Source organism: Nycticebus coucang, chromosome X (genome assembly GCF_027406575.1).
Source record: "Nycticebus coucang isolate mNycCou1 chromosome X, mNycCou1.pri, whole genome shotgun sequence".
Lineage (NCBI taxonomy): Eukaryota > Metazoa > Chordata > Mammalia > Primates > Lorisidae > Nycticebus > Nycticebus coucang.
The window spans coordinates 163171969-163316147 of NC_069804.1; the positions used below are offsets into that span (position 1 = coordinate 163171969).

The 144179-nt window shown below is 42.5% G+C and overlaps 2 pseudogenes across 1 annotated transcript; both read right to left on the reverse strand.

Annotated features, from left to right (window-relative positions):
- Positions 1-2009: 2009 nt before the first annotated feature.
- Positions 2010-87106, reverse strand: LOC128577064 (histone-lysine N-methyltransferase PRDM7-like; annotated as a pseudogene).
- Positions 87107-105387: 18281 nt separating this feature from the next.
- Positions 105388-107105, reverse strand: LOC128577234 (putative RNA-binding protein Luc7-like 2; annotated as a pseudogene). The gene has a single exon (XR_008377529.1). The product of XR_008377529.1 is annotated as a putative RNA-binding protein Luc7-like 2 (transcript).
- Positions 107106-144179: the final 37074 nt, after the last annotated feature.

The window sequence follows — 144179 nt, forward strand, 5'->3', positions numbered from 1 at the left end:
TATCAATGAAGCTTTCCCCACACTCTCCATTCATGACTTTTACAATTTGTGAGTTTCCTACCTTCACGCGAACGTGCTGGGCCGGCTGCATCATTCTTTCAGCCTCCCTAGAGCTCTCGATCTGTTCTTCAGGTGGGTGGTAAAATATCCCCGAAATCGCGCTCTGTTGTGTTTTCTCATGTTGCTGTTCCTGACTCTGATCGCCAGGGCAGGGATGCTTTCGTCTGCGTCTGCGGTGCTTTCTTCTAGATGATTGAGGCGAGATCTGAGAGGAGTGGGCACCTCCTATGTGATTATTCAGGGACTTCTTACTAGAGAACGTCACAGAGCACATCGGGCATCTATGATTCCCTGGCCTGGAATCTGTGGAGAGAGGAAGTTTTCCCTTCGAACAGATGTAAACAATACTGTCTGGGCCATTTATTTTGTGGTGTGGTAAAGCCTGCTCCACTGATCATTCTTTGGTGTATTAACAAGACAGATGCTCTCCCACCAAGGGTCTGATGGTCCCTTCCAGTCCATTTTTCCTCCCATTTGTATTCACTACCACAATACTTTTTTGTTGTTTGTTCTTTCATGACACAGATTCTCACTCTGTCACCCCGAGTAGAGTGTCATGTATCATAGCTCACAGCAATCTCAAAACTTTTAGACTCAAGCAAGCCTCTTGCCTCAGCCTCCCAAGCAACTGGGACTACAGGCACCCGCCGCAACACCCGACTATTTTTTAGACACGGAGTCTCACTCTAGCTCAGGCTGGTCTCGAACTCCTCAGCTCAGGCAATCCACCTGCCTCAGACGGCTAAAATTATGGGCATCAGCCACTACGGTAATACATCCTTAAAAATTGAGAACACACATCTACACATCAGCCAGGCTACGACATTCCAGTAGCATCACAGGCAGTTTGGCTCCTTACATAGATGGAGTTGCAGTGACTTTTCCTGCATAGACTACAAACATCTTCACAGTCATTTCAGACCTTCCTTGACACCCCCACCCCCGCCCCACCACAGGGCTTCCATTTCATTCTACTGAGAAATGACACGCTTGATGACTTAGGCGGGATCATCCCTAATGACTTTTCCTATGAGAGGCAGGTGTCTGTTAAGTTAGGAGCCAGCAACCTGGAGACGCATGAATGTGGAAGGCAGCGTGGGATTGTGCCTAAAGAGAGTTTGTGCGAATGAGTCTGAATGTGAGTCTCCCTGTTCAAAAAGACATATTTGACTGAGGACTCTTACGTGCTGGACTCTCCACCAGCAAGTGGGATTCAGGTTGGACAATACAGAGTCATCCAGGTGCCACTGACCAAAGGGCTCTGGGTCTTGCTGCCCCAACCAGGTCATAGATTGCCACAAATCACAAAATAAAAAGATGTCCTTCCTCAGCCCACAAGGCAAGTGTTCACGCTTGACTTAATGTCATTCCATCTTATAAGGCCCTTTTCAAACACAGTAGAAAGTCCTCTTTAACACGAATCCTTAATCAGACTTCTTACCTCCAGGACCTCCACCTTCATCTCTCTCACCTGGAGACTGAGAAGCCTCTGAGGGGATCACTCACTGCAGTCTACTGTCCCAAAATTAACCCCAGCATCGTCTCCGAGTGGAGAACCAGGCAGGGAACCGAAAGCGCCACCGCCATTCCCGTCCCACTCTGGAAACCCCCAGTGTCTTGCCATGAATCACAGGGTTTCAGGCTTCTCTGTGTCTCTCCCACTTGTGCTCTTCTTACCCTCTCTGGTTCCTTCACCCGAGTGCTCTCTGACACCCTAACTCTTCCCTGCCCCAGGGCCATTGCACCAGCTGCTCCCTTTGCCCCGAATCCTTTTCCTGCTGCTGTTTGCACCTCTCAAATGCCACCCCCTGACTGGAACCTTCCCTGATCACCCTGTGACACCCCACCCTCTCCTCACACTCACGCCTGGGCACTTTTCCTCGACTAGTGTTCTCCAAAGCACTGATCACAGTCTGATATGCACGTGTGTGTGTGTGTTGTTTCCTCATTCACGTGTCAGCTGCCCAGGAGCAGAGATTCTGAGCGTCTCCTTCAAGCTCCACTTCCAGCTCCCAGAAAGCTGGTACAGAGCAGCAATTCACAGACAACTAATTGGGATATTGACTGAATGAAAAACAATAGAAACATATTACGTTGAAATATGGAGGAATTTAAAAAGAACCAACTAAATGTGCCGGAAGAAACTACCTTTTTTTGTTTTTTTGCAGTTTTTGGCCAGGGTCAGGTTTCAACCCCCCACTTCCAGTATATGGGCCGGCGCCCTACTCCTTTGAGCCACGAGAGAGCTGGTAGGTGAGACAACTTGCTTTTTTCCTGCAAGTTTTTCAGCACTATCTGATGTCATACATTTTGTGCCTGAAGTGCTTAGAATATGATATCAGAGCAAAAATCTAAACTTTTAAAAGTTGTTCCTAGAATTCAAAGGCATGTGACCTGAATCTTTAATTTCAGAAGCACCTGACCAGAAATTTGATGGACTTCAGACTATGTTTTACTCTACTTAGGAGTTGAGCTAGGCTGGGCGCAGTGGCTCAGGCCTGTAGTCCCAGGACTTTGGGAGGCTGAATGAAAAGGATCGCTTGAGGCCTAGAGTTGAAGGCTGCAGTCAGCTATGACTGTGCCACAGCACTCTAGCCTGGGTGACAAAGTGCGACCCTGTCTCTAAAAAAAAAAAAAATAATAATAATAAATAAAAATAAATGAAAATAAAAATACAGTACACCAAGAGCTGAATCATGAGAATTCCCAAGGAGAAGCATTCCTTGCCCTTCCTTCCTAGAGAGTCATCGTGGTCCCCACCTTGCTGTGCTGGGACATCATCCTCCTCCTTGATCCAGGTGATGCCCAGTTCCTCACCGTACTCATCCCCATACCACACGAGGAGCTCACTTCCTGGCTTGACGACCTGGCAGGTCCTATAAAAGATCTGCCTGTGGTACTGGTAGGCCACCAGGTTCTGTTCTTCCTCATCACGAGCGCAATTAACATATCTGTGTTGAGTAGCAGAGGAAAAGAAGACAGGCAGTGAGTTCCCAGCCCTTGTCAGGCCCGCATCTGGCTTGTCCCCTGGTGGTCAAGGCCTCTGTGCTCCAGAGCTGCACACTTCCCACTGCTCCCCAGAGTACCCTCTGCCCGCACCCGAGCCATTTCAGTGTTCTATGAATTCCTGCCCCTAGGTCCTGCTCAAAGGCCTCATCCTGCCTGGAATGCTCCCCCCGCCACCTCTTTAACCGTTTTTCAAAGCCCAGTTCCAGACTTACCTCCACCTTCATTGGCCATAAGACACGGTGTCCTCTAGCTTCTCCAAACCCTACGCTAATTGTGCCACAGCACCTGCTGCTTGCTCACGTGCTCTGCTTCTAGACGAGTCCACACCGTTCTATACTCAGCCCAAATCGGCTTAGTCATGGTGAGAGGCTACCCCCAGTCTGTCCACAGTTTACCCAGATTCCGATAGGAACGTAGAGGACTGTCGTAGCAGAGTAGTATTTGTTTATTTGTATTCTGTGTCCCCTCATAATGTGAGAGCCCCTCATGGAGAGGGGCTGGGCCTCGCAGCACAGACGCCCAGGACCGTCCTGCAGCTCACTGCCCGGGCTACTGCAGGGCCCGGTTTTAATTTCACTGAGGACAAGAAGATTTCCTGCCCTCGCAGATTAAAGGTCCTTTGTTTTACGCTGTCTTGGCACTGTGTGCGTCTTGGGAAATAGGAAAATTATGGTCAAATATTCCCATAATGAAATGTTTTGTGTCTGTCTGCAGTACATCCCCCACAACAACATGGGTTCTGTGATCTGTTCAAGTAATGAGCTTCGTTTTACAAACTGGGACACAATAAGTGCTAAATAAATGTGGATTAGATAAAATAAAATGTGAATTCAGTGTCCCCGGTGAATCTAGACTCTTCAAGGTTTATCCTGCTGCCTCAGTTTTGTGCATCCTAGCGATTTATATTTTGACAAAACTTGTAACATTTATATTTTTGTCTCTTTTTCTAAACGTGGGTGATGCGCAAGAACATCGTAAGGAGAAAAATGGAGGGAGAGGATACAAAAGCCACTGAAGGACGTGTGATGGAAAGGAAAGGAAACTGGGCTTGTGAGAGACAAACGCCCTCTCTGGAACCCAGAAAACTACTGTCCTTACCTCATCCAGTTGCTCTGAGATTCATCCTTTCCATCCACGTACTCAAAGCAATTTTTACCCGTCGCAATCTGAGTTTCAAAAGAAGTTAAAGGCTGTTTAGGGGGTAGCAGTCAGAAGGCTTATTTTGCATTGTTGTCATGAGTGCCCTGTGAGACTGTGTGGACTCAGCTGTTAGCCTTAGGTGTCAGCTCCAAGTCTGAGTCCCACCGTCCTGTTGGAGCACAGGCCCACGGGAGGATGCGCCTCTTTGTGCCCTGTGCCCCCGCATGCTCTCTGACCTTTACGTTAGAGTTCCCTGTCCATGCAGAGACCAGTGGGCACACAGAGCTCACCGTGTTATCTCTGTGCATGTCCTCCCAGGTAGAGGGTGACTTCCAACCAAAGGCACACAAGGGATGTGGGAAGCCAGAATAGGGGAAAGGGCAGGCACTTCTCACCTGCCAGGAGTATCCACTTCTGGCTGCCTCTTCATCTTCAGTGATCTGGCCCTCGTAAGGGCCAAAGTGCAGCCCCAGTGGCAGCTCAGATGCTTCGTTCCAGGCTCCAAATCCAGCCTGAGGGATACCCGAATCTTTAATGCTCAGCCCAGGGGGCAAAGTGAGGGTTGCACGTTCAGGATGCCCCTTGTCCACCGCAGTATCTTTTATAAATACAGGGGTTCCATGAATATCACAGCGGTCAATGAAAAAATGTTGACAATGCTCACAGTCTGGAGGAGAGAGCGGCAGCAATTAGGAGAGATACAGGGTGTGTTCTTGACATAAAGCTGTTTATAGGGAGCCCAGTGCTCACATCACTGAGTCTCAGTCCTGTACTCCAAGTCAGCAGAGTAAAGGAATGATTCGGGGGCCAAAGGATGAGATGAAATTATTGTACAAGAACATAACAGCCTTATGTGTGAGGAGGGCAAAGGGTCACTTACAGAGATAGTCGTCGTCCTGCGGCTCACTGATCTCCTTGTACGAATGACCCGTTCTTTCTCTCAAATTATACATCCTCACTTCAGTTTTGATCCTGAGATCTAAATTGGGGAAGAGTGAGTGAGTGAAGGTGGGAGTCTGGGGTGTTCATCCCTGTTTCATCAGAAAATGTGAACTCTCCTACCATTAAAATATCATTTATTCTTCTATAGACTTTGGTCCCACCCCCAGACCCCCAACTACTGGTTCAGGTTCAGAGCGTGGAAGACTCCACACCTACACTGACTAATTCACTTTCACTTTCTGGCTGTTCCCATTATCATATTCATCTCCGAAACTTCTTACTTATGACACAGTTCATTCATACATTCATTCACAAAAGATTTGTTGAGGGCGCACTACATGATAGGCATGGAGCAAAGGCCGAGCACTAAGAAGGCATGGTCTCCATTATCACAGATGGATTTCCCGGATACCTTGCATGTATCAATTCTTTTCTATTTAATGTCATGCTTTCACACAATCCATGAGGTGTGTATCCTTACCTTCTTTTTACAGATAAGCATTCAGGAGGTCTGAAAAGTTAGAACATTTTCCCAAGGCCCCAATGCTCCTATGTGGATTATAAACCAAGTGTGTGACTTCAACGTGAATGTTCTTACTTGCTATTCAGTACTGCACCCAACTTCTGGTCTCACAGCTTAGTCCAGCTTAAGCCCAGGCCTATCCAAAGTCAACCCCGTATATCTAGACCATACTCATCAACCTTCTAAAGCATCTAGACAGACTAAAGTTCCCCGGTCATTTTCACTTACCTGGTGTTTTCATACAGTGCTCTCCAGAGGCACTTGCTTCTCTAGGAGGGGACACAGGGTTCTGGTGCTGCTCTGCGCCACTGTCTGGCAAACTCACTGGTCCTGACAATTCCTTCAAAATAGACTCATGAATTAATGGTTCTGTGGGCATTCCCTTTCGTATGAGAGTCACATATTAAAAGACAACATTTTTTTTTTTTAGTTCTTTAGGACTTTCAGTGAGTTTTCACATGCATGACTTTAGATAATGCTTCAATAACCATTACAAATGGCCTGGTGTGGTGGCTCATGCCTGTAATCCTAGCACTCTGGGAGATCAAGGCAGGTAGATTGCCCAAGCTCAGGAGTTCCAGACCAGCCCGAGCAAGAGTGAGACTCTGTTTCTACATAAAATACAAAAACTAGCTGGGTGTAATTGTGGGTACCTGTAGCCCCAGGTACTCAGGAGGCTGAGGCAAGAGGACCACTGGAGCCCAGGAGTCTGAGTTTTCTGTGAGCGAAGACACCACAGTACTCCCCCCAGGGTGACTCTGTGAGACCTTGCCTCCAAAAGCCAAATAGGTAAGTAAATAAATGAACAAACAAACAAATAATAACACTTAGAAATGCCCAGGGTTCTAAATTCTAGAGGAAATAGGCAGGGTCTAAGTAGGCAGCGAGTCCAGGACTAGAGTCTGTGTCTTATGTGTCTGTCACTTCGACTTTCTCTCAAACTGTGCCATATAAGTGAAGGCAAAATAGGGAGGAATCTTGGGAAGTCTATCTGGAGAATTGACAGGTCCATGCAGGTAATGGATGATGGAGGAAAAAAAGGGTCTTTTATATGCTAGTGGCCATTTGATGGAAGGAGAAAGACACCATGCTAAAGAGACCAGGAAAGGAAGGGAGCAGTGCAGGACACTCTATGCATTCTCCTTCTCTTACCTGTGTTTCGGTCCCTGCAGAAGACTTTCTTGTCTATAGGGTTTGGAAGATACTCACCATTTGATGTTTATCGTCTTCCACTGTGAAGGCTATCCAAGGATGTTTAACTAAAAGGTGATGAGAAATCAGTGGTTTGGTTGGTAAATGTTTCCAGACTCTAGAGATTCTCATGAGAAACAGGGAACTAGAGAGTGATAATTCCACTTATTAACCAAGGGTGATTTGAAAATGTTTTCTGAAATCTCCTGAAAGCCTATGCTTCTCTTAGAAACATTGCTTATTTTCTTTCTTTCTTTTTTTTTAGAGACAGAGTCTCATTTTGTCGCCCTCAGTAGAGTGCTGTGGCGTCACAGCTCACAGCAACCTTCAACTCTTGGGCTTAGGTGATTCTCTAGCCTCAGCCTCCCGAGTATCTGGGACCACAGGCACCTGTCACAACACCAGCTATTTTTTGTTTCAGTCTGGCTGGGGCCAGGTTTGAACCCACTGCCCTTGGAATATGGGGCTGGCGCCCTACTCACTGAGCCACAGGTGCCACCCAACATTACTTATTTTCTTAAAATGTTTCTTTTAAAATAGGCAAAACTCCATCTCTGCTTCACTCTTTGTTCACAAGTTATCTATTGTTTTCATTAAAAAAAATAAATTGACTTGAGCAAGGTGTAGTGTCATGCACCTGAAATCCCAGCTACTCAGGAGGGTGAAGTGGGAGGATTGCTTGCATCCAGGAGTGTGAGAGTAGCTTGAGGAACATAACCAGACCCTGTCTTTATAAACATAAAATATATATATAATAAATTGACTGGCTTTTCATGAAAAATACACTAAACAAACCAGGAATAGAAGAAAATTACCAGTGAGGCGCAGTGGCTCATGCCAGCAATTCTAGCACTCTGGGAGGCTGAGGCAGGTTGGTTGCCAGAGCTTACAATTTCTAGACCAGTCTAAGCATGAGCGATATCCCATCACTACTAAAAGTAGAAAGAACTAGCTTGTCATTATGGTGGGTGCCTGTGGTCCCAGAGACTCAGGATGCTAAGGCAGGATGATCTCTTGAGACCAAGAATTTGAGGTTGCAGTGAGCTATGGTACCACAGCACTCTACCCAAGCTGACTGAGTGAGACTCTGCCTCAGAAAAAAAAAAAAAAAAAAAAAAAGAAGAAGGAAATGACCTCATCATAAAAAGGTCACATAGATAAAACCCACATCTAATATTATACTTAATTATGAAAATTTAAAAGCCCGGCTTGGTGCCTTTAGCTCAAGCGGCTAAGGTGCCAGCCATATACACCAGAGCTGGCAGGTTTGAATCCTGCCTGAGTCTGACAAACAACAATAACAATTACAACCAAAAAATAGCCGGGCATTGTGGTGGGCACCTGTGATCCTGGCTACTTGGGAGGCTGAGGCAAGAGAATCACTTAAGCCCAGGAGTTGGAGGTTGCTGTGAGCTGTGATGCCACAGTACTCTACTCAGGGCAATAGCTTAAGGCTCTGTCTCAAAAAAAAAAAAAAAGAAAAAGAAAAAAATAATTAAAAGTCTTTCCTCTAAGGTCAGAAACATGGTAAAGATTTCTTCTCTTGTTGCTTTTATTCAACATAATACTGGAAGTCCTTGCCAGAGGTATTAGAGGTATTAGGTGAAAAAAAAAAAAAAAAAAAGAAAGAAAGAAAGAAGGAGCATCCAAATTGGAAAGGAAGAAGGACATTTACCTGTTTGTAAATTACATAATCTTCCACATAGAAAACCAGAAAGTGCCCACCAAAAAACTCTTAGAATTAATAAATGAACTCAGTAGAGTTGTAGCATACATCAGTTGTGTTCTTATACACTAACAATGAACAATGCCAAAAGGAAATAAAAAAAAAAATCCCATGTACAATATTATGAAAAAGAACAAAATACTTTGGGATAAATATAACTGAGGAGGCAAAAGATCTGAACACTGAAAACTACCTAGCACTCATGAAATAAACTAAAGACACAAATAAATGGAATGCCATCTACTGAGGGCAACAAAGTGAGACTGTGTCTAAATAAATAAATAAATAAATAGTTAATCAAACAAACAAATAAAATGGGGCCTGCTCCTAAGTGCAGACTCACGGTTTTTGATGCTTTATTTTCTCACCTCTGGTGCTAATGATTTATGTGCTTGGGCTCCTGGTATACGTTTATGGAAGTTGGTCCTCTCAGATCCGAGTGGTCCACGTGGTGGTCCTGTTGACAAAAGCCCTTAATCAAGGTCATGCAGGGCTGTAGCTCCCAGGATCAATGTGGGAGCCCCAGCCTCACTGCAGCCTGGTCCCATCATTTGAGGCAGTGTGGGCCCTCTAGAGAAGGGCATATCCACCCTCCACTCCCCAGGCCATGAAGTCAGACCTCCTGCCGCAACAAGCATTGGTTCCCAGGCCAGGCGTGGGCACAGGCTGTCTGCCAGAGTTCGGGGAAGGAGCCTATTGCCTGGGCCCCGAGAGGCCACGGTGACCCTGGTATGGTGCCCACAGCACTGGAGAAAGCCCTCTTATGCAGTGATTGGAGTGGAAAGAAGAGACAGCCCACTGGACAGAGTCCTCTCATCCAAATTGCCCAGGGGACGTAGGGTCTAAAGCAGCTAGAATTACTGCGCTAGCATAATGAGGCAACATGTTCCTTTATTTATTTATTTATTTTTTAAGACAGAGTCTCAAGCAATTGCTCTGGGTGGAGTGCTGTGGTGTCACAGCTCACAGCAACCTCAAACTGCTGGGCTTTGGTGATGCTTGTGGCTCAGTGGGTAGGGCACCAACCCCATACACCAAGGGTGGCGAGTTCCAACCAGGCCCCAGCCAAACTGCAACAGCGAAAAAAAAAAATAGCCGGCATTGTGGTGGGTGCCTGTAGTTGGAGGTTGCTGTGACACCACGGCAATCTACCGAGGGTGATAAAGTGAGACTCTGTCTCTAAAAACAAAAAGAAAAACAAAAAAACTCCTGGGCTTAAGCGATTCTCTTATCTCAGCCTCCCAAGTAGCTGGGACTACAGGCGCCCGTTACAACGCCCCGCCATTTTTTTTTGCTGTTTCAGCTAGCCGCGGCTGGGTTCAAATCAGCCAGCCTCTGAGTATGTGGCTGGCATCCTACCCACTGAGATATGGGCACCGCCTGAGGCAACATGTTCTTAAACAACTGATCTGTGTCCTCATTCTCGCCCGCTCCCCCCCTCACGAGGGACCCCCACTCTCCCTGTCACGCAGCCACTAACGGCCGTCTCCCAGAGCCCCTCACTTCTAGCCCGTTAGTACTGGGCCTCTCTCCTCCACAACCCGGGTTCATGGGCTCTCGGAGTTTAGCCCCCCGGGCATAACAGGGGACAGGAAATCTGCTGCCTACACCTACCCCCCAACCTCCTACCTCTGGAGGGCCCAGGTGTAGCTGGGGCGTCAGCAGCCGTGGGGCCTAGTATCTCACGGCTGCTCCGACAGGAGGCGGGGTGATGTATGGCGGCTGGGTATAACGGCCAACGGTTTTAACCAAACAACCGGAAATCACCCTTCAGGGGTTATCTCACTAACCGTCAGAAGGGTCTCCTGGGCTTTGTCCAGGTGAATAATGAGGGTGCACAGACTGGAAGGAACTCAAGATCCTGGAAGGTTTTCTCAGATGGAATTCGAGTCTGAAGAGCGGTAAGGCGGGAAGCACACCCAGGCAGGAGTGTGTGTCTGCGTTGTGACGTAGTGACGTATATGGGGCGGGACCTGTGGGGGGCATGACGTCCTGGTGGGCAGGATATCATGGAGAGGTGGGGGGGCTGTGGGTGGCCCAGATGCCGTGTGGGGTGTGGAGAGAACATTCAGAGTCTGGGACTGGGACCTGGGGCAGCCCAGGACGTGTTGGTGTTGGGGGACATGATCTTCAGGTCCAGAGTAGACCACCCAGGATTTCTGGATGCATGTGCCCGTCTCCCTCTGGGACGCTAAGAGTCCCAAAGGATTTTGATAGAAAATCCTCTGCAGGGCACGGACAGTTTTCTGATTCTACCTGCCCTGATGTGCGTGTGACCTAACCTCAGTTTCTTCACCTGTGAAATGAGGGCAGAAACTCCCAAGGCTGTTGACATGGCTCTGTGGGCTAAGCAGAGGCTCTCTGAGCTGTAGTTCTCATGCTTTCCCTAACTGCCCCCTCCTTACCTTCCTCTACCCTCCCACAAACTGCAAGGAGTCCACGAGGTAGAAGGTGTTTACTCTGCAGAGCATGAGGAAAACAAATGGTAGAGCTGTTGTACACCACCCTGAATCCACTGTTGTGTTAAATTTACAGAGCAAATTTGGAGAACTACATTTGGGTGTAGATAATCTATGAACAAAATAAGGACATTCTCTATTTAACATGTGGAAAGCTCCATGCCATAATGTTAGTTTACCGGTTGTCTTGCTCTGGAATATGGAAACCTTCTTATTCTTGACAAGTTGTGTTTTTTTTTTTCCTTCCTTCCTTCCGTAGAGACAAAGTCTCACTTTATTGCCCTCAGTAGAGTGTGTGGTATCACAGCTCACAGCAACATCCAACTCCTAGGCTTAGGTGATTCTCTTGCCTCAGCCACCCAAGTAGGTGGGACTAAAGGCACCCGCCATAACACCTGGCTATTTTTCTTTTGTTGTTCTTGTTGCAGTTTGGCCTGGCCTGGGTTTGAACCTACCACCCTTGGTATATGGGGCCAGCACCCTACTCACTGAGGCACAGGTACCGCTCAAGTTGCATTTTCTAATCATTTGATAGTGAGCACAGTAAGGTTAAGGATCAGGTCTCTCCAGGGAAAGGGAAGGAGAGCCTCTCAGCAAAGGTGGAGAGTGTTCTGGTTACAAGCACTTTTGAGGTGGTTAGGAAACATCCATTCACAATTTAAATTCCCATAACGTTTGGCATGGCTTCCGTTAGCAGTAGATAATGCTCATGGCTGTTACAGAAATGCCCATGGTTTCCGGCAACCACAAAAAAGCAGACTGGCCCCCTTGGGAACCAATTAAATAAATGGTCACACACGTCCTTGTGTAACTCAGTCACACACAAGGGTGCTCTGCAGCCATTTAAAAAGAATGAGGTGACAGGGCATAAAACTGCATGTAATAAAGGGGAGGCCTTGTAAATTTATATATAGATGTGGCTGTATTACAAAGATAGCTCACTTAATCCACACAACAAACTCTTGATGTTAAATATTCTCATCACTATTTCACAGAGGAGGTGATAGCCCATCTTTGGATCTGAAAAAAAGTTATAATAAAATATAAAAACATTTCAAAACAATCAAGATGCAGTGTGGGGTGTGAGATATCTAGTTATGAAAAGATGTGCAGTGCACAATCTGAACAGCTGTACATAGTGTTTGCCGTGCCCTGTGACAGAGGGAGATGCAGGCTGGACACCCATCTGGGAGGTCATCTCAACAGTCCAGGAGGCCCCACACTCTTACCACCACCTACAGCTATGAGGAGGGCTGTGAGCAGGAGCTCTTCCTACCCGCTTTGTCCTCCCTGTGCAGACTGGTTCATGTGGAAATGACAGCATTTCTGAATCAATGTCTGGCCAGTTGTTTGGGTTTCACCATATCTGGTACCTGAATGGGATCAACTTTCAGTCTTAAGGCAAAGAAGAGCGTGATGCCCCCACATTCTCAGGAGACAGTGAGTGCCGACAAGTTTAGTTATGTTCTTCAAGACTTCCTCTTGCCAGTGCTTTGGGGCACACACAGAAGCCAAGAGTATGGCACCAGCTTTTTGTATTTATTTATTTATTTATTTTTGATACAGGGTCTCACTCTGTTACCCTGGGAAGAGGCATCATGGTACCTCACAGCAGCCTCAAACTCCTGGGCTGAAGTGATCCTCTTGCCTCAGCCTCCCGAGCAGCTGGGACTACAGGTACCAGCCAGATTTTCTATTTTTATTTTTTTATGCTGATGAAATGACATCTTATTGACAAAATGACAGTTTAATACCAAGCTTTTCTGAACCGTATATCTAATCTATTGCCTCAATTCTTTCAAACCTTTGAGATGTGACAAACCTTCCATATTCAAAACTCTAAATTTAGTCTTTTTAAAAAAACATATTATACTTATTTGGTACATTAAAAATATATAGGAAACATTGTCAAACATGAAATGTTAGTTAATTTTGTATAAAGTATATTTATATGTATATTCCAGTAATGAAATATTGGTCTGTCTTAGTATGTGGCTGGTGCCTTAGCCACTTCAGCCACAAGCGCTGAGCCTGTCTTAGCATATATTATCAGTAATAATTTTAATTCATCTCAAAAATATTTTTATTATTATTATTTTGCAGTTTTTGGCCAGGGCTGGGTTTGAACCCGCCACCTCCAGCATATGGGGCCGGTGCCCTACTCCTTTGAGTCACAGATGCCACCCATCTCACAAATATTTTTTTATAACTAATTGAGTCCAAAGTTTGTCCTTCAAGAAATATTAAGCAAAACTGAACTAAAAATCAACTTCTAAAACTTTAACTAAACAATGAACATGTCTATGAGTATTACTAACCTAGCTTAAAACAGGACAGAAAATCAGTTACATAAAACTAAGTTAATTTGTGGGTGGCACCTGTGGCTCAAAGGAGTAGGGCACCAGCCCCATATACCAGAGATGGTGGGTTCAAACCCAGCCCTGGCCAAACAGAAAAAAAACTAAGTTAATTTGTTATGGCTTTTTGTTTAAAACATTACTGATTCTCTGTATTCTGTTTTCCAGAAGTCAAGAAATCCATTTTCTGTGTCTTAAAACTATTTGTAACTTTCAGCAATGTATGTTATAAACAAAATTTGTAACATTTTTCTCTCTCCTTAATTTCTCCAGAATTTGAAAACCACTTGTAAGTATTCTTAATTTCTAACAATACAATTATTTGCATAAGTCCAATAAGAATCTGTTTTGTTCTATAGAGCATAATAAAGACACTGGTTATTTTACCAAGGCTTTGGCTGAAATAGCATTTCCAGAAGTGTCAGACTGTGTTAAGGAATCAAGGTTGACTTTATAAAAAAGCCTTTTGGAGAAACTGACCAGATACCCAACAATAACGTTTCCTGATCTGTGTTAAGTAATGAAGGTCACTTTACAACAGGTCCGGGAATCAAAATGTACTTAGGAACCTCAAGAAAAGAGGAATTTACCAAATGCATATAGGTATCTAATGGCACAGATGAAACTTGGACTCGTGAAAGGTTTCCAAATGTATCCTGAGATTCCTTAGAAAAGGTTCCAGAAAATTTCAAAAGAAAGAAAGAAAGTCTAGATAGCTAATAATTATTCTTGCTGCACTTTACGCAAATAATCAGACCCAGTGTACTGAAGGTATAGTTTACTTTGACAACTAAGTTAATTCTGTTGTAACTTGTCTTTAGTAAAAAGAGAAATTAGAGAGAAAAAGAAAAGTGGTTCAAGGAGAAAAGGAGGCCGTGGCCCACCTGTATTAAATACCGGCTTTGTCTGTAATGTCAGCTCATAAAATGAAACATAACTGTTTTACTAAACTGATCTGTTAAATAAAACTGACCAAAGAGTATAGAATGATATACAGTAGTCATATTTCCTCTAAAACCTTGAAACTCAACAAGGATTAACTATTGGCCACACTAAAAAATTTGTACAATATTAAACATTATCTGCTATGTCTGTATAAATACCTCAAGAAAAATTAAAACTTGAATAAGAATTTCCCTGTAAATAATATAACTATAACCTGAACTCATAAGTGGCCCCACACCCAACTAGTATTTAAGACTATTCACTTGAATTATCCAGAACTTTGAATCAGTTCTGTAGGGACTCTTAAAATTATGTATTATCTTAAAAACTGTGCTAAATTTATAAATAGGAATACTAATATTCTTATTGTATAAACCTTAACCTCGAAATCCAGAACTTGTAAATGTTTGTAAGTAATTGCTAAATAGTTTCATTCTCTTACACTAAACCCAACCTTACCTTTATCTCTGTCAGTGATAATTAATCATGTTCTATTTAATACAGTGAAGGAATTAAGAAAATTTCACCCCAAAATATGATTCCTTGGTATAAAGATTATTTTGAATTAAAAGCTATTCACAATCAGGAAACTCTGAACAAAGACTTTCTCTATCTACCTAAAATCTTAAAGGGCTGCTAAACTCCTTATTACATGCTAATAGACCTGGCCCTAAGGTCATTTGAAGCACAATACCTATCTCTCAGGTTAATTGACTAATCAGTGTTTCCCCCCATGTACCCATCCCCACTTAGCAACCACTTGCTGCAGGTATGTTTTCCAGTTTCTCTCCCCCCTCGCTTCTAAAAGGCATTTTTAAAAGCCGCTGACTGTCACTGAAACTTCGGGAAATCATTCTTGTGGTTCCATAAGAATGCGCATGGTGTTTGGAAATAAACCTTTCTCTTATTAATCTACTATAACTGTGAGTAAATCTTTTCAGCAAACCAACCTAAAAGAAAAGAACAAGTTTCCCTGAGACTCCCCTTCAACATCGAAGATGAAAGAAACCCTCACCTAAATTCCTCATAGAAGCAAAAGTAACTTTTTATTTTATTATTGGGGATTCATTGAGAGCACAAGAAACCAGGTTACACTGATTGCATTTGTTAGGTAAAGTCCCTCTTACGATTGTGTCTTGCAGCAAAAGTAACTTTTAAAACGGTCAACATGCCCTGCTCCAGCCACAACATACTGGAAGCTGGCTGGTCCACGCATGGCTAAAGCCTGAGAAAACTCATGAGGAACTTGTCTTAATTAAACTTTAAACTTGGAGAAAAGAAGAGAAAAAAACATAGTCTATGTACCCATGAACGCTTATATTACAAGACCCCCTTTAAAACTTGATTTACCTGTACCAATAACCTGACCCAGGGTACCTCTACTAGCTTATTTTCAAATGGGCCTTCAATCCTATGTGTATTAGTTCACATTACCTAAACTTCAGTCCCAATCCCAAGAGAATAAAAAAGACCCCCATACTCATCCCCCTCCTAATTTCAGCAGACATGGCTAGGTCTGCAGCATTAGGAGCCAGTTCAGTAGTCATGCAGAACACCAACTTTAAATACTTCAGCCAAATACCCAAGATTTAGGACTTCTAGAAAGCTCTGTCTCCCAGCTTGAAACACAAGTTGACTCTATGACTGAGGTGATCCTGCAGAACTGAAGGGGTCTAAATCTCCTCTTTATGAAAGAGGGAGGACTATGTGTAGCTTTAAGCAAAAATTGCTGTTTCTATGCAAACCAGTTCAGAGTTATTAGTAAAACTCTATCCCTAGTAAAATGTGTTGAACGGTCTATGAAACCAATGTATGGTGCCCCATGATCACATTAATGTACACAGCTATGATTTAATAAAAAAAATAATAAAATATTGCTAAGGGAAAAAAAGACAAATATTATCACCAGGAAGAAAACAATAACTGGTATCAAACCTTATTCTCCTGGTCACTGTGGCTCACAACCCTATTACAACTACAGCTGGACCACTCATCCTCATACTCCTCTCCTCCTCCTGGCAGTAGCCCCCTGCATTTTAAAACAACTTACTGCTTATGTTAGAAAGTGAATAAGTGCTGTCAAACTTACAATAATTAAAAATCAATATAACCCTGTACCCGACCTTATACCCACCACTGAGTCAATGATTTGACCCAGCCTCCCAAAAAGAAAGTGGGGATTTGTTAGGCCCAGTGGGCGTAGGCTAAAGCAGAAAAGTGTCAGGCCTAGGCTATAATGGAAAAATACCAGTTAACTCCTGGCAAATTTCCAGACTACAAGCTTTCCAAAAAATGAAATAAAATAAGTCTAGTTCACTCCCAAGATAAATAAGAAAGTACTAATTGATTTCTTGCTTCTAGTTTATTCCCAGTTTCTTGTTTAGCTAACTCCCTGGGAAACAAACTAGGAAGTACCAACTGTCCCTGGACTGACCTTTTTTTCCACCAATACCTGGTGGAAAAAAGTATTTAAATTAAGATGTATAGGGGGAAATATTAAAACAAAGATGTATGATGTCTAGCTAGGTAAACGCAAAATTCTGCTTCTGTACAATGCTTGCTTGCCACCCCACCTGAATGCACCTGGACAGCCTGCATGCCAACCAGGATGCAGACCAAGCCTTAAAAACCTGGCCCCTTAAGCACTCAGGGTGCTCTCAGAAAGCCCATGTTGAGACACTGAGGCAGTCGCCAGCCAGCTCTTCAGTAAAGGGACTCTGCTATGAATTAGGATTGTTTGGCAGTGTGGTCTTGGTGGAACTCCTGGGCACAACACCTGAGACCACTAACAAGCAAACAGATTAAATAAATGAACTCAGTTACACATGACGGTGCTCTGCAGCCATTTAAAAAGAATGAGATGACAAGGCACAAAACTGCATGTAATAAGGAGTAGGCCTTATAAATTTATATATAGATGTGGCTGTATTACAAAGATAGCTCACTTAATCCACACAACAAACTCTTGATGTTAAATATTCTCATCACTATCTCACAGAGGAGGTGATAGCCCATCTTTGGATCTGAAAAAAGTTATAATAAAATATAAAAACATTTCAAAACAATCAAGATGCAGTGTGGGGTGTGAGATATCTAGTTATGAAAAGATGTGCAGTGCACAATCTGAACAGCTGTACATAGTGTTTGCTGTGCCCTGTGACAGAGGGAGATGCAGGCTGGATACCCATCTGGGAGGTCATCTCAACAGTCCAGGAGGCCCCACACTCTTACCACCACCTACAGCTATGAGGAGGGCTGTGAGCAGGAGCTCTTCCTACCCGCTTTATCCTCCCTGTGCAGACTGGTTCATGTGGAAATGACAGCATTTCTGAATCAATGTCTGGCCAGTTGACTGGGTTTCACCATATCTGGTACCTGAATGGGATCAACTTTCAGTCTTAAGGCAAAGAAGAGCGTGGTGCCCCCACATTCTCAGGAGACAGTGAGTGCCGACAAGTTTAGTTATGTTCTTCAAGACTTCCTCTTGCCAGTGCTTTGGGGCACACACAGAAGCCAAGAGTATGGCACCAGCTTTTTGTATTTATTTATTTATTTATTTTTGATACAGGGTCTCACTCTGTTACCCTGGGAAGAGGCATCATGGTACCTCACAGCAGCCTCAAACTCCTGGGCTGAAGTGATCCTCTTGCCTCAGCCTCCCGAGCAGCTGGGACTACAGGTACCAGCCAGATTTTCTATTTTTATTTTTTTATGCTGATGAAATGACATCTTATTGACAAAATGACAGTTTAATACCGAGCTTTTCTGAAGCTGTATATCTAATCTATTGACTCAATTCTTTGTGTGTGTGTTCTACTATGAGGTTTTTTTTTTTGCAGTTTTGGCCGGGCTGGGTTTGAACCCTCCACCTCCAGCATATGGGACCAGTGCCCTACTCCTTTGAGCCACAGGCTCCTCCCCTACTTTGAGCTTTAATGATGTCTGTAAGTAGGCAGGCAAAATAGTGACGGGGGTAATCTGATCTCATGCTTCAGATGGTCAGCAGATAACTCAAGATGATGGGAGGGATTTCTTTTGCTACCTGGGTATTAGTCTACTGAAATATTATAGATTTCATTTACAGTCTTTTAAAGTAATAGACCCTAGGGAAAGGACTTCTACATTAACTAAACTGGTAATATGATTAAGTGCATGGTAAAAGCCCATTTGCCCCTAGAAGCAAGGTATTGAAATTATTATGCATCATAAATTGTGTAATGATGGAATAATATGAAGTATTTTCAATACATGAAATATGGGGTTGGAACTTATAAGGATGCTCCAATTTCTCAGGAAAAATCAAATTTTGGAATTATGTTACTGCCATTCCAAATCCAATAAACCACATATCTTTGATCATATTCTCCAGAAGGGGATCCTGAGATTTGGATTCATGTACAAATAACGTATTCAGGAAGTACTCCCAGGAGAAACCAATAGGGAGACATGGAAAGGAAAGGAATAAGTAGGGATGTGCTTTCAAGCAAACTCCTGAGCTCAGCCTGGCCTTGTGGAAAATTCTGGAACATAAATTATACCTCTGCACTTCAAAGGTAAGGACGTAGGATTTCACACTCTTTTCTCACCCCCGGATTAAAGTTAAATATGCAGATATCAATTGCATACCATTAATAATTAGAGAATTAAAGTTAACATGACAACACAAAATTTGAAATACATAGAAATAATTCTTCAGAAATATATAGTATTTCTACATGGAAAACTTCTAATTATTATTGAAAATATAAAAAGACACGTCTGTATATATTGCAAAATTGGTATTAATGGTGTTTTTTTTTTATTAGGTATTGTTATAACTCGGGTTATTGTCTTTCTCGGGTTATCACTATACCATATAGTAAATTCGGTTTGGGGATTCAGAAGGATTGTAGCAAACAGGAGGCCCACTGTGGGGACACATATCTGATATTGGATGTTATTATATATGCAAGTTCCTTTAGGCTTTTCTGTACATTCATAATAAGAGTAAATCAAAAACACAATTTTGACAGTTTGTCTAGCTTCAGTTACCTTTTGGATACATTTTTCACAACTTTCATCATGTCTTACACCTGAGATTAAAGAAGGAAGGTGAAAAAGTCCAAAGAAAAGAGTTAGTAATCAGTCCCACGTTGCAGCTGCTCATCCTCAAGCTTCTGCCGTGCGTAGACCAGTCAGCTCCTAGTATGTGACTGGGGCAGAGATGCCGTCTGTTTTTTCAGGGTAAGACAGTGGGAATGCTCTGGGTATCATTGGACTGTCCACTCCCCATTGCTGGCTGGTTTCACATGTGAGTGCTATATCTGGGTAAGAATGCCATTCATCTTCACTGCTATTGGTATGGACAGGAAGATTTTCTATTTTTCATAGACATGGAGTCTTGCTCTTGCTCAGGCTGGTCTTGAACTCCTGAGATCAAGCTATCCACCTCCTCAGATTCTCAAGGTGCTAGGATAATAGGTGTGTGCCACTGCACCCAGCTATGGCACCAGCATTTGAGAAAAGACTGCCCAGTGAGAAGACAAGAGGTAGTCTGTCGGGAGTCCTTGCTGAGGACACAGCTGGAGACACATGATAGTGCAAAGCCTCTGTTTCCCTCCTTTGGGGTCTGGGCAACTTTCTGGGCTCAGAGATAAAGGAAAAGGATTTAGGAATGTTGGCTTGGCAGGGTATGATTGAACCACTTCAAATCTGGCCATTTAGGGTAAGGTATGTTGAGGCAGGTGTTTGTCCCAGATCTTCCAGCGCAATGGATACTGGAAAGGTGCCCTTGTTCAGGGTCTGGTCACGTCCCAGTCTTGATTCTGAGTGTTGTTAGAGATCCAAGCATTTTCTGTTGTACATGCCAAATGACATGACTTCAAGTTGTGGCCCTGTGGTGCCTATAAGTTGACTTGACATCTCGTTATCATCAGAATAGGTCTGGTTTGGGTTATTTCCACAGTGACAGCTGCTTTTCTCCATGAACCTTTCTTCTCACCCACTTTTCCCTTTTTCTTGTTGATACTTTCATCTAAGGTTTGTCAATGGAGAGGGCACTCCTCCACTGTCCCACCTGGAGTTGATTTTTCTAGGCCCCTGGACCCAACCTGGAGAGACCATGGCAACTTCTTGTCTCCAGAGCGTGTAGGGTCCCTGGGGGCCTGAGTCCAGCATGTGACCTGCCTCTTGAGGCTCTCACCTCTCTGACTCCTCACCAGCAATTCCTGGGCCCCCTTCCCACAAATTCTTTTCCCAATGTTTGTTTTGGAGGAACCCCAATGAAGACATCTGTGCACAGCTCAGGTCTCTGAAAACGTCCCTCATTAGTACGTTTCTGGGTGACACACTGTTAATCAGTAGCACTTCCTCTGGGGGTTCAGGACAACATTGTGGCCGTGTTTTGACTTTTCCTTGGTCATGTGGTGACAAGAATCAGGGCCAGCACCACCATCTCAGTAGAAAGCTTGAAACTGAGAAACTGCCAGATCAGGCATGGTGCCAGGCACAGTGGCTCACAACTGGAGCCCCAGCATGTTGAGAGGCTGAGGATCAACTGAGCCCACGGGGTTGTGGCTACAGTGAGCTATGATTGTGCCACTGCACTCCAGCCTGGGTTACAGGGCAAGACCCTGTCAAAGGAACCTCAAACCAACAAACCCAGGGACTGTGAATGCATAGGGAGCATGCTTCCCACCCCTCTTCTCATCCATGGCAGACAGTACCCAGGGATTGCAGCCATCACAGCTGCAAGCAGAAGGCTGAGCCACCCAGCCGAGGCAGCATGCTCCCCACTTCCTCAGAGCTCTCACCCACCAAGTCCGTTTTCAGAAGGCCCTTGTTCATCTTGTTCGGTTTACTAGAACCAAGTGGCTGAAGTTTCTGTCTGTTTGCTTCCCTGAGAGATCCCAAAATATCTGTTGTCTGGGTGATTAAGAGGCAATTGGTGCAGGCTGGTGGAGCAGTAGTTTCATGTATGGGTAAGGACAGAAAAGAAAGGGAAAGAGAGAAAGAGAAAGAGAAAGTTTGACAGCAGGAGGGAGGCAAGAAACACATCACATGTGAATGTCCTTTTCCTATGAAACACCCTGTAGTTTCCGGTTTTTATTTATTTATTTATTTTTTAATTTAAGAGATAAGATCTTGCTCTGTTGCCCAAGGGGCAGAGCAGTGGCACTATCACAGCTAACTGTAGCCTCAAAGTCCAGGCCTCAAATGATTTTCCCACTTCAGCCTCCTGAGTAGCTGGGATCACATAGGTGTGAGCCACAACACCCAGCTTCCGTTTAATTTTCAACCTCAGAGAATTAGGGCCTCAAAAACCATCCCCCAAATGTCATGAGTAGATGCATGGGTTTGTTGGATGTGTTGTCCATGATGAGGCTCCGAAGAAGCTACCACAGCAGTCAGAGTATGACCATGGGTACCCTGCTCACAAGGGTCAGCTTCCCATAAAAGCTGTCTGGAACTGGGGTTGGGCACTACCTCAAGAATAGCCTTAGATCCTTGTTTTGAAGGAAATTGAATTGCAAGAAAGGGAAGTTGAGGATGTGAAGGGAGAAGGTGGAAAGATAGCAGCTACAGGGTGGGGTGGGGTGTGGGAGGATCAGGAGCCAGTGGGTACAGAGGGCCTGGCAGGCAGGGCTATGGAGCTCAGGAGAACGTGCAGACCTGCACCTCTGGGTCTTCCTGGGCCCAGAAGGACCTGCTAGACTCACGGCACCACTGGCCATATACCAGCACCTGTGGGCCTTGGCCCTCCCATCTGCAATCAATGGGAGCAAGCCTGAGGGGGTGTGCTGCTTGAGACCTGCAAAGACTTCTGTGGTCCTTCTGATCTCAACGTGCTCCCGGCCCACACTGCTGTTTCATCATGAGCTTTCCTCTGGTATTTACTGAATCTTCAGGTTTTCCCTGCTTTTCCATTAAAACTCCCCATGGTTCTAATTATCCTGGTTGGCTCTTTCCACCACAGACACCCCCAAAGACCCCAGGGTGAATTGGGGCTTGTCATTCCAATGTGGCACTATGATCACAATCTCCACAGCCTTCCTGTTTAAAGAGAACACAGACAAAAGCTGCCAAAGCCATGTGGTGGCAACGGGGCTGGAGGGGGTCTGGCGTGGAGGGGTCTGGCTTTGGAGGGTCATGAACACTGACATTGCTGACTCCCTGGTGCCACAGATAGCATAGAGCACACGCAAGGCGGTGGCCATTTGTCACACACTGGCTGTTGTGCTGTTGGGTGTCTGTGTTAGAGAAGACGTAGCCCCATCCAAGTCCACTGTCCTGCAGGGCTGCAGGCTGACTCTCTGTCCTATCCTACTCTCATCGCCTTCTCCCCTCCCCCAAACCTTTATGTTTGCTGCAGGTGTCCTGCCCGGGTGGAATTTCTCCCCAAGTAGAATGCAACTCCTTCAGATTGGGGCTATTTCTTTTTTCTTTTTTTCTTTTATGAGACAGATTCTCACTGTGTTGCCCAGGCTGTAGTGTAGTGTAGCCTTTAACTCCTGGGCTCAAGCAATCCTCTGCCTCAGCCTCCCATGTAGCTGGGATTGCAGGGGACAGGCCACCATGATGCCTGGCTAGGTAAACACACACACACACAAACATATACAGAGAGACATCCTTTTTTTGTGACAGAATCTCAAGCTGTCACCCTGGGTAGAGTGCTGTGGCCTCATAGCTCACAGCAACCTCAAACTCTCAGGCTTAAGTGATTCTCTTGCCTTAGCCTCCCAAGTAGCTGGGACTACAGGCACCCGCCATGACAACTGGCTATTTTTTAGAGATGGCGTCTTGCTCTAGCTCAGGCTGGTCTCGAACTCCTCAGCTCAGGCAATCCACCTGCCTCAGCCTCCCAGAGTGCTAGGATTATAGGCGTGAGCCACTGCGGTAATACATGCTTCAAAAACAGAGAACACCCACATCATGTGCCTTCTCTACATGTCAGCCAGGCCATGACCCTCCAGGCAGTTTGGCTCCTTACATAGATGGAGTTGCAGTGACTTTTCCTGCATAGACTACAAACATCTTCACAGTCATTTCAGACCTTCCTTGACACCCCCACCCCCGCCCCACCACAGGGCTTCCATTTCATTCTACTGAGAAATGACACGCTTGATGACTTAGGCGGGATCATCCCTAATGACTTTTCCTATGAGAGGCAAGGGGTCTGTTAAGTTAGGAGCCAGCAGCCTGGAGACGCATGAATGTGGAAGGCAGCGTGGGATTGTGCCTAAAGAGAGTTTGTGCAAATGAGTCTGAATGTGAGTCTCCCTGTTCAAAAAGACATATTTGACTGAGGACTCTTACGTGCTGGACTCTCCACCAGCAAGTGGGATTCAGGTTGGACAATACAGAGTCATCCAGGTGCCACTGACCAAAGGGCTCTGGGTCTTGCTGCCCCAACCATGTCATAGATTGCCACAAATCACAAAATAAAAAGATGTCCTTCCTCAGCCCACAAGGCAAGTGTTCACGCTTGACTTAATGTCATTCCATCTTATAAGGCCCTTTTCAAACACAGTAGGAAGTCCTCTTTAACACTAATCCTTAATCAGACTTCTTACCTCTCGGATCTCCACCTTCATCTCTCTCACCTGGAGACTGAGAAGCCTCTGAGGGGATCACTCACTGCAGTCTATTGTCCAAAAATTAACCACAGCATCGTCTCCGAGTGGAGAACCAAGCAGGGAACTGAAAGCTCCACCGCCATTCCCGTCCCACTCTGGAAACCCCCAGTGTCTTGCCATGAATCACAGGCCCTGGGTTTCCAGGCTTCTCTGTGTCTCTCCCACTTGTGCTCTTACCCTCTCTGGTTCCTTCACCCAAGTGCTCTCTGACACCCTAACTCTTCCCTGCCCCAGGGCCATTGCACCAGCTGCTCCCTTTGCCCCGAATCCTTTTCCTGCTGCTGTTTGCACCTCTCAAATGCCACCCCCTGACTGGAACCTTCCCTGACCACCCAGCGACACCACACCCTCTCCTTGCACTCACGCCTGGGCACTTTTCCTCGACTAGTGTTCTCCAAAGCACTGATCACAGTCTGATATGCACATGTGTGTGTGTGTGTGTGTGTGTGTGTATGTATGTGTGTTGTTTCCTCATTCACGTGTCAGCTGCCCAGGAGCAGAGATTCTGAGCGTCTCCTTCAAGCTCCACTTCCAGCTCCCAGAAAGCTGGTACAGAGCAGCAATTCACAGACAACTAATTGGGATACTAAGTGAATGAACAACAATAGAAACATGTTATGTTGAAATATGGAGGAATTTAAAAAGAACCAACTAAATGGGCCAGAAGAAACTACCTTTTTGAGAGAGCTGGTAGGTGAGACAACTTGCTTTTTTCCTGCAAGTTTTTCAGCACTATCTGATGTTATAAATTTTGCACCTGAAGTGCTTAGAATATGATATCAGAGCAAAAAATCTAAACTTTTAAAAGTTGCTCCTAGAATTCAAAGGCACGTGACCTGAATCTTTAATTTCAGAAGCACCTGACCAGAAATTTGACGGACTTCAGACTATGTTTTACTCTACTTAGGAGTTGAGCTAGGCTGGGCGTAGTGGCTCAGGCCTATAGTCCCAGGACTTTGGGAGGCTGAATGAAAAGGATCGCTTGAGGCCTAGAGTTGAAGGCTGCAGTCAGCTATGACTGTGCCACAGCACTCTAGCCTGGGTGACAAAGTGAGACTCTGTCTCTAAAATAAAAATAAGAAATAAAAGTAAATGAAAATAAAAATACAGTACACCAAGAGCTGAACCATGAGAATTCCCAAGGAGAAGCATTCCTTCCATTTCCTTCCTAGGGAGTCATCGTGGTCCCCACGTTGCCCTGCTGTGAGTTCTTTCTTCCGCTTGCTGGATGAAAACACGTGATGCCCAGTTCCTTGCTGTACTTGTCCCCATACTACACCAGGAGTTCACTGCCTGGCTTGATGACCTGGCAGGTCCTGTAGAAGATCTGCCTGTGGTACTGGTAGGCCACCAGGTTCTGTTCTTCCTCATCACGAGCGCAATTAACATATCTGTGTTGAGTAGCAGAGGAAAAGAAGACAGGCAGTGAGTTCCCAGCCCTTGTCAGGCCCGCATCTGGCTTGTCCCCTGGTGGTCAAGGCCTCTGTGCTCCAGAGCTGCACACTTCCCACTGCTCCCCAGAGTACCCTCTGCCCGCACCCGAGCCATTTCAGTGTTCTATGAATTCCTGCCCCTAGGTCCTGCTCAAAGGCCTCATCCTGCCTGGAATGCTCCCCCCGCCACCTCTTTAACCGTTTTTCAAAGCCCAGTTCCAGACTTACCTCCACCTTCATTGGCCATAAGACACGGTGTCCTCTAGCTTCTCCAAACCCTACGCTAATTGTGCCACAGCACCTGCTGCTTGCTCACGTGCTCTGCTTCTAGACGAGTCCACACCGTTCTATACTCAGCCCAAATCGGCTTAGTCATGGTGAGAGGCTACCCCCAGTCTGTCCACAGTTTACCCAGATTCCGATAGGAACGTAGAGGACTGTCGTAGCAGAATAGTATTTGTTTATTTGTATTCTGTGTCCCCTCATAATGTGAGAGCCCCTCATGGAGAGGGGCTGGGCCTCGCAGCACAGATGCCCAGGACTGTCCTGCAGCTCAGTGCCCGGGCTACTGCAGGGCCCGGTTTTAATTTCACTGAGGACAAGAAGATTTCCTGCCCTCGCAGATTAAAGGTCCTTTGTTTTACGCTGTCTTGGCACTGTGTGCGTCTTGGGAAATAGGAAAATTATGGTCAAATATTCCCATAATGAAATGTTTTGTGTCTGTCTGCAGTACATCCCCCACAACAACATGGGTTCTATGATCTGTTCAAGTAATGAGCTTCGTTTTACAAACTGGGACACAATAAGTGCTAAATAAATGTGGATTAGATAAAATAAAATGTGAATTCAGTGTCCCCGGTGAATCTAGGCTCTTCAAAGTTTATCCTGCTGCCTCAGTTTTGTGCATCCTAGCGATTTATATTTTGACAAAACTTGTAACATTTATATTTTTGTCTCTTTTTCTAAACGTGGGTGATGCGCAAGAACATCGTAAGGAGAAAAATGGAGGGAGAGGATACAAAAGCCACTGAAGGACGTGTGATGGAAAGGAAAGGAAACTGGGCTTGTGAGAGACAAACGCCCTCTCTGGAACCCAGAAAACTACTGTCCTTACCTCATCCAGTTGCTCTGAGATTGATTCCATTTCCTTCCTACGGAGTCATCGTCGTACCCACCTTGCCCTGCTGTGAGTTCTTTCTTCCACTTGACTGATCCTTCCCATCCACATACTCATAGCAGTTTCTTCCCTTAGTGATCTGAGTTTCAATAAAACAAGTTAAAGGCTGTTTAGAGGGTAGTAATCAGATGACTTAGTTTTCTCTCCTGTCATCAGTGCCTGTGAGACTGTGTGGACTCAGCTGTTAGCCTTAGGTGTCAGCTCCAAGTCTGAGTCCCACTGTCCTGTTGGAGCACAGGCCCACGGGAGGATGCGCCTCTTTGTGCCCTGTGCCCCCGCATGCTCTCTGACCTTTACGTTGGAGTTCCCTGTCCATGCAGAGACCAGTGGGCACACAGAGCTCACCGTGTTATCTCTGTGCGTGTCCTCCCAGGTAGAGGGTGACTTCCAACCAAAGGCACACAAGGGATGTGGGAAGCCAGAATAGGGGAAAGGGCAGGCACTTCTCACCTGCCAGGCGTATCCACTTCTGGGTGCCCCTTCATCTTCAGCGATATGGCCCTCGTAAGGGCCAAAGTGCAGCCCCAGTGGCAGCTCAGATGCCTCCTTCCATACTTAATGCCCAACCTGAGGGATGCCCGATTGTCTAATACTCAGCCCCGGGGGCAGGGTCAGGGTTGCACAGTTGGGATGTCCCTTGTCCACTGCAGTGTAGGGGTCCCATGAACAGCACAGTGGTCAATGAAGAAGTTCCGACACTTCTCACAATCTGGAGGGGAGAGCGGCAGCAATTAGGAGAGATACAGGGTGTGTTCTTGATATAAAGTGGTTTAGAGGGAGCCCAGTGCTCACATTATTTAGTCAGCAGAGTAAAGGAAAGATTTGGGGGCCAAAGGATGAGATGCAATTATTGTACAACAACATAACAGCCTTATGTGTAATGAGGGCAAAGGGTCACTCACAGAGATAGTCATCATCCTGAGGCTCGCTGACCTCTTTGTATGAATGGCCCGTTCTTTCTCGCAGGTTATACACCTTCACTTCAGTCTCCTTTCTCCTGAGATCTAAATTGGGGAAGAAAAAGTGAGTGAAGGTGGGAGTCTGGGGTGTTCATCCCTGTTTCATCAGAAAATGTGAACTCTCCTACCATTAAAATATCATTTATTCTTCTATAGACTTTGGTCCCACCCCCAGACCCCCAACTACTAGTTCAGGTTCAGAGAGAGGAAGACTCCACACCCACACTGACTACAGATGCCTAATTCACTTTCACTTTCTGGCTGTTCCCATTATCCTATTCCACTCCCAAACTTCTTACTTATGACACAGTTCATTCGTACATTCATTCATTCACAAAAGATTTGTTGAGGGCACACTACATGATTGGCATGGAGCAAAGGCCGGGGCACTAAGAAAGCATGGTCTCCATTATCACAGATGGATTTCCCAGACACCTTGCATGTATCGATTCTTTTCTATTTGATGTCATGCTTTCACACAATCCATGAGGTGTGTATCCTTACCTTCTTTTTACAGATGAGCATTCAGGAGGTCTGAAAAGTTAGAACATTATCCCAAGGCCCCAATGCTCCTATGCGGATTATAACCCAAGTGTGTGACTTTAACGTGAATGTTCTTACTTGCTATTCAGTACTGCACCCAACTTCTGGTCTCACAGCTTAGTCCAGCTTAAGCCCAGGCCTATCCAAAGTCAACCCCGTATATCTAGACCATACTCATCAACCTTCTAAAGCATCTAGAGAGACTAAAGTTCCCCAATTATTTTCTCTTACCTGACTTCCGTCTAGAGTGCTGTCCAGAGGCACTTGCTTCTCCGGGAGGGGACACACGTTTCCGGTGCTGCTCTGAGCCACTAGTGTTCGATGAACTCACTGGTCCTGACAATTCCTTCAGACTAGACTCGTGACTTAATGGTGCCCTGGGCATTCCCTTTCATGTGACAGTCACATATTAAAAGACAACATGCATTTCTTTAGTTATTTAGGGCTTGCAGTGTGTTTTCACATGCATGACTTTAGTTAATGCTTCAATAATCATTAGAAATGGCCATGTGTGGTGGCTCATGCCTGTAATCCTAGCACTCCGGGAGGCCAAGGAGGGTGAATTGCCTGAGCTCAGGAGATCCAGACCAGCCTGAGCAAGAGTAAGACTGTGTTTCTACTAAAAATAGAAAAACTAGCCAGGTGTAGTGGTGGGTACCTGTAGCCCCAGCTACTCGGGAGGCTGAGGCAAGAGGATCACTGGAGCCCAGGAGTTTGAGTTTGCCGTGAGCTGTGACACCACAGTACTCCACTCAGGGTGACTCTGTGAGACTCCGTTTCCAAAATAAATAAACGAACGAACAAACAAACAAGTCAATAATAACACTTAGAAATGCCCAGGGGTCTGAATCCTAGAGGAAATAGGGAGGGCTTAAGTGGGCAGCAAGCCCAGGACTAGAGCCCATGTCTTATGGCTCTGTCCCTTCAACTTTCTTTCAAACTGTGCCATATACGTGAAGGCAAAATAGGGAGGATGCTTGGGAAGACTAGCTGGAGAACTGACAGGTCTGTGCAGGAACAGGTAAAGGTGGGTATTTGATGGAAGGAGAAAGAAAAGCACAAAGGGGCAAAATACATCTGGAAAATGAAGCAAGAGAGCAGTGAGGTTGGGAAGAAATGCTTGGCAAAAGTGTCTCTAGACAACTAAGAAAGGGATGCTACAAGTCCCAAATTGCCATGTCCTGGAAAGAATATTTGACTTTGGAATTAGATTAGTTGGGTTCTTTTCCAATTCTGCTTGAAGTGGGGTGTGCCATCAGCCAGTTCTCTTCAGTTTCCTGATCCATAAATTGCCATACATGCTAATTTTTAGTGTCATAGTGAGCATCAAATGTAATAATTTTGGCCAAAGTGTTTTGTGAGCTATATAACAATATAAATGTCAGAGTCATAATTTTCCTCGTGGTCTGGATACTAATTATCCTTCTCAATCATCTCTGCAGTTTCAGTCTAACTCAAAGATACTATCTGCAGCATTCTATGATCCTGTTACTTGTTCTTTAATTTGTATGTTTGGAATCACTCGTTCAGAAAACACTCAAGGGATGCTCACAGCGCTCACTATGCAAAGGCAGCGGGTTGAAACAAGTGATTCCAAACAGCCTGAGAGTGGCCTAAATAGAGCCTAGAGGAGGGAGCCATTATTTCCTCCTACAGGAATAAGCATTTGGAATCAGTTCCAGAAGAATATATTTCTACTGAATAGTGTATTACTTATAGGAAGTCCTAAGTTACTTATTCGTTGCTTGTTCAGTCTTCATACCTGAAGCTCCTCAGGGATGGAACTTGGTTGCTTTTTGCCAGAATGAGTCCCTTAAGAGGAGAGCAACCTCACCCATTGTCATCTGGGACAATCCCCAGTACACCCTGTCTGTATATCTGTGAGCTTCCCTGGGTCAGTTCGTCTTCCTGCATCTCTCACTTGACCATAACCTCAGAGGAAACTGAGGTTGGAAACTCAGTCAGATGAATAACACAGGAATAAGACAGAATAAACTTTATAAAACAATGAACCTTTTCGTGATCTTCTAAGTGCTTTAGGGAAGTTTTAGATTAGAGTGAAGAAACCCTAAATGTGATCTCAGGTGCATAAGTGAATGTTTTTGTACTACAGCTTCCTCATTCATAACATAGCTATAGTTTAGTGCCTACTTCACAGGGTTGTTGATAGGTTTCAGTGAATTTCTTCAAGTGAAATGCTTAAAATAATTCTAAAGGATTTCAAAAATAAACAATGATAGCAATTATTGCTACTGTTCTTATTAACTATTAAAATTATGATGATAATGTGAAACACTGTGCTAAAGAAACCTGGAAAGGATGGGAGCAGTTTCAGGACACTGTGCATTGTCTTTCTCTTACTTGTGTTTGGGTCCCTGTAGAAGACTGTCTTGTCAGTAGGGTTTGGAAGACGCTCACCTACTGAAGTTTACTCTGTTCCATTCTGAAGGCGATCCAAGGGTGTTTGACTAAAAGGTGATGAGAAATCAGTGGTTTGTTCGGTAAATGATTCCAGACTCTGGAGAGTCTTGTTAGAAACACAGGTTTCTGAACCAGAGAGTGATAATTCCAAGTATTAAACAAGGATGATTAAAAAATATTTTCTCAAATTTCCTGAAGATCTATGGGTCTCTTGGAGGCGTTGCTAATTTTCTTCAAAGTGTTCTTTTAAAATAGGCAAAACTCCATCTCTGCTTCACCCTACGTTCACTAGGTATCTATGATATTTATTTATTTTTTTTAAAGAAATTGACTGGAGCGAGGGGTAGTGGCATGCACCTGAAATCCCAGCTACCGGGGAGGCTGAAGTAAGAGGATTGCTTGAATGCAGAAGGATGAGACTAGCTTGGAAAACATAATAACACCCATCTTTAGAAAAATAAAAATAAAATAAAATAAATTGTCCTTTCATGACAAATACACTGAACAAACTAGGAACACAAGGAAATTACCAGCCATGCACAGTGGCTCATGCCAGCAATTCTAGCACTTTGGGAGGCTGAGGTAGGTTGGTCACCTGAGCTTACGATTTAGACCAGACTAAGCAAGAGTGCGACCTCATCTCTACTAAAAAATGAAGAAAGTAACCAGTCACTATGGTGGGTGCCTGTGGTCCCAGCTACTTGGGAAGCTGAGCTCAGGCGGGAAGATCTCTCTCTCTCTCTCTTTTTTTTTTTTTTTTGCAGTTTTTGGCCAGGGCCTGGTTTGAACCTGCCACCTCCAGTATGTGGGGCCAGGGCCCTACTCCTTTGAGCTACATGTGCAGACCAGGAAGATATCTTGAGACCAAGAATTTGAGGTTGAGTTGAGCTATAGTACCACAGCACTCTACCCAGGCAGACTGAGAGAGACTCTGTCAGGAAAGGGAAGGGAAGGGAAAGGAGAAAGAAAGCTATGGGAATAAAAACAGTACTCCCTCACATAAACTCAGATATACAGACCAATGGAATGGAATAGAGAAGCCAGAAATAAACCCTCGCATATAGGGTCCCATGATCTTTGCCAAGGATGCCAAACCACACAATGGGGGAAAAGGAAAGTCTCTTCAAAGAAATAGTGCTGAAAAACTGGATAACCATATGCAAAAGAATGAAAATGGATTCTTACTATACACCATTTATAAAACTTAACTCAAAATGGATTAAAGCCTGAAATTGAAGACCTAAAAGTATAAAACTCCAAAAGGAAAACATTGGGGAAAAAGCTTCATGACATTGAAATGAGCAATGATTTTTCGGACATGATATGAAAAGTATGAACAACAAAAGCAAAAATATTTTAATATTAGTATGTTCTCTTTCTCTCTGGGCTGTTTTGCGTATAGTTCACAAGACATACAATCATCCTTCAAAACTCAGTTCCAGAGTCACCTTTCCCAGAAAACATATCATGACCATCCTAGTCACTTCTGCTGTATTATTTTCTTCATGTGACTGTATTTATTTGTCGCATTTTTATTATTAAAATTCTTCAAAATTGGGCAGCGCCTGTGGGTCAGTGGGTAGGGTGCCAGCCCCATATACTGAGGGTGGTGGGTCCAAACCCGGCCCCGGCCAAACTGTAACAAGAAATAGCCAGGTGTTGTGGTGGGTGCCTATAGTCCCAGCTACTGGGAGGCTGAGGCAAGAGAATTACCTAAGCCCAAGAGCTGGAGGTTGCTGTGAGCTGTGACGCCACAGCACTCTACAGAGTGCAACAGAGTGAAACTCTGTCTCTAAAAATAAATAAATAAATAAATAAATAAGAAACAAAATTCTTCAAAATTGTGTTTCTTCCATCACAGTGAAAGCTTTTAAAGAGAAGAATTGTGTTTATCTCAGTGAAAAAAAAATTGGTGCTATTTAATGTATGCGATTATGGTTGAATTAAAATTTTACAGGAGAATCATTAGGAAGACAGAACAGGGAAAAGAAAGCATCCAGACAAAGCAAATAGCATGTGCAGCAGCAGACGGGGTGGGGGGAGAGGGGAAGGATGTTTGAGGACTATTGTTCAGCTTGTCAGGGGCAGGGTGGGAGGGGAGTAGCAGGAGAAGAGATGAAGGCCTTGAATTGGATCTGGATTACAAAAGGCTTTATTCTCTGTGTAAGGAGTTTTTGTGCCGTATCTCTTGACACTAGCATGCTACTTAGTGAAGGATTTTAAGAGAAGAATGGTATCATCAGATTTCTGTTTCATAAATATGACTTTGTCAGCAGCCTGAAAGTGAATTAGATGAGTAGAATGTGTACAAAACAAGAGATAGGGCGATCATTTAAGAACCCTTGCAGTTGGCCAGGTAACAGGTGATGAAGCACCAAAATAATAAAAGCAGGGAGTAAATGATTTATAAACAAAGAAGTTAACATTTGAGTTGGATCTCTAAACATGTGGGAGAGTCCCCAGGGAATGGAGCAGGTAAAGGGCATGCAGAGTAATTAGACTCTGAAAATACACGATGTTTAGGGAATAGGATAGGCTGTGTGGGAGGAGATGAGTGAGAAGGGGGTGAGAGAGAATCTGGAGCTATAGCGAGAGAGGTTTTCTGTGCCAGTCTAATAATTTAGATAAACAAACTAAGATGACCTGAGGATTAAGGAAAATATATATTCAGAATACAAGCATACCTCAGAGATATTCTGGGTTCAGTCCCATCCCACCTCAAAAAGTGAATATTACAATAGAGCAAGTTACACTAATTTTTTTGTCTCCCAGTACATTTATTATTGGGTTACTTTTATGTTGCGTTTATATTATACCATAGTCTATTAAGTGTGCAGTAGCATTATGTCTAAGAAAACAATACCCATACTTTAATTTACTTAATTGCTAAAAAATACTTTTTATTTTTATTTTTTGCAGTTTTTGGCCAGGGCCAGGTTTGAACCCACCACCTCCAGTATATTGGGCCACCGCCTCCTTGAGCCACAGATGCCACCCTATTACTAAAAAATACTGATGATTATCTGAGCCTTCAGGAAATCGTAATCATTTTGCTTGTGGAAGGTCTTGCCTTGATGATAATGGCTGCTGGACTAATCAGAGTGATGGTTGCTGAAGGTTAAGATAGGTGTAGCAGTTTCTTAAAATAAGACAGCACTGGGTGGCGCCTGTGGCTCAGTCGGTAAGGCGCCGGCCCCATATACTGAGGGTGATGGGTTCAAACCCGGCCCCAGCCAAACTGCAACCAAAAAATAGCCGGGCACTGTGGCAGGTGCCTGTAGTCCCAGCTACTTGGGTGGCTGAGGCAAGGGAATCGCTTAAGCCCAGAAGTTGGAGGTTGCTGTGAGCTGTGTGAGGCCACGGCACTCTACTGAGGGCCATAAAGTGAGACTCTGTCTCTACAAAAAAAAGAAAAAAAAAAAAAAAAGACAGCAATGAGGTTTGCCTCAATGATTGATTCTTTCTTTCACAAAAGGTTTCTCTGGGGTATGTGATGCTATTTGATAGCATTTTACCTACAATAAGACTTCTTTCAAAATTGGCATCAGTCTTCTCAAACCCTGCTGCTGCTTTATCAATGAAGTTTATGGAATACTAAATCCTTTGTTGTCATTTTCTTGGTGTTGACAGCATCTTGAGAGTCAATTCCATCTCAAGAAAGCATTTTCTTGACTTATCCATAAGAAGCAACTCCTCATTTGTTAAAGTTTGATCATAAGATTGCAGAATTTCTGTCCATCTTTCAGCTCCACTTCCAATTCTAGTTCTCTTAGTATTTCTATCACATCTGCAGTTAACTTCCCTACTGAAGTCTTTTTTTTTTTTTTTGAGACAGAGCCTTATTATGTCACCCTCACTAGAGTGCTGTGGTGTCATAGCTCACAGCTATCTCAACCTCTTGGGCTGAAGCAATTCTCTTGCCTCAGCCTCCCAAGTAGCTGGGACTACAGGTGCCTTCCACAACTCCTGGCTATTTTTTTGTTGTAATTGTCATTGTTGCTTGGTAGTTCTGGGCTGGGTTTGAACCCACCAGCTCTGGTGTATATGGCTGGTGCTCTAGCCGCTGAGCTATAGGCGCTGATCCCCTACTGAAGTCTTAAAGCCCTCAAAGTCATCCATGAGGGTTGGAATCATCTTCTTCCAAACTCCTGTTAAAGTTAATATTTTGGCCTTCTCCCATGAATCACAAATGTTCTTAAGTCACGTAGAATGGTGAATCCTGTTTACAAAGTTTGCATTTTACTTTACCCAAATCCAACAGAGGAGCTACTCTCTTTTACAGGTATAGACTTAAAACACATATTTCTTCAGTAATAATACTTAAAAGTCAAAATTAATTCTTGATCCACAGGCTACAGAATGGATGTTTTGTTAGCATGTAGGAAAACATTTATTTCCTTATATATTGCCTTGGTGACCCAGGTGCATTTTCGGTGAGCAGGATCTTTTTTTCTGAGCAGTAGATCTCAATAGTAGGCTTCAAATATTTAGTAAACCATTCTGTAAACAGACATGCTGTCATCTAGGCTTTGTTCTATTTCTAGAACACAGGCAGAGTAGATTTAGCATTATTCTTAAGGGCCCGAGGATTTTCAGAATGGAAAATGAGCACTGGTTTCAATTTAAAGTCTCCAGTTACAATAGCCCCTAACAAGAGAGTCAGCCAGTCCTTTGAGGCTTTGAAGCCAGGCATTGACTTTTCCTCTAGGTTTGAAAGCCCTAGATGATGTCTTCTTCCAAAAGAAGACTATTTCCTACACATAGAAAAAAAATCTTTTGTGTAGTGAATGGAATCACCTTTATGAATAATCTTAGCTTGATTTTCTGGATAACTTGCAGCTTCCCCTTAACCTTTCCCTTTTATGTTATAAAGATGGCTTCTTTCCTTCAACTTCATGAACCGACATCAGCTACCTTCCCACCTTTTTTTTTTACCTTCCCACTTTTTTCCTGCAACTTCCTCACTTCTCTCAGCCATCACAGAACTGAGTTAGGGCCTTGCTCTGGGTTAGATTTTGGCTTAATAGGAATTAAGTGGTTATCCAGATTACTAAAATTTTGCCTGTATTAACAATAAAGCTGTTTCACTTTCTTATAATTTACGTATTCACTGGAGTAACAATTTCCTTTTATTTCAATAACTGCTCTTTACATTTAATAACAAGTCTGTTTGGTATAACAGGCCTACCTTTTGGCCTTTCTGCTTTCAACCTTCCTCACTAAGTTTAATCACTTCTAGCTTTTGATTTAAAAGAGAATTGTGACTCTTCTTTTCACTTGAACACTTAAAGCTTATTTCAGGGTTATTAATTGGCCTAGTTTCAATATTGTTTTGTCTCAGGAAATAGAAAGGCCAGATGAGAAGAAGAGAGATGGAGGAACTGCCTTTTGGTGGAGTAGTCAACAACTTAACACATTTATCATTTAAGTTTGCCATCTTATATAGGTACAGTTTGAGATGCCCCAAAACAATTAAAATAGTAACATCAAAGATCACTGATTGGTTATGTGTGGTGGCTTATGCCTATAATCCTAGCACTCTGGGAGGCTGAGGCATTAGGATAGCTGGAGCTCAGGAGTTCAAGACCAGCCTGAGCAAAAGTGAGACCCCATCTCTACTAAAAAGAAAAAAGTTGACCAGACATGATAGTACATGCCTATAGCTGCAGCTACTTAGTCAGGTGAGGCAAGAGGATCACTTGAGCCCAGCAGCCTGGGCTTGCAGTTAACTATAATGACACCACTGCGCTCTACCCAGAGTGACAGAGTGAGACTTTGACAGAGGGGGAAAAAAAGATCATTGACTACAGATCACCATAACAGATATAGTAATAATGAAAAATTTTGAAATATTGTGAAGTGCCATAAAACAAGGTATGCCTGTATGAGTTACTTAATATTCATAGCCTCAAAGTTCATTTACTACATGTCATTGTCTCTAATACTCTAGTTTACCACTGTTGATATGGATTAAAAAATATATTGTACTGCAACAGAAAGTCTACGAAATGATCCATATCAGTGATAAAGGTAGCCTTCCATTTGAGACTCTTTTTAAAAATTACTTATGGAGCAGAGAGAAGGAAGGAGGGAGGAGGGTGGAGTCTTGGTGTGTGCCACACCTTTTGGGGGCAAGACATAATTGTAAGAGGGACTTTACCTAACAAATGCGATCAGTGTAACCTGGTTTCTTGTACCCTCAATGAATTCCCAACAATAAATTAAAGAAATGCAAATGAAGAGGCATCATTAAAACTAGAAAGAATGAAAGAAGATGCCTGTTTTTAATTAAAAAAATTATTTATGGGTATTACTTTTTGGAGACAAGGTCTCGATCTGTTGCCCAGGTTAGAGTGCAGTGGCATGGTCATAGCTCACTCTAACATCAGAACTTCAAGGTTCAAATAATCCTCCTGGCTCAGCCTCTTCAGTAGCTCAGACTACAGATATTTGCCACAGACCTAGCTTTTTGTTTTTTTTTTTTTTTTTTTAGAGATGGAGTCTCACTATGTTGCCTAGGTTGCTGGTCTTGAACTCCTGGCCACAAGTAGTCATCCTGCCTTGGCCTTCTAAAGTGCTAGGATTGCAGGTGTGAGCCAACATGCTTGGCCTCATTTGAGATTCTTTTAAAAAAAGAAAAGACTAAAGAAAGCTTTGTATAATATTATATTTTTGTATATTCATATATTAGTTATATTAAACTCTTGTTTCCTAAGTGCTATTGCAAAATTTTAATCTGTTGTAGTTCAAGATCATCTTTTCAGTGAATACAAATGGTTTTCTATTTTTAATGTTCTCATTATCTTTAACATCATCTAGATACAGTATCTCTAAGAACAGGGGATGCTTGGCACTACACTTGAAGATATCGCCCAATTCTTTTTTTTTTTTTAGAGACAGTCTCACTTTATCACCCTCGGTAGAGTGCTGTGGCACAGCTCACAGCAACCTTCAGCTCCTGGGCTTAGGTGATTATCTTGCCTCAGCCTCCCGAATAGCCTGGACAACAGACACCCACCACAACACCGGCTATTTTTTGTTGCAGTTTGGCTGGGACTGGGTTTGAACCCACCACCCTCAGTATATGGGGCCGGTGCCCTAATCACTAAGCCACAGGCACTGCCCATATATTGCCCAATTCTTACATCAAGAGGAAAGATTAGACTCAGTAAGACACCATTTTATTTCATTGTAATCTTTTCTGTAAAATCCATTTTTAAGTTAATATGTATTTGGCCCCTTTAAAATGTTTTCCTAAGTATGAAGATGCATAAAACCTAAAGAATAGTCTTGGTTGTAATATAAATATATATAGTTAGTCCTCCGTATCTGTGGATTCTTCATCCGTGGATTCAGCCAACCACAGATTGAAAATATTCAGGGGAAAAATGGATATGGTTGTGTCTGTGCTGAAAACATACAGACTTTTCCCCCTTGTCATTATTTCCCAAATAGGGCAGTGTAATAACTAACTACATAGCATTTACATTGTATTAGGTATTATAAGTATTTAGAGATGATTTAAAGTATGGGGGCTGTCCATAGGTTATTTACTCCATTTTATATAAAGGATTTGAGCATTCATGGATATTATTATCCAAGAGAGAGTTCTAGAAACAATAATCCCAAATAGCCCAGGGCCCATCCCAGTGTGTGCGTGAGTATATGTTAAATATAAATTTTGCCTTTTAAATTTTCTAAACTCAAAATAATATCTTGGTATTTTTTATAAATGCACTTAGTAGTTTAATTTTTAGCTTCATGTTTGGAATTATTTATCTTATAGTTATAAACTTGTGAATCTTATGGATTTTTCTGCTTTTTAAATGTCGGTATATTGGATATGACATGCCATTAGATAGAATATCAATGTATGTCTTCTGTTTTTATATTAGACCCAAGTGGGTGAGTTCCTGGGAGATAATGATAAATTTAACAAAGAAGTCATGTATGCATACGTGGACCAACGTGACTTTTCTGCAAAGGACTTCATTTCAGATCTTTGTAAGTTTCTGGAAGGATTCTGTCTCCCAGGGGAAGGTCGGAAAATTAATTGATTAATGGAAAAATTTGCTGCAAGATACCTAGAAGGCAACCAAGGGTAAATAAGATTCAAATGTGTATTGATTGTCAGCTACATCTAAGACACTGTGCTCGGGAGCACCAAGGGATTTCGAGATAATAGGACATAATCCCTTGCCTTAGAGAATTTAGATCGTCTATGATCTGGAAATGATAAGACAAATCCATGAAAAATTGTAACGTGAGATAGAGTATAAGAGAAATTTCCTGAGAAAGAAAATTAAAAGTGTTGTGGGGTTTTCGATGAGTTATTTAAATGAAACAATGAAACAGTAAAAGTTTATAACATGATACATTAATTTTTTCAGACAAATCCTTTTTGCTAGCGCAGATACTGCTTATGTTTTGGCTTACTCAATTACCATGTTGACCACAGACCTTCATAGTCCTCAGGTATGTTTTCTTCCAAGTCAGTTTTACAATAAGTAGTACTTTTGAATTCACTAAGAAATAATTGAAATTTTAATCTTATTCCAGCGGGTCATGACCCCTTTGTGGGTCAAACGACCCTTTCACAGAGGTCGCCAAAGACCATCCTGCATATGAGGTATTTACGATTCATAATAGTAGCAAAATTACAATTATGAAGTAGCAACTAAAATAATTTTATGGTTGGAGGTTACCACATCATGAGGAACTACATTAAAGGGTTGCAGCATTAGGATGGTTGAGAACTACTGTCTTATTCAATTAAATCAATAATCTTACACCAATCACCAAATTGAGATATTAAATCTGAGTTGGTATACATTTTACAAAAGGAATTTTTGGTAGTAACTCCTTTTAAAAAATTTTTAATTTTATTGGCATTCAAAATTCATATCGTTCTTTAAGTATATTTTTGTTATTTTTAAACTTTAAAATATTAAGAGAGTACAGGTTTTTTTTTTATTAAATCATAGCTGTGTACAATAATGCAACCATGAGGTACAATGTTCTGGTTTTATATACAGTTTGAAATATTTTCACCGAACTGGTTAACATAGCCTTCATGGCATTTTCTTAATTATTGTGTTCAAACCCTTATACTCTACACTTAGTAAATTTCACCAGAGAGTACAGGTGTTTTTGATACATGATTTGAATCAGGGCTGTAAAGGTGCCCATCACCCAAATAATGTTCATTGTACCCACTGGGTGGGTTTTTGCCTTTCCCTTCCTCCTCTCCCCCCACCTCTTGATTTCCAATGACTTTTACTTTCCTCTTGGTACTTGTGTGCCCATGGTTAATTCCAATTTATTAGAAAATACATGCGGTATTTGTTTTTTAGAATATTGGTCACCAGTTCCTTCCAAATTACTGCAAAAGGCATTAATTCATTCTTTTTAATGGCTGAGTATTACTCCCTGGTGTACAAATACTACATTTTGTTAATCCACTCATGAATTGATGGGCACTTGGGTTGATTACACATCTTTGCTATTGTGAATTGTGCTGCAGTAAACATTCGAGTGCAGGTGTTTTTTTGATAAAATGACTTCTCTTCCTTTTGGTAGATACCCAGTAGTAGGATTGCTAGATGAAATGGTAGGTTTACTTTTAGTTCTTTTTTTTTAATTTTTTTTATTAAATCATAACTGTATACATTGATATGATCATGGGGCATCATACACTCGCTTCATAGACCATTTGACACATTTTTATCGCAGTGGTTAACATAGCCTTTCTGACGTTATCTCAGTTACTGTGCCAAAACCTTTACATTCTACATCTACCAAGTTTCGCAAATACCCCTGTAAGATGCACCACAGGTGTGATCCCACCCATCCCCCTCCCTCTACGCACCCCCCCTTTCCCACTTCCCCCTATTGTTAAGTTGTAACTGGGTTATAGCTTTCATGTGAGAGCCCCAAATTAGTTTCATAGTAGGGCTGAGTACATTGGGTACTTTTTCTTCCATTCTTGAGATACTTTACTAAGAGAATATGTTCCAGCTCCATCCATGTAAACATGAAAGAGGTAAAGTCTCCATCTTTCTTTAAGGCTGCATAGTATTCCATGGTGTACATATACCACAATTTATTAATCCATCGTGGATAGATGGGCACTTGGGCTTTTTCCATGACTTAGCTATTATGAATTGGGCTGCAATAAACATTCTGGAACAAATATCTTTGTTATGTTGTGATTTTTGGTCTTCTGGGTATATGCCCAGCAGAGGAATTACAGGATTGAATGGCAGATCTATTTTTAGATCTCTGAGTGTGCTCCATATATCTTTCCAAAAGGAATGTATTAATTTGCATTCCCACCAGCAGTGCAGAAGTGTTCCCTTTTCTCCGCAACCACGCCAACATCTCTGGTCTTGAGATTTTGTGATATAGGCTAGTCTCATTGGAGTTAGATGATATCTCAAGGTAGTTTTGATTTGCATTTCTCTGATGATTAAAGATGATGAGCATTTTTTCATATGTCTGAAGGCCGTGCGCCTGTCTTCTTCAGAGAAGTTTCTCTTCAAATCCCTTGCCCAGCCTGCGATGGGATCCCTTGTTTTTTTCTTGCTGATGCGTTTGAGTTCTCTGTGGATCCACAGAGAACCAGAATCTACTTTTAGTTCTTTATGGAATCTCCATACTGTTTTCCATAGAGGTTGTACTAATTTGTAGTTCCACCAACAGTCTTCCTTTATCTGTGCATCCATGCCAGAATTTATTGTTTCTGGATGTTTAAATAAAAGCCATTCTAACAGGAGTAAGGTGATATCTCATTATGGTTTTAATTTCCATTTTCCTGATTGTTGGGGCCTGGGACTGGCCAGGTCTCTGGCCCGGCTTGTCTATCATTTGCACTCGGACCACTGTGTTATCTTGCTCAGGGACAATTACCCTTAGGTGCCTGAGGGCTATTTGCCTTAGCAGAGAGAGAGAGAGAGAGAGAGAGGGAGAGAGAGAGAGAAACAGTCTGTGAGGGAGAGAAACAGTTTTAGTAAGAGAGTAAATCTTAAATGCACGCGCCCTGACTGCCTTCTCCTGCAGCGCCTTATAGATGTAATGCTGTGGCTACTTGCACCATAGGTGTAGAGACCGCCAGTCACTGATGTTCTCATCTCCTGAACTCTCACGTTAAGAAGAGTAGAATCCGGGCAGTGCCTGTGGCTCAGAGGAGTAGGCGCCAGCCCCATATGCCAGAGGTGGCGGGTTCAAACCCATACCTGGCCAAAAACTACAAAAAAAAAAAAAAAAAAAGGGCGGCACCTGTGGCTCAGTCGGTAAGGCACTGGCCCCATATGCCGAGGGTGGCGGGTTCAAACCCGGCCCCGGCCAAACTGCAACCAAAAAATAGCCAGGCGTTGTGGCGGGCGCCTGTAGTCCCAGCTACTCGGGAGGCTGAGGCAGGAGAATCGCTTAAGCCCAGGAGTTGGAGGTTGCTGTGAGCTGTGTGAGGCCACGGCACTCTACCGAGGGCCATAAAGTGAGACTCTGTCTCTACAAAAAAAAAATAAATAAAAAAAAAATTAAAAAAAAAAAGAAGAGTAGAATCCCTTCCCTATGCCCTAATCACCAAGGTGTTATATTACGGAGATGTTACCAGTGTTTCTTATAATTACAAAGCGTTCCAAGCCTTGCTCTTGCTTCTCCTACCTATGAAACTATAGGATCTGCTACACCTGATGATTAGTGGTGTTGAGCATTTTTTCATATATTGACCATTTGTCTATCTTCTTTTGGAAACCTTCTGTTCATTTTTGATAGTGATTCTAATTAGACTTTAAAAATATGTCTGTATGTGTTATTCTCATGAATGTTAACTATTTTAAACTTCAGACAAATTTTAATCAATCTAGAAAGATAGGTCTTCTGTCTATATTGGTCACAATATGGAGAAACACTATATATAAATATCATTTTTTAATGTTTCAAACTTAAACAGTGGAGAGATTAGCATAAAGAACTCTTTTGTATCCATCACACAGCTTCCACCATTATCCTTGTATGGCCAATCTTATTCTACCTATTTCCTTTCCCTCCCCCACATAATTTTGAAGCAAATCCCAGGTATCTCACCATTTTATTATCTGTATTTATTTCATATATATCTCTAAAAGATAAGTTTAAGCATAACCACAATACCATCATACCTAAGATAGTAACAATAATTTAAAAATATCTGATATCTAGGAAATGTTCAAATTTCATTTGCCTCACAAAACTTGTAATTCCTCCTTAGATATTAAAGAAATGCCACCTATTTTTGATATGTACTAAAAAAAGTTTTTTTAATGTTTTAGTATTTTTTTGCTTAGTTTTTAAAAATACACCTTTGATATCATTGGGTAAAATTATATTACTTCTCTTACCCCATTGTCCCAGCCCCTGAAAAACATCAGTCTACTTTCTGTTTCCATGGATTTATTCATTCTGGATTTTTCATATAAGCAAAATCTTATAATATGTGACCTTTTGTGTCTGGGTTCTAGGATTGTTTTTAATTGGTGACAGTTGGTGATATTTATTATTTGATAGTAAACATCAAAATAGCACTTTAAAATGCTTTATATCTTAAATGCTAGTAGTGTTTATTGTTTCAGATGTAGCCAGTGAAAAACAAAGAAGATTTCTGTATAACTTAGAAATGGAACAGATAGCCAAGACAGCTAAAGCTCTCATGGAGGCCGTGAGCCATGTTCAAGCACCTTTTACAAGTGCAACACATTTGGAGCATGTGAGGCCCATATTTAAGGTTAGAATTTCTAGTAACTTAATTGCAGTATACATTTCCATATTATTTTGTTCAGCATAATTTTAAGTTAAAGAAGTATAGTGATACAGCACATCAGTGTAGACCTGGAAGCTATAGCCTTGTTATTTAAGGACATGGTATATACAAATTTTCTGTTATTTAAGAAGAACAAGAAGAGTTATGCTTAACTCTTAAGTCATAACTTAACTGGTATGCAATCTTAGGAATTGAGAATAGAAAAATTTTAGAAAATGATCATTAATCTTTGGCCTGTTTTTCTCTAAATGAGTTACACATAAACCTTTGGAGTTATTCTAATTCAGATTTTTTTTTTTTAGAGTCTCAAGCTGTCACCTTGGGTACAGTGCTGTGGCATCATAGCTCACAGCAACCTCCACCTCTTGGGCTCAAGCCATCCTCTTGCCTCCGTTTTTCTATTTTTAGTAGAGATGGGGGTCTCGCTTTTGACCAGGCTGGTTTCAAACTGGTTCTAATTCAGATTTCAAAGTGATATTGACACTCTTGTTCTCTCATGGTGCTTCCAGCCCAGGCACTAATTTGAGATTTCTGAGTATGCCTGCAGCCTAGAAAGTAGGGTCGAGAACAAAAGGCAACATTGTGTTTGTAGGGTGATTTTGTGAAAATAAAACATGTTGGTTCTTTGAATTTAATTTTGCATTCCTTCTTCATTCTTCTATTATTGTTTTCTATTATTCCTCCAAATTCTAGAATGAGTAATCAGTGGATTAAAAGGGTTGTTGGGAAGTGGAAAAGCATCTAATCAAGTCTGAAAAGAGAAAGGGAGTAAATTATATTCTAGTTTACGAGGCAGTATATAGTATGATCATCTGTGGAGCATGTGAGGCCCATAATTCACATGCTAGAAGATCCATGTGAAGATGGATCATAATTCAAGTTCTCATTCTTGAACATATGGGCAGTAAAAGATTACTACAAGATTCCTGTGCTGCTTTCAGCTCTACCATTTTCTTCAAGGTCTATGTGATATGGTATTTCTAAAAGTGGATCAAGAATTATGGGATGAAAGTTAGGGAGCCAGGGATGCATGTTAGAAGGAATAGTGGCGTGTAACTGGTCTTACCTTTTAGAATGATACAGAAAATCATGTTGAAATAGAAGAAACACATTTTTTTATTATTATGAAATACATTTTATAAAGAAGTGTTGGTTTTGTTTTAAATAATCATATGTCCTTATTTTGTTTATCTTTTCAAATAATGTTTTCTTGATGGGGAGGTGGATTGTATAGAAGATTACAAAACAAAAATAATAAGGAGCAAACCATAATTCTACCACTCAGGAAAAATTTCTTTTACTATGTCTATATACTACTTTTCTATCTTAAACAGTTATGCTCATACCATAGATTAAATTTTATATCTTGCTCTGTAGTCCCAGCTACTAGGGAGGCTGAGGCAAGAGAATCGCTTAAGCCCAGGAGTTGGAGGTTGCTGTGAGCTGTGTGATGCCATGGCACTCTACCGAGGGCCATAAAGTGAGACTCTGTCTCTAAAAAAAAAAAAAAAATTATATCTTGCTGTTTCTCATGTCAGTAATTTCCCAATTTCATGAACAGCCTTTGTAGTCTATTGTCTGAATTAGCTATAGTTTATTTAAACATCCTCTAAGCTAGAATTAAGAATATGTCCCCATTTCTGATGGTACTACCTTACTGCAGACATCTTATTTCTTTCTCTGATTATAGCAGCATTCTCCTAACAGGCATCCTCACGTCCACTTTTGTGTTCCTCTTATCCATTTACAGAGGCCAGAGTGATCTTTTTAAAATACGAAAATGCCACTTTATACTTAAAGCTAGTCATTGATTTTGCATGATACAATGAAGCCTAACACCCCTACAGGGTTTGCAGACCTTCTGTGGTCTGGCTCCACCTGCCTCTTCAACATCGTCTCTAGTTCCCTTCTGTCTTTACTATGCCACATTTATACCAGCATTCTTTCAATTTCTAGAAGGTATTTAAATCTTTTCAGGTCATTCATAGAAGGTATATCCTTTGTCTGGAATGTTCTTTCCTTTTTTACCTGAATGGTTTCTAGTTTAAATGTCAGAGAGTCCTGCCTCGACACCTCTAATCTAAGTTAGGTCCCACTATAACATAATGCTTTTCCTTCATTATATTTACAATAATTAATTACATACTGATGTTCCTCAGCTTACAGTGCGATTATGTCCCTATAAACACAGTATAAGTTGAAAATACTGTAAATCAAAAATGCATTTAGTGCAACTAACCTACCAAACATAGCTTATCCTAGCTTACCTTAAATATGCTCAGAACATTTACCTTACCCTACTGTTGAGTAAAATCATCTAACGATACAAAACCTATTTTATAAGGCCAGGTGTGGTGGCTCATGCCTATAATCCTAGCCCTCTGGGAGGCCAGGGTGGGTGGATCACTTGAGCTCACAACTTTGAGACCAGCCTGAGCAAGAGTGAGACTTTGTCTCTACTAAAAAGGAAAAACTAAGACAAGATGACAAACTCTTGAGCCCAAGAGTTTGAGATTGCTGTGAGCTATAATGCTATGGTACTCTACCAAGGGTGACAAAGTGAGACTCTGTCTCAAAAAAAAAAAAAAAAAAAAACAAACACCCTATTTTGTAGTAAAGTGTTACTATTGCATGTAACTCATTGAATATTGTACTGAAAATGAAAAATGGAATGGTTGTATGTAAACCATCATAAAGTTGAAAAATTGGAAGTTGAACCATCTAGGTCAGGGACCATCTGTTTATATATTATTTGTGTACATTATGAGCAAAGGACCATATCTACTTTCCCCAGTTTATAGCATACTTCCCAGCTTATGTTTAGTGCCCAATAAATAAGCATTGTCTGGGGGAAGGAATGAATAATAAAGCCCTAGAAAGTCATTTATAATATTAGGGAACATTTTTAAGAACCTTTTTACATGTTGCCAAATTGTATTCCAAAAGGTTGCTATAGTTATGACCAAACAATTTCACCGTTGCCTGAATATTAGGTGTAATTTGATAGGGAGGGATCATTGTCCTAATGGAGTCAGGAAATTTTTTCACTGGCTTAGGAACCATTTGTATTTGTTCTTGTATAAAATATAACTCAGGTTTCCCAACAGATTTGTTGTTTCTCTGTAATAGAATGTGTGATTTATTCCTTTAATGGGGTACTTTGTAGTTTGTAATACTACCGCACTGCATATGTTTGTCATGGCTTCTCTCTATAGTCACAGCCTGAGTATTGTAGATGAGGAAAAATGAGGTCCAGAGAGATGAAATAAGGGGCAGAGATAGGACTAGAACCTAGGTTCTGTGGCTAATGTTCCTTTGTTTAGAGATTACAAACTTTTACTTCTCAACTTGCTGAAGTTTAGAAATAAAACTCTGGGTAGCTTTGTTTGCCTTAGTAATACTAACAGCCTCATAGATCTTTGAAAAATTCCAGTTGCCATTTCTATAGCACACTGGTATAAATATTTTTCATTCTTTGGTGATATAGCTTTGCTTTGGCATGACTTACCAAAAGCAGATGAATCCTTTCTTATCAGACATTTTAAAGTTATGTGGCTAATTAGGATTTTAAAAGTAGCTCTTTTTTGTTTTATAGTATAACTTCATTAGGTATTCAGACTTTTGATAGTAAAATTTGACAAGTATTGGTGTCTTCCACAGTCTACAATGAAGGTGTGTTTCACTGGACTTTAAAAAAATACATTGTTGGCGCCGCCAGTTGCTCAGTGGTTAGGGTGCCAGCCACATACACCAAGGCTGGCGGGTTTGAACCCGGCCCAGGCCGGCTAAAACAACAATGACAACTGCAACCAAAAAATAACCGGGCATTGTGACAGGTGCCGGTAGTCCCAACTACTTGAGAGGCTCAGGCAAGAGAATCGCTTAAGCCCAGGAGTTTGAGGTTGCTGTGAGCTGTGACACCACAGTGCTCTACCCAGGACGACAGCTTGAGACTCTGTCTCAAAAAGAAAGTAAATTAGTAGGATGTACACACTCCAATTTGTACAAATAATCAATACATTGAATCCCATAATGGCATAAATGTATTCATGATCTATGTAGAAATGATTTAATAAAAAAAAATGGGTTCAACTATGAAGCAAAAAAAAAAAAAATCAAAACCAAAAATAATATATTGTCCAACTAGGAACCAGAGATATCACTGATGTCTCAATGTAAAATATTTGGTACTTAAAAAACTAGGCTAAATGATGTTCATGGAGCTGGCTTAAAGAAAACAGAATAATGTTTTTGTTGTAAGCAGGAAAATGAATAACATAATAGAGTCTTATTCAAAATAAAGACTCTGTGAAGTATTACAAGATACTAAGCTTATAAAGAGAGATGAGGAGACAAGATGGCGGACTGAACCCAGCTTTCAACAGAGGCTCCCGTCCAGAAGGAGAGTTAAGGGACAGGAATTTAGTAAGTATCCTGGTGGACTTGAGCCTCACCAAGAGAGAAGGTTGAAGAACGCACATCAACACAGCTGAGGCAAGCTGTGATCACAAGGACGCAAACAAAAGGTACAAAATCCACCACCAAGCGGACGGGAGTCCCCCTCCCCCATGGGACCGGCTCAAGAGCCCCACAATTAAACAAGCGGGCAGAAATTAAAGGCCTTCCCACTACCCTCCACGGGAGAGACCTTCTAAAAACTGGACCTACCTCCCCTACTGGGGTGCCGTGGCGTTCTCCTGCCGGGCATAAAACTGAATAAAACTTTAAAAATCCTTTGCCGGCAACCCTGAATCCCCAACACTCCCCTCCCGCCCACTGAGGTCTGGAGGCCAGTCCCCCAGGAGTTCGGATCCTTGAGTGATTTCTCAAGGGGAGTGGACAGTCCCCGAGTTGCAACTGGTCAGCATTGACTCTGAGGCACGCGAGTGAGGAGAGGGCACTGGGCTGAGGGGGAGTCACGCCTCGGCAGCACTTCCCTGTGGTGCGGTGCAACAGCCCTCCACGTGCATCAATACAGCCAGACATAAAACTGAATGAAACTCTAGCTTCCCCCCACCAACTCTCACTTGGGGTCTGTGGACCTGTCCCCCAGGAGTTCGGATTCTTGGGTGATTTCTCGAGGGGAGCGCACAGTGCCCGAGCCGCGACTGGTCAGCGCTGACTCTGAGACACGCGGGCGAGGAGAAAGCACTCTACTGAGGGGGAGTCACGCCTCGGCGGCACTTCCCTGCGGATTAGGTGCAGCAGCCCTCCACAGGCAACATTACGGGGCCGGGCACAAAACTGAATAAAACTCTAGCTTCCCCGCTGAGAGCTGAGAGCCCCTACTCTCACTGGGGATCTGGAGGCCTATCCCCCAGGAGTTTAGATCCTTGGGTGATTTCACGAGGGGAGTGCACAGTGCCTGAGCTGCGTCAGGTCAGCACTGACTCTGAGACACGTGAGCAAGGAGAGGGCACTCTGCTGAAGGGAAATCAAGCCTTGGTGGCACTTCCCTGTGGTGCGGTGCAACAGCCCTCCCCGGGCTGGTGTAAAACTGAATGAAACTCTAGCTTCCCCCCCACTCCCAATCGGGGTCTGGGGGCCTATCCCGCAAGAGTTCGGATTCTTGGGGGATCTCTTGAAGGGTGTGGACCCAGCATAAACTGCAGCCGCTCAGTGCTGACTCTGGGGCGCGAGATAGAGGAGAAAAGGGTCGGCTGAGTGCCCACACCAGAGCAGCAGTTCCCTGGAGGTAGATCAACAGCCGTTTTTTCTTTAACGGAAGAATGCTCACTTCTGGATATTCTGAGGCCACACCCCCTGTCTCCCTGGGCAACCAGAGGAGGCCACCGGTAAGTGGGGGATTTCCTGACACTGCTCACAAACCTGGGAAGCTTCCAGGGTGGGGCCGACCCAGAGAGGTGATTGGACGCAAACCTCCAGTAGCAAAGAGGACACAAACCTCCAGCAGCAAAGACGTTTGAACTCAGAACAGCCCGTCTTCTGTAGGCAATTTCGGCAGGAACAGAGACAGAACCCCGCAAAGTTGTCTGTTCTGTTCTGTTCTGTTAGCAGCATCCATCAGGGACGGGGCTAAGCCTGAGTGAACACCTCCTTCCCATCACCTGCATCAAGCACTCAAAGGTGTCAGGCCCCATCTCCTCCTGCTAGATAGCGGCAGTCTGCCGGGGCCTGGCAGACTTCCTTGAGATTCAGGCAGGTGCAAACCCCTGGAGTGTCTGTTCACTGCAGGCAACTGGGTTAGCCATCTGTGGAGATACCAGTGACTGGGTCCAATGGAGGGGCAAAGTAGGGAAGGAGACGTCAACCTTCCCAGACTGCTCTGTTTGCTGGGTGGCTCCTCCTGACTCCATGCTGCACTGGGGTGAGCCGTGTCAGAGGAGTCACCACGCCCCTGTGATCCAGTTCCTAGAGACCTCTTGAACTCTCCCACCCGAGACAGGTGCCGATTGAGACAGTTGATTTGGACCTTTTGAACTGGGCTAATAGACTGAGGACTTTTCAGGCGGTGCCCTGGGTGTGTGGTTGTAGGAAGGTTTGATTCTCCTTTTCCAACTGGGGCCAGAGGTGGGCGGGCGGGGTGACTTAATTGCTGATTTTTCCACACAGCTGAGACTTCAAGCCAGAGCAGAAGTTGCAATAGGATTGAACAGAAACCAGCTGAAAACGAGACAGAACCACTTTGCTCCACCACACCAGACAGGGCCCCAGTTTCTCAGGCCACAACACTGTACGGCCCCTCCATAAAGCCCCAGGGGAAAAACCAAAGGGAGTAAAATAACCATGGGGCGGAATCAGCGGAAAAACTCTGGTAACATGAATAACCAGAATAGATCAACCCCCCCAAGAAAAGATACAGCAGATGTGATTGAAGATCCCACTCATAAACAACTGGCTGAGATGTCAGAAATCGAATTCAGAATTTGGATTGCAGACAAGATTAATAAAATGGAATTAGGAATTCGAGGAGAAATTCAAAAGTTGTCTCAAGAATTTAACGAATTTAAAGACAAAACCACCAAAGACTTAGACACACTGAAGCAAGAATTTACAGCCCTCAAAGATATGAAAAATACAGTAGAATCCCTCAGCAACAGAATGGAGCAAGCAGAAGAAAGGATTTCTGACATTGAAGATAAAGTCTTCGAACGCTCCCAATCTCTCAAAGAGGAAGAGAAATGGAGAGCAAAAACGGATCACTCACTCAGAGAGCTCTCAGATAATTCGAAAAAAAGCAATATAAGAATTATAGGGATTTCTGAGAACGATGAAGTGGCCTCCAAGGGCACAGAGGCCCTTCTGCATGAAATTATGAAAGAAAATTTTCCAACCATGCCTAGAGAATCTGAAATTCAGATAGCAGACAGCTTCAGAACCCCAGCACGATTCAACCCCAATAAGTCATATCATAATTAGCTTCACTAAAGTTAACATGAAAGAGAAGATTCTCAAAGCAGTCCGGTGAAAGAAAACTATTACGTACAAAGGTAAGAATATTAGAATAACTGCAGATCTCTCTGCTGAAACTTTTCAAGCCAGAAGAGGGTGGTCATCAACTTTTTTTTTTTTTTTTAGCATGAATATCTTTTATTTTTTATTTTTTTACTAAATCATAACTGTATACAATGATATGATTATGGGGCATCATACACTCACTTCATAAACCATTTGACACATTTTTATCACAGTGGTTAACATAGCCATTCCGGCGTTATCTCAGTTACTGTGCCAAAACATTTACATTCTACATTTACCAAGTTTCGCAAATACCCCTGTAATATGCACCACAGGTGTGATCCCACTGATTCCCCTCCCTCCACCCACCCTCCCTTTCCCACTTCCCCCTATTGTTAAGTTGTACCTGGGTTATAGCTTTCATGTGAGAGTCCCAAATTAGTTTCATAGTAGGGCTGTGTACATTGGGTATTTTTTCTTCCATTCTTGGGATACTTTACTAAGAAGAATATGTTCCAGCTCCATCCATGTAAACATGAAAGAGGTAAAGTCTCCATCTTTCTTTAAGGCTGCATAGTATTCCATGGTATACATATACCACAATTTATTAATCCATTCATGGATCGATGGGCACTTGGGCTTTTTCCATGACTTAGCTATTATGAATTGGGCTGCAATAAACATTCTGGTACAAATATCTTTGTTATGTTGTGATTTTTGGTCTTCTGGGTATATGCCCAGCAGAGGAATTACAGGATTGAATGGCAGATCTATTTTTAGATCTCTGAGTGTTCTCCATATATCTTTCCAAAAGGAATGTATTAATTTGCATTCCCACCAGCAGTGCAGAAGTGTTCCCTTTTCTCCGCATCCACGCCAACATCTCTGGTCTTGAGATTTTGTGATATAGGCTAGTCTCATTGGAGTTAGATGATATCTCAAAGTAGTTTTGATTTGCATTTCTCTGATGATTAAAGATGATGAGCATTTTTTCATATGTCTGAAGGCCGTGCGCCTGTCTTCTTCAGAGAAGTTTCTCTTCAAATCCCTTGCCCAGCCTGCGATGGGATCCCTTGTTTTTTTCTTGCTGATGCGTTTGAGTTCTCTGTGGATTCTGGTTATTAAACCTTTGTCAGAGATATACCCTGCAAATATCTTCTCCCATTCTGAGGGCTGTCTGCTTGCTCTGCTTACTGTGTTCTTAGCTGTGCAGAAGCTTTTTAGTTTGATCAAGTCCCAGTAGTGTATTTTTGAAGCTGCTTCAATTGCCCGGGGGGTTCTCCTCATGAAATACTCACCCAGACCAATTTCTTCAAGCGTATTCCCTGCATTCTCCTCTAGTATTTTTATAGTTTCATGTCTTAAGTTTAAATCTTTAATCCAATGAGAGTCTATCTTAGTTAATGGTGAAAGGTGTGGGTCCAATTTCAGTCTTCTGCAGGTTGCCAGCCAGTTCTCCCAGCACCATTTGTTAAATAGGGAATCTTTTCCCCACTGAATGTTTTTAATTGGCTTGTCAAAAATCAAATAGCGGTAAGTAGCTGGATTCATCTCTTGGTTCTCTATTCTGTTCCAGATATCTACTTCTCTGTTTTTGTGCCAATACCATGCTGTTTTGATCACTATCGATTTGTAGTAAAGTCTGAGGTCTGGTAGTGTGATTCCTCCTCATCAACTTTTAATCTCCTAAAGCAAAATAACTTTCAACCCAGGATCTTGTATCCAGCTAAACTGAGTTTCATCTATGATGGAGAAATTAAATACTTCAATGACATTCATATGTTGAAAAAATTAGCCAGAAGTAAACCAGCTCTTCAGGATATTCTCAGACCTATCCTCCACAATGACCAACCCAATCCTATACCACAAAAGTAAACTCACTCAGAAACTTCGGATCAAACTCCAACTTCCACACTGGCGAAAGGATTAAAAATGTCCACTGGACCTTTGAAAAACTCGATACCCAATATTCCACCAGACTTATCAATACTCTCCATCAATGTGAATGGCTTAAACTGTCCTCTAAAGAGGCATAGGTTAGCTGACTGGATACAAAAACTCAAGCCAGATATTTGTTGCATACAAGAGTCACATCTCAACTTAAAAGACAAATACAGACTCAGGGTGAAAGGATGGTCATCCATATTCCAGGCAAATGGTAATCAGATAAAAGCAGGTGTTGCAATTTTATTTTCAGATACAGTAGGCTTTAAACCATCAAAAGTAAGGAAGGACAAGAATGGTCACTTCATATTTGTTAAGGGTAATACTCAATATGATGAGATCTCAATTATTAATATCTATGCACCCAACCAGAATGCACCTCAATTTATAAGAGAAACACTAACAGACATGAGTAACTTGATTTCCTCCAACTCCATAATCGTCGGAGATTTCAACACTCCTTTGGCAGTGTTGGATCGATCCTCCAGCAAGAAGCTGAGCAAAGAAATCTTAGATTTAAACCTAACCATCCAATATTTAGATTTAGCAAACATCTACAGAACATTTCATCCCAACAAAACTGAATACACATACTTCTCACCAGCCCACGGAACTTACTCCAAAATTGACCACATTTTAGGTCACAAGTCTAACCTCAGCAAATTTAAAGGAATAGAAATTATTCCATGCATCTTCTCGGATCATCATGGAATAAAACTTGAATTGAGTAACAACAGGAATCTGCATACTCATACAAAAACATGGAAGTTAAATAACCTTATGCTGAATGATAGCTGGGTCAGAGATGAGATTAAGAAAGAAATCACCAATTTTTTGGAACAAAACGACAATGAAGACACAAACTATCAGAACCTCTGGGACACCGCAAAGGCAGTTCTAAGAGGGAAATTTATAGCACTGCAAGCCTTCCTCAAGAGAACGGAAAGAGAGGAAGTTAAGAACTTAATGGGACATCTCAAGCAACAGGAAAAGGAAGAACATTCCAACCCCAAACCCAGTAGAAGAAAAGAAATAACCAAAATTGGAGCAGAATTAAATGAAATTGAAAACAAAAGAATAATATAGCAGATCAATAAATCAAAAAGTTGGTTTTTTGAAAAGGTCAATAAAATAGATAAACCTCTGGCCAACCTAATCAGGAAAAAAAGAGTAAAATCTCTAATATCATCAATCAGAAACAACAAAGAAGAAATAACAGCAGACTCATCAGAAATCCAAAAAATCCTTAATGAGTATTACAAGAAACTTTATTCTCAGAAATATGAAAATCTGAAGGAAGTTGACCGATACTTGGAAGCATGCCACCTTCCAAGACTTAACCAGAATCAAGTGGAAATGTTGAACAGAACCATATCAAGTTCAGAAATAGCATCAACTATACAAAATCTCCCTAAAAAGAAAAGCCCGGGACCAGATGGTTTCACGTCAGAATTCTACCAAACCTTTAAAGAGGAATTAGTACCTATATTACTCAACCTGTTCCAAAATGTAGAAAAAGAAGGAAGACTACCCAACATGTTCTATGAAGCAAACATCACCCTGATCCCCAAACCAGGAAAAGACCCAACAAGAAAAGAAAATTATAGACCAATATCACTAATGAATATAGATGCAAAAATATTCAACAAGATCCTAACAAACAGAATCCAGCAACACATCAAACAAATTATACATCATGACCAAGTTGGTTTTATCCCAGGGTGTCAAGGCTGGTTCAATATACGTAAATCTATAAATGTAATTCAGCACATAAACAAATTAAAAAACAAAGACCATATGATTCTCTCAATTGATGCAGAAAAAGCTTTTGATAATATCCAGCATCCCTTCATGATCAGAACACTCAAGAAAATTGGTCTAGAAGGGACTTTCCTTAAACTGATAGAGGCCATCTACAGCAAACTCACAGCCAATATCATATTGAATGGAGTTAAATTGGAATCATTTCCACTCAGATCAGGAACCAGACAAGGCCGCCCATTGTCTCCATTGCTTTTCAACATTGTAATGGAAGTTTTAGCCACCGCAATTAGGGAAGAAAAGGCGATCAAGGGTATCCATATAGGGTCAGAAGAGATCAAACTTTCGCTGTTCGCAGATGATATGATTGTGTATCTGGAAAACACTAGGGACTCTACTACAAAACTCCTAGAAGTGATCAAGGAATACAGCAGCGTCTCAGGTTACAAAATCAACATCCATAAATCGGTAGCCTTTATATACACCAACAACAGTCAAGTTGAAAAAGCAGTTAAGGACTCTATCCCATTCACAGTAGTGCCAAAGAAGATGAAATATTTGGGAATTTACCTAACAAAAGACGTGAAAGATCTCTATAAAGAGAACTATGAAACTCTAAGAAAAGAAATAGCTGAAAATGTTAACAAATGGAAAAACATACCATGCTCATGGCTGGGAAGAATCAACATTATCAAAATGTCCATACTACCCAAAGCAATATATAATTTCAACGCACTCCCTATTAAAGCTCCACTGTCATATTTTAAAGATCTTGAAAAAACATTACTTCGTTTTATATGGAATCAGAAAAAACCTCGAATAGCCAAGACATTACTCAGAAATAAAAACAAAACAGGAGGAATCACACTACCAGACCTCAGACTTTACTACAAATCGATAGTGATCAAAACAGCATGGTATTGGCACAAAAACAGAGAAGTAGATATCTGGAACAGAGTAGAGAACCAAGAGATGAATCCAGCTACTTACCGCTATTTGATTTTTGACAAGCCAATTAAAAACATTCAGTGGGGAAAAGATTCCCTATTTAACAAATGGTGCTGGGAGAACTGGCTGGCAACCTGCAGAAGACTGAAATTGGACCCACACCTTTCACCATTAACTAAGATAGACTCTCATTGGATTAAAGATTTAAACTTAAGACATGAAACTATAAAAATACTAGAGGAGAATGCAGGGAATACGCTTGAAGAAATTGGTCTGGGTGAGTATTTCATGAGGAGAACCCCCCGGGCAATTGAAGCAGCTTCAAAAATACACTACTGGGACTTGATCAAACTAAAAAGCTTCTGCACAGCTAAGAACACAGTAAGCAGAGCAAGCAGACAGCCCTCAGAATGGGAGAAGATATTTGCAGGGTATATCTCTGACAAAGGTTTGATAACCAGAATCCACAGAGAACTCAAACGCATCAGCAAGAAAAAAACAAGGGATCCCATCGCAGGCTGGGCAAGGGATTTGAAGAGAAACTTCTCTGAAGAAGACAGGCGCACGGCCTTCAGACATATGAAAAAATGCTCATCATCTTTAATCATCAGAGAAATGCAAATCAAAACTACTTTGAGATATCATCTAACTCCAATGAGACTAGCCTATATCACAAAATCTCAAGACCAGAGATGTTGGCGTGGATGCGGAGAAAAGGGAACACTTCTGCACTGCTGGTGGGAATGCAAATTAATACATTCCTTTTGGAAAGATATATGGAGAACACTCAGAGATCTAAAAATAGATCTGCCATTCAATCCTGTAATTCCTCTGCTGGGCATATACCCAGAAGACCAAAAATCACAACATAACAAAGATATTTGTACCAGAATGTTTATTGCAGCCCAATTCATAATAGCTAAGTCATGGAAAAAGCCCAAGTGCCCATCGATCCATGAATGGATTAATAAATTGTGGTATATGTATACCATGGAATACTATGCAGCCTTAAAGAAAGATGGAGACTTTACCTCTTTCATGTTTACATGGATGGAGCTGGAACATATTCTTAGTACAGTATCTCAAGAATGGAAGAAAAAGTACCCAATGTACTCAGCCCTACTATGAAACTAATCTGGGGCTCTCACATGAAAGCTATAACCCAGTTACAACTTAACAATAGGGGGAAGTGGGAAAGGGGGGGTGGGTAGAGGGAGGGGGATCGGTGGGATCACACCTGTGGTGCATATTACAGGGGTATTTGCGAAACTTGGTAAATGTAGAATGTAAATGTTTTGGCACAGTAACTGAGATAACGCCGGAAAGGCTATGTTAACCACTGTGATAAAAATGTGTCAAATGGTCTATGAAGCGAGCGTATGATGCCCCATGATCATATCAATGTATACAGTTATGATTTATTAAAAAAAATAAAAATAAATAAAAAAAATAAAGAGAGATGAGTTCTGAAGTTGGGTAAAACTAATTTGACTATTATTTGCAAATTACTATTCCTTTTTTTAATTGGGGTTAATAATTGATAGATGCTATTATTAAAATATGCCTAAGGTCCCTTACTGAATTTATGGTCTTGCTCTCTACTTACTTAAACCCAGGCAGCATTTTATAGTTTTTTACCTTTATCTAGCTTTTCAGAAAGCTGTGCCAAAAACCTTATTTCTTTTTTTTGGAACTTCCACAAGTCCTATATTGTTTGAAAGCTTTGAGAAATATTAATGTAGTATTATCATAAAAATTATCACTTCATATTCATGATAAATTTAATTTAAAAATTTTTCTAGTTCGCCTGGATACCTTTTCTGGCTGCATTCAGCATGGGGCTACAAGACTGTGATGATACTGAAGTAGCCTCTCTTTGACTGGAGGGGATAAGATGTGTAATCAGAATTGCATGCATTTTCGGCATTCAGGTAACAGAGAATTGTGCTTTTGTAGCTAGTTAGGGACATTAATTACTTATGTCATGACTATGGTTTAAATTACCATCATTTTTTATGTCTGACTTATTAAAAACTAATTTCAAAGATATGATGGAATTTAAATGAATCTTAATGTTTAAGTTTCTGAGAAGCTACGATAGAAGGAGTAATTCTGTATTTTCTGTCTAAAATTTATCATCATGACTTTGGTTACTATTTTTTCCTTATAGATTATTAGCATTATAAAAAATTGCCAAGACTTTGAATTCCTACATGTTAATTTGAGTATCTTATTTAAACATGTTATATATACTTACTGAATTGTATTTTATATAGTAGAACTGCTGTAAGCTGACCACCCAAAGGACTGTAACAAACTGGTCAACATATGGAAGTGATCAACATAAGGACCTTCCATGAGTACACATGGTGCAATGTCTAGTCAATGAAAATTAGGTCAACTTGAGGTGGTCAGGGTAGGGATGTGGTCAACTATGGAGAGTCTATGTATTTTATATGGCTTTTTAACTTAAGCCTAAGGATAAATTATCTTTAAAAGAACCAAGTATCCAGTACATAATCTTCATGAAAACAATCCTTTTAGTAATTTATGTACTTTATCTGAGGATAACTTTGAGCTAAACTTGTCTTTTTTTTAAAAAACTCATTTCACATTTAATTATGAATGTTAAGTCTTACAAAAAGCACAGCTTAGCTGTAGAGAAAAATAAATTTATAAATTAGGTTCCTGCTAATCAAGTACAGAGTATTTGAAACAAAAGTGCTCAACAAATTTTTTTTAGTATACAAATTCATTAGTTATCTCCAAAATCTCATCTTGATTTTGAATTTAGAAATGTATGTCTTTCCTGCTTTGTCATCTTAAAAGGAAGGAATTTTTTTTTTTTTTTTTTTTTTTTGCAGTTTTTGGCCAGGGCTGGGTTTGAACCCACCACCTCCAGTATATGGGGCCGGTGCTCTACTCCTTTGAGCCACAGGCACTGCCCCAAAATGAAGGAAAATTTTAAGATTACTTTGTGGTACTATGTATTATGTGTAATTTATGACAAATAAAACTTACTAAGTTACAAGTTAAAAACTTACTAAACTAGTAGAGTTTGTCAGTAGGGAATTAGATATCAATTTGCTGTATTTACAACCATGTAAATATACTTTTCTCTTCTTTGTAGCTGGAAAGAGATGCATATGTCCAGGCCCTAGCAAGATTTACCTTACTTACAGGGAGTTCTGGTATTACTGAAATGAAACAAAAGAACATCAACACAATAAAAATACTTATCACAGTGGCTCATACAGATGGAAATTGTTTAGGAAATGGCTGGCATGAGGCATAATCACTTTACTTTCAACTTTGCAATTTGGTTTATAAAATGAGTGAATGCTAAATATTCTATTCACTGACATACTTAAAAATTTGGGGAGAAATTAAATTAGTACATTAGGATTTTAGCTTTTTATAATGATTTATAATATAAAATTATATATTGTATTTATATATTTTATGTTTAAATTCTAGCTGCATATATTTAAATATTTTGGTGGATTTTTTTTTTTTTTTTGCAGTTTTTGGCCGGGGCTGTGTTTGAACCCGCCACCTCTGGCATATGGGGCTGGTGCCCTACTCCTTTGAGCCACAGGAGCCACCCTGGATATTTTTAACATGGAACTAAACATTATTTTCTTTCACAATTAAGATTCTGAAGTGCATCAGTCAGTTGGAGCTGGCACAACTTATAGGAACTGGTGTGAAACCTCAATACATTACTAGAACAGTGCCTGGCAGAGAAGCATCTTTTACTGGAATAAAAGATCAGGCTCCTGATGAATTTATTCGTCTGGGATTAGGTGAGACCTTTTAAAATGCTTTTTGTGAAGTATTAAAATTTTTTTCAGCTTCCTCATCATAAGTCACTTTTTATTTATTTATTATTATTATTTTTTAATCTTTATACTGTTTTTTTTTTTTTTTTTGGCCAGGGCTGGGTTTGAACCCACCACCTCTGTATATGGGGCCGGTGCTGTACTCCGTTGAGCCACAGGCACCGCCCCTATTTATTTATTTTTATTGTTAAATCATAGCTGTGTACATTTGTGCAATCAAGGGGTACAATGTGCTGGATTCATATACAATCTGAAATATTCTCATCCAACTGTTCAACGTAGCCTTCATGGCATTTTCTTAGTTATTGTATGTAGACATTTGTATTCTGCATTTAGTAGGTTTCGCCTGTACCCATTCTAAGATGCACTGTAGGTGTGGCTCCACCCATTGCCCTCCCTCCACCCTAACCACCCCCCTCCCTTCCCCTCCCTTGGTGCTTTCCCCATATTCTTGAGCTATAGTTGGGTTATAGCCCTCATATGAAAGCTATAAAATAGCTTCATAGTAGGGCTAAGTACATTGGATAATTTTTCTTCCATTCTTGAGATACTTTGCTAAGAAGAATATGTTCCAGCCCCATCCATGTAAACATGAAAGAGGCAAAGTCTCCATCTTTCTTTAAGGCTGCATAATATTCCATGGTATACATGTACCACAGTTTGCTAGTCCATTCGTGGGTCGATGGGCACTTGGGCTTCTTCCATGACTTAGCAATTATGAATTGGGCTGCAATAAACATTTTGGTAGAGATGTCTTTGTTACATTGTGATTTTTGGTCTTCTGGATATATACCTAGTAAAGGAATTATAGGATCGAATAGCAGGTCTATTTTTAGATCTCTAAGTATTCTCCAAACATACTTCCAAAAGGAACATATTCGTGTGCATTCCCACCAGCAGTGTAGAAGTGTGCCCTTTTCTCCACATTCACACCAACATCTCTAGTTTGGGGATATTGTGATGTGGGCTACTCTTACTGGGGTTAGGTGATATCTCCAAGTAGTTTTGATTTGCATTTCTCTGATGATTAAGGATGATGAGCTTTTTTTCATGTGTCTGTAGATCGTGCATCTGTCTTCTTTAGAGAAGTTTCTCTTCAAGTCCTTTGCCCACACTGAGATGGGATCACTAGTTCTTTTCTTGCTAATATGTTTGAGTTCTCTATGGATTCTGGTTATTAAACATTTATTGGAGGTATAACCTGCAAATATTTTCTCCCATTCTGAGGGCTGTCTGCTTGCTTTACTTACTATGTTCTTGGCTGTGCAGAAACATTTTAGTTTGATGAAGTCCCAGTAATGTATGTTTGATACTGCTTCAATTGCCTGGGGAGTCCTCCTCATAAAATATTCACCCAGGAAGATTCCTTCAAGAGTTTTCCCTGCACATTCTTCAAGTAATTTTATACTTTCATGTCTTCAGTTTAAATCTTTTATCCAGCGAGAGTCTATCTTAGTTAATGGTGAAAGGTGTGGGTCCAGTTTCAGTCTTTTACAGATCGCCAGCCAGTTAACCCAGGACCATTTGTTAAATAGGGAATTTTTCCCCACTGAATGTTTTCAATTGGCTTGTCAAAGATCAAATAACGGTAAGTAGCTGAATTTTCTTGGTTCTCTATTCTGTTCCAGACATCTACTTCTCTGTTTTTGTGCCAGTACCATGCTGTTTTGATCACTATTGATTTATAGTACATTCTCAGGTCTGATAGTGTGATTCCTTCTACTTTGTTTTTATTGCTGAGTAATGTCTTGGCTATTAGAGGTTTTTTCTGATTCCATATAAAATTAAGTATTATTTTTTCAAGATCTTTAAAATATGACAATGGAGCTTTAATAGGAATTGCATTAAAATTATATATTGCTTTGTGTAGTATAGACATTTTAACAACGTTGATTCTTCCCAGCCATGAGCATGGTATGTTTTTCCATTTGTTGACATCTTCAGCTATTTCTTTTCTTAAAGTTTCATAGTTCTCTTTGTAGAGATCTTTCACATCCTTTGTTTAGGTGTACTCCCAAATATTTCATCTTCTTTGGCACTACTGTGAAAGGAATAGAGTCCTTGACTGTTTTTTCAGCTTGGTTATTGTTGGTATATATAAAGGCTACACATTTATGGGTGTTGATTTTGTAGCCTGAGACATAGCTGTATTCCTTGATCACTTCTAAAAGTTTTGTAGTAGAATCCCTAGTGTTTTCCAGATATACGATCATATCATCTGCGAAGAGTGAAAGTTTGATCTCTTCTGACCCTATGTGGATACCCTTGATCGCCTTTTCTTCCCTAATTGCAATGGCTAAAACTTCCATTACAATGTTAAAGAGCAATGGAGACAATGGGGAACCTTGCCTGGGTCCTGAAATAAGTGGAAATTATTTCAATTTAACTCCATTCAATACGATATTGGCTGTGGGTTTGCTGTAGATGGCCTCTATTAGTTTAAGAAATGTCCCTTCTATACCAATTTTCTTAAGTGTTGTGATAATGAAGGGATGCTGGATATTATCAAAAGCTTTTTCTGCATCAATTGAAATAATCATATGGTCCTTATTTTTCAGTTTGTTCATGTGTTGAATTACATTTATAGATTTATGTATATTGAACCAGCCTTGAGACCCTGGGGTAAATCCCACTTGGTCATGGTGTATAATTTTTTTGATGTGTGGTTGGATTCTGTTTGTTAGGATCTTATTGAGTATTTTAGCATCAATATTCATTAGTGATTTTGGTCCATAATTTTCTTTTCTTGTTGGGTCTTTCCCTGGTTTGGGGATCAAGGTGATGTTTGCTTCGTAGAATGTGTTGGGTAATATTCCTTCTTTTTCTATATTTTGGAAGAGGTTTAGTAGTATAGGTACTAGTTCTTCTTTAAATGTTTGGTAGAATTCTGACATAAATCCATCTGGTCCTGGGTTTTCTTTTTAGGGAGATTTTGTATAGTTGATGCTATGTTAGAACTTGATATAGGCCTGTTCAACATTTCCACTTCGTTCTGGCTAAGTCTTGGTAGGTGGCGTACTTCCAGGTATTGGTCGATTTCTTTCAGATTTTCATACTTCTGAGATTAGAGTTTCTTGTAGTATTTGTTAAGGATTTTTTGAATTTCTGAGGGGTCTGTTGTTATTTCATAGTTACCATTTCTGATTGTTGAAATTAGAGATTTTACTCTTTTTTTCCTAGTTAGGTTGGCCGAATGTTTATCTATTTTATTGATCTTTTCAAAAAACTAACTTTTGGATTTATTGATCTCTTGTATAATTCTTTTGTTTTCAATTTCATTTATTTCTGCACTGATTTTGGTTATTTCTTTCCTTCTGCTGGGTTTGGGGTTGGAATGTTCTTCCTTCTCCAGTTGCTTGAGATGTCCCATTAAGTTATTAACTTCCTCTCTTTCCATTTTCTTCAGGAAGGCTTGCAGTGCTATACATTTCCCTCTTAGGACTGTCTTTGCAGTATCCCAGAAGTTCTGGTAATTCGTGTCTTGATTGTTGTTTTGTTCCAAAAATTTGGTGATTTCCTTCTTAATCTCATCTATAACTCATCTATCCTTCAGCATAAGGTTGTTTAACTTCCATGTTTTTGTATGGGTATGCAGATTCCTGTTGTTATTGAGTTCAACTTTTATTCCATGATGGTCTGAGAAGATGGAAGGAATAATTTCTATTTTTAAAAATTTGCTGAGGTTAGATTTGTGGCCAAGGATGTAGTTGATTTTGGAGTACGGTCCGTGGGCTGATGAGAAGAATGTGTATTCAGTTTTGTTGGGATGAAATGTTCTGTAGATGTCTGTGAAGTCCAGATGTTGAATGGTTAAGTTTAAATCTAAAATTTCTTTGCTTAGCTTCTTTTTGGAGGATCTATCCAGCACTGCTAAAGGGGTGTTAAAATCTCCAACTACTATGGTACTGGAGGAAATCAAGTTTCTCATGTCTGTTAGAGTTTCTCTTACAAATTAAGGTGCATTCTGGTTGGGTACATAAATATTAATAATTGAAATCTTATCATATTGAGTATTATCTTTAACAAATATGAAGTGTCCATCCTTATCCTTCATTATTTTGGTTGGTTTAAAGCCTACTGCATCTGTGAATAGGATTGCAACACCTGCTTTTATCTGATTTCCATTTGCCTGCAATATAGATGACCATCCCTTCGCCTTGAGTCTATATTTGTCTTTTAATGTAAGATGCGATTCTTGTATGCAGCAGATATCTGGCTTGAGTTTTTGTATCCAGTCAGTCAATGTGCCTCTTTAGAGGACAATTTAAACCATTCACATTAGTTGAGAATATTGATAAGTCTTTCGAGAGTCCGGTGGACATTTTTAATCCTTTTGCGACTGTGGAAGTTGAAATTTGATGAAAATTTTCTGGGTGGGTTTACTTTTGTGGTGGAGGATTACGTGGGTCTTATGGAGTATAGGTCTGAGAATGTCCTGGAGACCTGGTTTAGTTATGGCAAATTTCTTCAACATGTGAATGTTAGTAAAATATTTAATTTCTCTGTCATAAATGAAACTCTGTTTAGCTAGGTACAGGATCCTGTGTTGAAAGTTACTTTGTTTTAGGAGATTAAAAGTCCATGACCATCCTCTTCTAGCTTGAAAGGCTTCAGCAGAGAAATCTGCAGTTATTCTAATATTTTTCCCTTTGTAGGTAATGGTTTTATTTCATCTGGCTGCTTTCAGAATTTTCTCCTTCATATTAATTTTAGTGAAATGATTATGATGTGTCTGGGGGATGTCTTATTTGGGTTGAGTCATGCTGGAGTTCTGAAACTGTCCGTGATCTGAATTTCAGACTCTCTTGGCATGTCTGGAAAGTTCTCCTTCATAATCTCATGGAGAAGAGACTTGTGCCTTGTGAAGCCACTTAGTCACTTTCTGGGATCCCTATAAGATGAATATTGGTTTTCTTGGAATTATCCCAGAGCTCTCTGAGAGAGTGATCTGTTTTTGCCCTCCATTTCTCTTCCTCTTTGAGAGTTTAGGAGTGTTGGAAAGCTTTGTCTTCAATGTCAGAAATCCTTTCTTCTGCTTGCTCCATTCTGTTATTGAGGGATTCTACTGTGTTTCTCAGATCTTTGAGGGCTGCAACTTCTTGTCTCAATGTGTCAAAATCTTTGGTCATTTGGTCTTTGAATTTGTTGAATTCTTGAGATATGTTTTGGGTTACTGCTTGGAATTCTAATTTGATATATTTGCTATCCAGATTCTGAATTTGATTTCTGACATCTCAGCTATTTGTTTGTGCATGGGATCTTGTGCTGTGTCTGCCCCATTGATCCTTTTGGGAGTTGACGTACTCTGATAATTCATATTGCCAGAGTTTATCTGTTGATTTTGCCTCATGATTGTTTTTCACTGTTGCCTCTGGCCATCCTCAGAGTTGGGGATGTGTCTCTCCAAGATTAGACCCCAGTGGGATCACTCTATTGCTGCTGGATCTTTGTAGGGAGTGACCCTGTGTAGTTCCTCTGGGGCTGCCCCAGTCAGGGAGTTCTGGTTGTGGAAGCAGCTCCGTAGTGTGACACAAACAGATCCAGCATCAGGGCGGGGGTTGTGCATACATTTCTGGGAGTCCCTGGCGCCCAGTGACTTTGTCACAGAGAGCCCGAGGCTCGGGCAGTCTCTGGCCAGGAGAAGTGGTCTGCATAGAGGCAGTGTGGGCTCCAGAGGGCACGTGGCTACCATAGTCCCTGGCAAGATGAGTGGGCTAGTGTGGAGGCAAGGAGGGTACAGGAGGGAGGACGTTGGGTTGTGCGGCTCCCGCAGTTCCTGGTCAGGGTGTGGGGAGACCTGGCGGGCGTGGGTCGCAGGTCGGGGTCATGGTGCAGCTCTTACTGAGGGCTAGGGGAGAGCCAATTGTGGTCATGGTGCAGCTCTTATAGAGGTCTGGGTGGGTGCCAATTGCGGTCCTGGCGCAGCTCTTATGGAGGTCCCAGTGGGCGCTGATCGTGGTCGCAGTGCAGCTCTTATGGAGGTCTGGGTGGGTGCTGATCGCGGTCGCAGTGCAGCTCTTACGGAGGTCCGGGTGGTGCAGCTCTTACCCCAGATTCATTCTCTTCAGGCCTAGCCCTGATGGTCTGGAGCTCCCAGCTCCTGCTTGTCCTTTGTCCTGGCCCCTGTTACTGCTGCCACACACCAATCATCAGGAGAAAGTGACTTACCCCCTTGCCTGGGCCAGTGCCCAGCAGACCTCTGGGCTTAGGGTCAGGCACAAGGGGTTGTGGCAGCTGGGGTCTGGCTCTGTGCACAGCCCCTGGGTGTGCACCTGGACGGGGTCGGTGTGGGCCTGACCCCGAAGGGCCCAGTGGCCAGTGAGGCATGACCCAGGTGTTGGCGTGGTGGGCAGATGCCGAGGTCTCTCGGGGGATCATGCCCCCAAGTCAGCCATGAAATGCTCCACCTCCTACCTCTCTCTGGCCACTGCCAGGCCACCTCTTCTCATATGGACTGGACTCTGCAGCCCAGCTGGCAGTGCTTCAGTTGTGTTCCTAATTGAGATTGCACCAAGATTAGCTGTGTCATTCTTAAAGTTACAGCTACCCACGGGGTTGGTTCAACATACACAAATCTATAAATATAATACATCGTATCTGTAAAATAGAAAACAAAGACCATATGATTCTCTCAATTGATGCAGAAAAAAGTCTTTGATAATTACCAGCATCCTTTCATCATAAGAATTCTTAAGAAAATAGGCATAGAAGGGACATTTCTTAAACCGATAGAGGCCATCTACAGCAAACCCACACCTAATATCATATTGAACGGTGTAAAATTGAAAACATTTCCATTCATATCAGGAACAAGGCAAGGATGCCCACTGTCTCCACTGCTATTCAACATAGCAATGGAAGTGTTATCCATTGCAATCAGGCAAGAGAAGGCAATCAAGGGTATCCAAATAGGGTCAGAGGAGATCAAACTCTCCCTCTTCACTGATGATATGATCCTATACCTGGAAAAACCTGGGGACTCAACTTCAAAACTCTTAGAAGTGATCTAGCAATTCAGCACCATCTCAGGATACAAGATGAATAATTACAAGTAAGTAGCTTTTATATATGCCAACAATAGTCTAGCTGAAAATATAGTCAAGGACTCTATTCCCTTTACAATAGTACCAAAGAAGATGAAATATCTGGGAATTTACCTAACAAAGGATGTGAAAGATCTCTATAATGAGAACTATGAAACTCTGAGAAAAGAAATAGCTAAAGATGTTTACAAATGGAAAAACATACCATGCTCATGGCTGTGTAGAATCAACATTGTTAAAATGTCCATGCTACCCAAAGTAATGTACAGATTTAATGCAATCCGTATTAAAGCACCATTGTCATACTTTAAAGAACTTGAAGAAATAGTACTTCATTTTATATGGAATCAGAAAAAAATTCAAATAGCAAATACATTACTCAGAAATAAGAACAAATCAGGAGGTATCACGTTACCAGGCTTCAGGCTACACTATAAATCTATAGTGATCAAAACAGCTTGGTAACTGGCACAAAAATAGAGTGGTATGTTTATGGAACAGTATAGAGAACCAAGAGATGAATGCAGCTACTTAACGTCATTTGATCTTCGAAAAGCCTATCAAACATATTACCTGGGGAAAGACTCCCTATTTAACAAATGCTGCTGGGTGAACTGGCTGGTGACCTGTAGAAGACTGAAACTGGACCCCCACTTTTCACCATTAACAAAAATTGATTCTCACAGGATAAAAGATTTAAACTTAAGACATGAAACTATAAAAATACTAGAAGAGAGTGAAGGAACACACTTGAAGAAATTGCCCTGGGAATAATTTCTGCGTCAGTAGCCTTTGTATACACCAATAACAGTGAAGATGAGAAGCTAATTAAGGACACAACTCCCTTCACCATAGTTTCAAAGAAAATGAAATACCTAGGAATATACCTAACGAGGGAGTTGAAGGACCTCTATAAAGAAAACTATGAAATCCTCAGAAAGGAAATAGCAGAGGATATTAACAAATGGAAGAACATACCATGCTCATGGATGGGAAGAATCAACATTGTTAAAATGTCTATACTTCCCAAAGCAATCTACCTATTCAATGCCATTCCTATCAAAGTACCTACATCGTACTTTCAAGATTTGGAAAAAATGATTCTGCGTTTTGTATGCAACCGGAAAAAACCACGTATAGCTAAGGCAGTTCTTAGTAACAAAAAGAAAGCTGGGGGCATCAGCATACCAGATTTTAGTCTGTACTACAAAGCCATAGTGCTCAAGACAGCATGGTACTGGCACAAAAACAGAGACATAGACACTTGGAATCGAATTGAACACCAAGAAATGAAACTAACATCTTACAACCACCTAATCTTCGATAAACCAAACAAGAACATACCTTGGGGGAAAGACTCCCTATTCAATAAATGGTGTTGGGAGAACTTGATGTCTACATGTAAAAGACTGAAACTGGACCCACACCTTTCTCCACTCACAAAAATTGATTCAAGATGGATAAAGGACTTAAATTTAAGGCATGAAACAATAACAATCCTCAAGGAAAGCATAGGAAAAACACTGGAAGATATTGGCCTGAGGGAAGACTTCATGAAGAAGACTGCCATGGCAACTGCAACAACAACAAAAATAAACACATGGGACTTCATTAAACTGAAAAGCTTCTGTACAGCTAAGGAGACAATAACCAAAGCAAAGAGACAACCTACACAATGGGAAAGGATATTTGCATATTTTCAATCAGACAAAAGCTTGATAACTAGGATCTATAGAGAACTCAAATTAATCCACATGAAAAAAGCCAACAATCCCATATATCAATGGGCAAGAGACATGAATAGAACTTTCTCTAAAGATGACAGATGAATGGCTAACAAACACATGAAAAAATGTTTATCATCTCTATATATTAGAGAAATGCAAATCAAAACAACCCTGAGATATCATCTAACCCCAGTGAGAATGGCCCACATCACAAAATCTCAAAACTGCAGATGCTGGCGTGGATGTGTAGAGAAGGGAACACTTTTACACTGCTGGTGGGACTGCAAACTAGTACAACCTTTCTGGAAGGAAGTATGGAGAAACCTCAAAGCACTCAAGCTAGACCTCCCATTTGATCCTGCAATCCCATTACTGGGCATCTACCCAGAAGGAAAAAAATCCTTTTATCATAAGGACACTTGTACTAGACTGTTTATTGCAGCTCAATTTACAATCGCCAAAATGTGGAAACAGCCTAAATGCCCACCAACCCAGGAATGGATTAACAAGGTGTGGTATATGGATACCATGGAATACTATTCAGCCATTAAAAAAAATGGAGACTTTACATCCTTCGTATTAACCTGGATGGACATGGAAGACATTATTCTTAGTAAAGCATCACAAGAATGGAGAAGCATGAATCCTATATACTCAATCTTGATATGAGGACAATTAATGACAATTAAGGTTATGGGGGGGAGCAGAAAGAGGGATGGAGGGAGGGGGGTGGGGCTTTAGTGTGTGTCACACTTTATGGGGGCAAGACATGATTGCAAGAGGGACTTTACCTAACAATTGCAATCAGTGTAACTGGCTTATTGTACCCTCAATGAATCCCCAAGAATAAAAAAAAAAAAAAAAAAAAAAGAAATTGCCCTGGGAGACTATTTCAAGAGGAGGAACCCCACGGACTATTGAAGCAATAGCAAAAATCCATTACTGGGATCTGATCAAAATAAAAACCTTTTGCACAGCCAAGAGCACAGTAAGTAAAGCAAACAGACAACCGTCAGAATGGGAGATTTTTGCAGGTTATGTTTCCAACAAATGTCTGATAACTAGAATCTACAGAGAACTCAAACTAATCAATAAGAAAAGAATAAATGACCCCATTTCTATGTGGGCAAGAGACTTGAACAGAAACTTCTCTGATGAAGATAGGCGCATGGCCTACAAATACATGAAAAAATGCTCATCATCCTTAATCATCAGAGAAATGCAAAGCAAAACCACTTTGAGATATCATCTAACTCTAGTGAGATTAGCCCACATCACAGATGTTGGCATGGATGCAGAGAGAAGGGAACACTTCTACACTGCTGGTGAGAATGCAAGCTAATATGACCTTTTTGGAAAGAAGTTTGGAGAAGACTTAAAGAACTAAAAGTAGACATACCATTTGATCCTACAATTCCTCTACTTAGGTATATATTCAGATGATCAAAAATTATTTTACAACAAAGACATTTGCACCAGAATGTTTAATGCAGCCCAATTAATAATAGGCAAGACATGGAAACAGCCCAAGTGCCCATCAACCCATGAATGGATTAACAAACAGTGGTATATGTACACCATGGAATACTATGCAGCCACAAAAAGGATGGAGACTCCACATCTTTTATGTTTACCTGGATGGAGCTATAACATATTCTTCTTAGTAAAGTATCTCAAGAATGGGACTGCAACCAAAAAATAGCTGGGTGTTGTGGCGGGCGCCTGTAGTCCCAGCTGTTCGGGAGGCTGAGGCAGGAGAATCGCGGAAGCCCAAGAGCTAGAGGTTGATGTGAGTCCTGTGACATTATAGCACTCTACCGAAGGTGGTAAAGTGAGACTCTGTCTCTACAAAAAAAAAAAAAAAAAAAAAAAAGAATGGGAAAGAAAGTATCCAATGTACTCAATGCTACTATAAAAACAATATAACCACCTACACACACATACACATGGCAAAACATAACTATAGTCCAGGAAGTAGAAGGGAAGAGGAGTGAGAGGGCAGAAGAGTAGGGATATGGGAGGAGGGAGGGTATTTGGGGGGACCTCACCTAATGTGCATGATACAATGGTACTTTTCAAAACTATTAAGAAGTGAGTATAATTGTGATGGATGTGTTACTTAGTTCAATGTAAGCATTTCACATTGTATATCAATTTCAAACTTATCAGCAGGCTGTCTTTTATACCATTTTTGTGCTGTGTTGGCAGGAAAGCTGGTGAGCAGAGAAGCAGAATGTGGTGGTTTGTTAGCTCAGGGGGTAGCTCAGGGTGGGGTTACAGTCCGGGGGGCTGGTTGGCTCAGAGGGTTTCATCATGGCAGCTGGCATGGGGACAAACTTGGCTTGGGAAATTTTGCTTGAGTAAGCTTTTCACCATTGTGTAGCCATTGCTAGGAGGTTGGGGGTAAGTTCTACTATTGTTTTATCTGTGGCTAGGAATCTTGGGGAACTTCCTTATTCTATTCTGAAACCTGTTCCCGGATTTTGCCCATGGTGGGGGGATTGAGACGTGTGGGATTCAGGCTGAGACAGTGGCCTTTAGGGGTCTTTTTGCTGGGTATTACATTCCCCACTGGTCTTTTTGGGAATCAAATCCTTGATTCATTTGTGTCACTCGGAAGGGGCTGATAATTGGTATGTATCAGACTCCTATCTCCAGGCACAAACTCTCTGAGCTTCAGCAAGTTTATGAACAAAGCAGTTTTAAACATTTTGGATGGCTCTACCATGACTAAGGAGTGCACACCCTAATCCCCTCCCTAGATAAAAACTGCAGCAAAGACCTAATAGCCAGGGGACAAAGTTGGAGCAGGGAAGAAAGGCACACTTACACATTCATTTCACCCCATGAATGGGGGGCACGAATCCTCACTTATTGTTACCCATCTCAGTCATTCTCTAAGCACTCACATGTATACAATTCTAACTTATTTTTTAACCAGGGCAGCCTCGATTTTTACTCGAGCTGCCACTTAGCCATAGGAGGCAAACTAACACTCTCCTAGATCCTGTGAAGGGAGATCTAACTCCACCCTCAGAATTTTCTCAGTCACACCATACCTACACACTCTCACACACTTTTTAACAGACCTGCCAGTGATCTAATATCTGAGGAGTTGATTTAGGGTCTCAATATCAGCTTGTTTCCCTGTGACATTTCCCCCCTTTTCCCCAATGTCCAAAAGTCCAATTAAGACAAGTCCCTTGAGGGGTTTCCTCAGGCTTCAGCCGTGCGTTGACCAGCCAGTTCTCTGTATGTGGCCTGAGTAGAGCATGTTGACTGTCTCTAGATGTCATCTTTTAAGTCCAGGGAAGTGGGCCACTTGGTTTCTGTCAGAAGCAGTCTCAGCAGAGTATACAAATCAGGCACAGTTGTATGCAATGTTACAGTTAAATATAACTACTGTATATAATTTTACACTCTCTGACCAGTCCCTTAGCCCCATTTAACAGATTAGTTTAGTAAAACAATTATGTCTCATTTTATGAGTTGACATTACAAATAAGGCTGGGATTTAATAAAGGTGGGTTACAGCCTTTTCTCTTTGAACCATTTTTTCTCTCTCCAATTTTTCTCTTTACTAAAAACAAAATATAGCAAAACTAACTTAGTTGCCAAAATAAACTGTACCTTCAGTATTCTGGGTTTGATTATTTGCACAGAGTGCAGTAAGAATAATTATTAGCCATTCAGGCTTTTTCCCTTTAAAATTGGCTTTGTTGGAACCTTTTATAAGGAATCTCAGTTGGACTTGAAGTTTTTCACAAGCCCAGGTTTCATCTGTGCTATTAGATACCTGTATGCATTGGGTAAATTCCTCTTCTCTTGAGGTCCCCAAGCATATTTTGTTTCCTGGACCCGTCATCAAGCGACCTTTGTTACTTACTACAGATCAGGAAATGTTACTGACAGGTATCTGGCCAGTTTTCCAAAGGGCTTTTTTATTTGCTTTATAAAGTCAACCTCAATTCCTTAGTGTAGTCTGGACACTTCTGGAAATGCTATTCCAGACAAAGTCTTGGTAACTAGTGTCTTCATTATTCTATAGAACAAAACAGATTCTTATTGAACTTAAGCAAATAACTGTATTGTTAGGAATTAAGAATACTTACAAATGGCTTTTAAACTCTGGAGAAATTGAAGAGAGAGAAAAAAATACATGTTTTAGGTTGTGTTTTTTTTTATTCTCCTTGAAATTTTTATCCAAAATACATGTTTTAGATTCTGCTCATATGTACATACTTGATAAGCTATAAATAGCTCAAAAGACAGAAAATTATTTTCTTGGCTTCTGGAAAACAGAACACAGAAAGAATTAACAATATTTTAAACAAAAAGCCATTACAAACTAGCCCAGTTCCACGTAACTGATTTCTGTTCTGTTTGAAGTTAGGTTAGCAATACTCATAGACATGTTATCTTTCCAATGAAAGTTAAAGGAAATACATAGTTAACTGGATTACATGTAAACTTTAACCTGCACAGACATTTTACAAATATTTTAGACCTTTTTTTTTTAATTTTTTTTTTTTTTTTTTTTTGTAGAGACAGAGTCTCACTTTATGGCCCTTGGTAGAGTGCTGTGGCCTCACACAGCTCACAGCAACCTCCAACTCCTGGGCTTAAGCGATTCTCTTGCCTCAGCCTCCCGAGTAGCTGTATTTTAGACTGTTTTAACTTTTGTCTTGTCTTTCACTTTTCTATACAACTATTTTGTTTCAGGAAAAATTTATGACATAAGATAAAAAGTTTCACTAAAAGTCTGTGATGTTAAAGGAGTTAACGTAATCTTAAGATTCTATACGAACAGTGGGGGAGGATAGTTAAACTTTATTTTCCAGAGGTGAGGAAGTTGCGGAATACATAGGGGGTTGTATTTTGCCTTTTACTTCAGAGATGGAGTTAACAAAGTAGGTTTATTGTCAGAGCCTGCTCTTTCCCTGCATGTTCATTCCTCTATTGGTGGGCTGCTGTCACAGAGGACCACCATGGGACCTTCCTGCCATCCTGCTGTGGCCCTCCTCTCCGTGTAATTAGTACAGGAGGGCTCTTAGGGAATGGTGTCAGTCAGGGTGCTGGGGAGCACTCTCATCAGGGAACTAGAATGTTGCAGGAAAACAGTGAATTAATACAAACATTTGTATTAACAATATAGAGGAAGAAACCTCTGATTGCTGACAAGAAACTAGAACTTAAGTGTCTCAAGGCACAGAATGCTGAATTCTAGGGAATTATTTTAAACTCTTTTATACTTGTTTTATTTTTTTCTTTAGTTCAATACAAGATTATTTCAGGCCGAGACTAATTTTTTAATGAACAGTGAACAAATGACATAAAATGACACAGCAGACATGGGCCCAACATGAACAATGTCTAAAAGTTCACATTTACTCTCACATGTTCATATTTGCAGAACCAGAACCAGAACACCTTTTCATGTAGTTTTTAACAGGCCTGTGGGTGATCTAACACCCTGGGGGTTGATTGGGTGCCCACTTTCATTTTAATGGTGTTTCTGGTGATGAGTGCAAATACACATTTCTGGGAGCCCCTGACTGACCAGTAGGGTTGAGGCTTCTCATGTTTCCAAAAACTTTTGACAGGCCAATAGCACAGTAACCTGAGGTTCCTGTCTCTTTGGCCTTTCTACACAAATTACAACAATTGAATTTAAGAAAAAGTTGCATTTTTTTTTAACAATTCACAACAAATAAGCACAATAAAAATATCATGAATAATTACATTAATGTCTGCAGACACTAGTCAAAATTAGATTTTAAAGTGGCTTACCTCCGGAGGTGGACTTACACGGTGAATTTAGGAGTGATCATCAGCCGGTCTCCTGTGGGGCTCCAGATTCTCTGGGGACCCTGGGATGTTTCTGGGGGGTGCCTTCCCTCAGAGGGACACAGTCTGTCCTCCTCCTGGAGGCTGCCTGAGGATTGGCATAATGCGTGCCAACCAGAGTAATGCTAAGTGGCTGCTGTCTTAAAAGGTAAAGAGGACTGTTTTTTTTTTTCTTTAGTTCCAAGTGAGTAATTAAACTTGGGTTTTCTGCTGAATGCCAGCACTTTATCTCAAGACTATTTGTAACATAGCAACCACAGTTTTAATGCCAATAAGAAGAATAGTTTTAACTAACTTTGTGGTAACTCTTTAATTGCCAGAAAGAGAGGGTCTCAACTGCAAGTGGGTTATTTTCAACTCCCCCCTGGAAAGCAATGTCAAGGGCAGTGATGTCAAGGGCAGTGGGAGACATAGGGGATATAAGAGAGACAGAAGGTAAACAGGCTAGTTGGCAGGGTGAGGCAGAGGGACAGAGTCAGTTTTTTACCAGGGGATGAGAAATTCTCAGCAGCTGCCCCCTGGGTGCAAATCAGCTCTTGTGCCCCAGCCACAACCAGTGGCCATAGCCTGGGTTAAAATAAATTGTATATTGACATGTTGACAAACAACAAGAAAACAGAGATGTTGACACCCAAACTTGGAAATGACTAGTCTTTGAAAGGAATTCTGACAAACCATTGGAAACAGCAAACACAAATTTGACAAACAACTCACACACACCAGTGCTGACATAAACTTGGATTTTACCGGGGACTCACCCACTGTGAGTCTAACGAGAAACCAGACAGAAGAGAAAAACAAGACAAAACGAAGACCCACCTTCTGTAAGTCCTAAAAGGATTGTACAAACTCACCCAGGTGTATGTAACTGATTAATCACTAATTCAGAAGTTTTGGAAACCTATGCCCTGGCTCCACACGTCCAAGGACTCCGGGGCAGAGGAACGTCTATCCGAGGCCTACCCCTGGAGCCATCAGGTGGCAGCGGGCCTATGTGGGGGATCGGGGGGTGGAAATCTCGCTGGGGCCTCCAGATGTGTTGTACTCATGTGCCACCTGGAAGAAAAACTCAGACCCCACTTCAGGTATAAATCAGATGGTGATTTATTACACCTGTGCAGGCGGGTCGCTGCCCCAACGGGCAAACAGCCCCAAAGAGAAAAGCAGGCTGTCTTTTATACCATTTTTGTGCTGTCTTGGCAGGCAAGCTGGTGAGCAGAGAAGCAGAATGTGGCGGTCGGTTAGCTCAGGGGGTAGCTGGGGCAGGGTTACAGTCAGGGGGGCTGGATGGCTCAGGGGTTACATTGTGGAAGCTGGCATGGGGACAAACTTGGTTTGGGAAATTTTGCTTGAGTAAGCTTTCCACCATTGTTTAGCTATTGCTGGGGGTTGGGGTAAGTTCTACCATTGTTTTACCTGTGGCTAGGAATCTTTGGGAACTTCCTTATTCTATTCTCAAACTTGTTCCTGGATTTTGCTGGGGGTGGGGTTGAGACGTGCAGGGACTCAGGCTGAAACAGTTAGGGGTCTTTTTGCTGGGTATTACAATGAGATCAGCCTTATATTAGGCTGGAGGAGAAGGCAGTCAGGAGTGAGCTCATTCTATGATGGACCTGCTTACTCTGACTCTGTCTCCTCTCCTGCTTGCAGAAGTCTCTCTGCTGAACTAAGCTCTTCTAAAGACTGCTTTACCATCAAAGATTATCTTTCTATCTCTCTCCCTTCTACGAAAGTAAATAGCCCTCAGGCACCTCAGAGCAATTGTTCCTAAGCCAGGTCCACTCTGGAACCTGGATAAGCCAGGCCCAAGACCTGACAGTCCCAGGGCCCTGACAAGCAGTGGCAGTGGTGGCCTATGACAAATGGCGTAGTCAGCAGGATTCTGTGAATGCAGACTGAGAGGGAAATAAGCTTTAGCAAATAAGAAAAAGAGAGAAGAGAAATAGAAATATTTAGAGGGAAAAGAAATGTCTAAGAAAAAGACAGCCAACGACAGGCCTTTCTCCTTTGGTTTTTCCTCTTCCTTCCTGTGCTTTCTCTTTCCAAATTCTAACTACCTCTTTTGGGGGGAAAAAGCCAATAAAAGGCTTTAGCCTCTTCTATGAAGCATCTTGAGTAAAAAAGCAAAAAAAGCCTTTAGACAAGAGGGAAAGAGAAAAGATAGAACTAGGAGATAAGAAGAACCTTTAGTAAACAAAAGCATTTAGCCTCGGGGGTGAGAAAAGCCTTTGGTAAAACAGCAAAGGAAAAAGTTTGGGAACAGGTTGCAAAAGTTCATTAAGTTATGAAAAAGCAAGAAGTAGCTTTTGAGAGATGATGCCCTGAATCCCTTTCTGGCAGTTAAGAGTTCTCTTTAAAATGAAAAGAATTGAGGTAGATCCAGGGGGCTGGTGAAGAAACAGAGGAAGTGGAGTTTTGTTAAAAAGCTAAGACTCCATCCATAAATATGTCTAAGGTAATCTCCATCATTTCTATATAACCAATGACATCTAATAAATTACAGAATTTATGGATTGCCTGAAATTCTGTACAAAGTGTTGAAGACAAAAACAATTAGTCATTTGGCTGTCTGAGTGCCTACATTCTATGCATATGTGTGTTTTAATGGTGCTATCCTGAGAGGAATTATTTAATATAAACTATGGCTCATATGCACAGGAACATTTCTCTCTTGACCCCTTAGAAACAGTCCTATTAGCTGATACCAAGTACTACTTCTCATTGTTTTTGTATCATAATGGAACACAAGAAAGTTATTGGCTACTGCTATTTTAATTCACCAACAATTTTTTTTTTTTTTAGGCCACTCAGGGAAGTACTTTTAATATTTCAAATTGAGATGTCTACATTTAGTATTTTTTTTTTTTTTATTGTTGGGGATCCATTGAGGGTACAATAAGCCAGGTTACACTGATTGCAATTGTTAGGTAAAGTCCCTCTTGCAATTGAAAGACTTGGGACAAGACCCCCACTCTGTCCTGGACTATGATGACCCCAGTCAACTGCAAGAGATGGCACTTGATGCAATCAGCAAGAGGATTTTATTCCAGCATGCTGGGGCTTAGCTCGTAACTCTCTCAGGAGCAGAGGAGTCAAGCCCCGAACAGCAGGTTTTACAAGCTTAAAAAGGCAAAAACCACAAAGTAGGGAGGGGTAGCAGACATGGCAGGGGCTTTAACCACAAAGTAGGGAGGGGTAGCAGACATAGCAGGGGCTTTCTAGATAAGAAGAACTCTGGTTCATTACTTAACTGTCTTAAGACAAGATTAACAGTTAAACATTTGCTTAGCCCTTTTATCTGCTTCAGCTCGGGGCTATCTCCTGGAACAGTTACAAAAGGTCACATTCTCATGGTAGGGGGCGAGAGGTGCTGCTACAGGTCACATTCTCATGGTAGGGGGCGAGAGGTACTGTTACATGGCTTGTCCCCCCCCCCTTTTGGATTTGGTAGTACTTTCCTTCATTCCCCCATTTGTTTTTTTTTGGGAAGTTCTAATCATGGAACTTCTGGCTCTATGTATTCTCTCTCGCGGCTATCGTCTTGGCGGAGAGACTGGTAATGCTGCCTGAGCATTAACACTTGTACAGCACTCACTCTCTCCTGGACGAAGGTGACTAAATGGTTGAAAATGCAGGGCCCAAAGGTAAGAATTAGAAGCAGTATAATAAGGGGACCTATTAAACTGGAAACGAGAGTGGTGAACCAAGGGGATCGGCTGTACCAACTTTCAAACCACCCTTGATGGGCCTCCCGGTCTCGTTGCCTTTTTTCTAGTCTCTCGCTGAGTTTAGACATGGAGTCTTTTACCATACCAGAGTGATTTACATAGAAACAGCATTCTTCTCTTAGTGCAGCGCATAACCCTCTATCTTTTAGGAACAGGAGATCGAGTCCCCGTTTATTCTGCAATACTACTTCAGATAAGGATGATAGTGACTCTTCTAGTTTTGTGATTGATTGTTCTATGGCTTTTAGGTCCTCATCTACGGCTGCTCGCAGTTCTTCAAGATACTGTGGGGTCTGGACAAGTGCAGCCGTTCCTGTTCCTACTCCGGCCGCCACCCCTATACCCATCAGGACAGCTAGGGTAATAGAAACTGGTTCCCTCTTCTGTCTACGGGGTCTGAGATCGAATTCTGCCTCGAAGGAACTCGCCTCGTGGTAGATAACTCTAGGTATTAACTGTAAGAGGATACAGTAGTCTGCAGTGGAGTTAAACACTGATGAGGAAATGCACGGGGTTAGCCCGGTGCTGCAAGCCCACCATCCTCTTTTAGGGGGCACTAGATAATAATTGGTAGTGGTTGACGGGCTGTTTATGGTCTGATTACACAGATACCGGTGATTTTCGGGGATCGTGCCTAGGCAAGTGCCTCGTCCAGAGACTGCTGTAAGGGTGATCTTGGACCCCCAGTTACAGGAATTATGGGAGGTGGTATTTTGGAAGATACCTGAGAAGGCGATTCCTTCATAATAGGGTGGGCCTGAGGCTAGGCACAACCAGCAAGATTCGGTAAGATTAGGGTTGGAAGTATTGAGGACATTGAAAGCCCCCTGTATTAAGTTAAGGAGTCTCTGCCCGGTGCTTGGAGTCTCCGGGGATGTTACCTGGGGAGACAGTTCCGCAGGTGATGGGGCTGTGCTGGCCCCAGTTAATTGGATGCTCCCCGGGGTCTGGGGCATACGGGGGGAAATAGGCGGCCTGGCTGGCGGCTGCTGTCCCGAGAGTATAATGTTGGGTCCTATCTGGACAGTGACAGGGGTTTCTATTTTTAATTTGATAAAGAAGGTAAATCCCTTATCCCACCCTGACATATAGAAATGGAATCCCCAGGTTCTTCCTTTTATCCAATCTCGGGCTTGTTTCCCCCTCTCCGTGAAGGAAATATTTCGGGGGTTTGACCCTGCCCCGGTACTGCTCCTCTTTACGGTTATTAAGTCCCAAGAGGAGAAGGGGTGCCAGAAGGCCTGCCCAGTCGTCTCACATCCCCATTGTTTACAATAGAAATTTTCTACCCCCCCACATCTGTTGGCCTGGCTTCTCATTCTCCCGGGGACAGATATAGAATTCCGTTTGTCGCATCTGGCACTGGGCGGGCGAGTTGCCACAGCCAGGGGCATCTGCAACGTACTGGCCTTGGGATGTGGAGCCTTGGGTAAGCGAGCGCTTTGCTAAATGGTGATCAAGGCTCGATGGAACCTCCTTAAAGGTTTCATCGGGGATATCCCAATTATTTAGCCCTGCTATTAAGGTGCAAATATCTGGGGTGAGGGACGGCCACCAGGTCCAAGGAGGGTCCTCTTTTGTAGTACTCCATACTACATCACCAGTCTGAGAGAGAACCTGCCAGGTTAACCTCTGGGGGGCATGGAGGTTGGGACCGGAGCTACTTATCACCAGGACTTGTATCAGCAGGAGCAGGGCTACTGCGGCGGATGCGGAGCTTGAGGGGGTTGTCCATCTTTTCCACTTCCCACCTGGAGTCTGGCGGCGGTGCTGGTTTGACATGAGATGCGTGGATCCAGGCTGCGATGCCATCAACTTTTACCACGGTCAGGGTTGTGAGCAGTACTAGGTACGGTCCTTTGCACCGTGGTTCAAGGTTGGCTGTCCGGTGGCGCTGGATGTACACCGAATCTCCAACCTGGAACTGGTGAGGTATTTGTAGATCCCCGGGCTTGTAGGCCTCGATCAGCCAGCTCCACACCTCCTTTTGCACAGTTTCAAGGGCTTTTAATCTGGTGTATAGAGATTGAGAGGATTAAGATTCTGGGGAAGGGAGGTGCTGCATGGCAACGAGCGGGGGGTGAGCTCCATATAGGATTTCAAAGGGGGCCAGCTTGAGAGTGCTAGGGGTGTTGCGCACACGGAACAGAGCAAAGGGAAGGAGGACTGTCCAGTCAATAATGCCAGTCTCTAAGGATAATTTAGTCATGGCCTCTTTTAGGGTTCTATTCATCCTCTCTACCTGCCCTGAGCTTTGGGGCCGATAAGCACAATGTAATTTCCACTCAAGCCCCAGGATTTTGGCCAAACCCTGACTAACCTGGGCAACAAAAGCGGGACTGTTGTCGGATCCGATTACCTTGGGTAGCCTAAATCTTGGAAAAATCTCTTCTAATATTATTTTGGCTACAACTTGAGCAGTCTCCCTTTTTGTAGGAAAAGCCTCGACCCATCCTGAGAAAGTATCTATGAACACCAGCAAGTACTTGTATCCGTACTTGGCTGGCTTAATCTCAGTGAAATCTGTCTCCCAGTAGCTCCCAGGGCGATCTCTTCAGAGTCGTTTTCCCTGAGGTAGTGTGCTAGGCTGGGTGTTTACTAATTGGCAAGGTCTGCACTCTTTTGCAGCTGCATAAACGAGCTTACTTAATTCCATAATATAGTATGGGGAGGACTGAACAATAGTTCTTAGATGCTTGGGGCCCAGATGGGTTAATTTATGAAGTTGTCTGAGAAAGGTGATCACCCGCTCCTCAGGGAGGATGATTTTTCCTTCCGGGGTTTCTCGGATCCCCTCTGGGGATTCTAAGTGGAGGCCTAATCTGTCCATCTTCTCGAGATCCCGCTCCAAATATTTAAAGTGTTTGACAAGGGGGGGTGCTATTTCTTTAAGGCTAGGCCTTAAAGTGTTTTCATATAGCGGCAGGATGTTGAGCCTTTGAGCCGCTCGCTTAGCTTCTTGGTTGGCTCTTTGGTTTCCCTCGGCAACTCTGGACCCCCCTTTCTGATGTCCAGGGCAGTGGATAATGGCCACTTTCTTAGGGAGATGAACAGCTTCCAGTAGACTTAGGATTTCTTCCTTGTGTTTAATTTCTTTTCCTGCTGAAGTCAGCAGTCCTCGCTGCCTGTAAATGGCCCCATGAACATGGGCTGTAGCAAAAGCATACCTGCTATCGGTGTATATGTTAACCTTTTTCCCTTCTGCCAAACGTAGGGCCTGGGTCAAGGCGACCAGCTCGGCCTTCTGGGCCGACATCCCTTCAGGCAGACTACTTGCCCAGATGGTCTGCTTATCGTCCACTACGGCCGCCCCGGCCACCCTTTTACCTTCTATTATGGAGCTGCCCCCATCAGTGAACCAGGTCAGCTGGGCATCCGGCAGGGGCTGATCACAGAGGTCCCTCCGAGTTCCAGTCTCCTCAGCCAGTACTTCTTGGCATGTGTGTAATACATCCTCCCGGACAGAGGTATCATGTGGTAGGGTAGCCGGGTTGAGGATGACAGGTGGGCCAAACTGGACTCTGTCTCCATTTAATAGGAGACTCTGGTAATGTGTCATGCGGGCATTGGACAGCCACCGGTTAGGGGGCTGTCTGATGATGCTTTCTAAGGCATGAGGGACAATGACTGTCAACTTCTGCCCCACAGTCAATTTGTCTGCATCTTTTACTAGTACCGCCACTGCCACCACAGACCTCAGACAGCCTGGCCAACCACCAGCAATGGGGTCCAATTTCTTGGAGAGGTATGCCACCGGTCTTTTCCATGGCCCTAAAGGCTGCATTAGCACCCCTCGGGCTATCCCTCTCTTCTCATCTACGTATAGGACAAAAGGCCTTGTTACATCTGGCAGAGCCAGGGCCGGGGCCGTTAATAATGCCTTTTTAATGTTGTCAAAGGCCCGCTGTTGGCTGGCACCCCACTCGAAGGGAATGCCTTCCTTGGTCAAAGGGTAGAGGGGAGCTGCCAGAGTAGCAAACCCCGGTATCCATAAGTGGCAGAACCCCACAGTCCCTAAGAATTCTCGCACCTGGCAGGGTGAGCGGGGAACTGGAATCTGAGTCACAGTATGCTTTCTGGCTTCTGTTAACCATCTCTGCCCTCCTCTTAGGGTGTAATCCAGGTACGTTACCTCCTTCTGGCAGATCTGGGCCTTCTTGGCAGAGGCTCAATATCCCAAGCAGGCTAGCTCTTCCAGTAACAGTTCTGTGCCCCGATGGCACTCTTCCTTTGTCGTTCCAGCTAGTAGCAAGTCATCTACATATTGTAGGAGGGTTACCTGAGGGTGGCTGGCGCGAAAGTGAGCTAGGTCTTGGTGGAGGGCTTCATCAAAGATGGTTGGGGAGTTCTTGAACCCCTGTGGAAGTCGGGTCCATGTTAATTGCCCCTGCATTCCAGAGTCCGGGTCTCTCCATTCAAGCGCGAAGATGTTCTGGCTAGAGGAGTGTAGTCGGAGGCAGAAGAAGGCATCCTTCAAATCCAGGATGGTGTACCAGATATGGTCCGGAGGGAGAGAGCTCAACAGATTATAAGGGTTAGGCACAGTGGGGTGGATGTCTTGCGCCTGCTTGTTTACTTCTCTCAAGTCCTGCACAGGGTGATAATCTCCTGTGCCGGGTTTCTTGATGGGTAATAAGGGGGTTTTCCATGGTGACTGGCACTTTACTAGTATGCCCAGCTGTAGGAGACGCTGAATGTGAGGCCTAATCCCTTCCCGAGCTTCCCGAATCATAGGATACTTGCGCACCGCCACAGGAGTGGAAGTAGCTTTAAGTTCTATGACTATAGGCGGCCTTTCTGCGGCCAGTCCCATTCCGGCAGTTTCGGCCCACGCCCCGGGATATCTTTCTAGCCAGTCTTGTACAAGACTAGTCCCTTTCTCCCGCTGCTTTTCAAAGAGTCTATGTTCATCCTCCAAACACATGGTCAGGGCTGTTACTCTCTTATTCTGGGTTACCTCTGGGCCATCAGGAGTGAAAGTGATTTGGGCTTCCATTTTGGTGAGTAAATCTCTCCCGAGGAGGGGCGCAGGGCACTCAGGGATAATTAAGAACGAGTGGGTTACCCGTCCCACTCCCAGATCTACTGATCTTCAGGTAGTCCATGAGTACTGCTGATGCCCTGTAGCCCCTACAACCCAGGATTTTTTCTTGGAGACGGGTCCTGATTGTTCGAGTAGGACTGAGTGTTGAGCTCCGGTGTCTACTAGGAATTCAACTGGCTTCCCCTCCACCTTAAGTATTACACTAGGCTCGGGGAGGGGTTCTGAGCCCTGTCCCCGCTAATCTTCTTCTTCCTCTAGGGCCAGTACTTTCTTGGAGAGTTCTTTCTTCCTTGTTTTAGGACATTCCCTGGCCCAGTGCCCCTTTTCTTTACAGTAGGTACATTGATCTTTATCTAACGGGACGCGGTTGCTCAGGCTACCTGACTTCTTAGTTCTACCTTGGGTCTGTTCCTGGCTCTTCTCCCCTACTACTGCGGCCAAAATCCATGTTAAGTTCTTCTCCTGTCTTTGGTCTCTCTTATTTTCCCTTTCTTCTCTCTGTTTCTCCTTTCTCTGCTCTTTTTCTTCCTCAGTTTCTCTTTTATGGTATACTTTCTCAGCTTCCTTAACTAAATCCTGCAATTTATAGTCCTGCAATCCTTCAATCCTCTGTAGCTTTCTTTTAATGTCTATAGCTGACTGCCCTATGAAAGTCATGGCCACGGAAGCCCTCTGTCCCTCAGAGGCAGGGTCAAATGGGGTGTAGCGTCTAAAAGCTTCCATTAGACGCTCAAGAAACACTGAGGGGGGTTCCGTGGCCCCCTGTATTACTTCTCTTACCTTAGCCAAATTAGTGGGGCGTCTTGCTGCCCCACGGAGGCCAGCCACTAGAGCCTGGCGATAGACTGTCAGTCGCTCCCTACCTTCTGCTGTGTTGAAGTCCCAGTCAGGTCTGGAGAGGGTAAAGGCGGCCTCGATGATGTTGGGGAGCTGGGTAGGACGTCTGTCCACCCCAAGTACATTCTTCCTAGCTTCTAGTAAAATCCTCTCCCTCTCTTCAGTAGTGAAGAGAGTCTGTAGGAGCTGCCGGCAGTCATCCCATGTGGGCTGATGAGAGAACATCAGGGACTCTACCAACCCAGTCAGGCATTGGGGGTCGTCTGAAAAAGGGGGGTGATTAGTTTTCCAGTTATACAGGTCTGCGGAAGAAAATGGCCAGTACTGGAGGGGCTGGAGAGGAGGTGGTCCCTCATCTGTTGCCACCGGTGGGGGCCCGTATGCCCTCAGGGGTAGGGCAACAGTAGTGTCAGGAGACATTCCTCCCCGGCGGTGACTCCTGGTACCTTGTGCGGACCCCCGTGAAGGTTCCCCCGGGGGTGCAGAGGGGGCAATCGCTGGATCCGGCGATGCTGGTCCCCCCTGCCCCCCGACAGGAGCCAAGGCGGGAGGGTATGGGGGAGGAGGGGGTGGAGGGTCGAGGAGAAGAAGATCAGCCTGAATTTCCAGGTAGATCTTCTTGGGGGGGGTCTGAGTTGTCATCCCCTGTTCTGGAACTGGAAGATTGAACAGTGAGCATTCAAGGATTAGTCGGGGGCCTGGATGTGGCAGTCCACGGCCGAACCCAGGGGGGAGGATTCTGCACCAGGTCCTGCCAGACTATGATGTAAGGTTGTTGATCCAGATGGGCTCCCGGTCCTCTCTGAAAAACAATCTCTTTAATAGCAAAAATAAGAGATAAGTCAAAGGTTCCTCCTGAGGGCCAGCCGACATTAAAAGTAGGCCACTCTGAGGAGCAGAAAGTCTGCCATGGACCTTTTTTAACCTCTACTGACAGATCACGACCTCTTCTCTTCATTTCAGTCCAATGATCTAGAGTTAAACTCAGAGGGGTTGTCACAGTCTGTCCCATCGTCAGTGGATATGTCAGAAACACAAATAACAGGAATAACAGAAATATTACAGATACAAGGACCCACCTACCACACTTGGTCCTTCACAAGCCTATAACAGAATCAGACGGGTGCGTTTCCCGTAATTTTTGATCGAACAACTGAACTCTATCAGTGCCCTTACAGTAGGAGACTACCAGGCGTCCCTGGTTCTCCTCAATTCCTGGGGCGTACCCCAGGGTTTCAGCCTGTGGTCCTCTGGGCACATCTACAGACCACTGTCTGGCCACTCTCACGAGGTGCCGAACGGCTGTGAAATTGAAAGCGCGCACACAAAGTCAAACAAAAGGACTGAAGACACAGACTAAACAGTTTTCGGGGTACCCCTTTCTTACCTCCAAGGTCGACTCTGCAGGTGAGGGGTGGTCGTTATCTCCTGGACAAGCCCCCAAATGAAAGACTTGGGACAAGACCCACACTCTGTCCTGGACTATGATGACCCCAATCAACTGCAAGAGATGGCACTTGATGCAATCAGCAAGAGGGTTTTATTCCAGCATGCTGGGGCTTAGCTCGTAACTCTCTCAGGAGCAGAGGAGTCAAGCCCCGAACAGCAGGTTTTACAAGCTTAAAAAGGCAAAAACCACAAAGTAGGGAGGGGTAGCAGACATGGCAGGGGCTTTAACCACAAAGTAGGGAGGGGTAGCAGACATAGCAGGGGCTTTCTAGATAAGAAGAACTCTGGTTCATTACTTAACTGTCTTAAGACAAGATTAACAGTTAAACATTTGCTTAGCCCTTTTATCTGCTTCAGCTCGGGGCTATCTCCTGGAACAGTTACAAAAGGTCACATTCTCATGGTAGGGGGCGAGAGGTGCTGCTACAGGTCACATTCTCATGGTAGGGGGCGAGAGGTGCTGCTACAGGTCACATTCTCATGGTAGGGGGCGAGAGGTACTGTTACATGGCTGGTCCCCCCCCCCTTTTGGATTTGGTAGTACTTTCCTTCACAGTCATGTCTTGCCCCCATAAAGTGTGACACACACCAAGGCCCCACCCCCTCCCTCCGTCCCTCTTTCTGCTTCACCCCCCATAACCTTAATTGTCATTAATTGTCCTCATATCAAAATTGAGTACATAGGATTCATGCTTCTCCATTCTTGTGATGCTTTACTAAGAATAATGTCTTCCACTTCCATCCAGGTTAATATGAAGGATGTAAAGTCTCCATTTTTTTTAATGGCTGAATAGTATTCCATGGTATACATATACCACAGCTTGTTAATCCATTCCTGGGTTGAATTCACCAACAATTTCCCTAGGGTAATAAATCCTGTGGATCTACATGTCCAGTTCTGCAAAAGTTCTTCTCTACTTCAGTCCCTTTTATTCTTGTACTGAAGGCATCTGTGGGGGTAAATGCCAAGAATTTGGAAGAAAATAAAGGGAAAGATTGTGATAAAAGAAGGGCTGTGCTATGGTTTTTCACAAAGGGGGTAGGGAAGAAGAAAATTGTGGCTACACCATCCTTTGTGAACTCTATGCAAATCACTCAGAGCTCCTTATTTTTGTCAATAACAATTACAAACTTAGACAAATATTCATTCCTTTCCCTGAACTGGACTAAAATTTTAGCAAGCATTGTTTCATTGTGTTCTCAATAATGCAAGGAAGTTAAGCAATTTGCTCAAGATCATGTATCTGGTAATTGAAAACTGGATAGGTACTTCTGTCTAATGCTGTGGTTTATTAGAGACTCCACCTTTCCACAGATATAGACCACCTCCTAAGAGATACAGTATGAATTTTGTTTTCCACCCATCTACACGTTGGATACTCCAATTACTCAGATTTGATTGTTATATATTGTATACCTGTATCAAAATACAAGTACCATATAAATATATGTAACTATTAAAGCTTATTGTTTCACTCATAGCCAATATAGGAGAATAAAGCCAGAAAAATACTTCCTGAGATATGACAAAACTGTACATATCCCTGAACACACAAAAACACACAAATATTTACCTGTCAAGGTATGGTATCTGTAGTGTTACATTAAGGAATAATGCATATTTTCTAGATAAAAGCTATAAATAATTACCATGGTAATATCCAAAATGCTTAGAACCAGACATGTTTTGGATTTCAGATTTTGGGGGTAGATTTTGGAATATTTGCATTCCAAGAACTTATGCTGGTTCATCCTCCCTAATCTGAAAATCCTAAATCCAACATGTCAGTGCTCAAAAGTTTTCAGATTATGGAGCATTTTGTATTTTCAAATCTGGGGTGCTTAATAATATGATTATTATTATGCTTTTCTATTTTCAACTGTGTATATCTAAGTTGATGGATAAATGAAACCTCCAATTGTTGAGAGAAATAAAAACTTATCATCTTTAATTTTCAGAGACTTTTAGCATTACACAATGTGTCATCTTGCAGGCAGGTCATCATGTCAACATCAGAGAATTGAAGACCAAGAGGTCCAGCTCTGCCTTCAGAGGGCAGAAAGTTGGATCTTACCTGGTTTCTACTCCACTTCATACTATTCAATCTTTGCTAAGAAGGAGCTGTACATTCCTCAGTTCCCCAATATCCAGGTGAGGACACATGGTCACTTTCATCAGTGGACCTTAGGGCAAGCCCATCAGTGTCCACTCCAGGCATCTCGGTTGCCTTAACTGTCTTAGGTTAGGAAGTAACTGTGCTCTCTCTAACCTTCCTCCTCCAACATCCTGGCTGGATGTAGAGTCTTGAGGTCCTGAAGGATGGAGCTGCCATAAGATGGGAAAAATCTGTGTTCCTAAGTCATCAGGAGGCAAGAATATGCCATCAAAAAACAATAACTATATTGAACTGTTCTATGAACCAAAAATAAACTTTCTACTAAACCACTGGAAAAAAAAACAAAAACAAAAGAAAGCTAAGACTCCAGAGTAAAACAGCTAAAGAGAGATCCCCTGACCCTTTAAGGCAATACAAGCTTCAATCTGAAAGGGAAAGATTTCAAGTGGTAAAAGGCTCATAGAAAAAGCCAGAAGAGAAAAATCATGGCAACTAAGACAATACAGTTAAAATATCAAATTGAGCAGCAAAAAGACCAGATTAAGATCATGGCAGCTGAGATCAAACAGTTGAGAGATCAGATGAAGAATCTCATAGTTGAAGCTGGTAAATGCTATATTGACGTAGCAACACAGATTGGGCAGCTAGAAGATCAGCTGAGAAATCCCCCAGTAAAGATCAAATGCCATAACTGTGGAAAGCTAGGCCATGAGAGAAAAGAATGTTGGAAAAGCTAAAGAACACCAAATGCCAAGGAAAAGAATCAAAGAGTATGTAAATCTCCAGGTGTATGCCCCAGGTATAAAAAAGGCCTCCATTGGGCAAACAAATGCCCTTCTCGATTTGATAAAGATGGAACACCTTTATTGTAGGGAAGTTATCAGTTGGGCCAGAATCCAGACCCGCTAGTAAATTGAGAGGTTAAAACAATTCCGTCTCTATGAGTCTTTGGTAAAACTATGTAATTCATTCAACTTTACAACAGAGGAGAAATTCTGCCCACAGTGTGCCGGACCTTTGGTGCCCCAGAGATAAATATGGGGAAATTAAACCAGACCAATAAATGACAATGGAGAAAAAATAGGTAATAGTGGTATGAGAAGTTTGGGATGAGAAATACGAGATAAGAAAGAAGCATAAGAAAAAGCGAAGGGGAGCCTGCGTTAAAGACACAGGACCTTCCACTATGCTAAAAAGGAGTTAGGGAACTCCATTTGAAAAAGGGTCTGGATTCAAATACCGAAGAAAAAATTCTGCTGGAAAAGCAGTGTTCACTCGCTACTGAAGGCAGAAAGTGGAAAAGGCCATAGCTTGGGTTGCCACAATGAGCAAAGGGGCGGAGAAAGTGATAGAATCTCTATTACCAAGGAATGCGAGAAGCAGAAGCTCTGGAAAGGCAGAATTCCTATTCCAACCAGTAGGATTTTATGCTACCAAGGAATAGCAGCTTCTGGAAAGGTGGCATGATTCTCCCTTGCAAAGACTGCAAGGAAAGTGCTATCTTTTGTTCGTCCATTGCTTATAAATTCATGTAGCAAAGGAAAAGCTTTGTGAGAGAAGCAGGGGCCTTTGTTTTGTAAACTTTTTCAGCCAAAGATTCCCTTACTTTGAAAGACCATTAAAGAAATTCACATTACAATCACCATTTTTCCCTGTGGGAGGCTAAAACCTTAAATAAGGGTCCTCAGACTGCGGCCCCGCGAGCCACATGAGGCCGTGTGATTGTATTTGTTCCCGTTTTGTATTTTTACTTCAAAATAAGATATGTGCAGTGTGCATAGGAATTTGTTCATAGTTTTTTTTTTTTTTTAAACTATAGTCTGGCCCTCCAACGGTCTGAGGGACAGTGAACTGGCCCCCTGTTTAAAACGTTTGAGGACACCTGGATAGGGCTTTGTCATTTAAAGAGCCCTTACCTGGAATTCTGAACTTTGACAATCACCATATTTTTTGCCTAGCAAGAAAAGGGCTAGACAACAGGAAGAACTGCCCTCGCCACATTAAAAATTATTTTGTTTGTGTATAAAAAACGGGGGCGGGGGAAATGTAGTAGCCCATATACCCTATAGCTAGGAGGAGTGAGAGTTATAAAACATCTGTATAGTTCAATAATGGAAAACCTTGGTGAAAAGGGCATGGGGGTCTGACCATCTCCCTTCCTACAATAGGGGTATTGTAAATCATACTTTTATATTGATGGTATTTCTTAAAGCAATATACCCCGTTTTCCCGAAAATAAGACATCCTCCGAAAGTAAGACCTACTTACAGGAAAGATAAGACGTCCCCTGAAAATGGGACCTAGCGCATCTTTGGGAGCACACCTTAAAATAAGACACTGTCTTATTTTCGGGAAACAGGGTATATGTAACTGTAAAGTAAACCAATCTACAAATAACTGTAGGCATCTGTAAATTCTGTTGTATGAGGTACCGTAAACTTTGTTAGAGTCTTAATCAGCAGATTACATTGTGAATGTATTTGTACATTGTTAAAATATATATATATATTTTTTGTAGAGACAGAGTCTCACTGTACCGCCCTCGGGTACAGTGCCGTGGCGTCACACGGCTCACCGCAACCTCTAACTCTTGGGCTTACGCGATTCTCTTGCCTCAGCCTCCCGAGCAGCTGGGACTACAGGCGCCCGCCACAACGCCCGGCTATTTTTTGGTTGCAGTTTGGCCGGGGCTGGGTTTGAACCCGCCACCCTCGGCATATGGGGCCGGAGCCCTACTCACTGAGCCACAGGCGCCGCCCTGTTAAAATAGTTTTTAAGATATTTAATTAAGTGTCTCTGTTGGAGTGATAGCTTTGAAGGTGCAAAACTTTATATTTGAACAAAACTCTACCGTTTACAAAGCATTTGGCATATGTGACCTCATGACAAATGTGTGGTACCTCAGCTGATGAAATTGAAGTTCAGGTTAAATGAGGTATTTTCCCAGCGGAACACATATTTATAGGATATAAAACTGGATATACTAAGTATTTGTAGAGGAAATATATGTCTCTCATTGTCTTTTCCTTTCTTAAGAATGGTTAATTTAGTGATCCTTTGCTGTTTTACTTGCATCCAGCTATTCTGCCAGGTGAGAAAAAATTGACAGTGCACTAAAGATATGTTTTTATTTAATTTGAAAGATGTAACCTAAATCTTTAGGATTGAGAGTCTGTCAGGAGATACATTGGTATAGTTCTTGAGGTAACTGTTATTTGAACCTGCAACCTTAAACCAATTGAATTTGGAACATGCATGTGGCAGGAGGTACCTCCTGTCCCCCAGTACCTATTTTTCTCCTTCTGTAGGCTTCTCACTTAATGATAGTGTTCTCTGTGCCACTGACTAACACACTGATAGTGCTTAGGGTGTTTCTTGACTTACCAACTTTATGTTTTAAGTAGTGACTTCTGCTACAAAAAGTAAAGATTTAACTCACACCCTTCCCCCACATAGAGTTTTAGCAGTGTATTTTTTTCAATTGATTGTAATAGTAAACATTGTATGTAAATCTCTAAAAAAAAAACAGAAAAAGAAAAGGGCATGGGGGGATTTAGCTATAGTAACAAGCACGAGAGAGCTCGCTGGTGAGCTGAGAGCAGTGGTGAATTGGCATTCTCTACACCTGTGGTGTTGAGATGCACGAGATCAGCCTTCTATTAGGCTGGAGGAGGAGGTAGTCAGGAGTGAGCTCATTCTATCAAGGACTCGCTTACTCTGTCCACTCTCCCGGCTTTCAGAAGCCAGCACTGGCATCTTTCTGCTAAACTAAGCTTTCCTAACGACTGGCAAGGTCTATTCTAAGACTGCTTTACCCTCAAAGACTATCTTTCTCTCTCTCTCTCCCTTCTACTAAAGTAAATAGCCCTCAGGAACCTAAGAGCAATTGTTCCTGAGTGAGATAATAGCACAGTGGTCCCTGTCTGGAACCTAGATGAGCCTGGCCGACACCTGGCCAGTCCCAGGCCCGTCCCAGGCCCTGACAAGCGGTGGCAGCCATGGGCTGTGACAATACATATCAGCAAAGACTTAGCAAGCCCCCACGGCAGGGCATATGTTGTAAGCAAGGTACTTTATTATTCACAACTAAAACAGACAAGGTCCCTGTCTTCATGGAGCTAGCTTTCTACTGGGAGATGAATAGGTTATTAATCACACAGACACACAAAAAATTGCAAAAGTGACAAGTGACATAAAGGAGAGGTACATGGTGCCAAAAGAGCTGTAATGCCAGGTGTCAACTAGTGAGGGAGGATGGGAGAGAATCTGAGGGACAGGTGCAAGAGTGCAGCGGAGAGAATAGAGAGCTCCGGGCAGGAACTGGCAAATCAAAGGCCCAGCGGCAGAAGGAAGCCTGGTGAGGAGGGAAAGGAGTGAAAGACGGGGAAGTCAGTGTGGCTGCTGGCCACGGCTGAGGGCACAGGCAAGGCTGCGGATAGGCAAGGAACAGGACCGTTCCTACAACATGACCTTTTAGGGCACATAGGATTTTATCTATATGCCATAATTTACTTACCCAATTTCTTAGTATTGAATAGTTATATTATTCGGTATTATATACAAAGTTTTATTTTAAATTATATCTAAAAAGATCTTTTAGATAAAATTTTGTGTATGTTTCTAATCAGTGCATTGAGATTAATTCCTAATAGGTTAGGTAGAAGTATATGAACATTTTGAAGATTTATTGTATTTATTTCTCCAAAAGATTATACAAAATTCACTTCTACTGGGCCAGGCGAGGTGGTGCACACCTGTAATCCCAGCACTCTGGGAGGCCAAGGCCGGTGGATTGTTTAAGATCAGGAGTTTGAGAAGAGCCTGAGGAAGAGCAAGATCTTTCTCTACTAAAAAAAGAAAAAGTAGCCAGGCATTGTGATGGGCACTTGTAGTCCCAATTACTAAGGAGGTTAAGGCAAGAGGATCACTCTAGTCCAAGAGTTTGAGGTTACTGTCAACTGTGAAGCAGGCTAAGGGCAAGAGAGGGAAAGGCTGCCTCAAAAAAAAAAAAAAAAAAGAAATTCACTTCTACCCACAAAGTTTCAGCATACCTGTTTCTCATTCTGCTTCAAGGATTTGACAGTCTGTTAAGTAATGCCTTCATATTTGAGTTTAAAGATTTTGACCTTCTCTACCCTGAAATCAGATAAATATGCAGTAATATTTTCTTTTTGCCCTTTCATGGCTTTATTTTTACTTCTTATCTTAATGTCTCTAGAAACAATTGATGTACGATGGTGTGAATGTGGATAAGAATCTTCTTTGTCCTGCACTGACTTGAACTACCTCCTTCCCTGGGATCTGTTTCTCCTGTTTTGTAACCTCACTGACTTATTTGTGTGCAAAATCTCTTCCATGTTCATTACTGAGAAGTCAAAATACCTGGCAGTGTTGTCTCCTTAACACTCCCCTGTCCTCTATTTGGAAAAAAATAAAATAAAAACAGAATTACAGAGAGTAATGTAACCCTACCTAACCACATATTTTTAACAAATGTCAACATTTTGACATAGTTGCTTCAGACGTGTTTCTTAGGAAAAGAAATAAAATATAACAGACTGATTTAAATCAAATGCCCTTATGCGTGGCTTCCTCCTACCCCAGGGGTAACCGTGAACGTGAATCTGGCATGGAACGTTCCAGTTTATGTTTTAAGACTTTAACTTCATATATATCTGCCCATAAATAAAATACTGTTTTGTGAGCTTTCACTTATACAAATAATCTTCCAGATGAAATTTAGAATCGCCTTGTCAAAGTCCCTGGAGACTCTTTTTGGATTTTTATTGGAGATCCATTTAAGGGGTATGTTATTTTGGGGACAATTGACATCTTTATATTATTAGCTTTTTCCTTCCAGGGACAATGTGTGTTTTTCACTCATTCAAACCTTCATATGTCCCTTTAGAAAATATTGTTACTTCTTCTTGTAAGTTGGTATATTTCTTCCTAAGTTATTTCTAATTTATGATTTTTGCTAGTATTGAAAATAGAATTTTATTTTTTTATTATAATTTCTAACTCACAATTACTAAGATAAAAATGCTTATTTTGTAACCGACCATTTCACTGGGTTCTTATATGTGGTGAATACCATAGATTTTAAACGGATTCTTTAGTATTTTCTTAGTAGACAATTATAACTTATGCATATGGATAATATTAAATATTTGCAAATAATAACTTGGTCAGCCTCATATTGACAGTTAAACTTCATTTCTTTTTCTTATCTCAGTGAATTAGTTAAAACTTCCAAAACATTAAATTATAATGGTGACATCACATATTTTATTTTAAAAGGAATACCTCTATTATTTCATGCTTATATAAGGTGTTGAGTTATGCTTAAGACAGACTTTATTGTGTCTTTTATTTTAGAATAATGAGGGTTTTCTCCACTCTGTGTATAACTGCAAAAATTGAGTGACTTTTTAAAAATCGGAGCTTACTACCTTTTTTGGAATATTTTACAAAATCAAAGAGTTGACCCTCACTGGTACACTTTTTGGTTTTTCATATTGTAAAGAACACTGGACTTCTTCTAGTTCTGGCTTGGAAAGTAATTAATGGTTTTATTTTGATTAATGGTTTTATTTTGATCCAAGTCTTCTTACTTGCCTGGGCGTCAGTTTCCTTCATGTCAAATAAGGAGAGATAAGATTATTTCTAAAAATCTATTTCAATTGGTTAAGAAAGTAAGCCCTCCTTAAATGGAAAATTTTTTAGTCAAACATTTGTACAAAGTGAGCCACACCTAATAAATTGACAGCACTGAAGAATATTTAAAGCTTAGATGAGTAAATAGAAAATGGAACTGAAAGCATTCAATATAAGCAGGCTGTGAAACCTGTGTGAAGTTCATGGCCAATGTTTCAAAACTAATAACTACTACTGAGTATTTATGACTTCCCAGGAATAGCATTCTATTTACAATATAACCCATTAACTATTAATAGCAACCCTACAAAGTAAAATCAATTTTGCCATTTTACAGATGAGGAAATTGAGACATAATGGGGTAAGAACTCTGTAAATTACCTCAGAGTCCATTTCAGCTTTCTTCCTGTGTTTCATCGCCTGGAAAGCTAAAGTCTAGATACCCCAGACTCCTATGTAGCTACAATGCCAGATACCATCCAGGTTGCACCAGTGAGGTGTGTTGGCCAGAGACTTGATTTATTTGTTTATTTAGAGACAGTTCCACTCTGTCACCCTGGGAAGAGTGCTATGGCATCATAGATCACAGCAACCTCAAACTCTTGGGCTCAGCCTCAGCCTCCCAGTAGCTGGGACTACAGGTGCTCACTACAATGCCCAGATAGTTTTTCTATTTGTAGAGACAGTGTCTTTCTTTGCTCAGGCTGGTCTCAAACTCCTGAACTCAAGCAATCCAACCCAGAGTGCTAGGATTACAGGTGTGAGCCACTGCACCCTCGGCCCAGAGGCAGGGAGACGCAGCTTGCAAAGGTGTTTGAAGACCATTGTAGGCATGTGCAGCACTAGGTCCCAGAGCTCTGAAGCAGTTTCCTGACCCCCAGATCACAGTTAAGGTCGGAGATTCTGGACCCAGTGGCTGGAACGGCAGCTTCCTGAACCCCCAGACTAATGCAGAGAATGCCACCCCTCCATAGGCCATGTCCACTATGCCTTTCTGGAAGTCATTCCCAGAGACCCATCTATGTATAACCCACTCCTCCAGCCCTCCAGCAATGCTGGGAACATCTGTTTCCCTTCTTAAACCCCTGTCTACTTAAACCAATTAAACTGATTTCTATTGTCTGCACTTCAACACAGATAATGATGAGAACTACAATCTTCTTTTTCTCACATGCCCCTTCCTCTAAAAGGAGAAGCCATGGAATATAACAGGCCAGGCATTTGATTTGGGTCTGTTGACCTGGTTTCTAGTCTCACCCTTGTTATTTCACATCTGTATGACCATGACCTTGGGTGAGTTCCTTAGCTTCCTAGAGCTCTGTGTTGTGTCTTTGGCATGAGGGAATAATACACTGTCTTTTCTGCCTCTGGCATCCTAAGATTATCACTGACGCAGATGAAGATGTACAGCAGCCACAACACAGATCGTCTGCCCAGCAGTTCCCAGTAGGCCGGTCACAGACTGAAACCAGCAAGGCTATTCCCCAAGGGCTGACTCTTCCTTGCTTACCCACTTCTCAGGGTGCTCTGTGGGGGGCTTGGAATCCAGCCCCTCCCCAGGTGCAAACTTAGACCCCTGTAGGTAGTATGGGGCTGGGGTGCAACAGCAGCAGGCTTATCACCATCAGGAAGGGCTGAGCAACCCACCTGGGGGTCACAGAGCCTGTGGCTGCTATAAGCCAAGCAAGAGGTCAGGAAACTGGCAAATCAGGACAGGACCACGGAGAATTCCGGGGGCAAAGGTCAGCACAAGTCAGAGATAGAAGTCAGGAGAAGAGCCTGGGGTCAAGAAGTACACTGTTAGTAAGAGTTTGTCCCAAAAAGGGGACAGGGATGTGGACAGACACTCAGGCCTCATCAGATAGGACAAAGATTCAGAATCAGGGTGCTGGCTGAAATGAGGGTCCTGCCCACTCTCCACCTACCCACTCAGCTTCCGCAGGCCCAGCCCCCAGGGTTGTAGGCCTCCCCTGAGTACAGAGAAACTTGCAAATGGTTGTTGCATCAAATTGCCTTGAGTGAGTTAAGACCTCAGGGGCCACCCAGCGTAACCTGCCCTTGGGACAGACATTCCCAGCCTCAATAAGCAGGAAGTGTTTCAGAATCCAGCACATCCAGGCTCTGGAGAAAACAGATCTGGCTCACGGGGGACACCATATTGAAGTGTGGCTGGATTTTCGCAAATTATCTGGGTGGGGGAGTGAGAAGGGAGCTGGATAGGAGGGTGGTCTTCTAGTGTCCCTCCTCCTTCAGGGGATGAACACACATGGGGACGTGACTGGCACTTCTGATCTGGCTGTCTTCATGCTGAATTCTTCATCAAATACTGCTCTCTGAATCTGGTACCGAATAAGTCCTTTTCAGCAAAGAAGCTGATAAATAAACTCATAATAAGATACAAATGACTAACATAACACAATCCATTTCCCTTCCCAAACGTGGTTACCTTCCTTATAGGTAAACTAACAATGACTAATTTAGAGTGTCAGGGAAATATTGTGGAATAAGACCAGGGTCGGTGGAATTGCACCCTGAGGGATGTACGTACTGTGGGCCCCTACTGTTCAGATTTCATAGTTATGAGTCTGCCACTAACTCCAGTCCACTAAATGCATTGGTAACCCCATACCAATGCTTGGCAGGGATATTTGGACAATCACTGACATGCACAGAGTGACACAAAGTTTGAGTAGCCCAGCAGGTGCGTCGAGCAAGGCAACGCTCTGCCATCTTGTTTCAGCATCTTACCTTGGGCGAGTTCCTTTACCTTTCTGGGGCTCTGACTTGTGTCTTTGGCATGAGGGAATACGTTGTCTTTTCTGGCTCACAGAATGTAGCATCACATTTTTCAAATTGTTGTGTTTTTTGGCGGTGTCATTATATAAACTGGCCCCCTAGTGTCACAGTACTGTTTTGTGTATCTTACAGAGGAAATATGAAACATGAGTTAGATAAGCTTGATCAGGCATGAGTTACAGTGCTGTTGACCAGGAGTTCCATGTAAATGAATCAACACATGTTAAGTAATGTGTCTGTAAACAGACACACATAAAACAAGGTTGTATATTGACTGATGAAACTGTAGTGCCAGCAGCTTGTAGAAACTTAGCCCCAAACACATATATTTGCCCCCAAACACAGTTTTGTGTTTTCTTACTTGGTATATACTCTTAGGGAATGCTGACAGGGGCTCTGGGCATGATTATTGACAAGAATTACGATGAAAATACTTGAAAACATTTTTTAAGATCTTTATTTTTTTATTTTTATTTATTTATTTTCGAGACAGAGTAGAGATTCTCTTTAACCCTTAGTTGACACAGCTTGCAGTAAGAGTCTGTGTTTCTTTTGATGCTAACTAGGTCACTTCTCAAAACTGATTTGTTGTGAGGGTCTGAGGAGCTCAAATGTTAGCTAGAAGTTTTGCTTTCCTTGAAGGGAAGGCATTTCAAGGTGATGCAGATTTCCTTTTTCCTGTATTTTTCTTTTCAGCTAAGTTGTGTTTTTTTGTTCTCTGAATTTCAATTTATGGGATAAAAAGGAGATTCCCTCTTGATCATTCACTGCTCTCTGCTCATAAATGCCACGAGTCCTGAGGGCACATCACAGACACACATTCTTACAGAGGAGAGCTGCCAGGCCACTTGGGGAGGTCTCCCCAAGCAGGGAAGCCAGGGACCCTCACACCCGCCATGCCTGGGGTCTGCCCAGTGCCTTGGGAGCTCCACGCAGAGCCGTTTGAGTGGCCCAGCCATGGGGAAATTTGTCACTGGAGCCACACTCCTTCCCATATTCTCAGTGATACGCTTTGTCACATAGGGGTCAAGAGTAAAGGCCTCACAGATGCGTCCTCTGAGCTGAGCTGCTAGAAATGTTTTCTTAACAAGAGTCCTTTTCTTTTCCCCTGAGACACTGAGGGTTTGAACCTCAGACCTTTGAATCCCTCGACAGCAGCCATAAATCACAAATGTGCTCCATGTTGAAAGGACGTGCAAGTGACCAGCACTCTTGTCTTTCCCTCAGCCGACGGCTTGGGCAGGCTGCCCACTCTGGTGGGGACAGAAGAAAGGGGAAGTTTGGCCCTGCCACCAGGGAATTGTCAGGACCAAATCAGCTCTGGCCTGTGGTCTCACAGGCCTTTTCTCAGACCCTCTGCCTGGCCCTAGATGTGTTCCCCATTCTCTGCTTACTCAGTTCACACTCTAGGGAGCTTGGCTGAGAATCCCGGCCTGTGGCTGTGAGGCGGCTCTGCAGGCAATGGGGAGCCAGCCCCAAAGTGAGTGGGATGAACCCGAAGTGTGGCCACCATTGTGCTCCAACCCAAAGCCAACACAGCAGATTTCGTTCTTTAAAATTAATTGTTTTAACTTTTTTTTTTTTTTGGTAGAGACAGAGTCTCACTTTTTAACCATGGCATCCAGGACCATGGCATCTGTAGCTCACAGCAACCTCATGTTCTTGGGCTCAGGTGATCCTCTTGCCTCAGTTTTTCATTTTTGGTAGAGACGGGGTTTCATTGTTACTCAGGCTGGTTATGAACTCCTGAGTTCAAGAGATCTGCCCACCTCAGCCTCCCAGAGTATTTTTTTTTTTTTTTGAGACAGAGTCTCACTATGTCGCCTTTGGTAGAGTCCATGGCATCACAGCTCACAGCAACCTCCAACTCCTGGGCTTAAGTGATTCTCTTGCCTCAGCCTCCCAAGTAGCTGGAACTACAGATGCCCACCACAACGCCTGGCTATTTTTTTGTTGTTGTAGTTGTCATTGTTTGGCAGGCCTGGGCCAGGATCGAACCTGTCAGCCCCAGTATATGTGGCGGCCACCCTAGCTGCTGAGCTACAGACACCGAGACCTTTTTCTTTTTTGTTTTTGAGACAGAGTCTTAGTCTTTCACCGTGAGTAGAGTGCTGTGACTTCAACCTCAAGCTCACAGCAACCTCAAACTCCTGGGCTCAAGAGATCCTCCTGCCTCAGCCTCCCGAGTAGCTGGGTCTACTCAGGAGTAGCTGGGTCTACAGGTATGTATTAGGCGAGATCGTCATTATAGAACTTTGTAGAATATATTTACACAAAGATGGTGCAGCCTATTGATCCAAAGCTGCAAACCTGTACCACATATTACTATGCTGAATATGGTAGGCAATTTTAACACAACACAATGTTAAGTATTTGTATATTTAAACATAGGGAAGGTACAGTAAAAAATTCAGTTAAAAAAAGTAAAAAAGTAACTGTTAACCCCGTGTATCGGGCACTCACCATGAATGGAACTTTCAGGACTTGAACCTGCACTGGGTGAGTCAGTGAATGAGTGGGGAGTATGACAGTCTAGGACAAGACTGTGCACTTTGGTTATACTGATTTATTTTTAAAAATCTTTATTCAATAACATTTTAACCTTAGCTTGCTGTAATTTTTTTTATTCTTTTGCCTCAGCCTCCCAAGTTGCTGGGACTACAGGTGCCCACAACAATGCCCAGTTATTTTATATATCTATATATCTATATATATAATATATATATTTGGTTGTAGTTGTGTATATATATATATATATATATATATGTATATTTGGTTGTAGTTGTCATTGTTTAGTTTGCCTGGGCTGGGTTCAAACCTGATAGCTCCAGTGTATGTGGCTGGTGCTGAGCTGCTATAAACTTTTGAAATCTTTTATTTTTAACCTTTTAGACTTTTTTTGTTAAAAACTAAGACATAAACACACACATGAGCCTAGACCTGCACAGGGAAAAGATCACTAATATCACTATCTTCTACCTCCACATCTTGTCCCACTGGAAGGTCTTCAGGGCAGTAATGTGCATGGAATTGTCATTGCCTGTGATAACAATGCCTAACTTTTTGAAATCCAGAAATGCAAGGAGTACACACTAAAGTAGCAGTAAAAAGCTTAATGTAATAAATACATAAACCAGTAGCGTAAATATTAGCATTATAGGAGTGGCAGTGCTGTAGCCTTGTTCATGCCAACATCACCACAAACGTGAGCAACAGAGTAATGTGTTACACTATGACCTTATGAAGGCTGTGATGTCAGGAGACAATAGAAATTTTTCAGCTCTGTTAGAATCGTACGGGACCTCCTCTGTATATACAGTCCCATCATCACTGAAATGTGCTTATATGGCACATGAATCTTCTTTTTCTGTGCTTAAGGATTGCTTGATGAAAAGACATCTTCAACAATAGAAGTCCTTGGACACTATTGATTCCTTGTATGTTTGCTTTGGGCCCTGGAAAACACAGGATTGTCTCCATCCCTTGACCCCAAGCAGGAAGAGGTAGCATCCAGTTACTTGGCAGTGAGGGGGTGAATAGACGTGGAGCTCAGCACATGGGGGAAGAGGGAATCTTGTTCCATTGCACAGGAGGAAATGTATAGATTTCACATCCATTAGTGGGACTCCAAGGAGGTCTTCTGTGGAAGATTGTTTCCTCAGGGCTTTCTTTATCACTGCTCACGTTACACATTAGGTATCTTAGGGATCCAATAGACTATTGTGAACTTGCTATAGGACTGGGCTATTGTAATGTTTTCCATTTCTTTAACAGACACTTGTTGAGAACCTTACAGCAGAATTGCTATGTACTAAGCATACACGCAGCCTGATAGTACAGCAGCAATTGAGCTGAACTGTGTACCAGTCCTTATAGGACCTTTCAAAGAAAATTTTGTTCTGCCCTACTATTAGACTTATGGAAATATAAACCACTTCTAAATTGTAAGATGCCTATATTTTGTGAGAAAAAAGCAACATATAAAGAAAAGATCAAATGATAGTGTTTACATAAGGATATTATTTCAAGAAACATAATAAGGAATCAGGGAGGTAATTTAGAGTTTTGTTTATAATAGTTATTCAAAAGCTAGTCAGTGTGATACTAAGCAGTTTACTTGTTCAGGAAATACTCACTGCTTGCCTGATAGTAGGTGAGCACTTCCCTGGGCTACAGCAGGAAAAAAAATCGACACAAACCCTTGCCCTCATTTAGCTTTACAACCTTAGTGAAACCTGAAGATTTAAGGCAGCACGTTAAAGACACAGGCAGAAGAACATGGCCAGCATCAGGTCAGAGGCTTCCAGATGAGGGGTTGGCTGCTGCCTCTGGCAGAAAAATTGCCTCCCACTCCCCCTCTAAATGGCACAAGTGAAAGGAAGGTGGGAAGTGGACATGGATCTTGCTTCCTCAAACTGGGTGGACAGGAATTCACCAGGCTTTGCTTCCCACAGCTACCCAGATAACTCCGTCTAGGGCCAGGCCTTCTTCCTTCCCCTCTCTTCTGCCTGGGTGCAAATCCATTGTTCTTGGTTCCCCAGGTTGGTCTGAGGTGGATGTTGGACACTGTGTGCTGAATGCCTGCAGCTCTGATCGATCCTGGGTTGTGAGTGATTATTTGTTGATTATGATAGGGAGAAAGAAAGAAAGGTTATTTGCTGATTATGATACAGAGAAAGAAAATTTGCTTCTCATTCCTTAGTCATGTGTAAATACATTGCCATTGGCTCTTTTTAGGTAGCTCGAAGCTGGCAATGGAAAAATGTTTTTATTGGCAGGAGAGAACATTTCACATCCACGTACGTGCGGATCTACTTTTGGTGGATAGCAAAACTCTGTGGCTTAGGCTGCCTTCCTAGTCCTCTGTCTGGTGGAACCCACCAATGGCTCAAGGCCCAGCCTGGGTCTTATTGCAATGATCATGCTCACTACAGTCAAAGTAGATTTACTGTAAAGGAAGGAAGCTCCAGCTTTATGATCTCCTAGTTGTAGGGAGGCGCCTTTGCACACCAGTCCACATGGTTCTATGCTTTTGGTGAACATGTGAAAGTCAGATTTAGCTGCGATGGGCTAAGGATGCTGCTTCCCCCACTTGGATTCCCTTGCTGTTCCTTTCCCCTGGAGGAGTTGTATGGTCATGGGTGTTTGGGGGAATCCAACTCAGGAGAAGTTGTTGAGGAAAAAAACTACAACATAAACGTAAGTACACACATCTAGAAAAAAGACTGGAAAGAAACATAGTAAAATATGAACTGTGGTTATTCAGAGGAATGTAATTAAGAGGAAAACTTTTATTCTTTGTGCTATTATATACTCTCCTCATTATAATAAATAGGTATTACATATATAATTACTTTAAAAGCCTACTGAAAAAGAATGAATTAGATATCCACTTTAAATTGAATGCAGCGGGGCGGAGACAAGATGGCTGACTGAAGCCAGATTTCCACAGAGGGTCCCATCCAGAAGGAGAGTTAAAGGACATAAATTTAGCAAGTAACCTGGTGGATTTGAGCTGCACCAAGAGAGAAGGTTGAAGAATGCACATCAACCCTGCTGAAGCGAGCTGCGACCACCAGGATACAAACAAGATGTACAAAATCCATCACCAAGTGGATGGGAGTCCCCTCCCCTTGAGAACAGCTCGGAGTGTCCCACAAACAAATGGGCAGAGTTCAAAGGTCCTCCCACTACACTCCACGGGAGAGACCCTCTAAAAACTGGACCTACCTCCCCTACTAGGTTGCCACGGAGTTCTCCTGCTAGGCATAAAACTGTATAAAATTGTATATATTCTTTACCTGCGACTCTGAGCTCCCAGCACTCCTCTCCACTCTCACTCTGAGGTCTGGAGGCATGTCCCCCAGGAGTCTAGATTCTTGGGTGATTTCTCAAGGGGTGTGGACAGTGCCTAAACTGCAGCTGGTCAGTGCTGACTCTGGGGCACGGGAACAAGGAGAGGATGGTCAGTTGAGAGGGAACCACACCAGAGTAGCAATTCCCGGAGGCACAGAGCAGTAGCCGTCTTTTAGCAACAATATGGCCAGGCATTAAACTGTATAAAATTGTATATATTCTCTACCTGCGACTCTGAGCTCCCAACACTCCCCTCCACTCTCACTCTGAGGTCTGGAGGCCTGTCCCCCAGGAGTCCAGATTCTTGGGTGATTTCTTGAGGGGTGTGGACAGAGGCTAAACTGCAGCTGGTCAGTGCCGACTCTGGGGCATGGGAGCGAGGAGAGGATGGTTGGCTGAGAGGGAACCACACCAGAGTAGCAGTTCCTTGAGGCACAGAGCAGCAGCCGTCTTTTAGCAACAATACGGCTCACTCCCGGATTTTCTGAAGCCACACCCCCTGTCTCCCTGGGCAACCAGAGGAGGCCGGCAACCACCACAAACAGATCTGGGATGGAAACCCAGGCCCTGTGAGTAAAGGATTTGCCTGAGGCGGTACCGACCTGGGTGGAGTGCAGGGACTAGAAACACACTCACAGACCCTGGAAGTTCCCAGGGCGGGGCTGACCAAGAGGACCGCTTTACTGAGCCTAAGATGCACCTGGCCCTCAGGGAATCATCAGCCTATATACAAAGGTAGGCAGCAGGATAGAACTGACAAATAACCGAATACAAACCTGCAGGAGCAAAGACAGGGCCTGAGGCACAGGCTCTGGAAATTCAAAACAGCTTCTCTTCTGCAGGGGAATTTAGCAGGAACAGAAACAAAATTCTGCAAAGTTGTTCTGTTCTGTCAGTAACATCAATCGGGGTGGGGCTGGAACTGAGTGAACATACCCCCAGCCTTCATCAAGCACTCAAGGTTGTCAGGCCTCACTTCCTCCTGCTAGACAGAGGCAGAGTTCAGTGGCCTGGCTGAGCAGAAATAGATTTCCTTGTGATTCAGGCAGGTGCAAACCCCTGGAGTATCTGTTTACTACAGGCAACTGGGTCAGCCAACTGCAGGGCTATCAGTGACTGGGTGTGACAGAGGTGCAAGGTGGGGAAGGAGGCATCAACCTTCCTAGACTGATCTATTTGCTGGGTGGCTCCTCCTGACTCCACACAGCACTGGAACAATCCATATCAGAGTAGTCACCAGACCCCTGTGATCCAGTTGCCAGAGACCTCTTAAACTCTCCCACCCGAGACAGGTGCTGACTGAGACAATTGATTTGGACCTTTTGAACTGAGCCAATGGCCTGAGGACTATTCAGGTGGTGCCCTGGGTATGTGGTTGTAGGAAGGTTTGATTTTCCTTTTCCAATTGTGGGTGGCAGGGTGACTTAATTGCTGGTATTTCTCCACAGCTGAGACTTCAACCCAAAGTAACTTTTTCACTAGGGTCAAATAGAAACCAGCTGAAAACAAGACAGAACCAATTAGCGCCACCACACCAAACAGGGCCCCAGTTTCTCAGGCCATAGCACTGTATGGGTCCTAAACAAGGCTCCAGGGGAAAAATCAAAGGGTGTAAAACAATCATGGGGCGGAATCAGCGGAAAATCTTTGGTAACATGAATAACCAGAATAGAGCAACCCTCCCCAAGGAAAGATATGGCAGATATAACTGAAGATCCCATTCATTAACAAGTGGCCAAGATGTCAGAAATCAAATTCAGAATTTGGATTGCAAACAAGATTAGTAAAGTGGAGGAAAATTTGGAATTAGAAATTAAACAGCAATTCAAAAGTCGGAATTAGGAATTTGAGGAGAAATTCAAAAGTTGTCTCAAGAATTTAACAAATTTAAAGACAAAACCACCAAAGATTTAGACACACTGAAGAAAGAATTTGCAGCCCTCAAAGATCTGAAAAATACAGTAGAATCCCTCAGTAACAGAATGGAGCAAGCAGAAGAAAGGATTTCTGACATTGAAGAGAAAGCCTTTGAACACTCCCAAACTCTCAAAGAGGAAGAGAAATGGAGAGCAAAAACAATCATTCTCTCAGAGAGCTCTGGGATAATTTGAAGAAGGCTAATACCCACCTCATTGGAATCCCTGAAACAGATGAAGTGGCCTTGCTAGGCACAGAGGCCCTTCTCCATGAAATTATTAAAGAGAATTTTCCAGACATGCCTAGAGATTCTGAAATTCAGATAGCAGACAGTTGCATAACCCCAGCACGACTCAACCCCAATAAGACATCCCCAAGGCATATCATATTAACTTCACTAAAGTTAATATGAAGGAGAAAATTCTCAAAGCAGCCAGATGTAAGAAAACCATTACCTACAAAGGGAAGAATATTAGAATGACTGCAGATCTCTCTGCTGAAACTTTTCAAGCCAGAAGAGGGTGGTCATCGACTTTTAGTCTCCTAAAGCAAAATAACTTTCTTTCTTTTTTTTTTTTTTGTTACATATACACTGTTTTTCTTTGTTTGTTGAGTGAGAAGAAAAACAAACAAAATGCCCCAATTTCTTATGCAGGTCCAGTCCTCCTCTACAGTGGCTGTACAGACACCTTAAAGTAGCTGGAATACAGTCAGCAAGGGGCCCAGGTGGAGCAACAGTTCATCTGGAATCTCTGCGAGTAGGTAGGTATCCTTTAGTGCCTGGCACAGTAAGGCACCATCAATCATGTAACAGAATATAGGAAATGTCCACAGCACACAGTTCTAATGACAATGTACTAGACAAGTTAGTTAAGTAATGGTGGTGGTGACTGTTTCTTTCATTTTATTATTATTTGTTTTACAATAAGGGTGCAGTCTTTATACTCCACACACACAAAATAAAACAAGTGCTTATTATGATAGAGTCCCTGCCCCCACCCCCTGCAGAACATCCTGAACATAGCAATTCAATAGAACAGAAAAATCAAGACAAATTTCATTTCAAAATTTCAATAAAAAGCAAAAAGTACGTAATGCAACAGCTGTTCAACTTCCAACTCTAAATAGGCACCATTAAACAAACACGAAACCCCAATATTATCAATTTCTCCAGCACACATTCCAGTATGAATGCTCTGAACTGTAATCAGCAACTTAATAATGGGAATATAACCTTAGAACAGAAGCTATATTGTTTCCCTGTCCCTTTTCTCTAATGATTGGAGGGTGCAGGTATTCAGGGATACAAGTCAGAAGAAGAATAATTAAAAAGAACAATTCCCAAACTGCTGCTGTTTGGACTAGAAAGGCAGACAGCATTTTACAAATGTTCAGAAAATCCCAAGGCAAATAACACAGTTTGTTCACTATCACTCCTACTTGAAAGAATAAAGAGATCAGTGTCTTATTATATAAAACGGTACTTTCAGAATGGTATTATAGTTTCACCAGAAACTATGGATGCCGTTTTAGGCTTCAACAAGGAAAACAGGTTCAGTTCAGATCAAGTTAGATACTGTCCATCTAGCCTAGCTGGCTCGGTGTTGGGATCTGCTCACTGTCACCCTGAACAGCTGTAAACTAAACAATGTATGTAACTCCACGGGAAGCTTAAGGATTGAAGATATGTACACCGCTAGTTAGATCTCCCCTGCTTCACACTCTTCAGAGCTCTGCCTGTCTTCTGATCTGCCATTAGCACTCTCATAGGACCGCTTCTTATCTTTTTGATCTCTGTCACGAGGTGATCTGTCTCTTGAACTCCTGTCTCTGTCACATGATGCTAAGTCTTGGTCTCTGAATCTTTCTTTTGAGGATCTCCTCTTAGAGTGTTCTCTGCTCCTATCTCTAGAACTATGCCAACTTCTCTGGTGGCTGCGGCTGCTACTGCGGCTGCTGGAGCGGGACCTGTGGCGATGGCGTTTCTCCCGAGATTTGGATTGAGTTCCCCTCTTGCACTCCCATGACGTGGAGCGAGATCAATGTCTGCGATGCTCTCTGGACCTGGATCTTTTGGGATTCTTGCTATGTGTTCGGGACCTCCTCAGCTTCTCCCTTTCTTCTCTCTCCCTTTCTTCTCTTCGTTTCAGGCTTGGTTTCTTTTCTCCTGCTTCTCAGCTACCACTCTCTTTAATTCTTCAAGCTTCTCTTTTATTTCAATAAATCCCAGGTGTAGTTTACCCCCCAAATGATCAGCCAATCGTCTGTCATTATCATGAAGACCTAAATAGGCAGAGCAGACTTCACAGACTTGAAGCTTCTGCTGTTGGAAACTGGAAGCTGGCATAGAATTCTGATAAACTTCCTCTGCTTCTCTCTTCTTTGCCGGTGCTTTCTCTATTTCATCCATGACTTTCTGGGATTCTTCCACATTCCCTGCAGCTCCTAATTGTTCCACCTTGGCTAACAGTTTTCCAATTTCTTCATTTAACTCATGAACACGTTCTGCCTTTGCTGCTACTTCAGCACTAATCTCTTCTTGAGTTTCTGCTAACCTTTTCTTAGCCACTTTTATTCTTCTATCACAATATGCAACGAATGACTGCAGATGATCCATGGCATCAAGTTCAAAGAAAAAGTCTTGTTCTTTGGATGCAATTTCATAATCTGCTCTTAAAGCCAGGTCGTGGACTTTCAGACATTCTCCAAGATCCATTCTAGTTCCAGAAAGCACATCATTGGGGCAACAGTTGAGAAAGTGACTCTTGCATACTCTGTCATCACTGAATTTGATTCACTGACGAGTAGTGTCTCCATCCCGGGAGGTGCCCATCAGCTGGTCCAGCATCGCGTGCATCTGGGCCTGCGCCAACATGGCGGGGGCGTAGCGGACAGATGGCAGGGGTGGGACACAGACCGGGCCCTTTGGGGTGGGGGGATGATGTGAAAGGGTGGGGGGAGGTGCGATGCTGTCTCGGTGGCCACCGCCGCCTTGAGACGTGGGGAAAAGAAGCCGGAGGGCTGGATGTAGAGTCCGGGCTGCGCTCCTCACGACGTGTACATGGAAGACAGCCCCCGAAAGCAACCCTCGTGCCCTCACTATCCGTCCAGTTCCTGGGACACAGCAACATGAGCTAAGCAAGCTCTCGCCTCTAACACCGCTACCTGCCAGAAGCCGTCATCCCCCCCTCCGAGCTCTGACGGTGCTCCGCAAAATAACTTTCAACCCCGGATCCTGTATCCAGCTAAATTGAGTTTCATTTGTGATGGAGAAATTAAATACTTTAATGACATTCATATGCTGAAGAACTTTGCCATAACCAAACCAGCTCTTCAGGATATTCTCAGACCTATCCTCCATAATGACCAACCCAATCCTATACCACAAAAGTAAACTCACTCAGAAACTTTTGATCAAACTCCAACTTCCACACTGGCGAAAGGATGAAAAATGTCCACTGGACTTTCAAAAAACATGATACCCAGAATTTTACCAGACTTATCAATATTCTCCATTATTGTGAACAGCTTAAACTATCCTCTAAAGAGGCATAGGTTAGCTGACTGGATACAAAAACTCAGGCCAGATATTTTGTGCATACAAGAGTCACATCTTACCTTAAAAGACAAATATAGACTCAGGCTGAAAGGATGGTCATCCATATTTCAGGCAATTGTAATCAGAAAAAAGCAGGTGTTGCAATTTTATTTGCAGATATAATAAGCTTTAAATCAACAAAAGTAAGGAAGGATAAGAATGGTGACTTCATATCTGTTAAGGGTAATACTCAATATGATGAGAATTCAATTGTTAATATCTATGCACCCAACCAGAATGCACCTCAATTTATAAGAGAAATTCTAACAGTCATGAGAACTTGATTTCCTCCAGCTCCATAATAGTCGGAGATTTCAACACTCCTTTGGCAGTGTCGGATCAATCCTTCAATAAGAAGCTGAGCAAAGAAATCTTAGATTTAAACCTAACCATCCAACATTTAGATTTAACAGACATTTACAGAACATTTCATCCCAACAAAACTGAATACACATACTTCTCGTCACCCCACGGAACATACTCCAAAATCGATCACATCCTAGGTCACAAGTCTAACCTCAGTAAATTTAAAGGAATAGAAATTATTCCTTGTAGCTTCTCAGACCACCATTGAATAAAAGTTGAGTTCAGTAACAACAAGAATCTGCATACTCATACAAAAACATGGAAGTTAAATAAGCTTATGCTGAATGATAGCTGGGTCAGAGATGTGATTAAGAAGGAAATTGCTAAATTTTTGGAACAAAACAACAATGAAGACACGAACTATCAGAACCTCTGGGACAACGCAAAGGCATTTCTAAGAGGGAAATTTATAGCACTGCAAGCCTTCCTCAAGAGAATGGAAAAAGAGGAAGTTAACAACTTAATGGGATATCTCAAGCAACTGGAAAAGGAGGAACATTCCAACCCCAAACCCAGTAGAAGAAAAGAAATAACCAAAATTAGAGCAGAATTAAATGAAATTGAAAACAAAAGAATAATACAACAGATCAATAAATAAAAAAGCTGTTTTTTTTGAAAAGGTCAATAAAATAGATAAACCTTTTGCCAATCTAATTAGAAAGAAAAAGAGTAAAATCTCTAAGCTCATCAATCAGAAACGACAAAGATGAAATAACAACAGACTCCTCAGAAATCCAAAAAATCCTTAATGAATATTATAAGAAACTCTATTCTCAGAAATATGAAAATCTGAAGGAAATTGACCGATACTTGGAAGCAAGTCACCTTCCAAGACTTAGCCAGAATCAAGTGGAAATGCTGAACAGGCCCATATCAAGTTCAGAAATAGCATCAACCATACAAAACCTCCCTAAAAAGAAAAGCCCGGGACCAGATGGTTTCACGTCAGAATTCTACCAAACCTTTACAGAGGAATTAGTACCTATGTTACTCAACCTGTTCCAAAAGGTAGAAAAAGAAGGAAGACTACCCAACACGTTCTATGAAGGAAACATTACCCTGATCCCCAAACCAGGAAAAGACCCAACAAGAAAAGAAAATTATAGACCAATATCACTAATGAATATAGATGCAAGAATATTCAACAAGATCCTAACAAACAGAATCCAGCAACACATCAAACAAATTATACATCATGACCAAGTCGGTTTTATCCCAGGGTCTCAAGGCTGGTTCAATGTCTGTAAATCTATAAGGATAATTCAGCACATAAACAAATTAAAAAACAAAGACCATATGATTCTCTCAATTGATGCAGAAAAAGCTTTTGATAATATCCAGCATCCCTTCATGATCAGAACACTTAAGAAAATTGGTATAGAAGGGACATTACTTAAACTGATAGAGGCCATCTACAGTAAACCCACAGCCAATATCATATTGAATGGAGTTAAATTGGAATCATTTCCACTCAGATCAGGAACCAGACAAGGTTGCCCGTTGTCTCCACTGCTCTTTAACATTGTAATTGAAGTTTTAGCCACCGCAATTATGGAAGAAAAGGCAATCAAGGGTATCCATATAGGGTCAGAAGAGATCAAACTTTCGTTCTTCGCAGATGATATGATTATATATCTGGAAAACACCAGGGAATCTACTACAAAACTCTTAGAAATGATCAAGGAATACAGCAGCGTCTCAGGTTACAAAATCAACATTCATAAATCGGTAGCCTTTATATATACCAACAATAGTCAAGCTGAAAAAACAGTTAAGGACTCTATCCTATTCACAGTAGTGCCAAAGAAGATGAAATATTTGGGAGTTTATTTAACAAAGGACATGAAAGATCTCTATAAAGAGAACTATGTAACTCTAAGAAAAGAAATAGCTGGAAATGTTAACAAATGGAAAAACATACCATGCTCATGCCTGGGAAGAATCAACATTGTTAAAATGTCCGTACTACCCAAAGCAATATATAATTTTAACGCAATCCCTATTAAAGCTCCACTGTCATACTTTAAAGATCTTGAAAAAACAATACTTCGCTTTATATGGAATCAGAAAAAACCTCAAATAGCCAAGACATTACTCGGAAATGAAAACAAAACAGGAGGAATCACACTACCAGACCTCAGACTATACTACAAATTGATAGTGATCAAAACAGCACTGGCACAAAAACAGAGAAGTAGATGTCTGGAACAGAATAGAGAACCAAGAGATGAATCCAGCTACTTACCGTTATTGATCTTTGACTAGCCAATTAAAAACATTCAGTGGGGAAAAGATTCCCTATTTAACAAATTGTGCTGGGTGAACTGGCTGGCAACCTGTAGAAGACTGAAACTGGACCCACACCTTCACCATTAACTAAGATAGACTCTCACTGCATTCAACATTTAAACTTAAGACATAAAACTATAAAAATACTAGAAGAGAGTTCAGGGAAAACCCTTGAAGAAATCGGTCTGGGCGAGTATTTTATGAGGAGGACCCCCCCGGGCAATTGAAGCAGCTTCAAAAATACACTACTGGGACCTGATCAAACTAAAAAGCTTCTGCACAGCCAAGAACACAGTAAGTAAAGCAAGCAGACAGCCATCAGAATGGGAGAAGATATTTGCAGGTTATGTCTCCGACAAAGGTTTAATAACCAGAATCCACAGAGAACTCAAATGTATAAGCAAGAAAAGAACAAATGATCCCATCGCAGGCTGGGCAAGGGACTTGAAGATAAACTTCTCTGAAGAAGACAGGCATGTGGCCTACAGACATATGAAAAAATGTTCATCATCTTTAATCATCAGAGAAATGTTTTTAATCCTCCTCCCTCCACCTACCTCCCCCCTCCCTCCCCTCCCTTTCCCCAGTCTCCCTATTCTAGGTTGTAACTGGGTTATAGCTTTCATGTGAAGGTCCTACATTAGTTTCATAATAAGGGTGAGTACATTGGGTACTTTTTCTTCCATTCTTGAGACACTTTACTAGGAAGAATATGTTCCAGCTCCATCCATCTGCGGTGCATCTTATAAGGGTATATGTGAATCTTAGTAAATGTGGAATGTAAAGGTTTTAGCAAAATAACTAAGAAAATGCCAGGAAAGCTATGTTAACTAGTGTGATGAAAATGTGTCAAACGGTCTATGAATCAAGTGTATGGTGCCCCATGATCATACTAATGTACACAGCTATGATTTAATAAAAAAATAAAAAAAAATCATCAGAGAAATGCAAATCAAAACTACTTTGAGATATCATCTAACTCCAGTAAGATTAGCCTATATCACAAAATCCCAAGACCAGAGATGTTGGCATGGATGTGGAGAAAAGGGAACACTTTTGCACTGCTGGTGGGATGCAAATTAATACATTCCTTTTGGAAAGATGTTTGGAGAACACTTAGAGATCTAAAAATAGATCTGCCATTCAATCCTATAATTCCTCTACCTAGGCATATACCCAGAAGACCAAAAATCACATCATAACAAAGATATTTGTACCAGAATGTTTATTGCAGCCCTATTCATAATTGCTAAGTCATGGAAAAAGCCCAAGTGCCCATTGATCCACGAATGGATTATAAATTGTGGTATATGTACACCATGGAATATTACGCAGCCTTAAAGAAAGATGGAGACTTTACCTCTTTCATGTTTACATGGATGGAGCTGGAACATATTCTTCTTAGTAAAGTATCTCAAGAATGGAAGAAAAAGTATCCAATGTACTCAGCCCTACTATGAAACTAATTTATGGCTTTCACATGAAAGCTATAACCCAGTTACAACCTAAGAATAGGGGAAGGTGGAAAGGGAGGGAGGGAGGGGGGAGGTGGGCAGAGGGAGGGCGATTGGTGGAATTACACCTGCGGTGCATTTTACAAGGGTACATGTGCAACTTAGTAAAGGTGGAATGTAAATGTCTTAGCACAATAACTAAGAAAATGCCAGGAAGGCTATGTTAACCAGTGTGATGAAAATGTGTCAAACGGTCTATGAAACCAGTGTATGGTGCCCCATGATCACATTAATGTACACAGCTATGATTTAATAATAAAATAAAATAAAATAAATTGAATGCAGGATTGGCATTCTTATTTCTGTAACTTCTTCACTATTTGGTTTAATATTAAATTGTAGTTTCCGAATTTAAAGAGAACTTGTGGCTGGGGGCTGATACCTGTACATCTTAGTACTTTGGGAGGCTAAGGCAGGAGGATCACTTGAGAGCAGGAGCTGAAGGCTGCAGTGAGCTCTGATTGTACCACTGCTCTCTAGGCTGGACAGCAGAGTAAGACCCTATCTTTAAATAAACAGAAACAAAAAAATTCCAAATTGACTCTGATTGTATCACTGCTGTCTAGTCTGGACAGCAGAGTAAGACCCTATCTTTAAATAAACGAAGCAAAAAAATGCCAAATTGACTCACAAAGCTATATTTGTGTCCCCCCAAATGCACCATAATTCTCCATATGTATTAGAATCAGTTTCCATAAATAAAAACTCTCGATTAGCCTGTTGGTTTACAGACAGATAAGAAGTCTCTCTAGCACTATATGAAAACCACAAATTATAAAAGATAAAATAGATAAATTTGATGATATAATATTTTAAATTTCTGGACGGGTATAGTGGTTTATACCTGTAATCTCAGCACTTTGCGAGGCTGAATTGGGAGGATCTTTGAGGCCAGGATTTGAGACCAGCCTGAGTAACATGACATCATTGCCCCTCATTCCTTCTTCATTCCCCCAGTATAAAAAAAAAAAAAAATTGGTCAGGCTTGGTGGTGTGCATATGTAGTCTCCAGTACTTGGGAGGCTGAGGCAGGAGGAGTGCTTGAGCCCAGGGGTTGGAGGTTACAGTAAGCTAAGATCATAGCACTGCACTCCAGCCTCCGTGACTATATAACCCTGTCTCTGAAAATAATAATAGGCGCGGGCCTGGGCCGGGCCCTCAGCGCGCAGCGACTGTCACTGTGGCCCCTCAAATTTGCCAGCAGTCGTGTGCGCAGGACCCCGGGTGCGCACGCGCGAGCCCCGAGTGTGTGGTAGTAACAGCGGCGGTGTCACAGCGAGGCTGATGCTCTTGTTTAGCAACATTAACTCCGCTAAGTGGGGGGGAAAAATGAAAGAGAAGAAACCAGAGGAGAGTAAGCATACCAGGCGAACTCAAGAGAGGTGAGCGAGATAGAGGGAAGTGGCCAGCGAGTCTGCCCACAATGCACCCAGTGCACTCGCGGACCCTCCACTCCCCTCCTCGGACTCCCTTGCGCCCTCGACGCCCTTCCCGCGCTTAAAATGATAATAATAATGATAGCAACAACAACGACAATATTTTAAATTTCTGTTCAAGAAAGCCTATCATAAAGAAGTTTGAAAGATAATAAAATCAGAGAAAAATATTTGCAATGTACATGACAAAGCATTTAAAGTCCTTAAAATATAAGTAGCCCTCCCCCCTCAATGATAAACTGATTTTCTAAAAAATAGAAAAATGGCTCGGCGCCTGTAGGTCAGTGGTTAAGGTCCAGCCACATGCACCAGGGCTGGGTTTTGAACTCGGCTCGGGCCTGCTAAACAACGACAACTACAACCAAAAAATAGGCAGGTGTTGTGGCGGATGCCTGTAGTCCCAGCTACTTGGAAGACTGAGGCAAGAGAATCACTTAAGCCCAAGAGTTTTGAGGTTGCTGTGAGCTACGATGCAACAGGACTATACTGAGGGCAGCATATTGAGACTCTGTCTCAAAAAGAAATAATAATAATAGGCTGGGTGCCTGTAGCTCAACTGGCTAAGGCACCAATCACATACAGCAGAGCTGGCAGGTTCTAATAGAGCCCCGGCCTGCCAAACAATAATGACAACTACAACCAAAAAATAGGCAGTGAGCAGTGATGCCACAGCACTCTACCGAGGGTGATAGCTTGAGGGTCTGTCTGAAAAATTTTTTTTAAAAAAATAATAAATAAATTATAGAAAAGCATGTAATATGCAATCCACTAAAAAAGAAAGCCAAGTAGCTAAAGCCATGTAGCTGTTAAACCAATCTTGAAAGAACTTCTAAAGGGAAAATTTAAAAAACACATTCTTAGTTTTCATCCATCAGATTGTAAAAGTATGAAAAGAGTGATACTGCTCAGTAAGATGTGGGTAAATATATACTTTGTATTTTGGTGAAAATGTGAAATGTCTGTTTTTTGAGAGCAGTTTGACGATAACTTTCAAGTCTGTAAGAAGCATAAGCTTTGATCCATCAATTCACCTTCCAGGACTTTTTCCTACAGAAATTTGTGCACAAGTTCCTGAAGATACATGTTAAAAGGTGTTTATTAGAGTATGGCTTGTTAGAGCAAAAAATTGGAAACTAAAATCCTGTCAGTATTTAGTTGCTTTGTCTCCATTGTCTAGTATTATTTCATATGTAGGAAGTATGGAATAAATATTTATTAAATGGTTGCATAATTTTTTTTCAGATTCTACACAAAATGAGATACTGATTGGAGAAGTATCGAAAAGAGGAAAAATATGACAGGAAAAAAATCATTCATGTGTATTTATCTGCTGTCTTTTCATGTCTCTAACACGTATGTCTATTAAAGATGTCTGGAAATATTCTTAAATTCCTAACAGCACAGATAGCTGAGAATGAAAACCAGCCACTACTATTTCCTGTTTTATACACTTCTGTTTTATTTGAAATTTTTAGCACAGTATGCGACTTTCATAACCCTTGCAAAGCTCTTCCACAGCCCCAGTTCCCATCAGAAAATTCATGTAATTACATCAAATTACATCAAAATTACATCTTCGCACTCCTTGCCTGAAGTAGATTTTCCTTTCTCTGGTGTGCAATGCTTAGGCTGACTTGACTTTGAATCTAGCCTCATTGGTTTCCGCAGTGACCATGAAGATAGCAGACTTCTCCCCGCCCTCACGCACGAGGAGCCCTGTGTCCTGACCCCTGCCTCCTAGGGGCCCAACAGCAACTTTCTGTCCTGTTTTCTTTCCCTCATTCTCCCTCCCAGCATGGAGTGGAACAAAGGCCCACGTCCTGAATCCTGCCATAGAAGCCCCCATCGTCTGGTGTGATGGGATGACCTGAGCAAGGCAGGATTTGATGACTTACCTGGGGTTATCAGGTGGAAATGGTTTGGAGCTGGTGTGGGCTGAGGCTGTGGGGATTGCTGAACAGTCCTCAGTGGAGGCCTGGGAGTTCTGAGAGGGGCACTGTGTCTGGACAGGTGGGATGGCAGTGAGGCCAAGGCAAGCAGGAATGTAATTGTGCCCTATTTTGCAACCCCTACCTGTGTTAAGGGGGCTCCCCACTTGTCCTGGGCTCCTCAAGTTTCATCATAGGGAGTAGTGACTCAACCCGCGCTGACCCCACTTCCTCACCAGCCCAAGACATGTCGTGGTCACGTGCTCCTTTCCCATCCATTCCTTCTTGCTGTGGCTTTGTATACTGACCACGGCCTCCGCAGCATGTGCTTTCCAAGCTGATTACTGGGGATTCATTCAGTTGTTATTTCTTAGGAAAGGCTCATCAGAGGCTCTTCAGAACCTGCACTCCTCTAAAATAACAAACTCTTGACACAATTGATACCACCCCAGTGCTAACACATAAGTAGCAGACAAATTGATGAAAATGGTTATTGAATTACATTACATATGTTCAAAAAGTTAAGTAGAGGTATGGAATATATTAAAAAGGCCCAAGTTGAACTTCTAGATATAAAAACCCAAATGTGTCAGGTGAAAAATACAGACTGGGATTAATAGCAGCTTAGATGTAGCCAAAGGAAACATGAATGAATTGAAGATCTACCAATAGAATCTATCCATAACGAAACACAGAATTCTTGTTCTTTTTTATTTTATTTTTGAGATAGAGTCTCACTCAGTTGCCCTGAGTAGTGTTCCGTCTCAGACTCTTGGGCTCAAGAGATCCTTTTGTCTCAGCCTCCCAAGTAGCTGGGACTACAGATGTGGGCCACATGGCTCAGCTCATTTTTCTATTTTTAGTAGAGATGGTATCTTACTCTTGCTTAGGCTGGTCTTAAACTGCTGAGCTCTAGGCAATCCACTGACTTCGGCCTCCCAGTGTGCTGAGATTACTGATGTGAGCCACCATGCCTGGCCAAGACACACAATTCTTGAAGGCTATTCCCACTGTGGCTTGCTCTGCTGTCCTCTCCTACTACATTTTAACTTACTGTAGTCTCAGGCCTACTACTCCATCAAAAGTGCTTTCATAATGTCACCAGTACTTTTCTTAATTTAGTCATCACTATATATTTACTTCGGTATTTGAAAAGTAATACCATTCCATTCTTTGTAGAAACAATGCCTTCCTTTGTTTACAAATGACACTATTATCCTGATTTTTATTGCTACCTCTGTGGAATTCTTTTATTTTTTTAAGTTCTTGTTTTCTTTTCATTTGCCCAAAACAAACAAACAGCAACAACAACAACAAAAACAAAATTAGCAAGTTAACTCCCAATCATTCTGTTCCTAACCTTGGGTCTTGGACAAATTAGGTAACTGTTCTAGGTCTCAGCTCCTCTCTGATGATACTGATGGTGACAGTGATTGTCTGAGCCAGGCTCCCCAGAGACAGGTTCCTCGCCGAGTGATTAGGAGACAAGCAGTGAGGCAGGGGGACAGGAAGGAGAAGGGGTGCTTAGTCTGAGCTGGCCTCAGGCTGCTCAGACAGGGGCTTTGGGGCACAGCTTGCTCTGCAGTTCAAGGCTGCCTTTCAGCAGGGCCTGGCCTTTTGGACCCCATGTGAGCCAGGCACTGACCAGAGCTGCATGGGTAACTGTGTAGGAGAGGCTGCTCCTGTTGGCTGAGAGCAAGTCTCTAGAGAAAGGGTGAAGACAGAGCCTTCAGCAGCCAAGTCTCTCAGCAGTAGAGGTAAAACAGGGATGGGGTGGATCGCAGGCATTTCTGGGCAGACCCACAGCGCCACTGAGCGTTGCGGTACGCAGCTACTGCTCTAAGCACTTTACATGCACTAACTGTTGATGCTCATAGCTGCCCTGTGAACTAGATGGGCCATTCTATTATTGAAGAAACTGAGGCCCAGAGAGGTTAAGTAACTCAAGCAAGGCCACACCGCTACAAGTAAGGAGTAGAATTGGTTTGGGGAAAATGATCTCTAACTTTAGTGAGAAATTTCTGGCTGGTGTCATTTACTTATTCGGCCAGTTATCCATTTATTCCGCATGTTTGAGAACATGTCCCCGAAATTACACAAATAAATCAAGCACCATCTAAGCCCTCCTGGAGCTCAAATTTTATGGGAGTGGAATGATGTCGGTTACTTAATTACTTAATACAATACTGAGTCCCCTGAGACGGAGAAATATCCAAGCCACGAACTCTGCCCAGGGGCATTGAGAGAGGAGGCCAGGAGAAGATGAGGCTGTAGCGAGGTCTGGAAAAATATGCAGCTATTAAGAGCTAAAGTGTAGACAGGCATTTCTGGGCAAGGGAGCATGGAGGGAAGGCGCTGAGAAGAGAAGCAGGGGGCAGGGAGGAGGGGCTGAGTGTTTGGAGAAGGCTGGGTGGGGAAGACTGTGAGAGGCCTGGGGGATGCCCGGGCTGGGCGAGCAAGGAGCCCTGCAGTACTGGGTTAGCCTTCAACTTGAAAAGACTGGTTCAGGGAAGGTGTCAAGGGGTCTCAGTCCCCCAAACCCCTGAAAACCTGGAAATGGACAACAAAACCACCCCGCCGGCTCTCCATTGAGCCTGGTGCCACCAGCTCTGAGAGTCAGGGAGGTTGGAAAAGTTTTGCCGGGCCAGGCCCACAGTCAGGGAGGAGTCAAATCCCCAAGAGACCCAGACGAAATTTGGTGTAAAAAAGCTGCGTTTCTTGCAGATTAATTTCAGTGTTTGAATACATTTTAATAAGAATATACAGGGAAATTATGAAAAAAATTCCCACATCTACAGGTAACATTTTTTTTTTCCAGAAAATAATTGCTGGTCTTAAAGGAAAAGATTAAAAGAAAATGTTTGAACAGCCTAAATGCCCACCAACCCAGGAATGGATTAACCAGCTGAGGTATATTTATACCATGGAATTCTATTCAGGTATTGAAAAAGATGGAGACTTTGCCTCTTTTATATTAACCTGGATGGAAGTGGAACACATTATTCTTAGTAAAGCATCACAAGAATGGACAATCTGATGACCTAGTATATGGTAGGGGCTGGGGAAAGGGGGAGCAGACAGAGGGAAGGAAGGAGGGGGATGGGTGGTCACTGCGTGTGGCACACTTTTTGGGGGTGGGAAACCATTATAAGAGGGACTTTACCTAAGAAATGCAATCAACGTAACCTGGTTCTTTGAACCCTCAATGAATCCCCATATATAATAATAATAATAATAATAGTAAGAAGAAGAAGAAGAAGAAGACGACTCTAAGTTTTTATGTTCCCATAACATTATTTCATCTTTGATGGTCTTGCTATCTTTGGACAATCTCAGTTTGTGATCTATATCATTATTTCTTCTCTCTAAAGAAACTTCCCCCCTGTCTTCCAAGGCAGGTCACCACCCTCCAATTCCCTTCATTTTTGTTTGTTAGAGGAAGTCTTTATTTCACCAGGGAAAGAAGTTGAGGTTGGGTTCTTTTTCCTCTCAGCACCGTAAATATTTCAGTCGACTCTCTCCTTGCTTTCATGGTTTCTTAGAAGAACTTTGATGCAATTCTTATCTTTCCTCCTCTGCACATCAGGGGTTTGTCCCCTTCTGTCCTCTCTTAGGACATTCTCTCTATCGTTGATTTTCTGCAGTTTGACAATGATATGTCCAGGTGTAGCATATTCTTCTTGGCTGAGCATTTATCCTGCTTGCTGTTCTCTGAGCTTATTGGATGTATAATTTGGTGGCTATGATTAATGTTGGAGAGTAAGTTATTACTATTATTTTTTTGGTTTGGAATTAATTGAGGGTACAAAGAATTAGTTTACACTGATGGCATTTGTTAGGTAAAGTCCCTCTGAGAATTGTGTCCCGACCCAAGATGTGTGCCATGCACCGTGATCTTCCCATCGTCCTCCCTCCAGCCCTCTCCCTGCTCCCTCATTCCCCGATCCCCCACCTTGTATTAGATCATCTACTGCCTTCATATTAGAACTGAGTACGTTGGAGTCTCGCTTGTCTGTTCTTGTGATGCTTTACTAAGAAGATTGTGTTCTACCTCCAACCAGGTCAATACAAAAGATGTAAAGTCTCCATTGTTTTAGTGGCTGAACGGTATTCCATGGTATACATATACCACAGCTTGTTAATCCACTCGTGGATTGGTGGGCATTTAGGCTGTTTCTACATTTTGGCGATTGTAAATTTAGCTGTGAAAAACAGTCTCGTGCAAATGTCCTTATGATAAAAGAATTGTGTTTTTTTTTTCTTCGGGGCAGGGGTATATACCTAGTAATGGGATTGCAGGATAAAATGGGATGTCTACTTTGAATTCTCTGAGGATTCTTAATACGTCCTTCCAAATAAGTTGTATTAGTTTTGCAAAAGTGTTCCCTTCTCTCCACATTCATGCCAGCATCTGTAGCTTGGAGTCTTTGTGATGTGGGCTATTCTCACTGGGGTTAGGGGATACATCAGGGTGATTTTGATTTGCATGTCTCGGGAGATCAGGGATGATGAGCATTTTTTCAAATGTTTGTCACTCATTCGACTGTCTTCATCACAGAAGGTTCTGTTCCTATCTCTTGCCCAGAGGTAGATGGGATTGTTTACTTTTTTTCTGTTGATTAATTTGACTTCTCGGTAGATTTTAGTTATCAATCCTTTGTCAGCTTCATGCCCTGCAAATATCTTTTCCCATTCTGAAGGTTGACTTTTTGCTTTACTTGTGTCCTTAGCTGTGCAGAAGCTTTTCAGCTGAATTAAGTCCCGTTTGTCAATTTTTGTTGTCATTGCCAGGGCTGCTGAAGTCTTTGTCATAAAATCTTTCCCCAGCCCAACACTGTCAAGAGTTTTCCCCACACTACCTTCTATGATTTTTCTCATTTTGTGTCTTAGATTTCAGTCGCTTATCCATCTTGAGTCAATTTGTGTAAGGGCTGAAAGGTGTGGGTCGAGTTTCAGTCTTTTACATGTGGTTATCCGGTTCTCCCAGCAGCATTTCTGGAATAGGGATTCTTTTCTCCACTGAATGCTTTTGTTTGGTTTATCAAAGATCAGATCGCAACTAGACGCTGGTTTCATCTCTTGGCTTTCTATTCGGTTTCTTATGTCTGTGTCTCCATTTTCCGTGCCAATACCATGCAGTTTTGTTTACTGTGGACTTGTAATACAGCCTGAAGTCTGATAGGGTGATGCCTCCAACTTTGTTTTTATTCCTAAGAATAGCCTCAGCTCTATGGGGTCTTTTCTGTTTCCATACAATATGAACTACCAATTTTCCAGTTCTTCAAACTATGATGTTGGTATTTGAATGGGGATTGCATTGAATCTGTAGATTGCTTTGGGTAGAACAGACTTTTGACGATGTTGATTTTTCCCAGCCAAGAGCATGGTATGTTCTTGCATTTCTTAGTGTCTTCTGCAGTTTCTTTCCTTAGCATTTCATAATTCTCTTTGAAAAGATCTTCCACCTTTTTTTGTTAGGAGTATTCCTAAGTATTTCATTTTCTTTGAAGCTACTGTGAAGGGTACTGTGCCCTTGATTTGCTTCTCAGCTTGGCTTTATTGGCATTTACAAAGGCTACTGATCTGTGGTCATTGATTTCATACCCTCAGGCATTACTGTATTTCCTGTTGACTTCCAGGAGTTTTGTGGTTGAGACTGTGGGATTTTCTAAGTCTAAGATCATATTATCAGCAAAGAGTGAGAGTTTGACCTCCTCTGACCCCACTTGGATGCCCTTTATATCCTCTCTTGCCTGATTGCATTGGCTAGAACTTCAGCAGTATGTTGAATAATAGTGGTGATAGTGGACACGCTGGTCTATATCCAGTTCTAAGTGGAAAAGCTTTCAGTTTTACTCCATTCGGTATGATGTTATCTGTGCGTTTGTCACACATGCCTTCAATCCGCATAAGAAATGTGCCCCCTATGCCTACTTTCTTAAGTGTTCTTGTTAGAGACGGATGCTGAGGGTGGCTCTAGTGGCTCCGTGGGTAGGGTACCAGCCCCATATACCGAGGGTGGTGGGTTCGAACCAGCCCCGGCCAAACTGCAGCAAAAAAAAAATAGCCAGGCATTGTGGCGGGCACCTGTTGTCCCAGCTGCTCGGGAGGCTAAGGCAAGAGAATCACCTAAGCTCAGGAGTTGGAGGTTGCTGTGAGCTGTGATGCCACAGAACTCTACCAAGGGTGACAAAGTGAAACTCTGTCTCAAAAACAAGAAAAAATGCTAAATTTTGTTAAGTGCTTTTTCTGCATCTATAGAAAGGATGATATGTTCCTTGTTTTCACTTCTAGTGACATGGTGTATTATGTTTATGAATTTACGTATGTTAAACCCCAACCTTGCATCCCTTGGATAAAGTCTACTTGATCGTGATGTATAATTTTTTAAATGAGTACCTGAAATCTATTAGCTAAGATTTAGTTGAGTATATTTGCATCAATATTCCTTAGTGAAATTGGTCTGTAGTTCTCTTTTTAGTTAGGTCTTTTCCTGGTATTGGGATCAAGGTGATGTTTGCTTCACAGAACGTGTTGGGAAAGGTTCCTTCCTTCTCAATGTTGTGGAATAGGTTCTTCGGCACAGGTATAAGTTTATCTTCAAAGGTGTAATAGGTTTCTGAACTGAAGCCATCTGATTCTGGCTTTTTGGTGTTTGATGTCTTTTTGTTTATTGTTTCTTCGATCTCAGAGCTTGATATTTGTGTGTTCGAGAGATCTATTTCTTCCTGGTTGAGTCTCTGGAGAGGGTGTGATTCCAGGTATTGATCCATTTCCTCCACATTGTCACATTTCTGCACACAGGGCTTTTGGTGGTGGTCAGAAGTAATCTCTTGTATCTCTGTGGTATCAGTTGTTATTTCCCGCTTTTCATTTCTGACTGAGCTTATTAAAGATTTTACTTTTCTATTTCTGGTCAATCTGGCCAATGGTTTATCGATCTTATTTACCTTATTGAAGAACCAGCTTTTGTTTCATTAATTTCTGAATCATTCTTTCATTTCAATTTCATTTATTTGTGTTTGAATTTTGGTTGTTTCTTTTCTTCTGCTAGGTTTGGGATTGGCTTGTTCTTCCTTTCCCATTCATTTAATGTGATTCTATAGGTTATTGATGTGTTCCCTATCTGTTTTTCTGCTGGAGGCATCTAATTTGATAAAATTCCTCTTCGGACTGCTTTTGCAGTGTCCCCCAGTTTTCGGTTGCTTGTGTCCTCATTCTTGTTATGCTCAAGGAAGTTCACGATTTCCTTTTTTATCTCGTCCTGGACTCACTTGTCATTCAGGATGAGGTTGTTTAGTTTCCATGGCTTTGTGTTAGCATGCCAATTTTTGTTGGAGTTGAGTTCCACCTTTATTGCCTTGTGGTCTGAGAAGACACAAGGTATAATTTCAATTCTTTTGATTTTATTTCTGTCCTAGGATATGATCTGTTTTGGAGCATGTTCCATAGACCAACCAGAAGAATGTTTGTTGTTTATCTGTGGGAGGGAACGGTCTGTATATGTCTATTAACCACAGTTGTTCTAGGGTCACATTTACATCCCTTGCATCTGTGTTTAATTTCTCTTTAGAGGATCTGTCCAGCTCGGTAAGAGGAGTGTTAAAGTTCCCTGTTATTATGGTGTTATAGGATATCATATTGCTCATACTAATGAAGGTCTGTTTGAAAACTCTGGGAGCATTGCACTTCGGTGCACAAATGCTTAGAATTGAAATGTCTTCTTGAGGAAGAGGAGCAAGATTGCAGCCGAGTAACGGCTTCCTTGCAACTGGGCACAGTGAGTCTAGGGAGACAAGACTCTAGGCATCTCTGGCTGGTGGGATCTGCCCAAAAACATCCCTTTAAGGACACAGGGAGTGAGCAAGAAACTTCTGGACCCCAGGAGGAGGACAAAAGAAGAGGAAAACTGGCAAGTGGTTGCATGTGTTTGTTTGGTCTAATCCTGCTGGCAGCTGTAAGTATAGCAGCAGTGAGATTGTAAACTGGAAAGGCCTTACCTGTGAGCTGCTTTGATTTTTTTGCACTTGGCACTCAGTTGAACTACCTTGGGAGAACTTGGGCAAGTGTGCAGAGGACTTTGAGCATTGTCTAGGGCCCTAGACTAAGCCACTGAGGAAGACGGAGCTTGCAGTGTTCAGCTGTGGGCTGCATGGAGCCATCGTGAGAGAGGTTTCCCTGCAAGTTCCACCCTCAGGGTTGCCAAGCGAGGATCGGCTGGGATCTAGTAATCTAGTAAATGAGCAGCCTAAAGGCGGGGACTGAGACACCTTTCAGCCTTAGCCCTCAGGGTCATTAGCGAGACCAGTATTTGCCATACTGGTTAAGTGGATAGCCACTTCAGGAGTGATCCTAGCAGTAAGCACTTTCCTGAGAAAGCTTCTGCTAAGTCAAGTTTAGCAGTTTAAAGTGCCTTTCACACAACTGAGGAGAGATTTAGGGCCTCCACCCTGCAGAGTTTGAGAAATCAGTAGAGGCTTCCAGTATCCATCTCGTACAGCATATCATCATTGTGATTAACATGTCATACCCCAGAAGATCAGCTGTTGCCCAGAAAATATTCAGAAAGAGATATATACGGCTTTGTTTTTGAGGTTTGTTTTTTGTTATTGTTTAATTTCAACATTTTGCCAATAGATCTTTCTTCTCTTTTTTCCCTTTTCTTTCTTCATTTTTCTAGTTTAAATATAATTTCCCACTGTTGCGTTTTTAAACCAGTAGAATGTCATTTTTGCTACGGTTTCTACCTTTATTATTTACTTTTTTCCCCAATTTTATCCTGTAAATTTTTTTGTTTGCTTGTTTTGATTTGATTTATAGCATTTTTATCTGTCTTCTCTACTTGGTGGAGGTGGGGTACTGTGTCCTAATAGGCTAGCAAAGAGCTGCTGACCTCAAGGAAACCACCCAACCCAGAACCCCCAGAGGTTGGGGATTTTTAAGGTTGGGTCAAAGGACCCTACTGTACAGCTATATTGCTCTGTCTCCCTCTTTCTTTGCCCCTCTTCTTTTTGTCAATATTCCCTTTTACCCACCCCTTCTCCTTTCTCTGTTTTCCTTTTTTTTCTTTTTTCCCTTCTTGCTCTTCAACCTTCTTATCTTTCTGGTCCTGTACCAAAAGCACTCATTGAAACCCTGGTCCAGAGGCATGACAACTTAAAGAGCAAGAGGAAGTGAAACAACCATTAGGGCAAGGAGACAGATAAAAGAAATAACTCATGAGAAAGAATCATCAGAAAAATCCTGGCAACATGAAAATACAGTCCAGAGCAACACTCCCAAGTGACCATGAGGTAGTTATTGGAGAGGATTCCACCTATAAAGAAATGTTGGAAATGACAGAAAGGGGATTTAGAATATAGATGATGAAAGCAATGAAGAAAAAGATGGAAACAATGAAGGAACTGCTGATAAAGTGGAAAATACCCGAAAGGAAATCCAAAAATAGAATCAAATAAGAGATGAAGGATATGAAGAATATAGAAAGGATATAGCAGAGCTGAAGGAACTGAACCAGTCAATTAGGGAACTTAAAGATGCAATATAATGTATCAACAACAGATTAGACCATGCACAAGAAAGGATCTCACAGGTAGAAGACAAAGCTCCTGAGAAAAGAAGAGAGAGAAAGCAGAACATTCACTGACAGAATTATAGGACTTTATGAAGCGTTCAAACATATGAGTTATAGGTATCCCAGAAGGGGAAGAAGAATGCCCCAGGGGAATGGAAGCCATACTAGAGAATATTATAAATGAAAATTTCCTAGATATCACCAAAGATTCTGACACTCCTTTCAGAGGGATATGGTACCCCAGGTCACCTCAACTCTAAATGAGCTTCTCCCCAAGACACATTGTGATGAACCTGTCCAAAGTCAAGATAAAAGAAAAGATTCTGCAAGCTTCCAGGAGTAAGCGCCAATTGACCTATAGGGCAAATCTATCAGGATTACTGCAGACTTCTCTAATGAAACTTTCCAAGCAAGAAGACAATGGTCATCTACCTTTAATCTACTTGAACAGAACAATTTCCAGCCCAGAATTCTATATCCTGCTATGTTAAGGTTTAAAATTGATGGAGAAATCAAATCATTCCCTGATATACAAACATTGAAAAAATTGACCAGAACAAGACCAGTTTCACAGGAAGTACTTCAACCTGTTCTATACACTGAGATTTTTTTTTTTTTTGGCTGTGCTGCATTTTCTTTCAGACACAATCCATCATATACACCGAATTTGGCAGCATGTTTTTGCATATAATGTCTTTTCTAATGTTAGTCTTAGAAAACTTGCATAAATCTCCTGCAAATTAATTATAGTGCCTTACTATTTGTCTGGACAGCAAATTAGTCATCTGTCCACTTTTCTTTCCTTTTTATTTTCTGTTCTTCTTCTTCTTATTTTTTTTTTGGTAGTTTTTAACTGGGGCTGAGCTTGAACCTGCCATACTTGGTATAGGGGACCCGTGCCCTACTCATTGAGTCACAGGCACCACCCAAATCTCTCTACTTTTCATTAAACAACCTTTCATCCATATGTTTGCATGTTGGAGTTCTGTTTTCTTTTGAGATGTTGTAGAAGCCATGCTGGGATTATAAACAATAATGATAGATAAGGGACTATGTTTACTTTTGTTATGAAAATTAGTTCACAGGAAAATAGAAATCAAGGTTCGTGCCCTTCCACACCTCCCTGATTGTAAAGCATAGTGTTTGATGTTCAAAGCACTGCTTGGATGGGAGGTACCTTAATATTCTGATAGAAAAATAGTTACCTGACTTCTAGATAACATTAAACAAGTAATGTTGCAATGGTAAGTTGAAATATTATTGATCATGGCTGCCTGGCCAAGTCACCCCTTGCACAGGTGCCATTTCGAATGTCTGCGCTTGGAAGATAACACAACGGAAGCCACACACTGCTACAAAACTGAAGCCACACATGCGTACAAATAGGGAGAGTGTACCCTACATTTATTGTACAGGACATTTTGACTTGGCATTGTCAAAACACAAAACACATGCTAGAGAACCGTACAATCCAGTTTCACCAAAACAAACAAACAAACAAAAGCCTATAACGTATTAAATAAGTTTACCATTTTCTGACAGGCTGTAGTCATTGCCATCCGGGCCCACAGGTGGACTGCAGGCCATTCACGGCTTGTACACCCTGCCATAAGGTCACATGAGCCACCGACCTTTTCTTGTGACCTTGATTCAAAATCAACATTTCCTTTAAATAAGAGGGGCCCGTGCATGACGAGAGCCCTGCCCAGAAATCCACAGGCAAAGAACCTGCTGCCTGGCAGGTGGACGAGCTCCACGGGGCTGCAAGCCAGGGCAAGGGAAAGGAAAGCAGGACCTGCACCTACCAGAACACAAGCTCTGTAGGGGACCCACTTTCTGTCAGCAAGGAAGTGGCAGAATCCGGCCTAGAACAGGATAGCATCTATGCTGAGGTCGGGACATGAGGGACACCAAGCTAGGGAGGGCGAGGGGTAGAGACACAAGTTACTCACACCACACAGGTAAACCTGCAGTGTGATGGCTGCTCCTGCGGCTGGCTACAAGGGGCCAGGAAGCAAGGCACTGGGGAGCAGGCCCTTCTCCCTTGTCCGGGATCTTTACTTCACTGTCCTCACTCCCCAAGGTTAGGCCCTGGCTGGGGACCTGTGGAGCCAAGGCTCAAGGCCCACGAGCAGGGGGAGGTCCCACAGGCAGAGGGTTGTGTCCCATGAGGGCGTGTCCTGGAGAGGCCCCGCCCCCACACCCTCACGCGGGCACATGCACAGGCTCACGCATGCGCGTGGTACTGGCCAATCGGCGAGGCCCGTTGTTCTCGTGCAGACCCTGCCTCAGGCGAGCGCCTCTGAGACGCCTAGAGGAGGTGGTCCGGGTGCGGGAAGGGGCGCTGTGGTGTTTGGTCAGTTGAGGGGCCCCTGCTTGTGGAGGTGGGGTGCCGGGCTGGCGGGGCAGGCGGGACTCTGTTGCCCTGGGGACCCCGGGGCCGTGGGTGTGGACTCAGGCAGGCCTGGGCCGAGGCTGAGCTCTGAGGAGATGTCTGTGGCGTCGCGTGGGGCCTGGGTGAGGGCGAGGGCCCTGAGACTCGGCCTGGGGTGGGCCTAAGGGCCTCCAAGTCCCCTCAGGAAGTCTCCCGGTGTAGATTGGTGGGTGGATTACGGGGCTGGAACATTCCGGGAGTTTCCCTCCTACCTGGTCTACATCGAAACTGAATACTCGGGTGACCCGGGGTCCCCCTGGCGTCCGGGATGGCGAGTGGGCAGTGGTTGCAGCTGAGAGTCCCGGACAGGAGCGGATCATTTGCCATCCGGAAGGCTGGAAGGATACGGACTCATCACACAGACGTTTCCCCTGACTGACGGGCAGGCAGGACGTCCCTGAGGACCAGGGGGCCTGGCGGGCGTGGGAAACTGGGAACAGTGTAGGCTGTGGGGGGGGGGGGCATGGGCACCCTCTGTGGCCAGCACGGGGGACCAGCCCAATGCGACGCGGAGCGGAGGGGCGCTGGCACCATGTTCCTGGTCCCCTCCTGCTGGGACAGGAGGCAGGAGGGCACCCCACCCTGTTCTTCTTTACCGGGACAGTGTCCCCATCAGCCGCGGGCTCCCTCAATCCATCCCCATTTCTGTAGCGTGTCATTGTGCTCACAAGGGTCGAGTTGAAGTCGTCTCTAGCACCCGAGACATCCAGCCATGGCACCCACGACAAGGAGTTCCGTCAGGAAGGCCAACAGGGCCCCGGTGGAGGCACAGGCTTCAGCAGCCTCTGAAGCCTCCTTGGGGCACGGAGGTAAACGGGCAGCGGGCGAGGGTCCCATGAAGGCTGTGTCTGTCCAAGGGCTCGGTCTGTCCTCTGTCGTGTGTCTCGGCAGCTGGAGTGCTGAGCCGCCTGAGCCCGTCATTGCTCTGGATTTGGCCAGTGCAAAGGCTGAGGAGCCTTCGGTTTTTCCCTCAGAGAGTCAGACGCCCACCCGAGAGCTGAGTCCAAGATCCTCCAGCCCAACCCTCCTGCACGGGTGCAGTCCTGCCTCGTCTGGTCCCAAAAGCGGTGCGTGGCTTGCTGTGACCGAAAGGGGGGCTGTGTTGCAGGGTCAGGGCCCAGACTCAATTCCCGTGACCTGCACCTAGCACTTCCACGCACAAGTCTGCTTTCCATGTCTTGGTGGCAGACAGCCTAGGAATTCTGCCACTATCACCCTGCTCTAGCGTCCTTCTTTAAACATCTTGTCCTTTTGCTTTCAATACAGCAAACAATCCAGAAATTGATGACTGTGGCGGAAGCAGCCCCTTTTCAGATGCAGCTCAGCAGGATTTGCGGTAATGTGTTGAGAGTATTTTTTGCCCCCTGATAAAGTCATTGAGGAAAATCAGCCCTGACTCACGTGGCACAAGTTGTGTGTAAAGCAGCATAAGCCCCATCTTCCGGTGCACATGTGATATTTCACTGGCCCCTAATGTGTAAAACTTACTGCAATGTCTTCACAGGAATGAGATCCAGAACATGTTGCAGAAACACAAAGGTATGTTTGAGGAGATAGATGTAGGCAAAGAAACTTTCCATACCCTGTACGTTAGATAACAGGAACTGTCCACAGTGGGCTGCACTGCTGTTCCTTCCTGCCTGGTTGTCATGCACAGGATGTCCCGGCAGCACGGAGTGGGATTCAGCCCCCTAGATTTCTTTCCTTACCCCTTCTGATTGTTGGTGTGAAGAGGGCGGTGCTAACAGTGGTGCCATCCATTGTAAGGCCTATGCTTTCATTAGACGCACTGTGGGAGTGCATCTGGGAGACATGGAGGAAGTGATCTCGCTTCCACCTTGTGCCACATAGCAGATCAATTATCCAGTTTTTATGTCTAGGTTTAACATTCCCATGTCACTTTTCTAGAACCTTGGAAATTCTTTCCTTTGGTTGGTAGCAGTGCAGGTTGAGACCTCCCCAATAGCTGCTTGTGGTTATATTGACCTTAATAACCCTTGTAGTAGCGAACTAAACTGCTGGCGACTGAGTGATTTACTGACACAGTCAATGGTAAGTTTTACACTCATCTTTCAGATATCACTTCCCTTGACTGTGTGAAAGGCTGTCCGCCTAACCGTGTCAGAGTCTAATTTTGACTCCTCTGTCAGTGAGGAGAATTTATAGGGTAGGAAAGGTTTTGAGAACTTGTTCTGGTCATGACAATCTGTTTGGTTCCTGAGCTGTCTTACAATTTGATTATTGTAGATGGTAAAGTTTACTTACCCACTACTTGTGAAATGGTGCAGTTCATTCATGATTGCTGGAAAATAAGTATTGTCGGCAATCCCATAACAGAGTCAGTCCTAGGCCTAGCAACGTATTCTCTGAAATATAAAAGATTGTTTGCATTTGTTACGCTGCAAATTTGAATTTTATAAACTGCAACTTTAGGATGGAAATGAAATGGCAAACACCTCCATGAAATGACATGGAACGTGTTCTTTAGTAAACTTTCTTATTTCCTTTTATTTTACCTGAATGTAATTGAAGGGCTTATTGGCTAAAATAATTTTTTATTCATTTCTCTCAAAACTGTTTTCACTTTTTGAATCCCTGTAAATTGGAATAATTTTATGTGTGTCATGTAACACATTGTGGCATTCTCCGGTTTCAAGGTGTCCTTGGGAGTGGGTGAAATTTTGTAAAACATGGCAAACCAGCCTTTTTGACTGCTGTCTAATGAGACATGTAAAAGGGCTCAATGACCATGTTTGCTCACATTTTAGAAAGTAGAAATTTTGCGTTGCTGATTGCCCCTGTCGACTTCCTTGGAACCTGTGCAAAGGGGAGGAGGTTGGCGGGACAAATAAAGCTTCTCACACTGAGCTATTGCTGGGGCAATAACTGATGAGGCTGGGAGAGGCAAGCACTCTGACCGGCGTAAGGGTGCGCTGGCAGAATGCCGCCTGGTCTGAAATCTCACCAGCCAGCCTTTTTCCAATGTTTCAGCAAAAATGGACACTGTAGCATTAGCTGATCTGTCATGATTATTTAGGAGTCCAGGTAAGTACGTCCTCACACGGGACAGGTGGTGGGTGTGGCCTTAGACCTAAGTGTAGAAGAGTGGACAAAGGGTCTGGGTTCGGATTAACTTTGAAAAGGGAACGTATGTGGTAAACGGGAGAGATGTAACCTTTTAATATATTCTGTTGACATATTCCATCCAGCCCACAGGCTGATTTCTGATCTAAACTTTTAACTTGTTCCAAATCAGTTAAGTATTTTATTCTTGGGGCTGAGCTCAGCTTTCAAGATAAGGAGTCAGCCTCTTGCCATTTGAAAGCCTCACAAAAGGTTTAGTGATTTTGTTTCCATTAGAATTTCTTCTACTTTGTCTCTACAATTTTGATCCTCTGGTATAATTTCTTCCTAAATAAAAACTGATGTGCAGTTTTGGCACATTGAATTACAGGGCTAGTAACTGGAGGTTTTCACACACACACACACACACACACACACACACACACACACGGACGAGTCTTGCTTTTCAAAATGCCTATTGGTTCATGCTAATTGTCTTTCCAATTCTACCATCTAGCCTTACCCATTGTGACTTGAACATGTGTGAAGAAAATAGTTCCAAACACCCTATTTCAATGACTATCTATTTGCAATGCAGAGAACATGGAAAAGGTTTGGGATGCAAAGAGAAAAAAATTTGAAAGGACTGCGAAGCCTTACTTCAAAAACATTCAGCAAACAATTGATCATGTTTGGAAAACTCAGGGAGAGCAAAGGTAAGGTCGTTGGAACTTGAGAGCCAAACCGTTTGTCTCCTGTCTTAATGTTTCTGAGGGAAGAAAACAGTGTGGTCTTCGGGGGGTGCCTGACTTGCACTTACATTTGACTTCATTTGTCTCTAAGGTAGGCGGCCTCAAACTTTTTTTTTTTTTGTAGAGACAGAGTCTCACTGTACCGCCCTCGGGTAGAGTGCTATGATGTCACACGGCTCACAGCAACCTCCAGCTCTTGGGCTTACGCGATTCTCTTGCCTCAGCCTCCCGAGCAGCTGGGACTACAGGCACCCGCCACAATGCCTGGCTATTTTTTTGTTGCAGTTTGGCTGGGGCTGGGCTTGAACCCACCACCCTCGGTATATGGGGCCGGCGCCCTGCTCACTGAGCCACAGGCGCCGCCCTCAAACTTTTTAAACTGGGGGACAATTCACTGTCCCTCAGACAGTTGGAGGGCTGGACTATAGTTTAAAAAACCAAAACTATGAACAAATTCCTATGCACACTGCACATATCTTATATTGAAGTAAAAAACAAAATGGGAACAAAAACAATTCACACTGCCTCATGTGGCCCACTGACCATAGTTTGAGGACCCCTGCTCTAAGGTATTCATTCCTTTAGTGCTCTGATCACACCTTGATTGGAATGAGATGTATTTCCCCAGGGACAATAAAGCAGAGCTCTTTGCCCTTGCCTATTACAGTTGATGTGCTTGACATAAAGAAGTTTCTGTTCATTCCATGAATCTGCTTTCTGAAGTAGAGTTAAGTGTCTTCAGCCATTAGCCTTGTGTTTTATTATAGAGAACAGGCTGAACTGATACTACAATAATTTGTGAACTTCACTGCGTTAGTCTCACTACTTTTCTTGTCCAAGATTGTGAGTGTGACAAGATTGTGAGTGTGACAGGTGGGGGAAAACGATGGATATCTGGTGGGATGTCATGGGTGATAAATGAGTATATTGTTCTCATGGAAGCTATTCCTGATATCACAACCTACATAAAATTCAGATGGAGAAAAGGGAAAGAAACTCAACGTCCACAAAATGCATTTCAATGGAAAGTTAGGAATGCAAACCATCTTCTGTGCTTGTGAGGAGTTAACGCACGTGAAGTAGCTTCCCCTTAGCTAGCTACCACCAAATACTGATGGAATGAGAATAATTCATCTACTTTATTTTCCCAGTTCCCGTCAGAAGTTTTCGACTAATGTTGTCACTTTCTCCCTTCATCGCAAAAGCCAGGGCAAAACAATTTAGTTTGGAAAGTGTTTGACTTTTTTGTCATTACTAGGATGTATGACCGTATCCGTTATTCTGTTTTACAGACTGAAGCTTTGTGAGGAATATTTTCAGCAGTTTCTGGCCTTCTGTCAAGAGTGCAAATTGGGTGCACAGAAAGTCAAAGAAGAAGAAGAAAAACTTGTTGTAGGTATCCGGCTTAGTTGATAATTAAATTGTCTATTGTATCCAAGTTTCGAATAGCAATAATTCACGCAGAAGTTCAGCAGCGAAGGTTGAGTCCGTGAGCCCAGATGGAGCAAGGGAGGCAGAAGATGCGGGGACTGGAGAGTGGACATCCTCTATGGATGGGTCTGTCCCTTTACTGAGATAGTCAGGTCATCAGCTGCAGATAGGATGGGAGAGGAGGTTTTGCCTTTAGTACCAAGGAGATGGCCTGGTATGGATTTCTGAGAGGGGGCCAGTGAAAGGATTGGGGGAATCTAATTGCCAAGTGGCATGTGGGGTCCATCTGGGGCTAGCGTCATAGTGACCATGAATTGACAGTGAGACCAGGCACATTGGTTATGTCAGAGCAGGTGTAGAATTGGAATTTTCTGGGTTGGGCTTATGCAAGCAACTTGACAGAGGGCAAAGCTACAGGACAGATGAGCAAGGACAGAGGTGTGATGACAGCATGGGATTTAAGGTGGAGCTGCAGAAAGTGAGGACACGGGCATGGGGTGCTGGGAAGTGAAAAGTGCTCTGCTGAGTGGGTGTCAGTTCTCATACACTAGTGAGCAGAGGTACCGAAATGAGTCACCTGCAAGGTGAGGGAATGCGTGTCTGGATGTTGGGAAGAATAGGGGAGAGTATAGAATGTGGGTCAAGGGAGTCTGGAACCACACTGCACTCTTGAGGTCCAGCTCTGATTGGACGATAGGTGTGTGTGAAGCCGTGAGAAAATTCTTTCCGTGCCTCCGTGTCCTCCTCTGTGGTGTGGGCATCACAAGAGAACTTTTGTCAGAAAGTTGCTTTGAGGATCAAATGGGCTACTACATAATGAGTTTATTGAACATGGCACAGCAATATCTCTACATCATGGCTCCTATGTAAGGTTTCGGTATCTGTAGTACTGTGTAGATGTTGCAGTTTATTGGCATTGACCCCATCCAGGGTGTGACCTTGTGGGTGGCTACGTTCAGAGGTATGTTCTGTGCGGGAGCATAAAGTTCATCATTGTTGAGAAGAACATGTGTGCGGATTTGAAGTCATGAAGAATAAGTCTAATGTATCTAATGTTACGTAAGGACATTTTCTATTCTGTTGAAATTTTGTCTAGAATGATGTTCTCTTAAATCTTACGTTATACTCAAATAGATACTACAACTTTTTCCTTGTATATTTTCAGGGTATACTTCAAGAGCTACAAACAATATCTCAGCAGCTTAACAATGTTCACAGGTGGAGAATGACTGAATTTAAAAAGCTGCTCCAGTCTTACTTAAAGGTCTGTCGTATTTGGCAACACAGTGTATTCTCCTCACACCAAATGTGTGTGGTGAGGATGAAGAGACTGTGTTTCTGAAACATGTTAACATTTTGATTACATCTTTAAAAATCTTGTGCATTTTCTCATTGGAAATGTTTGGCCCCGTTGTCAGAAAAGTAATAAATGTATTTTGATATTTAGAATTTATTAGTGGTTGTGGGTGACTGTCCCACGAGGAAATGGCTACTGGGCCGTGTTCCCCGAAGTATTCCTATGGTGCATGAAATTCATGCTTTGCTAACAGCGTGATGGTGGCTCTTTGTTCCCCTCCATGGACTGGGTAGCTCTAGATGAAAGCAGGGCGAGTTCATCTTTTCTGCCTACACTTTGCCGTTGATCTGCTGCTGATGTTTCTCCAAGAGCAAGCACGCAGCTGTCAGCAAAGAGCATTGCCTTTATTTCAAATTTAATTCCTGAGTATTCCATGGCAGAGTAAAGTATTATTGAATTAATGACTGATTGCTTTTAAACACATTTTTGTATTTTTCGTTGTTTAGGGATGTATATGTAAGAGTTACATGTGCTGTTGAGGCAGGTGTGGAATGTGTAGTAATCTAATGAAGGCAATTGTGGTGCCAGGCACCGCGAGCGCTTCCTGTTTCCTTGCCTTACACTCATTCCAAGTTCACTCTCTCAGTTGTGTTAAAGGATACAGTGACTTTCTGTTGGCTACAGTCGGCCTGTTGCACTGCCTTACACTGGTTCTTCTTCATGATGTCCAACTATATCTCTGCATCCATCAGCCTTTCCCACTTTATCCCCAGGCTGCTACCCTTCCCTACCTTTGTCGCCATCATTCTCGTCTCTATAAAATGAGATCCATTTAACTTTTAGCTCCCACATATGAGTGAGAACACGGGCTGTCTGCCTTTGCTGCTGGGCTTATTACACTTGACTTAATGGTCTCCTTTTCTAACCATATTGTGGCTAATGACAGGATTTCCTTCCTTTTTCACGGCTCCGTACTATCCCATTGTGTGTATGTACCAGGTGTCCTTGATTGCTTCCCCTGGTGAGGGACACTCAGTTTGATTCCATATCTTGGTCATTGTGACTAGTGCTGCAGGAAACATGGGAGTACAGACATCTTTTCCTTAGATTGATTTCCTTTCACATAAAGTGCTTCATATGCCAACTCATAGTCCTGAGACAGGGCCCGGATGTGAATGACAATGGAGTAGCCAGGGGAACATTAAGACCTGGTGAATGAGAATTATCTGCTGTGGTGTTGGGAGCGTAGCAAGATTTTCCCGGAGACATTGATCTCTCCCAGCATCTATACACCTATTTAGATCCAATAGAATGCTGCATGTTCCCCCCATCTTTTATGGGCGGTGATTTAGAAAAAGAAACTTGTTCAGGGGTACCTCAAGTGTTTACCCTCCCAAACTAATTTGGATGCTCTGAAATTACTATGTAGCATTTAACATTTTCATTGCACTGATTCTAATGATGCTTGCAGAATAATTTGCACACACACGTATGTGAGTCACTATTGCAATATTTCTGCGTAAACAGTTTGTTCCCTTACTCCCTAGGAACCATGTGTTCGTCGGTATGCATGTTTGACGAATGGGTTCCTCTAAATGTTCGTGCTAAATGTGGCCTCCTAGGGTGGGAACTGTACTGCTATTCAGTTCCGGCCTTTCCTTGTCCTTCTCAGTCAGTCCCCACTAGGCCTGGAATCCTTACCTCTGCCACGGTGTGGAGTTTCTTTCAGCTCTCACACTGCTGCCCTAGGTCAGGACGTGTCCTCTCCTTGCTTATTCTGTTAAACTCTGACCTGAACGGCCCGTCCTGGGATTCAGCCTTCACAGGTGTGCGCTGTTCGTTCCGTAACACACAGCCCTTTGCTCTTCCCACGCTGTCAGTAGCTTTGCCTTCTAAGTGCTTAGCCATTCACAGACTGCTCCTTCCCAAGGAGACGACCCCTTTTAATCTTCATTTGCCGCCTTCTCCCCTCGGGTCCTACCCGCCTGTGAAAGCGCTCGCCTTCCCGCCGTGCTTTCCTGTGCTCTTCCTGCACAGCGCTTTTAAATCCTTTTGCTTTACCTTTCACAATCTCCTGCTTTTGCCTACGAAGTAGGTCTTCTCCTCCATTTGTCACTGCATACTCCAGAAGGTTGACCTCCCTTGCTTTCCCCTGTACAATTTTTACAGTGTTTCTGCTTAGATGTTTTCTCCTCTCCCTGGAATATCGGAGAGATCGTATGTTTATCATTCAAATTGTCTACAGAACTCGACACACTGTGTTTTACATAAGATGATTGTGCAAGGAAGGGTAACAGTTTACACCAAACACTATACTTTTCATAATTTTTAGGAGTCATACGATTAATCAAATCATTTCATCCCTTTCTTTTTTTTCCTGTTTTTATTTTTTTTTCAACCATGTTGCTTTTATTTAGAGGAAAGCCGTCAATTCTGGAGAGCAGCAAGGATGTCTTCCCAAAGAACTGCTCTGCTCCCTCTTTCCCTTTGCTATTTTTTATTCTCATAATAAAACTAAACATCAGCGATGTTATTCCCCATCACAGTATATGTCAAATAGCCATGGCCTCATAGGTTGCAAAATTACACAATATCTTCTTATTTTTTCAATTAATTCTTAACTGTATACATCAATGCATTTATGTGGTAAAATGTGATGATTTTGCATGCACTTTGGAATGCTTAAATCCAACTGGTTAACATGGCCTTCAGCTCACTTGCTTGATTATTGTGTTAAGACATTTATACTCTTCTCAGATTGGACATGTGCCCTTGGAGTATACACCCCAGAGAACTCAAACTTATTAATAAGAAAAGAACAAGTCATTCCTCTCTAGGAAATCATGATGTATTGAATATTTGTGATAATCAATAGGTGTATATCTGATGTTCTGCAAACTTATTATTGGATTATCAAAATATGGCACTGATTGACATAGAACTTCCAATCTTTTCCGTTTAATGCTGCATCTTGAATTTAATAGTGTATTATTGCATTATTTCTAACAAAGTGCACTATTTCTGGGCCTCCAAATATTATCATATTTGACTCTAATGACATAATTTTACATTTCTGTAAATATTTTGGTTAGTATGGTCTACTTAGAAGATTTTTTATTTGGAGTAAATGACCATTACTTGAATTGTAACATTTACTACTATTTCCATTGTGTTATTACACAATTAAACATGATGAAAAGTGACAGTTTAGAATTAAACTGGCATTTTTGTTTTAGAGTATGGAGGAACTGGACGTGTACCATCAAGATGTTCTCACTTTTGAAGAACATCAACTTGAAAAGAGTGTGACTGCAGTGCATACCAAAATCATGATGGAAACTGTAAGTATAGAACATATTTGTACTATCAGTGGTGAGAATTTATAGCGAGGACTGATTTCAGCAGCAAAATATTTTATTTGTTGAATTACATATAATACTTACCTACATATCCAACACTTTACATCTGTTTTCATCTCACAGCTTCGGTCCGGCTGGCCCTTCTTACAGTAATGACAATGTGAAGAATGAAGCTGAACCGGAATGATGTGATGGAGTCCTCAAGCTGCCCAAGGAAGCCAGTGCGGCTTACGATTCTAGTCTCAATTAGTGCATCTTCTTTGTTATCTTGTTAATTGCCAGACTTCCCTCCCATTAAATCCAAATTAGATCCTAAAAAGTTATGTGAGTAGCAGTGATTCCAAGCTTAACATGTTCAAGCTTCCAGTCTTTTTGGTAGGACAACGACTTTATCTCCCTAACGCTGTCAGTTAACTTTTAGCAATGAATGTGGTGTAATCTTTCATTGACTTTAGTCCATTTATGTCAGTTCTGAAATGCAGAGAACAAAGTTTTTGAAAATTATATTGTGTTTCTGAAGGAATATATTTGTAGAAGGGAGAGTCTCTTTTACCCCCAAACTTTTGCATGTACTCATTGTTACAGAGCCTGTTTTAATAAAAATGAGATTTCAAATGAATTATATTCCATAGAGTTTCAAAATGTACTAAAAAAAACTTAAGGATATGCTTTTTAATAAAGCAGACTGCTAAAAATGATGAAGACGGCTGCATAAGGTGTGTCAGTGTCAGCTGTGAAATGAGGGTTTGCAGATACACCATTTCCACATACACACACGCAAATACGAATATGTCACCCAATTCGGTTTGGTCCACTGTGAAATGACACTTGCGCTTAGTAGTGATTAAAAATAATTCATTAACATATTCCTAGACTGAATGATTTTTCCAATATTTCACACTTGTTGTATACAGAAATTACCTGCAATTTTGTTCAGAACTAATATCCAGTGACTGTATGGAAAGTTGGTAGTGTATTCATTTAAACCCATGAAAGACTACGTGTGCAGTTGTACCTGGACATTTATATTGTGCCCTTTTACATAAAGATTTCTCCCATCAGTCAAAGTAGGCATTGGTGTATATGTCTTGAATACTAATTCAGACTTCTGTGGGTGAAAGCTAGGGTAGCTGCTATTCCCCCTGAGATCTCGAGCGAGTGATGGCCCCGAATATCAGCTCCCCTGTTGCAGTGCTTGCCTGTGGTGGCGAAGGGGGTTTGGGCTGATGGGCTGTTGTGCCTCACGGGTCAGAACACCGTGGGTGTAACTTGCACAGCCTTTCTCTCCCTTTGTCTGCTACAGCCCAGGAGGTCAAGTAGGGTCCCTGTGCAGGGGGTGCCCCAGTCCACTGCATTGCGGCTCGGTTCCCGGGTTGCAACAGACTTTAGTAAGATCCATATATGAGAAGTTTTGCTAGTAGATCCCGAGGAGAAATAAATTACCTGGAATGTTCTTTGTGTATTCAATTTTCGAGAGTATATTCTTTCCTTCTTGAGCAATAAGAACTCTCCGTTGCTCAATATTGCTTTCCCTTGCTTAGGATAGAGATCATGTTCATTGCTCTATGATTTTCCTCCTCATTTCATTATGTAGCATACAGTCTGTACAATTGTTGGATAATATTTGAAATCTGTTCCAGTGGGACTACTGATATCTCACTGAAGAGTTTCTTGAGCATCATGCTATGCGGCATCCATTAAAATATATGAAGAAACTTTAGTGAATTTCGATTACAACCTCAAACAATACACAATGTCTTCTAGATAGAGTCCACTTTTAGTTCTATGAGATACCTACCAAGTGGTAAAATAGTGTATTTATGATAGCATATTAACAGAAATGTATCTGAAAATTCTTTCCAGCTATTATTATAAAAGTTTGGCTATTTGGCTTTTATTTTGTGGAGTCACAATTAGTCACAGCTTTATTTGCAGAGAGGTAAGAATAAAGAGAGAGATGACTAGTGTACTTGATGTCAATACTACTGTCAAAATTCTCATAATCATGACTGAGCCCCCTGTTAAAGCATCAGTACCCAAATTATTTAGTGTCAAAGTTACAAATGGACGATACCAGTTGGACCAAGTGTAAAGGATTTATCCTATCAGTGAGAGTCAGTTTCCATGAACACAACCTCAGCTCACATCATAGTCTCAGAGTGTCTGTGGAGCATAGGCAGCCGAGAATGTATCCTGTGATGACACCACCCAGCCAACCTGTCCATGCTCTGGTGGAGCTAAGGCTGCCTGGTGTCTGCTCACACACCCCCTTTATTGTGCTCAGACTGCAAATACTCTGACGCGGACAATCCATGTGCATGAGGACTATTAGCGCCGCTCGTCCCAGACATATTGACGTCAGCTAGGCAGTAAGGCTTCTCAACCTGGAATCCTCATTTACAGGGCTGTTTCTGAAAACACACTGTTCTCCTGTCACTGTTGGCACACTGATGACTTGATCAATGTCACAGAATTGTCCTGAGGGTCCGTGTGGAAGAAATGAGAGGTGTTGATTCCCCATGACCCCATTCTTCCTCCTCACACCAAGGCCATGCTGTGGTGAGTCACTGAGCCAGGCCTGTGACTGCAGAAAGGCTGTGTCTTCCTCACTTTTCCTATTGTGCTAAACTGGAATTGAAGGTACTGATCTCCTAAGAACCATCTTCTCCCAAGATAGGGAGGTCCCCAATCAAAGAGATACCTTGCAAATCCTAGTTTTGTAAAGTATCCAAGTGCATTTAGCTAGTGCATATATTTCTTTTTAAAAAGTATGAGGCTTTTATTTATTTTACTATTATTATTGTTATTTTCAAAAAGTAAAAAAGTAAATTTCTTTCAGGTTTATGTGAGGGTACAAACAAGCAGGTCAAAATGTTTGATTTTGTTAGGTAGAGTCCCTCTTGTTATGCCCACACACAAAAGGTGTGCCAAACACTCCCACCCACGACCCATTCAGTGACAGCACCCCCACCCCCTCCTCTTCCCTCCTTACTCCTCCCCCCAATTTGAATTGAAATGAGTTTTTCTCCTATGTGATTATGCATCAGATCATCTACTGGCTTCATATTAGTACTGAGTACGTCAGATACTTTCTTTTCCATTTTTGTGATACTTCACTAAGAAGAATGTGCTTCAATTCCATCTGACATATTAATAAAAGATGTGAAGTCCCAATCACTTTTAGGGCTGAACTACTCCAAAGTATGCATATACCACAGTTTGTTAATCCATTCCTGAGTTAATGGGCATTTATGTTGTTTCCACATCTTGGTAAATGTAAATCCAGCTGCAATAATAATCTAGTGCAAATGTTCCTACGAGAAAAATCATTTTTTTTTCTTCTGGCCTACAAGTGGGATGGTAGAGTAAAATAGAGAGCCCATTTTAGATCATGAGGATTCTCCATACTTTGTTCCAAAGAGGCTATGTTAGTGGGCAGTCCTCCCAACAGTGTAAAAGTGTTGCCCTCTCTTCCATGGTATACATGTTCCACCATTTGTCAATCCATTCATGGGTTAATCAGCATTTGGCTTGTTTGCATGACTTGGCAATTAAGAACTGGGCTGCAATAAACATTCTCGTCAACAGATGATGCCAAGAGGCATCTGCCCCTTTCAGTGTGGTCCATTCAAAGAAAGGTTTTGGAGTACAATAAAAAATGTCTAACACTCAAGGGACCAAGGATTTAGGCAGTCAGGAGAGGGAAGGCAACGCCTGCTCACTACTGCCAGTCTTGGGCCTCATGAATTCTGAACTGTGTCCTGCAGAACCTTACTGGTTACTCTACTTCTTCCTTACCCTTATCATGAGGACAATGCGACTCTATGATCAACAGAATGTCCAAATATGGATTTATGCTCTTCAAAAAGTGTCCAAAAAGATCACTTCAGGTAGAGTGCTCTGAGATGACCTACTAGCTTGCTTTCTTTCACACTGATAGAACTTCATCTTGGCCTGGAAACCACAACCCCTGCCACCAAAACGCTCCCATCAATGTCCACGAATAGATGCCTCCTATTTATAAATTGAGTCAATATGATTTAATCTATGTGAATGACAAAACACTCATTTGAGAGTTTCTGTAACATACACATTTTATTAAAAGAACACAAGGATCTGACAAAATGTGAGACCCAATGAAAGAACACATTTTCTAGGCAAAGAAATGAGAAATGCTCAGAATTACTCTACTAGTGGTCTGTTACATACATCCCTGCTGTGAAAAGTGTCTTTAAGAGAGAGTAGACAATGAGTCATGGTGTCCAAGTGAATGACAATATAATAAAGGAAATACAAATGGACACCTCCCCATCCAATGAAAAAACAGACCTAGCGCGTCCCTTTCCATACAGCATTTCCCTTAGAAAAGTTGTCACTTTGAAATTGTTGGTGTGCTTCTTTGAAATGTATGTTAAAATTTTGAAAGCTAAATATGCCTCTTTCTAATCTTAGGAGGAATGGGCAATCACCTGGTAATAAAAGGCTTGGACTCCATGAGAACTGGGCATAGAGGGGACACCTTAAGCAGTTGAAACCAGGGCCTGATCAGAGTCCTTCTACAAAGGATAGAGGGAAATGTACATCACAGGCTGTGCCAAAATTCCCAACACACTGACAGGAGAAAACCCTGGAATGGGAAGGGGATGAGGCAGTAGTGTGTCAGGGAGGTTACAAGCAAGTCAGCAAAAGCAACTGTGACTCTTGCCCAAACTCCCTCACATTACTGTACTATGGGACTGTTACAGAGAGTGAGCAGCCACCTCTGTCTGTGTCATTTTCCACAGGTCTAGGGCCATGCACAGAAGAGGGTGACACAGCAAAACTTTACCAGAATTGACTGGGGGAAAGGAAAATCAGATCTGGTCCCCATCATAAAGGGATGAGCTTTGCAAATGCCCACATCTTCCCATATCACATCCTCATTGTTTTCTCCTGTACCCCAACTGCGCTGATCCACAGGTATTGTGAGAGAAAAAAATGGCACACAGAGAACACTTCCATGAACCCTAATGCCCATCAAAACCTTCTCCCTGAAAGCTATGTTAACTAGTGTGATGAAAATGTGTCAAACAATCTATGAACCAAGTGTATGGTGCCCCATGATCATATTAATGTACACAGCTATGATTTAAAAAAATAAAAAAAAGGAAAAAAAAAAAACCTTCTCCCTAAATCCCAATGTCCTAAATGGTATCTGTATTCTCCTTATGCACAGGATACTCCTCACATTCCTGCTTGAAACCTTAGGTAACCTGAATTAGGGACACTGATGAGCTCTCCCTTCCTCAGACTGCAACCCCCCCCTTGACCTTCAACAGAGTCAGTGGCTGAAGTACTACACAAGCTGCGTAAGTCCCTCACTGTGCTATCTACCACACTCCCTGTTGAGAGTGCAGGCAAAGTCGCCTTGAGGCTATGGACACAGGATTGTAAAAGAGCAAAATGACATGACCTTCCCCATAAAGCAGCAATGGTTTCAAGCACACAAATAGGAAAAGTGACCCATTCACCTACAGGAATGTGCCCCTTCCATAATGAGGAATAGGAGAGGCTAAACTGCCAGCCTGGACACCTGACCCAGAAAGTTTCTGAACCCCCGGCCTCATAGAGCAATACCCATGAGGCCCTGAACATCATCAGCTTCTCATACTAGTCAATGGCATGGTCCATATGACTTTTCCTTTCCAGCAAGTGCAGAGTATCATCAGCAGAAGAGTGCACAAGGGACATGCCTGGCCAAATGGCAACTAGATTCCAATTCCCCGCACCCAGAGTGCCACGATTCCCGTGGCACCATCCCTCTGCACAGCGGAAAACACTGAGCACAGAAGCCTGACCACAGGCCATCACCCATTTCTGCCCTGGACCCCAATTCCCCTCCCACCGGATGCCGGTATTCCTGCACATTCCGCAGCTGACCATGAAAGTTCCTAAACCTCCAGGCAGATACACCAAAACACAAGAGGACCTAAGCATCATCAGCGTCACATCCTGGTAAGTGGCAAGATCCATAGGACTTTTCCTTCCCAGTGAGGTGCAGAGCATGATCAACGGAAGAGTGCAGGACAGACGTACTTGAATAAATGCCACCTACATGCCAGTACCCAGCCCCCAGAGTGCTCATGTTGCTGGCATGTCATCCCTGTGCAGGGTGCAAACCACTCAGCTCAGAAGCCTGACAATAGCCCGCCATCCTGTTTCTTTCCAGGACCTAAAATTCCCCTCATGTAGATGCTGGCAGTGCTGTACTTTGCTCCCTGTAGGACCTTCCACAAGGCTGTTGAGCCATTGAAATGTGGAGAAAGAAATCCCTGCAGAGGAATTTGCAAGGACACACCGGGAACACCAGTTCACTTTATTAAGTGTCTGCTGGTGAACACAGCTTTGTCATAGGATAAGGCAGTGCACAGAATGTGAAGTCATTGTCCAACCAAGAGAGCGTATCAGACCCTAGATATATTATCCCATTTCTTCATATAGAAGCAAAATCAATAGTCTCCCTCTACTCATTTAATACGTAGAGTTTCAGTCCAAGGCCTTGCCCTGAAGTGGCCATAAGAATATACTTTCTTCAGACCACTTATATAAGGAAGAAGCCTTCAAAAGCTCTTCAAGGAAAATTGAGGTGTCACAAGGAATAGTGTGCACCAAGAATTTTCAGCACGTTATCATTCCCCCCCGGACGTACACACTCACTGAGTACATGTCACAAGACTCTGAGGGAAAGGCTGGCTTCGGAATGAACTCTGGGGAAAGGTCCAAGTAACCAGAAGTCCTATGGAAAGCCGGAGGAGGTTCACCTTCTCTGCCATCGAGGGCCTGGATCCTTCAGACTGCCACCCATTATTCAGACATCTTTTGGCATCCTCTACCTTTTGCATTCTTGTAAATGCCATTACCCAGCACAT